The sequence below is a fragment of the Macaca mulatta genome, chromosome 9 (assembly GCF_049350105.2).
Source record: "Macaca mulatta isolate MMU2019108-1 chromosome 9, T2T-MMU8v2.0, whole genome shotgun sequence".
Classification (NCBI taxonomy): Eukaryota; Metazoa; Chordata; class Mammalia; order Primates; family Cercopithecidae; genus Macaca; species Macaca mulatta.
In genome coordinates this window covers 62313737-62456506 of record NC_133414.1, presented here as the reverse complement: position 1 = coordinate 62456506, position 142770 = coordinate 62313737, and the positions used below count along the sequence as shown (strand labels likewise).

The following is a 142770-nucleotide window of genomic DNA, read 5'->3' as shown; positions in this document are numbered from 1 at the left end:
CTTTTAGCCAATACAATGGGGAAGTTTTTCTGTTGATTAAAATAATTCAGGTGCTTACAGGTAGCTTGGTGAAAATGTGGCCACAGACTCTCAGTTTGGGTCCTCTTATCTGTCTTCCACCTTCCAAGGCCAGCACACCATTCCTAAAGCCCAGCCTCACACCCTGGAGTTTATCCCTCATCCCTTGAGGACCCACAGACAAACAGCCTTGCCAATGCAGTAGTACCTTGTCTCACCTCAACTGCAAAGTGGCCATGGGGTCTTCAGCAGCAGCTGGGGAAGATGCTCCAGAAACTGGCCCTGATAGCTTTGCCCTGTAACTTGACTGGGTTGCAAACAATGTGGGTGAGATAAACATGATTTCTAAGGCTCTTTTTCAGTATTGAAATTACATGTATGTCTGATCTCTTTAAAGAAAAATGTGAATTTTTTATTAAAACAATTTTCTTTTGTCCTTGTAGACTATTTGTCATATTTTGCTTCAATCAAGAGTTGGGTCAGACACAACAACTGGGCAGCTGACATGAGATCTGCACATTAGTTACTAGAAGAGCCAGAAGGCCACCCACTGTTCCTCCTAGTGAACCACTGGCAGAGCAGGTATGGCTTAGAACCCAGTTTCATGCTTGACTGCTGATATGGTTTGACTGTGTTCCACCCAAATCTCATCTTCAATTTTAGCTTCCACAATTCCCACATGTTGTGGGAGGGACCTGATGGGAGGTAGTTGAATCATGGGGGCAGGTCTTTCCCATGCTGTTCTCATAATAGTGAATAAGTCTCACGAGATCAGATGGTTTTATAAGGGGAAACTCCTTTGGCTTGACTCTCATTTTCTTCTCTTGTCTGCTGCCATGTGAGACGTGCCTTTCACCTTCCATCGTAATTGTGAGGCCTCCCCAGCCACGTGGAAATGTGAGTCCATTAAACCTCTTTCTTTTGTAAATTGCCCAGCCTTGGGTATGTCTTTATCAGCAGTGTGAAAATAGACTAATACAATTACACAAAAAAGTCAATGCATCAAAACAGAAAGAAGTCCACCAGTACATTTGAAATTACATTTTATTTAAACAAGTAAAAATGTGTATATCTTTTTAAAATGAAAATACAAAGTAAGTGAATCAATAATACAAACATGTTTATAGCAGTAATTAAAATAGAGGTAACATTTACCAGTGTGAAAATATCAGAATTCCGATCACACTTGGATCTTCCATGATTGAAGTGTGCATTCCACACAGCAGGGGCTGGTAGACTGAAGATAAATTCCTCCTCTGGATGTGCCATCCTCAGTCAAGTTCTTCCTCATCACCATTCATCAGCTCACACAGTGGGGTAGCTGGCTGCGGTGGCGATTCCACAGTTGTTCCCCCAGTCTTTGGCCATCTTTATGTAGCCATCCATGCCCCAGTTTTTACCCCAGCTGAAAGGAGAACAGGTTTTCCATTTCAGAGGAAGGATAAAGCACTTTGGGTTATTAACTTAAACAGTGTGCCAGAAGCCACAGGCTTAACATAAAGAATCAGGAGATGCCGATGTTCCTGTTCATCCCTTATAAATTCTTAAGTCAAAACCTGCATATCACTTCAATCCCAGGCCCAAAACTGTGACCTTTCACAGAACTGCAAAATCAGAAACAGAAAAAGGACAGGGTGTCTTTCCAGCCAGGTATGCTTCAGAATTAAGAAAATGTTCAGAATTTAAACATGCAATGGGACAAATACCATGTTAATATCCCCAGCATGCTTGTGACAGTATCTTGATGTTACAATCAATCATTACTACTCTGTGTTCTATCTAAGGGGGATAAAGACTTCTGGGATTTCAGAAATGGGATTAAGGGCTTGCGGTATGTAAATACTGATTGCAAAAAAGGATTCCCCTTTGAATTTCAACTATAAGCCTTTCTGGCAATTTATACCTGTTCTTCACCAGCCAATATTTATTGTTATCCGAGTCTGCTCCTTCATAGCCATAGCCAACCGCCAGCATAGCATGATCTAGGCCTTCAGGGTCACAACGTGGCTCAAAATAAATTCCTGAGAGAATAAAATGAAGGCTGGGTGAGAAGTTCCCAAGGACACCTGACAGTAACCCACCCTGTCACCCACAGGGAGGGAGGCATCTCTAAAATCAGTGAAATGACACACAGTCCAGATGAGGCTTAACAAGATCTATTGTTGTCAAAGCTAGGGAATTAGGCTGTCATCCACAACTAGCAGAAATTGAAATTGGCATAAGTCCTTCATAAAAAACTTTCCTACAGGCATAAAAGACCACTCATTTTAAGCTTGTAATTCTACTCTAGAATATCAATCTTAAAAATAGCACAGAACACCAAAATCCTTGAATCAAAAGGCTCTTTTCAGATTTAATCACAGAAGTAAAAATCTTTCTAAAAATTCTAAGAATACAACAATTAGAGAATATTTAAGTAAATTAAACTATACTATAAATAACATAGCTATTTATAAAAAGTTATGAAGTACATGTATTCATGGAGATATGCTCAAAGTAATATCAAACAGAAGCATTGGGTATGATTATTGCATGTATAGGGTCCATCATGCTGGTGTGCTATGGTGGTTTACTTTTTTTCTGCAATAATTTCTATGAAGAAAGATGCTTACCTTTTTTGTAGAACTGGAAGGAGAAATGGCTTGCATCAACAGCAACAGAGACGGGCTCCACAGTTGCCACTGCCTTCGCCAGGTCCTTCTCCCATGAAGGGATGTCCACAAAGCCAGTGTCATTAGCAACAGAGTACTTGGGATTGTACCTACAGGTTTTAAACCTTTTAAAGGTAAAGAGGGAAGCAATTTGATTACTACCATCCTTCTCCCAGGGAACGTGAGTCAGAATCACCATACTCAGCAGTTTGCAGCATAGAATTTCCAAGTCAACACTGTCACAAATCATCCAAGGAAGTGAAATGTTGTTATTAATAGTTAATTTGAAACTGAAAATTAGCTCAGTTCTCTTCAGCAAGACCCCTAGGTTTACTTTCCATAAGACGTTTTTCGCAATGGAGACATCTGTATTATGTGTAGAATGGTTTGTATATTCTCCATGTTACACAGAAGCAAGAACAGCTGCATGTTAACCATGTAATCTCAGAACTGTGCAAAGGCTATAATTTATAATGACAACACAGACAGTTTGCAGATAGAGATTCCACCATCTAAAATGGGAATTCTGAAAAGTGTCTGTTATCTCTGAAAGTGTCCCAGTAAAACAAGGCAGGAACGGCGTCAAGAGAAGGAGCTCCATTTACCTTTCCTTCATATGGGTAGGATGCCTCAGAGTCCAGGCCTCCGTTCTCCTGAACATACCAGAAGGAATTATCCATGAAACCACTGTTGCAGCCCTCATTGCCTTGAGGCCAAGAGCAGTCTACCAGATTCTGCTCACTCAGTGAAATAAGTTTGCCTGTTTTCCAGAACATCTGCCTTCCAGAGCACCAGTTGCACTAAAAGCCCAACAAGAGCCACACATACCCTGAAAAGAGAATAAAAAAGCTGATACCCACACACACACACACACACACACACACAGAGCAAGACTTTTAACAACAGCTCATATATCTAAATACTCCTTTAAAAAGTGAATGCATGCTGCTGCACACTCTACCATAGCACAAATGTCAATTGCTTCTTGGCTTTCCTGGGGTGATAGGAAGTCTGAACCTAACACAGTCTCACCTGATTCTTCACAGGAGTCATGTAGCCTTTCTCTCTCCAGTCCACAGATGTGGGGATCTCAGGAAGAAGACGTTCCTGGAACTCCTTCCCCTTCCTGTGCTTCTGGTATTGAAAACCATTCATCACCTGCCTAAATTCTTCATCGGTCTTCAAGCAAAAGTAAATAAAATGTCAAAAAGCAAGAGATTAATTTGGTAAAGAACTGAGGAGGAGAAGCACAGAGTTTGGCAGTCTACAGCATACTCACCATGTCTCCAAAGGCGTTCATGGCCATTGTGAAGCTGTGTTTCCCTTGACTGTATTCTTGATTGTGCTGCTCAATCATCTTCATGTTCTTCTCCCACACTGCTCTCCTCCATCATTCTTCATTCTAAAGGAAAACATGTAACTGATGCTTTTTTTTTTCTTTTTTGAGACGGAGTCTTGCTCTGTTGCCCAGGCTGGAGTGCAGTGGTGCGATCTCAGCTCACTGCAAGTGCCGCCTCCTGGGTTCACGCCATTCTCCTGCCTCAGCCTCCCGAGTAGCTGAGACTACAGGTGCCCGCCACCACACCCAGTTAATTTTTTGTTTTTTGTTTTTTAGTAGAGACGGGGTTTCACCATGTTAGCCAGGATGGTCTCGATCTCCTGACCTTGTGATCCGCCCGCCTCAGCCTCCCCAAGTAAACCCCAAGCTGGGATTACAGGCGTGAGCTACCGCGCCTGGCCAATGGTCTTCATTTCTAATTAAAACCCAACATATGCTAACCAAGTGAATCTTCAGACAGAGATGTAAGAGTAATCATGGCCAGGGAGGGCTTGACACCTCTGGGAGATGTTCTCCAAGCTCAGACACAACAAGGGTGTATTCCCATATCATGTTCATAATCAGTGCTGTTAAGTTATTGCCTTAGGTTATTGGTAATAGCTGGCCTATAGAAGCGACTCTCCAGCCATATGATCCCAATAGCAAGGCCCATCTCTCTGCGGTTCCCCTGGACCGTTTCAGATGCCACCAACCACGCCATATAATTTCTTATGCTTTGCTTTCCACTTGGTCCATTGTGTATCTAAACTATGGTCACGTGTTAGAGCAGCTGAGGCAATTTCCAGGCAAAAGGCAGCCAGGAGGAGTGAAGGATTCATGTTTCAAAAATCTAGGAAGGGAAAAGAAATGAGGATCTGATTAGACCCATCCTAAAAAGCCATTTTACTGCTACCTGAGAAACTAGGGCCACCATGGTAGAATAAAAATATTTAAATTATTCTTTCAAGCATTTACATAGGGACTGTAGAAGAGGCTGGAGAAATACAGGGCAAGTGGAGATATTGGATGGAACCACCAAAATGAAAAGCAGCCTGTCCAGAGCTGTAGGTGCTGAAACGGTTTTATGGGATGATAACTTAGGCTATGAAAAGGATAGGAAGGTACCTGATGGGCGAGAAGCTTGAGGCGACAACCGGGAAACTAGGAAACCATTGGCCCAAGTTTTGTACCAACTGGGCTCAGGTCATCCAGGCAAAACCTCATTAATGAAGACATCTAATTTCAAGAAGGGACAAAGGGATCCCCAGTAATTGGGAGGTCACTTCGCACCTTGTTCTTGGCTAATACACAGCAGAAGGTGAAGTATGTTTTCCAAACGCCCCTTGTAATGAAACAGTTCTTGAACGTCTTCCCAGGAGAAACTGAGAAGGAGAGCACCTACCTGCCGCCGCTCCCGCAGTCCTGCAGTCCTGCAGGTGGGCCAGTCCTGCCAGCACTCCAACTCCCCTCACAGAGCATAAACTGAATCAGGTGGCCGAACCACAGGAAACCAGAGTCCCCAGTGTCCGCGCCCACACAGGGATACGCAGTTTCCCAGGCTTTGGGCTGGGGACCCAGGTCAGGTCCTTGCCTCTTGCTCCTGCCCTCCGCTCATGCTCACTGAGGCCCCAGGACGTCGGTGGTGTTGCAGGGAGCATGGGACGCCCCTGCCTGATTTGCCGGGGTGGAGCCTCCGGGTCCCACCTCACCAGCCCTGGGAATACTGCGGCCTGGCACTCCTGAAAATGCCTCACTCACAGAGCTGAAGGACTTGCTGGGTCCTTGGTGGCTCCTGTCCAATCCTAGCCCACTGGGGTGTCAGCTGCAGTAGCCAAAGGTGGACAGGCACAGTGAGCAGGTGCTGGGTCCAGGAGTCTCCTGTCGCCTAAGGCCGCCCGAAAGCAGCTAACTGACTTATAAAACCCCTAGCCTCCTTGTCCCCTTACCGCCCAGGCAGGCCCGCCCCCACCGCTTGCCCGCGCTGCGATTGGCTGCGCCAGCCGCTGGGCGGGGCTTCCCGGCGTGCTGACTCTTGGCATGTGGAGCAGCTCAGTCCCCTTGCCTCAGTGGAACCGGGGGAGGGGAGCTGGGGGCTACGAAGAGATGGGTCGGAGGTCTCCCTGGAAGGTTCGGATCAACTAAGTACCCTATTTAATGCCCTGGGCGGGTGGTTTATAGAAAGAAGTTTACAGGAGCCTTGTGTGCATTTTCAGCCTAACCCTGTTTTTCCCTTAGGCCTAGAATTTTTGATTAAAATCTCCTGCAGGGCCGAGAGCCAAAGGACTCTAGTCCAGTGGTTCCTGTTTAGTCCACAGCAAAGGTGGGGCCGGTTGGAAGAACGCACAACCCGCAGGCAGAAGCCTATCTCCCAATTAAGGGTATAGAAGAATCTGGGCGTGTTGCTGGTGGCTCATGCCTGTAATCCCAGCACTTCGGGAGGCTGAGGCAGGCAGATCACTTGAGCCCAGTAGTTTGAGACCAGCTTGGGCACCCTGGCGAAACCCCATCTCTACTAAAAATACAAAAATTAGCCGAGTGTGGTGGCCCACGCCTGTGGTCCCAGCTAGTCGGGAGGCTGAGGCGCGGAAGGTTGAGGTTCGCTTGACCATCACTTGAGCCCGGAAGGTTGAGGTTATAGTGAGCCAAGATCGCACCACTGTACTCCAGCCGGGCGAGAGGAGACCCTGTCTCAAAAACAAAACTAAACTAAACTAAAAAAAAAACACTAAAAAAAACAGCAGACAAAAAAACAACTGGTAGGAAAACGCACCCTTGAAACACGTGATGAGATGATCAAGACCAGACCCTAAGAGGGTGGGGACTGGCTGGGTGGGTATCCAGAGACCATGGGCGTTTCATGATGCCTTGTTTCCAGTCTCCTCCACTCAGCGATTCTTCTTCCCATGAAGTCTTGCATTAAGTGAATGAATCAATCATCAAGAGTTAATGAAGCTCTGACTTTGTACTTATCATCCTTTACTTGGTACAGCTGGACACTGCCTTAGAAACAATCTCCAGGTAACTTTCCCAACTGCTTTTGTGAGGCCCAGTTTTCCATTTAAAATCTAAGATTACCTCAGTAATCTTGCTTTTACAGCAAGTGGGCATGGAGCCTGACAGATATATTTAAGTTATGGACAAGCTGCTTGGTGCATTAGGTAGCAGAGGAGCTAACCTTGTGGGACATCTCCCCACATTCGTAATATTCACCCCTAAATCTATAATCAATAAATGCTTGTTTGGAGGCCATAGAAATTCTTCCTAAGATCTGACCTGTATCTTCTGCCTGATTTCTCCCCATAGAATAGGAAAACACTGTGTAGGAGATATTGTGAATAGAATTATGAATATAGAGTGGGCGTGGTGGCTCACGCCTGTAATCCCAGCACTTTGGGAGGCCAAGGCGGGTGGATCACCTGAGGTCAGGAGCTCAAGACCATCCTGGCCAACATGGCGAAACCCTCTCTCTATTAAAATACAAAAATTAGCCAGGCATGGTGTCAGGCGCCTGTAATCCCAGCTACTCAGGGGGCTGAGGCAGGGACAACCGCTCAAACCTGGGAGGCGGAGGTTGCAGTGAACTGAAATCGTACCACTGCACTCCAGCCTGGGAGACATAGTGAGACTCCATCTCAAAAAAAGAATATAAATAGAAAATGCAGTGATTCAAATAAGCAACTGTTAGTACCTCAGATCAGAACCATGAGTTCTATACTAGACTCTTACATGTTATTTCCTCTGGTATCTCAGCAATAATACTGAATAAAGATCAGACTCCTTATTCAGCAGGTGGGATAGTTCTCCATAATAGAAGCTGGGTTCTCAGGGGATCCTGTGGATATAAGGATGAAGGATAGAAGCACTTGGGACCGTATCTACAGGTCTGATTTGAGAACAATGAGACCAAGACAGGAAGGCAGCAACTGCTGGTTGGGGGTGGGAGTAGGGAGGAAACAGGACACAAGAAAATAAGTATAAACCACCAGACTGCAGTCAGTGATCAACAAAATTCCGAAGTTTATATTGAGAAGAGTTCCCTTGTTTGGCGTTTGAAGAGATTATATAAGGGATTCGGGTTGCTTGATTTTTTTCATTCTTTTTCTTTTATGTGGTCTCAATTTTTTTGTAAAAAAAAGAATGCCTTATGTTTGCCTTTAGAACTGATGAATGAATGAACCTCACTTTTTTAATACCTGAGATTGTCACTGAAGCACTGTTACCTGATTTAGGCTTAAAAATCTGAAACCGAATTTATCCTAGATGATAAGGTGCAAGTCTCTTGTCTCCTGGAAATGATCAGGCAAGGAACCACCCAGGAGGCCCCGGGCAAAATGCCCTCCTGGAAGCTGGTGGAGTAGGAAGATGCTGAGGCCCAGTACGGTCCCTGGAGCATGCATTATTGTTTGTTTGACCATACATTAGTCAGGCTTCTGAACCTTCTACTATACCTATCTGTGCACTTTTTGTAAAATTCAGTTTTAGAAAATTACCCTGCTAAGTCAGTTTAGCTGCCAGGAATCCTCATCCACCATATATTGATCAGGGTCCTCATCCCCCACCATCCCGCAGCTGATGTCAGATAACCTTGGCCTGTGCTCAGCAAGAATCCCGTTAGGTCAGTTTAGCCAGAATCCTCCCTTACCCGTGATGTTCCCTCCTAGTCATTTCCAGAGTCCAGTTTGCCAAACAAGTAATGGAGGTTGGAAGGAGGGAGGAGGTGACAGAGGCGAAGGTGGGTAAATTCTCTTCTAAGCCCTACTTGCCCCGACATGCATTTAGGTTTTTAGAAAGGAACCTGACCCCACCCTTTATTTTGTATCTCCCACTGCCATGACCAGCCTTACCTGTAAAAATGGGGCATAGAAGAGCCCCCATCTCCTAGGGCAGTGATTTTGAGCAGAGGGTCACTGACCAGTAGCACCTGCATCTCTTGGGAACTTGTTAGAAAGCAAATTCTGGGCTGGGGGCGGTGGATCATGCCTGTAATCCCAGCACTTTGGGAGGCCGAGGCTGGCGGAACACAAGGTCAAGAGATCAAGACCATCCTGGCCAACATGGTGAAACCCCGTCTCTACTAAAAATACAAAAATTAGCTGGGCATGGTGGTGTGCGCCTATAGTCCCAGCTACTTGGGAGACTGAGGCAGGGGAATTGCTTGAACCTGGGAGGCAGAGGTTGCAGTGAACCAAGATCGTGCCATTGCACTCCAGCCTGGGCGACAGAGCAAGACTCTGTCTCAAAAAAAAAAAAAAGTAATGCCTGGGAATGGATTAGCTTTCTGACAAGAGTTATTCCATTGTGTGTTTCTACCTGCAGTACCTGAGGATGCTCATTTTCTCATGATTTACAAACTAACTCATTTTATAGATGTAATTCATTGCCCTAATTTTCATACATTTGGGGGCATCGTTCTAACTTCAACTTTATTATTATTACTTCAAGGTGATATTATTTCCCCATCATCATCACAGTCATTACCATAACTAGTTGGTGCTAACAGTAGTCACCCTGCATTGAGAACCCATGCTGCAGGCCCTTTCCACACAGACTTGATTTAATTCCATTCACCCCTCACAACAACCATCTGAAGAAAGAATCACTAAGCCATTGTATAATTGAAACACAAGAGGCAAGTGACTTGTGTGCCCTTGGGCAGGTAATTTAAACACTCTGTGCCCCCAAGTTCCAATAGATAAATGTGAATAATAACATCTTTCTTACCTACTACATGGGGATTTGTCAGCAGTTAAAGTACTGTACATTGGTGAGGTATTTCATGTACATTGTGTACTGTACATTGTGAGGTATTTCAGCAATTCACCTGTGAATTGCTCATGTGATGACACAGTGTGCTTCCAGTGTCAGTGTGCTGGGAAGGAGACAGAATAGGAAGAAGACTAAAAAGATGCCGAGTCTAGCGCAGGGTATCCTGGGGAAAACACCTCCTGTTTGTCCAACAGCGATTGGCCGTACACTGAAGACACGCTACCTGCCTGTGAACTGGGGTGACCCTGTTGAAATCTTGTGGAAATCCTGAGATGCTCCTTAGAGGGTGTTTATCCCTCGAGCTGGCACAAATGCCATTTGTTGTTCAGTTTTTCCTTCTACTCTGCCTCTATCTGGTACAAAACGGAATTGAAGAGGACATGAACCAGCAAGGAACAATCTGAAATCAGAATGGTGACAATGGGAGAAAGTAATCTTGGTTCAACCCAATGTTCACCTGAAGTCTCTTTATTGAAGACTACTAACAGGAACAAAATTGCATAATAATCTTCCTCTGATAATTTCAAGTTCCAGAATTTCTCTATGGAACTTTCAAATTTCACACCTGTTGACTCATGGAATTTTCCCTAGAATCTGCAAATTCCCCAAGTCTTTGGAGGTTTGATGCTCGCTCACCGGTCAGCAGTACTGTAGGAGGTTCTGGGGAGTTTGACTCAGAAGAGCAAAGGCTCTTTCGAATCTTCAGTCTGATTCTGAGATTCCCCAGGGACAACTGGAGCCTTTCTTAACATCTCTTGATTGGAAAGACCATCTGCTTCATCCTCTATTGCAACAGAAATAGCCATTGGGAAGCTCCATGGTGAGGCACAATGAGTTTATTCTAGTATGTGTGACTCGGTTCATTTTATTCCGTGGTTTCCAGTTGTGGGGACTTGGCCAGGTCACATAGCTCCCCTGAGCCTTAGTTTCATCACTCAGAAAATGAGGATAACAATTCTACTTGCCTCACAGGATTGTTGTGAAGATTAAATAAGACATGTAAACATTTGCTTATAGTAATTTCACACCACTTTACTGTGGAATCAAGGACAGAATTCTTACAGAGGTCTTGGTTAGTTAAGAAAACATCCAATCAAGGATTTGATTCACAGGAAACCCTCACCATCTTTCTCTTTTTATTTTTTTTCTTTTGAGACAGGGTCTCACTTCGTTGCCCAGGTTGGAATGCAGTGGCGCAATCTCAGCTCATTGTACCCTCTGCCTCTCCGGCTCAAGAGATTCTCCCGCCTCAGCCTCCGAGTAGCTGGGATTACAGCCATGCACTACCATATCTGGTTAATTTTTGTATATTTTGTAGAGACGGGATTTTGTCATGGTGCGCAGGCTGGTCTTGAACTCTTTGGCTCAAACAATCCACCTGCCTCAGCCACCCAAAGTACTAGGATTACAGGCATGAGTCACCACACCTGGTCCTCGCTTACTTTCCTACTTCCTGTGAGCCAGGTTACCAAATTGATGAAATTAACCATAACGTCATTGTGATGGGCAAGCAGATATATTAAAGCAAAGATACAGCAGGTTAACATTATTAAATTATGCTCATCCTAGGACAAACCTGGCCACAGGAGGCCTTTGCCAATATTATGGAAAGTGTTGTGACCATCTCCTTTAAAGCTCAGTTAAAGGTTTCTGGCTGGACTCCAGGCTGCTTCAAGCTCTTTACTTGTCTTTATCATTCTTTAAGGAGGGACCCAGACACAGTGTGCAGAGGCCTGAATCCTCTAGACCATTCTCTCTCCACCATGAGTCCTGCCCTGGGGACCTTTCCAGCTCCCTTTGGCCTTATGAGCCAGAAAATCAGGCTAGAGCCTAAAGAGAACAGAAATTTCAGAATCAGGCGTGTTCTGAGACTGTATGGGGGAGCTGAAGGACACAGTGGGCTTTCTACATTGGAGACTTCCCATCATACTCTCTCTGACCAGGGAGAAAGGACAGATGTTGCGTGATTTTGCAGTCTATGGCTGCTCATATGGCTGCAGTCTATGGCTTCTCATTCTCACTGCTCTTTACACCTCATTATTTACTTTACTCCCTGAAAAAATTTCTCCCTAACAGGCTCAATACCCAACTTCTGGGTATTGTCACCCACATTTGCCTTGGTTCTACCTTTTCAGATTGCAGGATCCCAAGGTGTTGCTTGGAGCAGCTCAGATTCTCCACTAGATCTAAGATCTCACCTAGTCCTGAGGATTTCCTTAAAGGGAAGGGGAACGAGGGACAGAGAGAGAGAAAGAGAGAGAGAGAGAGAGAGAGAGAGAGAGAGAGAGAGAGAGAGAGTTGCTGCCTTTGCTCTATAGCATCTGCTTGGTGAAGATGCTCAGGATCTGGATCCTCGCCCCTCAGCTCTCAGGAACCCCATTCCCGCCTGACAGGGGTGGCAAGTTCACCCTATTATTCATTAAGAAATTTGAAAACAATCATTCAGGAATTTTAGGTCAAGAGCTGGAAAACCCCAAGCCTCTGTCACCCGAGCCAAGGGAGATACTGTGAGCACCTGCAGGATACACCCACGTTCTACCACCTGCCTGAAGAAGCCTGTGGTTCTTCTCAGCTTCTCAAGGATGAAGTGCAGAGCAAGACTCCGTCTCAACAACAACAACAACAAAAATATATATATAAGACCCCAACAAGGATGTTTCAATGATTTAGGTGCACTCAGGTTCCAAAACATTTTTAAGAGAAATAATAGTAGCATTATGCTGGAGACAACATGCTAAGTACTACTTAACTTATCCCTTTAATTTTCACAATAACCACAGAGGTAGGCATTTTTAATTCCTCTTTTATGAGTGTGGAAATGGAGGGTCTCAAAATTTAAGTGTCTTCCCCAATGTTACATGGGTGTTAAGGAAGAGACTGTGATTTGAACCTGGAACTATTCCTAAATCAGCAGTCTTAGTTACTTTTTATTTGTTTACTTATTATCTGTGTCTTCCTGTCAGCCATTGTATTCACTACTTACCTAATAAATAGTAGGTCCAAAATAAATATTTGTAGAATGAATGAATACTATCTCTCTTTAAGACCTAAAGACTGGAGATGTGCTGGGAGCGGTGGCTCATGCCTGTAATCCCAGCGCTTTGGGAGGCCAAGTGGGGTGGATCACGAGGTCAGGAGTTCAAGACCAGCTTGGCCAACATAGTGAAACCCTGTCTCTACTAAAAATACAAAAAATGTAGCTGGGCCAGGGGCTTACGCCTGTAATCCCAACACTTTGGGAGGCTGAGATGGGTGGATCACCTGAGGTCAGGAGTTTGAGACCAGCCTGGCCAACATGGTGGAACCCCATCTCTACTAAAAATACACAGTTAGCCGGGCGTGGTGGTGTGTGCCTGTAATCCCAGCTACTCAGGAGACTGAGGAGGGAGAATCACTCGAACCTGGCAGGCAGAGGTTGCAGTGAACAGAGATTGCGCCATTGCACTCCAGCCTAGGCAGAAAGAGTGAAACTCCACTCCAAAAAAAAATTAGCTGGGCATGGTGCCAGGTGCCTGTAATCCCAGCTACTCAGGAATCGCTTGAACCTGGAGGCAGAGGTTGCAGTGAGCTGAGATTGCACCACTGCACTCAGCCTGGGTGACAGTGGCAGTTCAGTGTTTCGTTTCATAGTTCACTGAAACATTGGGGTCAGTGTCTTGTGCCCATAAGGGGTCTAGACAATGCTGCAGCTCCCTGGTACAAGAATGTGAATTTCTTTTTACCTTGCAGAAATATTTCATGTTGAAACTTTTGTAGGATTTCACTCTTTTGTTGTTGTTAATATCTTGCATTCTAGATCAACTGACTGAAGTTATTACAGTGCTGAAAAATTTGAATTTATATAAATCATGAGAAAAATCTTTTTCAGAAATGGGGAAAGTAAAATTTAGCCTCAAATAATGATTTCTTCTTCTTATTATTTTTTTAATTCTGGGAATAGTCAAATCCTTTCTCCTGTAGCTTGGGGTAGTGATGGGCCAGGCCCCACTGCCCCTTCATTTGGGTGGAGCTTTCTCACCACTTTTAGGCAAGCATGTGCAGGTTGACTGCAGGCCTTTTGACTTCCTTCAGCATCCTCCAATCCTCCTCTGACCTTTTGCATTTATGCTCTCATCCCTACTAAAACCACTTCCAGAAATTCAGACACAGTAACTCCCTTTCTGAATGTTTAAAAGCTCTCAAATGACTTTGATTTTCCATAGACAATGCCTTGGAGGAGTGCTGACAATATAGCAGAGTGCTTCTTAGGGTGGGAGCCAGTTGGCCTTCCCTAGAATCCTTACTCTAGGTCCTGTTCAGAATATGGGATCTTATTTTGAGAATCTCTTAGTATTTGGCATATATAAGAAGTTCACAGTTCAAGAAAATGCAGATCAGTATTCAGGGGAAAGAGAAGTGACAGAAATGGAAACTCTTGGTCAGCGTGGCTGGAAGCATCTGGGGGAAAATGGGCTGGATGGCCAAATGGGGCAAATGCACATGTGTGGTGGGGAGAAAGCAATACAGATGGAAAGAACACTGCTCAGACAACCTCCCAACTCCGGAGAAGGCACTGAATACAAGAGAAGAGGCGATATGAGACTGGATGCTGAGGCAGGCCCCAAGTCAGAAATTATTTAAAGTCATTGACAATCAGATGCCTGTTGACATGACTTCAGTTAGTTGATAAAATAATAATTTCCAAAATTTAGAGATAAATTGATCATTGAGGGAAAAAAAATGTTCACTTGTGGCTTAAATTTGTTTTGGCCCTGTGAAAAAAGTGTATTCATGATTTCAGTTAATTTATATTTTCCAGGTTTATAACAACTTAATCTGATAGATCTAGCCTGCAGGATATTAAGAAAAAAAATTCTACAAAAATCTTAAAATCAACTGTTTCTGCACTAAAATAAAAAATCACCTTTTCTTTACCACTGACTGCCAAAGTTGGCTGGACTCCTTAGTGGTCAAAAGGCCACCAAACCTAGTATTTCAATGAGCCGTGAAACAGGACAGTAAAAGGTGTCCTTCCACCATTATGTCTCCATTACTTATATCTTGAGGGGAGACAGTATTCATTCGTTCAACAAATATTTATTACAATGTACTTTTTTTCAGGTGAGTGGTGAGCACAATGGGTGACAGGCTAAGACCGACAATAATAAAATAAAGTGTAATTAATGCGACTAATTTTTAAATTAAATAGTTCAGGGTTCATATCTTGGGTCTACTACTTAACAGCCATGTAACTTTGGGCAAGACAGTTAAACTTGTATAGCATCTGTTTCCTTGCTTGTAAAAGAGGAATTAGAAATGCTTACCTCTAGCCAGGCACTGTGGCTCATGCCTGTAATCCCAGCACTCCAGGAGGCCGAGGTGGGCAGATCACCTGAGGACAGGAGTTCGAGACCAGCCTGGCCAACATGGTGAAACCCTGTCTCTACTAAAAATACAAAAATTAGCTGGGGGTGGTGGCAGGCACCTGTAATCCCAGCTACTCAGGAGGCTGAGGCAGGAAAATTACTTGAAGCTGGGAGACAGAGGTTGCAGTGAGCTGAGATTGTGCCATTGCACTCCAGCCTGGGTGACAAGAACAAAACTCCGTCTCCAAAAAAAGAAATGCCTACCTCTGTGGGTATTGTGAGAATTAAAGGGGGTAAGTTAAGTGATGCTTAGAGTATCCTGTTAGCATATCCCCAGCATAGAGCTGGTATTATTCTACTTAAAGATGTTTTCACATATAAGAGTGCTCTTATATCATTACAACACCCTTGTTGGGGGTTTTACCTTAAGATATATCACTGAAGATATTAGGTACAACTGTCAGAAAACACAGGAAAGTAAACAGGGCATGTGACTAACCTTGGAGACATGAGGAGGGCGTCACCTGAGGTTTTAGGACAGAGCAGAGATGGACAGATTAGAGACAGTAGGCCAGAAACATGACCTGGAGCCACGCCAGCACACACACTGTTTCTGGTGAGCTCTCTTCCATGGTTTGATGTAGGGTTAAGGAGCTCCTGTGCCCTTGGGGTTTCTCAGTCAAACCAGCTGCCATCATTGATTTCTTTCCTGTTCTTTCTGGTCGTTCAGCCCCAAATATGTGGAATGAACTAAAAGAGGGCAAATGATTTTTAACATCAACTGATTTTTTAAAATCCTGATTTAAGACAAGGATTCCAACAACAGGAATGCAAAGAGGAAAAAGAACCAAAATTCAGAGTTAGACTTACTATATATAATTTCTGAGTCCACAATTGTCCTGAAAGCCAAAATTCAAGAGACGGAATAAGGTTTTCTTTCTTTGGAGAGAGAAACAGCTGTAGGCTTTATTGAGCAGAGTGAAAGTGCAAAGCTTCCACATCGTGGAAGGGGTCCTGAACAATGGATGGCCAGAGTTAGATTATATGATTGCTTTTTAAACTCTTTAATGTGGGAAACGTGTGTGGCAGGAAGATGTTACCAGAGTGAGAAACAAAGGCAATTAACTGTTTGTAACATGTCTTAGATCTTGAGGAAAATCGGACTTGCAACTTAGGTTTTATCTATTTTATGACTTTGCAGTGGCACGGCAAAGGAGACAGGATCTCACAGGACTTTACAAAGTATGTTTACAAGGAACTGGAATTGGGAGCATAGATAAGGTCTGCTGGTCACAGAAAAACGGGCAGTTAACATTCCTTTCACTTTAGTCTCAAGGGAGAGGGAAGGGCGAGAGGGAGAGAAAGACACAGGGAAACTTACAGCAAAATTTTCACTGTTTATAGCTTGGGAAAGAAAACACATGCACAAATCCTGGTGTTAGGAATATTTTAAGCATATATCTTCAGTATTATCCATCCAGGACGGAAGTAAGTCCTGATGCAGGGAGTGAGTTTCACAGCTTTCTGAGCCCCTACTTGACCCAGGAAGCTCAGCTAACCCCTTCCTCTCAGTCCCCCCCTAAACAGAACACCCCAACTGCTGTTGGGAACAGGGCAGCGATTGTTCTGGCTACTTCCTGCTGATTAGGGGCGAAGAAGGGGCCCTGCAGTTGTGGTGTCCTCCAGAGGGGAACTTTCTAGGCTAGTTGAGGGACCAGTGGGTTGATCCAGGGGTACTCAGTAGAAGCCGTGGGTTGAACTCACTTGAGGTTTTTATTTGTAAGACCATTTGTAGCTTGATGGCCTTGATCCTGGAGGAAACAAATTTGACAAGGAGGTTAAAAATGCAAGGCCTAAAGGCGAGTAATAGTAGGATGACTGTTACAGGTCCTAGAAAGGGGAGATGTCAAGGTATCCATTTGTTAAACATATTCTGGGGTCCTGAGTGTTTAAGCCCCTTTTTGCTATTTTCTATTCATTCTCTTATTTATGTATTTATTTACCTCTTTAGTAATGATGCCTGACTTTAACAAAATAGCAACATGAACTGGCAGTTAGAGTGCAGGAGAAGGTAGAAGAAGGCATTTTTGAGGTCCAGAGCAGTGGACCATTTTGCTTCTTCTGATATCTGAGAGAGCAGTGTATAAGGGTTGGGAACAGCTGAATATAAAGGAATTACTGCCTCATTGATGATTCTGAGGTCTTGCACTAGTCTCCACTGACTATTTAGTTTTTGTATTTTTAGGACTGGATTGTTGCAAGGACTACTGCATTTTTTTTTTTTTTTTTTTTAACTAAGCCTTGAGTTTTTAAATGTCTAACAATATCCTGTAATCCTTTGTGAGCTTCAGGCCTTAAGGGTTATTGCCTTTGATAAGGAAAATTGGTGGGGTCTTTTAGCCTGATTTGAACTGGATGGGCATTCTTTGCCCTTTTGAATTGTCCTTCCAAGGCCCAGACTTCAGAGTTGATACCTTCTTCAAGTAGGCGACAACAAATGGGTAATTTGTTCCCCATATTCATGTAGGTAATAACGCCAGCTCTGGCTGATATGTCCCTCCCTAAAAAGGGTGTGGGACTTTCCAGCATAACAAGAAAGGCATGTGAAAAGAGCAAAGTCTCTTAATTGCAGCTGAGGAGGTGAGAGAAATACCTGGTTACAGGCTGTCTTAAGATTCCTCGGATAGTAAGGGACTTTGAGGATAGTCGTCTGGGGCAGGAGATTAAAACTGAGAAGGCCACACCAGTGTTCAGGAGGAAGTCCACTTCCTGGCCCTCAATGGTCAAACTTACCCGGGGCTTTGTGAGGGTGATGGCATGAGCTGGCGCTTGCCCTGGGCACCCTCAGTCCTGTTGCCGAATCATTTGGTTGGGTGCTTCTGGCCCAGAGAGCCTTCATCCTCTGGGGCACTGCACCTTCCAGTGATTGCCTGGGCATATTGGACATGGGCGAGGGGGCAGTTTGTTTCTGGTTGGACAATCTTTCTTAAAGTGTCCTTGCAAACTGCACTGATCACAAGGCCTCCTAGGCAATTGGCCTGCTCCTCTTTTCGTTCCCTCTGAGCCACCAAGGTCTCCCTGTCTGAGGGCCATGACTAAGGCTGCTGCCTTTCGCTTATCTCGCTTTTCCCTTTTGGCCTATTCCTCTTGGTCCCTGTTACAGAACACTGAGGTTGCCAGGTTTAATAATGCCTCCAAATTTTGTTCTGGGCCTAAGGCAGACTTTCGAAGTTTTCCCCTAATGTCAGCTACTGACTGGGTGATAAATGTACCTTTTAAAATAAGTTGGCCTTCTGTGGAATCTGGAGTCAGGGAGGTGTACTTTCTTAGGGCCTCCCTTAGCCTTTCTAGAAAAGCAGAGGGGTTTTCCTCTTTTCCCTGTGTAATTGTGGATAGCACTGAGTAGTTCATAGGCTTTTTTCCTAGTCTTCCTCAACCTTTCCAAAATGCAGGTTAGCAAATGCCTGAAGCTCCAATCTCCATGATCTGAGTTAGTATCCCAGTGACGTCTACAGTGGGGACTGCCTGTTGCCCTGTGGGGAATTTTTCCTTTTCCTCTGGGGCCATTCGATCATTTACCTGGCTAAGGTACCACAGATCCCCAAATTGCCGGGCTGCTGCTAAAGTTGCTTCCTTTTCAGTGGGACTTAAGGTCTGATCAAGAAGTAACATGATAGCTCTCCATGTTAGATGAAAGGACTGCCCTAATCCTTGCAGGACATCTATATTGTTATCAGGATCATCCGAGAATTTCCCTAAATCTGCCTTTATTTGTTTTAAATATGAGAGTGAAAAGGGGGCATGCACGTGAATGGGCCCAAATTCTCCTCCTACTGCTTGTGAGGGACATAATTTTGGTGCCTGGCTCGTAGAGTCTGCATTCTCTCTCCGGTGTGTCTTTAACACTTCGGTGGGCCCGGATGGAGGAGAGTCAGTGGGGGAGGAGAGTGGGGCTGAGGGAGGAGGCCCTGAGAATGGGGACAGTTGTGGGCCTCTATCATTTGGGCAAAACTTGCAGACTTGGCACAGGGCAGTATTTTCACAAAGGGCAAATAAGGGACTTCACTCCATTTACCTTCCTGTTTACAGAAAAGATCTAGTTGTAGAAGTGTGTTATAATTAATACTTCCCTCAGGGGGCCAAGTTTCTCCATTTTGTAAGGAATTCTGTAGCCAGGCAGTGGTACAGAAGAAAATCAGCCACTTCTTTTTTAAGGTTTCAGGGTCGAACTTGTCCCAGTTATACAGGATAAGGGAGTGTCCGGTTCTGAAGGTGTGGTGCCCATCACGTGATGATCTAGATGCTTTTCCCGGAGTCTCCTGGCTGACTCACCAAAATGTAACGTTTAAGGTTCTTGCCTAGCCACGCCAAAGAATTGGTGTGGCGGCTGACCGCGGCCAGTGATAGAGACACAGACTGATAGAGAGAAACAGCTGTAGGTCTCATTGAGCACAGTGAAAGTACACAGCTTCCACAGCATGGAAGGGGTCCCGAACGGGTAGCCCTAGAATAAGGTTTTCTAAATTGCAGTAGCCAATCTGAACACTTCTCAGATGAGCCCAGAGGTCAGTGTCATCAAGGAATTAAGTGTCCATGGCCTAGGGCAGTGGGAGGAAGAGGAGAGAAAACTTAACCCTAAGGCTGGGAGAAAGGTAAGAGTTTCTGCAAGAAGCTGAGAGCTGTAGCCTACTTGGACTCAGGCCTTGGGTGGTTGGACTTACAGTGTGTGAGTTCTGGACTATTTCCACACATGCTTGGCATGGAGGGTGGGGAGGCAGGTCAGATATCTTGGGATGACCAAAGGCAGCAAACACAGAATGCTCAGAAGACCCCAGGACCCTTGCACAACCATGGGGAGGAGGAGTGGCTTCCAGAAAAATGAAAGATACTAGTTTTTGGGGGGTGGTATCCAGGCCAGATTTATTTGAAGAAGATTGAAGGAATATGATAATTCCAGAAAGTGTGCTGAAGGGCATGGCTATAGCATGGGTGAAACATAAAGGGACTAAATAGTTACTACAAAATTGAAGAAAATAGCAGAGGGTTTATGTAGCCTGGAGAATTCAAGTTTACAATTTCTCCTTAGGCCTATGCTATGATTCCTGAGGCCACTTAATTTTCAGCTCTACTCAAACACCAGCGAGGATGAAGTCTGACAAATGTGAAAAAGAAATGCAGAAGTCTCTTCAATGGTTAGGACATTTTCTTCATGTGCCACGTGCACTCAGTCGGGTCTTGCTCTTTGTCTGGTGACCTTCTTTTCCACACTCCATCCTTCTCCCCCTGACTTCTTCACATTGCTGTTACAGAGGGGAACTATTTTTAGCTGATGCCTTACAATTCGCACAGGGAGTGTTTAGTGAACTCAGAGATCTACACAGTCTTGGTACAAATCCCATACAGGCTGTGCCAAATAGTCTTTTTTAGAATGGTCGGGGTTTAGCACCAAGACTCGCCTAAACAGAGGGTTGCATGGGGTGGACAGATACAGTCCTGAGGGCCCATGGCTTGATGAGTTGAATGCAGGCTGATATTCAGACCCCGCAACATCTCCCTCTAAGCACCTTTGTACCGTCTACAAAATTGGTACCCACAGATAGATAATCTGCAACTCACCCCTGAGCTCACCCCTGCTTACTCTAAGCTCGCCTTCCACGATACTTTGGGAAGGCAGAGGGCAATAATGCCTTGCCACGCTCCCACTCTAGAATGAGGTACCTGGACGTGCACTTGCTATGCTCACTAGTCTTCCAGCCCATCACCACTGCCCCCAGAAAGCTCACACAACCTAGGTGCCCAACTTTTTCTCATACACTTGCCAACAGGTAGAGTGAAACATTTTCTTCCTTATCTGCTCACTGGGAACCAAATTGCACTTTTAACATGGTAAAATAGACATAACATAAACGTGACCATTTTAACCATTTCGTGTGTATGATTTATTGGCTTTAAGTTCATTCACATCGTTGTTCCGCCTTCACCACCATCTGTCTCCACAGCTTTCTCATCATCCCAGACTGAAACTCAGAACCCATTAAACACCAACTCCCCATTCTCTTCTCTCCAAGTACCTTAATTTTTAAAAAATAAGTGTAATATTTCTAAAATGATGTATGTTTATTTCTTGTTGACTAGCTGATTGACACCTTCCCCATGATTCAGCCTGAGGTCACTGGCCCCTGGTTTCTGAGATAGATCCTTCCCAGGCCTCCCCCACCTACTCTTTATCTGCTGATGATGCCATCATGGGACCCCAACAAGAAAGCAAGGATAGTTCATGTGCAAGGGAAAGGTTTTTGTGTGAGAAGAGCATTTCCTGAGAATTCTAGAAGGATGTCTGGAACCAGAGCCTGCTGTGCAAAGCATAGCATTTTCCTATCAGCCAAATAGTTAAATAAAATAAAATTAGATTAAGATATACCCAGAGGCAGCATCAAAGGCGGGAGAGGGAGGAAACTAGCATCAACCTGCATTTATATTGATGCCTGAGCAATAGGAACAGTCTGGAGTGTGAAATGCTATTTTTTTATTAAGATGTTTGTCTTTTTCTTACCAAGTTTGGAGAGCTTTGTGAACGTTACTAATAATAACAAATTATCTGAAAAATGAAAATGTTTGCTTTCAGCCTATTTGACCTTTCAATTTGGTTTATTGAATTTATTGCCAGAAAAAAAATTAATTTTTTATGTCATCAAATAGGCATGTTTTCTTTGAAAACTTCTGTGGATTTCTATCTTGATTTAAAACATTTTTGTCCCAAGTTATTTTAAATATGCATTCTTCATGGTTTTCATTCAAAACATACATTGGTTTTTGTTTTACATTTAAAATATTTCATCCATTTATTTGGGGGGTTATGAAAGGAGTAGGAGTCCAACACTCTTTACTTCCAGGAAAATAGCAAGGCTGTGACAGACTCATTTACTAAGTAAATAATCCCCTCGTTACATTTAAGTAATACATTCATTTTTTATTAAATTGCTGTATTTTCATTTATTTCTATATTCTGTAAGGTATTCTTTTGATTTAATTGTATTGACTATGCTACCTTCATAATGTTTCATTTATTCTTCCATGAAAATTTTAAGATAATAATTCCTAATCCCAATGATCCTATTCAGTTACCTACTAGAATTATGCTAAATTTATATAACTTAAAAACATAATACATTCAGTTATATCCTGCCATCCAAGGTTGCAGTCTAATTCCATTTATTCATTTATTATTTGATGTCCTTCAATACATTTTGTTAAGGACTTTTTCCATTTTTCTGAATTTTCTAAATATTCTACATTGCCACTTTTTAATTTTTGTGATTTATACAATAAAAAAATTTAAGACACATCATTAAAACAATAAGAAATTTGTGCAATCAAAATAGTTTGTCTTTCCCCTTAACTACACCTTATCATCCACCATCTCTCTGCTGTCTACTCTGCCTTCTTTTTCCCAGAGCAATAGGATGAAATCATGCCCAGAAAGCCACCTCTCACTGTCTCCTACTGTGAAGCATTCCCCTGAAATTAGAACCAAAGCAAGAGGGAATTACAAAAAGGCCCAACTCCTGGGCTCACTTAATGGTGTCACCGTAGTTTGTATCCAGGCCCTCTCAAGGGTATACTTACCAAAACAAACTGACTCCTTATTTCTTGCAGAAGATGTAAAGTACCTACATGTCCTAAGACTAAGATGCGTCAACATCCAGAACAGTTTGAAATGTGAAAACTGTTCTCAGATCTATGAGAAAAGCGGTAGTCTCTTCATACTGAATAAATCTCACCAGGTTTTTCCCTGAAGGGGCCAGGCTGCTACTTGCCCAAAAGGCTGGTAGGAGGCAAGGAAACTTTTGGTGACCTCACAAAGGTTTCATTTCATCACTTCACCTTGCAAAAGGGACATTTCACTGGTTGCACAAATTTCAACACAGCGACACAAGAAACATGACATCACAAAAGGTGCAGAATAAGGCTCCAGAAGGTGACACCAAATAAATGGAAATTTATGAATTACCTGGAAAAAAACTCAAAGCAATGATCTTAAGGCAACTTAGCAGGATGCAAGAGAATACACAGAGGAAAATCACTGAAGTAAGAAAAACAATCTAAGAACTGATTGAGAAAGTTAAAAAAAGAGATAGATATCATAAAAAGAACCAAACAGAAATCTTGGAATTGAATAATTTAATGAGCACAATAAAGAATGCAATTGAGATCTTCAACAGCACTCTAGATCAAGCAGAAAAATAAATTTCTAAACTTGAATACAAGTCTTTTGAAAAATGAAGTCTAAGGAAAAAAGAGAAAAAATAATTTTAAAAAACAAATAAGAAAGCCTATTGGATCCATACAACACCATTAAGAGGACATGGTTTGGCTTTATAGGAGTTACAGAGTGAGAAGAGATGGGGAAAGTCACAGAAAGCCTATTTAACTAAATAATAGCTGAAAAATTTCTAAGCCTTGGGAAAGATATGAAGATATAGATCCATGAAGTTTAAAGGTCCCCATACAAATTCAACCCTAAGAGTTTCTTTCTGAGGCATATTAGAATTGATTCATCAAAAGACAAAGAAAGAATTCTAAAAGAAGCAAGAAAAAAGTGTCAAGTCACCTATAAGGGAATCTCCATTATATTATGAATAGATATCTTGGCAGAAACCTTGCAAGCTAGTTGATATTGGGATGATGTATTCAAACTGCTGAAGAAAAAAATTCTGCCAATTGTGGATATTATACACAGCAAAGGTATTCATCAGAAATAAAGAAGAAATAATTATTTCCCAGACAAAGATAGGTTGAGGGAATTCATTGCCCCCATATCAGCCTTCTAAGAAAGGTGTAAAGGAGTTCTTTAATCAGAACCAAAAGGACAATAACTACTAACATGAACACACAAGAAACTGACAGAGGTGAATTCATAATTAAATTGAGAATACTTCATTACTACAATGTAAAAACACTATTAAAGGTAAAAATCAAAACAATCAACACTAACTATATTTAAAATTCATTTTTAGGGAAGGCTCAATATAAAAAGATCCAAATTAAGGCAATAAAACTATAAATTATGTATGTGTATGGAGGGAGACATCTAACATATGCATATGCAACCAAAGTTAACATTTTATCATTGTAAAATAGCCGATTATGGCTATAAAGTTTGTTATGTAAAACTCAGAGTAATTGTAAAGAAAAAAAATACAGCAGATACACAAGTGAAATACAAAAAAAGACTCTAAGCATATCATGACACAAAATGACCAAACCAAAAAGGAAAACAATAAGAGAGGAAGAAAGAAACAAAAGATCTATAAAACAAGCAAAAAACAGTTAATGAAATGGCAAGAGTATGTTCTGACCTTTTAATAAAAACTTTGCATGTAAGTGGTTTAAATTGTCAAATTAATAAATATTAAGTAGTTAAATGGATTAAAAACACATATACCAAATATATGACTGCATACAAGAAAATCACTTTACCTCTAATGACACAAATAGACTAAAAGTGAAGGAATGAAGAATGAAATTTCATAAAAAGGGAAACTGAAAGAGAGCATGAATAGCTACATTTAGAGAAAATAAACTTCACGTTAAAAAAAGACAACGTGGAAACAAACAAAGAGGATTATTATATAACGAAAAATGGATCAATTAAACGAGGGTATAAAAACTGTACATGTATATGCACCTAACACTGGAGCACCCAAATATATATAACAATTACTATCAGACATAAAAGAAAAGATAGATTGCAATACAATACTATTTGGGGACATTCACACCCCACTCTCAGCAATGATCATCCAGACATAAAATAAACAAAGAAACATCAAATGTAAAAGTCTAACCTAACAGACATTTACAGAAAATTCTAACCAACAACTGCAAACGACATCGTACTTAATAGCAAAAGGAACACTTTCCAGAGTAGATATGTCAAGCAACAAAACAAATTGTAATAAATGTGAGAAAAATGCAAGTCATTTCAAGAATATTTTCTGACTACAAAGGTATAAAACTAGAAATGAACAACAGGAGGGAATTCAGAATTGTTACAAATACATGGAAATTAAACAACATGCTCCTGAAGAACCAATGAGTCAACTAAAATTTAAAAGCAAATTTTACAATTTATTGAGGAAAATAAAATTGGGGATACAACTGACCAAAACCTGTAGGCTATAGCAAAAGCAAGTTTAACAGGGAAATGTATAGCAGTAGATGCCTATAAAGAAAAGGAGAAAAGAAAGAAAAGAAAAAGGAAAGGACAGGAAAGGGAAGGAAGGAGGGAAGGGAGGGAGGGAGGGAGGAAGGAAAGAAGGAAGGAAGGAAGGGAGGGAGGAAGGAAGGAAGGTAGGTAGGAAAGGAAAGGAAAGGAAAGAAGGGAGGGAGGGAAGAAGGGAGGGAGGGAAGAAGGGAGGGAGGAAGGAGGAAGGAAGGGAAGGAGGGAGGGAGGGAAGGAGGGAGGGAGGGAAGGAGGGAGGAAGGAGGAAGGAGGAAGGAAAGAAGGATGGAAGGAAGGAAGGAAGGAGAGAGAAAGAGAAAGAGAAGAAGAAAGAAGAAAGAAAAGAAAGAGAAAGAAAGAAAAGAAAGAAATTCTAAGCACTAAATCTAAGTGCATTTTGCCATACTAACCATGCTATTTTATGTTTGCTTTATCCAGTCATAAAATCCTCCCTTTATTTCTCAAATTGATTATTCTTCAGCCCAAGCATCACCTCTCTTAGAAGCATCTGAGTAAGCTAAATGCATCATCTTCATGCTCCTGAAGCTCACTGTTTCTTCACCACATGCCCTATTGCTTTTTGTTCTGTAATTTTTTTAAATAGCCCACATGAAATTAAGAATTCCTAAGGCCAAGATGGCTTATTTATATCATGCAATGCCTGTTTTATTTTTCTTTTTGCATTGACATAGGTTAGGTATGCAATAATTTCTGCCAAAATTTCTCCTGAAGCTATTTACATTTTTCAATTACATATCATTCCCACTCCGACCACCCAAACACATGAAGAAATAAAAAATGCCAATTAGTGGCCGGGCGCGGTGGCTCAAGCCTGTAATCCCAGCACTTTGGGAGGCCGAGACAGGCAGATCACGAGGTCAGGAGATCGAGACCTGGCTAACACGGTGAAACCCCGTCTCTACTAAAAAAAAAAAATACAAAAAACTAGCCGGGCGAGGTGGCGAGCGCCTGTAGTCCCAGCTACTCGGGAGGCTGAGGCAGGAGAATGGCGTAAACCGGACAGGCGGAGCTTGAAGTGAGCTGAGATCCGGCCACTGCACTCCAGCCTGGGCGACAGAGCGAGACTCCGTCTCAAAGAAAAAAAAAAAAAAAAAAAGCCAATTAGTAAATTAGTATTTATAATTTTGTCTTAAAAGAAGGTATGTTTTCTGTTTATTAGATAAAATGTAAGATAAGACATTTTGTTCTTTAAATAAAAATTAAGTGATCACATAATTACTTATTAAACTTTGTCCTTTTGTTACATCTTATTGCTTTAATGTTTTTAATTTTGTCACTGTATTAGTCAGTATTCACACTGCTATAAATAACTTCCCAGAGACTAGGGGATTTATAAATGGAAGAGGTTTAATTGACTCACAGTTTCACATGGCAGGAGAGGTCTCAGGAAACTTACAATTATGGTGGATGGTGAAGGGGAAGCAAGGACCTTCTGCACATGGTGACAGAAAAGAGTGAAGAAGGAACTTCCAAACACTTATAAAACCATCAGATCTAGTAAGAACTCACTCACTGTCATAAGAAAAGCATGGAGGAAGCCTCCCCCACGATCCAGTTACCCCCTCCCTGGACACGTGGGGATTATAGGTCCCTCCCTCAACTCATGGGGATTACAAATCGAGATGAGATTTGGGTGGAGACACACAGCCAAACCATATTGGTGACCTACAGTTCTTTAAGGAAATCTATTTCTAGGTCAGTTTTAAAATAAATACTCTCTATATATATATCTATTTTTGTATAATTAAATATATTAGTTTAACTTTTAACAGTCTATTCTAGCATTGCTCATCTCCTTTTTTATCATCAACCCCCATCAAAAAAGGATTTTTAGATTTCTTTCTAATAGAACCCTTATAAACTTTTACTTCCACAGATGTATTTATGTATTATATTATCCATGCTTTATACATAAGAAAAGTAAGGTTTTTTTGTTTTGTTTTGTTTTTTTGTCTCCCCAAACCTGATTTTATACACTGGGAACGGTATACCACTGTTGAGAATGCGTGCTCTAGCCAAAAGAGAGTCTTCTGTAACTTCCTTACGTACCATAAACATTTTCACTTAAGCATTGTTCTTTCAGTAGTCATTACAGTGGCATCGCTTTCTAAAATATTTGCCCATATTACTATATGGGGCAACTCAGGGTATCTCTGAGCTTGTACTCAATATTCATTACTTCTTAAGTAATGAAGTAAGGGAAAAATACCGACTCCATGAATAGCATTTTATGTGACAATCTACTTAGCCCAGGCCTTTCTATTTATTTGATTGTACTTAAATTTTCTGCCAAGTTATAACACAAAGTATTGTAGTTTGTTTTCTTTCTTTCTCTCTCTCTCTGTCTCTCTTTCTCTCTTTCTTTCTTTTCTTTCGAGACAGAGTCTCTGTCACCCAGGCTGGAGTGCAGTGGTACAATCTCAGTTCACTGTATGCTCCGCTTCCCGGGGTCACGCCATTCTCCTGCTTCAGTCTCCTGAGTAGTTTTCTTAAATAACTATTTTAAATTGTCTTCTCTATGCCTATTGAATATGTGACATTTTGCTTATCAGATGTTTTTATGATCCTATATACTAATTCCAAGTTTTAATTTTCTTTTTTCTAGTATTCTGTTGGGTTCAATATAAACATACCCAGGCATTTCTCTGAAGAGTCAAGAGTAATCTATACCTTAAGTATTGTCCTTCTGTCTGTCACAGGGCTTTTTGTTATATTACATTGTCTCACAAATCATTTTCTTGTATCATTTCTAGAAAAAAAATCATAACTGGAAACTGAAAAGAATGTGACAGCCAGGTTGGATTCTCTGTGAAATTCGATACGATGAAATTTTCTGGGTAACATTCAAGTAAAGCATTAACAGATTTGTAAGTAAAACAAAAGCAATAAAAGTGTCTCTGGCTAATATAATAACTATTTAATGAGAGAAAAAGATCTCTTAATTTCCCAATACTTTCAATCATTTCATTTGCTGAATATAAGCTCACATTTTTCCAAACAATAACCATGAAATTAAAGGGTTTTTTCTCTATTTTGCACACATTGTCACAATTTTACCTATCTTGATAACATCACTGGGATAGAGCCAGATATAGGTTCCAGTTTTGTTTTATCATCACTCATTCCTTGAGCTAGTTTAGTAATTTTCAGCTGTTTCATTACCTTAATCTGGGATGTCTCTGAGTAGGTTGATGTGGAAATGTATGTTCTGTATTCATTTTGCTGACAATTCACTGAAGTAACTGAGGATCATGTTTTCTACTATCTTGTCCAACATAGTAATTTGGAAAAGAGAATTAATTGGAAGAAACAGCTTATCTTTTTATATTTACTCCCTGGGACTGCATTCATTGGTAGAGAAAAAGAGCTAAGATGTAAACAATGTGAAACTGCCTTTTGAGTTAGAAATTATGACCTCAGATTCTGCTGTGTTCTTCCTTTCCAGCTGCCTTCCTTCAGATATACTTTCCTAGTACCTTCCTGTGTGCTACTGTGTAGATAGTAGGTCACTATTTTAGAATCATTCCTCAGCAGCAGGCTTTATGCAAGGTGCTGTCAGTTTGTTTCTTTTAATTGTGGTGTAAATGGTACGGCTGCTTACCTTAATATTAATTACATACCCACTTCTTTAGAAGTTACAGATATATAAAAGGCTCAGATACTTTATTAACATCCTTCCGGGTTTTTTTCTGGTAAAGTAAGAGAAAATAAGCCAGATTGGAGATTAAAAGGTGTAGGAAATTTCATTTGGATGCTATTTCTTTGTTAATTGTTAGCATGCAGGCAAAAAGAGGAATATATATATATTTATATACAAAATATATAAAATTTTATATATTTTGTGTGTGTGTGTGTGTATATATATATATATATATATTTTTTTTTTTTTTTTTTTGAGACAGACTCCCTGTCGCCCAGGCTAGAGTGCAGTGGCATGATCTCGGCTCACTGCAAGCTCCACCTACTGAGTAGCTGGGACTACAGGCACCCACCACCACACCTGGCTATTTTTTTGTATTTTTAGTAGAGACAGGGTTTCACCATGTTAGCCAGGATGGTTTCGATCTCCTGACCTCGTGATCCACTGTCCTAGGCCTCCCAAAGTGCTGGGATTACAGGCGTGAGCCACTGCGCTCGGCCAATAAAAGGAATATTTTAATATCAATTGGCCAAGCAGAAATTTTTCTGAGAAGAATAGAATGTTTTCAATGATGTTATTTATGGAGTGTAACTGTTTCACAGGAGCAGTGTAGTCAGTAGAATTAAATGATACTGTATCATAGAATTGGAATCTGAAATAAAATAGAAGTGGTAAGTTTACAGGCACACTTTGTTTCATTGCACTTGGCTTTATTGTGCTTCACAGATGTTGCATTTTGTACAAATTGAAGGCTTGTGACAAAGGTGCCTTAAGCAAATATATTGGCACCATTTTTCCAATAGCATGTGCTTATTTCATGTCTCTGAGGCACATTTTGAGAATTCTCAGAATATTAAAAACATTTAAGTTACTACTGGATCTTTTATGGTGATCTATGGTCAGTGATCTTTGAAGTTACTATTGTAATTGTGTTGGGGTGCCACAGAACACACCATATGAGGGCGAATTTAATTAATAAAGGTTCTATATATGTATTTTTTTGACACACGGTCCAAGATGAGATGGTGTACGTCTTCTGATTTCTCCACCCACTGACCATTCCCCCATCTTTCTCACTTTCCTTGAGCCTTCCTATTTTCTGAGACACAGTGAAATTAAAATTAGGCCAGTTAATAACCCTACTACGTATGGGCTCTAAGTGTTTAAGTGAAAGGAAGAGTTGTGCATCTCTCATTTGAAATTAAAAGCTAGAAATGATTAAGCTTAGTGAGGAAGCTAGGTCAAAAGCTGAGAAAGCTTGAAAATTTGGCCTCTTGTGCCAGTTAGCCACATAGTGAATACAAAGAAAAAGTTGTTTCATAAATTAAAAGTGCTACTCCAGTGCACACACAAATGATAGGAAAGTAAAACAACCTGATGTGAAGCTGATGTGAAGAAAGTTTGAGTGGTCTGGATAGAAGATCAAACTAACCACAACATTCCATTAAGCCAAAGCCTAATGTGGAGCAAGGCCCTAACTCTCTTCCATTCTCTAGAGTTTGAGAGAGGGGAGGAAGCTGCAGAAGAAAAGTATGAAGCCAGTAGAGGTGGGTTCATGAAGTTTAAGGGGAGAAAAAAAGCCATCTCCATAACATAAAAGTACAAGGTGAAGCAGCAAGTGCTGATGCAGGAGGTGCTGCAGCTAGTTATCCAGAAAATCTAGCTAAGATATTTGATGAGGGTGCTACACTAAAAAAACAGATTTCCAATGTAGATAACACAGTCTTCTATTAGAAGATGCCATCTAGAACTTCCATGGCTGAAAAGGAGAGGTCAATGCCTAGATTCAAGGTTTCAAAGGATGGGCTGAATTTCTTGTTAGGTGCTAAGGCAGCTGGTGACTTTAAGTCAAAGCCAATGCTTATTGACCATTCTGATAATCCTAGTGCACTTAAGAATTACGGTAAATTTACTCTGCCTGTGCTCAAGAAATGGAGTAACAATGCCTCAATAACAGCATATGTTAATAGAAGTGTAAACTATGTTTATAGCATAGTTTAGTGAGTATTTTAAGCCCATGGTTGAGACCTACTGCTCAGGAAAAAAAAAAAAAATACTTCTTTCAAAACCTTACTGCTCACTGAGAATGCACCTGGTCACTCAAGAGTTCTGATGGAGATGTAAAAGGAGATCAATGTTGTTTTCTTGCCTCTTAACACAACATCCATTCTGCAGCTCATGGATCAAGGAGTAAATTTGAGGTTTTCATCTTATTATATAAGAAATAAATTTCATAAGGTTATAGCTGTCACTGATAGTTATGCCTCTGATGGATCTGGCCAAAGTAAACTAAAAATCTTCTGGAAGTGATTCACCATTCTAGATGCCATTAGCAATATTTTTGATTCATAGAAGGAGGTAAAAATATCAACATTCATAGAAGCTTGGAAGAAGTTGATTTCATCCTTCATAAATAACTCTGAGAGGTTCACGAGAGGTTCAAGACTTCAGTGGATGAAGGAACTGCAGATGGGGCAGACATGGTGAGAACTAGAATTAGAGGTGGAGCCAGGAGATGTGAGTGAATTGCTATAATCTTATGATAAACTTGAACAGATGAAGAGTTGCTTTTTATGGAAGAGCAAAGAAAGTGGTCTCTTGACATGAAACCTACTCCTGATGAAGATGCTGTGAACATTGTTGAAATAGCAACAGATAATTTAGAATACTTTATATACTTTGCAGTGAGGATTGAGAAGATTGACTCCAATTTTGAAAAAAACTTCTGGGGCTACAATGCTATCAAACAGTATCACTAGCCTACAGGAATAAGCATTCATTGCAGCCCAATTCATTGTTGTCTTATTTTAAGAAATTGACACAGCCATCCCAACTTCAGCAACCACCCTCCTAATCAGTGAGTAGCCACCGACAGTGAGGCAAGATCCTCCATCAGTATGAAGATTAAGACTTGCTGAAGGTTCAGATGACTGACAGTATTTTTTTAGCCATAAAATATTTTAATTAAGGGATGGACATTGTTTTTCAGACATAATGCTATTGCAGACTTAATGGAGTATAGTATAGTGTAAAAATAGCATTTATATGCACTGGGAAACCTAAAACCTTATGTGACTCGCTTTGTTGCAACATTTGTTGTATTATTACGGTCTGGAAGAGAACTCTCAACATGTCAGAAATATGCTTGTATTAAAAAAAAGTGTATTGCTTTGAGAAACAGAAACTCTATAATCTATCTACCAAGGATCTTTGCAGATAATAAACGAGGAAGTTATTGACTTATTTCAAACCTAAAGTCTGAGGAGTGTCTAACATGATAAGTGTGAACCACTTTGATTTGGTTTGTCCAGAGGAAACATTACTCCTGCTACTTTCCTAAAGGCTGATTGCTTTTGACAGAAATCTGTCTGTGCAGAGTTGGATGAGTATGATACTGAGAAGTCATAAAACCATTAGAAAAGACTGGGGTCAGAGGAGCTCCTCATAACAATGTTCACATAGAAGGAATAAGACAGTTGAAAAGAGGCTGTATTTGCTATATATCCACGTTTTGAATTATGACACACATAGGGAATATTTCCAGAGCTTGGTTTCAGAAATCCCAACAAACTAATTCTTCTGAGATATCATAAACTAGTGGGAAATCAAGCCAAAGAAATACTGCCTGATTTATTTATTTTTCAGACTGCACTTAGATTTTAAAAAGGAGCCTCTCATCTTTGATTCTTGTATGATTTGAAGAAAAAGCTATACTGTATAAAAGTTTTGGCAGTTGGGTTCTCTGGCAAGCAGAAAACGAGACAGAGATTAGTTGCAAGAGTTTTATTGGGGTATGTTTTGGGGGTCAACATTTTTGGAGGGTAAAGGACAAGTGCAGAATTGGATTTAGGGAGAAAGTCAAACTGCTATGCAGGGTCATCTACAGCCTTGGCCAACCCAAGGAAGGCGCTGCAGAATTGCAATTGCATGTCACAGTTTTTCTGAGCTGGGGTAAAATGTCCAGGACTTTACACTCAGGCATTAGTCAGGATATGGGCTACACTGAAATGGGCGTGACTACAGGCAAAGGAGCCTTCTGCAGTTAAGGTCATCTCTCAAGTGGCTAGCAGCTGTACATCCCTCTTTACTCCTTCATCCCTACATCACTCCAAAAAGCCAATACATTAAGCTCTACCTTCAAGGGAGATCTGCGTGGCACATAGTCTTCATAACAAGCCTATATCTTGGATTTTTTTTTTCTTAGAGTATAAACTCCTTGCTTAACAGAAGATAGCAAATGTTATACACATACACACATATATTAAATTATTACAATATCATTCATTGTTTTCAAATGAAACAGCCAGCTACATTAGTACCTCAAAGTTGAAAAAATAGTGTGATTTTTTTTTGACCCAAATGAATATTTCTCATTTTCCACCCCCGTACCCAGATATGTAACTCATATTTTCCTGCTGAATTTGTTTCCCAAGTAGAAACAGAAGTCTTAAGTATGGTGAGCTTTAGATTTTTTCTTTTAGTTCTTATAAACACCCAATAAGGCAGTTATTATTGTCCATCTTTTACAGCTAAGAATATTTCAGAAAAACAAAAAATAAGTTCAGTTTCCTTTAGCTGGCAAATAAGAGTACATGGATTTGAATTTAGAGTATGAATGTGTCATCTGTTTGTGATTTTTGTGCAGGTGGGGGACACTGCTATTACTGGTGTAGCATTATTAATTATTCTAGCTGCACGATAGATTGGAGTTCAGAGATAGAAAGATGAGCTGGACATAATTTAGAATTCACTCTCAATTATTTTCATGATGAGGATTGAGGGCCATATCACACAAATACACACCTGAAGAAATACACACTTGTAAAGTATCATAACAACTCAGACTTTACATATATTCGATTAGAAAAATCAAAACGTAAGTTACAGAGAATTGTCAGTGGGTTCCCTCAATGTCCCCCTTACTCTGTGGCAGGCTAGTCTGACATTATATTTATCAGAAGGAAAAATATACTTCAGAGAAGTCATAGAAGTCATACCATGAAGTCATGAGAATTACAGTATATAGTGTGCCCAGAACTGTGAATTCCACTAATTATTTTGAAACATGGAGATGTTCATTTCAAAATAAATCTATAAACCATCCAGCATCTGTACTTATCTTAATTATTCTCTTGCTGCTAAAATTGAGGAAAACTCCATCAAAGGATTCCATTCCCTCCTAGGTTCTCACGGGAACATATGCCACTTGAGTTTTTGGGACTCTATTGCCTCTCTTTCCGGCATTTCTACATCTCTCTTTACTGCATCTATTCCCATCAGTTTTCAAACCTGCTGAAGAATTTATCATTACAAAATAAAGAGAAATGAGAAAGAAAATATAATTGCGTCCTACTATGTTTTCCTACAATCTCTTCACATCCCAATATTCTATGTGAGGGCGGTGGGTGGGGGAAGAAAAGGGCAACATGTGTATCCATTGCATTCATATTCATGCAATCCATTGCATTCATCCAATGCATTCATTGATTCACTCATCAAATTAGTTATTTATTTTGTCATTTAGTCATGCAAATCATGCAGTATACAAAACATACACTATGTTTTCTAATACTGTTTACACTTAATTACTCTTAAAAAGTCATAATTATTTCTTTAAAATATAAAACTAAAATATGACAAATGATACCATCTTTGCTATTGAGATGGTTTGGCTGTGTTCTCACCCAACTCTCATCTTGAATTGTAGCTCCCCTAACTCCCATGTGTTATGGGAGGGACCCAGTGGTAGATAATTGAATCATGGGGGCAGTTTCCCTCATACTGTTCTCTTGGTAGTGAATAAGTCTCATGAGGTCTGATGGTTTTATAAGAGGTTTCCCCTTTGCTTGGCTCTCATTTTCTCTTGCCTGCTGCCATGTAAAATGTGCCTTTCACTTTCTGCCATCATTGTGAGGCCTCCCCAGCCATGTAGAACTATGAGTCCATTAAACCTCTTTTTCTTTATAAATTACCCTGTCTCACGTATGTCTTTATCAGCAGTGTGAAAAGGGACTAATTCTCTCCCCTGTTTTAGTTGTACTGACTAAAAATTTAAGCAGCTATTTGATTAGAGTATTGAATGGTGATCTTCCCTTTTTTGTGTGAATTTCTCTTGGATTTTATTCTCTCAGTCTTGGCCAGACTTTTTCTATAACACTGGACTAGCAAAAAATTCAAACTCATCTATTTATAAAATAATGTTATCCAGGATTATTTGAGACCTCTCTTACTTAGATTTTTGTGGAGTACTGTACTCCGAATCAGGAACTTCTTGAGATAAAATCTGAGAAATTAATAATTTTTGCTCAACTGTGTTTTATCCAGGTTTTTATCTCTATTCTATTCTATAATGTCTAAGAGAGGAAAACAGTCAATTCATATGTCTTTGAAGTATTTCTTCATAAGAGCCTTAAAATATATTTCATGTATTTTCAACTTTAGTACATTTACCCCAATACAACATCACAAAATTAACCTTAGGAAAACACAGAACCAATGTAATGCAAAACATTCCCATCCTTCCAAAAACAGGTAAAATAAAATATAATAGTTCTCTACAGCCTAATATAAAATAATGTGATGTAGTGGATAGAGTGCTGATTTACTAATCAAAGGAAGAAAAACTACTGTGGCTCATAAATTTTGCTGTTTCTGAGTCTCATTCTTTAGATTTTCCTGATAATAACGGTAATAACATCCACCTGTTTGTTCGGGTCAGGTTAATGACCAAAGGAAATGATGCATTATACATATGTTAAAGAAATATAACCTCTTAAAAGAAAGTTAACACAGCTGACTTTCAGTAACATATCTTGGTTTGTCAGTAAAAAATTAGAAATAAACTCAAATAAATGATCAATACATATTATGGTAAAAACAAGTAATAATTTGAATTAAGGTAACTTGTTGAACACTCTGATTTATCAAACTCTATTGAACTAACCCGTTTTTTAAATTTATACTTTTATTTGTTTGTTATTAGAACAACATTTCCCTAGATAGAAGCTGCTCCGTTATTCTGAAGGGAAGTACAAATGATGAAAAACAGAGCTGGAGATGATCCATGATGGACATACAGTGTGAGAAAGAAATATATATTATTTGTTTTAAATCACTGAGATTTTGAGTTTGTGTATGTGTCCGTAATATGAGCTAGCTATCCTCAATGATACCATAAGTAAAGAATTTAAAGTAAATAAACAGTGCCTGACCTCATATTGAGTGCCACACTAAGTGTTAATTACAGCTCCCTGGCGGTAAACAGGGGACTGGTTCCAGGACTTCTGAGTATATAAAAAATCCACACATACTGAAGTCCCACAGTGGGTCTTAGGGAACTCTTTGTATACAAAAGGTAGGCTCTCCAAATAGGCAGGATTTATGTTATATCACTCAAAAAATCTGCAGATAAGTGGATCTGTGCATTTCAAACTTGGGTTGCTCAAGGGTCAACTGTGTTACCATTTTATGGGATGAAATGGCAGAGATGATACATGGACATTTTACGTCTAAAAATGGAGGAATATGCAAATGGTGATGGAGTGGGCCAAATGGAATGTGAGCTACATGAAAGGGTAATTTGGAAGGAAATAATGCTTTTGTGAAGAAGAGAAATGCTTGAATATTTGAATATAAAACATAGTTTTGGTTTTTTTGTTTTTGTTTTGAGACGGAGTCTCGCTCTGTCGCCCAGGCTGGAATACAGTGGCGCGATCTCGGCTCACTGCAAGCTCCACCTCCCGGGTTCACCCCATTCTCCTGCCTCAGCCTTCCGAGTAGCTGGGACTACAGGCGCCTGTCACCACGCCTGGCTAACTTTTTTTTTTTTTTTTTTTTTTTTGGTGTTTTTAGTAGAGACAGAGTTTCACCGTGTTAGCCAGGATGGTCTCCATCTCCTGACTTCGTGATCCGCCCGCCTCGGCCTCCCAAAGTGCTGGGATTACAGGCGTGAGCCACTGTGCCCGGCCCAAACATAGTTTTATTTAGTACCCTTGCCTCATCGTTAGTATGATAAAAATAGATCAAAAATTCAGAGAGACAAAGAGGCAGGAAACTGCTTGAGTGAATATACTCTATTAATGTAAATCCTTGAGGAAATTAGCTGTATATTGGGTGGTTTGCTGATGAATACTTAACAAAAAACTTTGAAGTGAAAGGCACTGATTTGTTGTATTTGATGATTTCTGTGGCATAAGTATGCCCACCACAGCAATGTTTAGCTGGCAACATGACATAACTGCACACAGTCAGGAAGAGATGCACACGACTGGCTCTCATGATTTAGGCATGGTCTGGCTCCAGTATTTGACTGTAACAAGTTTCACTGGCCGGTCAGAACTCCAGAGGAAAAAAATCCACCTATAACTAACCCTGATCTGCATAGCAGGTTTGAGAAAGTAGAGCCCTAGTAATATTTTCCTCCAGTAAACGCTGTCAATAAAGCAGTCAGGCAAAACAGCATTCATGCACTGAGGAAAATCAGTGCTTCTCAAACAACTTTTAGATACCATAAAAGGCCCATTCTTGAAAGGGGAAGTGGGAGGCAGGGGAAAAAAGAATTGTCTGAAAAGAAACCACTTTGACCTCCATCAAAACAGATTAGTTTTAAGCCAATTTGCTGCTATCTTCAAAAATTTATTTCCCCACAAATTCTGTCTTCCAAATTGAGTGGTGAGTCAGCTGTACCTAGTGCTAGAGTGTGGAAAGGATGAGGATGGAGGCACGGAGGATACCTCTAATGCATCTTCTTATTAGAAGACTGGAAGAGTAATTTGATGGAAGCTTTTCAACTTTTAGGTCACTAGTTTAAAGGCAGTCTCAGCTGATCATGTACAAAAGTGGGTTGTTAGTGGCCTATGAAAAGTACCTTCATGGTACCACCCTTGTTCTAATAGAAACTGCCACTACAGTTGGCATCCTTTCTTTTCTTTCTACCAGAAGAACAAAGGGTGAATAGAAATGTCATTTCAAGTATTTTTTCGGCCTTTGTATCAGAGAAATTTGAAATACGAAAAAGGCTAACTTCTTTTCATCTTTAACTCACAGGTAGAATTATTGAACTATAATATGTTTCCTAGATCTTGCTGGATTTTTTTCTTTTTTTTATTTTCTTCAGTTATAAGTAATATTTTAATAGTTATAGTAGTGCAGTGTTCAGTGAGTTTAACTAAAATTATAACATAACTGTATTGGAAGGATGGAGATTGTAAAATGTGTGTTTGAGGAGGGTGAGGATTAAAAGGGATAAATTTTTATCCTTCATGTTAGAAAGTCAATAGATAAATCTAAAACTAAAAAAAAATAGTATACAAATGTTATTTTTTTAGGTTATAATAGTTTTTTTATTATACTTTATGTTTCTAGGGTACATGTGCACAACGTGCAGGTTTGTTACATATGTATACATGTGACATGTTGGTGTACTGCACCCATTAACCTGTCATTTACATTAGGTATATCTCCTAAGGCTATCCCTCCCCCCACCCCCCACCCCACAACAGGCCCCAGTGTGTGATGTTCCCCTTCCTGTGTCCAAGTGTTCTCCTTGTTCAATTCCCACCTATGAGTGAGAACATGCGGTGTTTGGTTTTCTGTTCTTGCGATAGTTTGCCGAGAATGATGGTTTCCAGCTGCATCCATGTCCCTACAAATGACATGAACTCATCCTTTTTTATGACTGCATAGTATTCCCTGGTGTATATGTGCCACATTTTCTTAATCCAGTCTGTCATTGATGGACCTTTGGGTTGGTTCCAAGTCTTTGCTATTGTGAATAGTGCCACAATAAACATACGTGTGCATGTGTCTAGATAGTAGCATGATTTATAATCTTTTAGGTATATACCCAGTAATGGGATGGCTGGGTCAAATGGTATTTCTAGTTGTAGATCCTTGAGGAATCACCACACTGTCTTCCACAATGGTTGAACTAGTTTACAGTCCCAACAACAGTGTAAAAGTGTTCCTATTTCTCCACATCCTCTCCAGCACCTGTTGTTTCCTGACTTTTTAATGATCGCCATTCTAACTGGTGTGAGATGGTATCTCACTGTGGTTTTGATTTGCATTTCTCTGATGGCTAGTGACGATGAGCATTTTTTCATGTGTCTGTTGCCTGCATAAATGTCTTCTTTTGACAAGTGTCTGTTCATATCTTTTGCCAACTCTTTGATGGGGTTGTTTGATTTTTTCTTGTAAATTTGTTTGAGTTCTTTGTAGGTTCTGGATATTAGCCCTTTGTCAAACGAGTAGATTGCAAAAATTTTCTCCCATTCTGTAGGTTGCCTGTTCATTCTGATGGTAGTTTCTTTTGCTGTGCAGAAGATCTTTAGTTTAATTAGATCCCATGTGTCAATTTTGGCTTTTGTTGCCATTGCTTTCGGTGTTTTAGACATGAAGTTCTTGCCCATGCCTATGTTCTGAATGGTATTGCCAAGTTTTCTTCTAGGGTTTTTATGGTTTTAGGTCTAACATTTCAGTCTCCAATTAATTTTCGTATAAGGTGTAAGGAAGGGATCCAGTGTCAGCTTTCTACTTATGGCTAGCCAGTTTTGCCAGCACCATTTATTAAATGGGGAATCCTTTCCCCATTTCTTGTTTTTGTCAGGTTTGTCAAAGATCAGATGATTGAAGATGTGTGGTATTATTTCTGAGGGCTCTGTTCTGTTCCATTGGTCTATATCTCTGTTTTGGTACCAGTACCATGCTGTTTTGGTTACTGTAGCCTTGTAGTATAGTTTGAAGTCAGGTAGCGTGATGCCTCCAGCTTTGTTCTTTGGCTTAGGATTGTCTTGGCAATGCAAGCTCTTTCTTGGTTCCATATGTACTTTAAAGCAGTTTTTTCCAATACTGTGAAGAAACTCATTGGTAGCTTAATAGGGATGGCATTGACTCTATAAGTTACCTTGGGCAGTATGGCCATTTTCACAATATTGATTCCTCCTATCCATGAGCATGGAATGTTCTACCATTTGTTTGTGTCCTCTTTTATTTCATTGAGCAGTGGTTTGTAGTTCTCCTTGAAGAGGTCCTTCACATCCCTTGTAATTTGAATTCCTAGGTATTTTATTTTCTTTGTATTTTATTCTCTTTGAAGCAATTGTGAGTGGGAGTTCACTCATGATTTGGCTCTGTTTGTCTGTTACTGGTGTATAAGAATGCTTGTGATTTTTGCACATTGATTTTGTATCCTGAGACTTTGCTGAAGTTGCTTATCACCTTAAGGAGATTTTGGGCTGAGACGATGGGGTTTTCTAAATATACAATCATGTCATCTGCAAACAGGGACAATTTGACTTCCTCTTTTCCTAATTGAATACCCTTTATTTCTTTCTCCTGCCTGATTTCCCTGGCCAGAACTTCCAACACTATGTTGAATAGGAGTGATGAGAAAGGGCATCCCTTTCTTGCACCAGATTTCAAGTGGAATGCTTCCAGCTTTTGCCCATTCAGTATGATATTTGCTGTGCATTTATCATAAATAGCTCTTATTATTTTGAGATACATTCCATCTATAACAAATTTATTGAGTTTTTAGAATTAAGAGCTGTTGAATTTTGTCAAAGGCCTTTTCTGCATCTATTCAGATAATCATGTGGTTTTTGTCTTTGGTTCTGTTTATATGCTGGATTACATTTATTGATTTGCATATATTGAACCAGCCTTAAATCCCACAGATGAAGCCCACTTGACATTGGTTGATAAGCTTTTTGATGTGCTGCTGGATTTGGTTTGCCAGTATTTTATTAAGGATTTTTGCATCGATATTCATCAGGGATATTGGTCTAAAGTTCTCTCTTTTTGTTGTGTCTCTGCCAGGCTTTGGTATCAGGATGATGTCGGCCTCATAAAATGAGTTAGGGAGGATTCCCTCTTTTTCTGTTGATTGGAATAGTTTCAGAAGGAAGGGTACCAGCTCCTCCTTGTACCTCTGGTAGAATTTAGTGCGAATCCATCTGGTCCTGGACTTTTTTTGGTTGGTAGGCTATTAATTATTGCCTCAATATCAGAGCCTGTTATTGATCTGTCAGGGATTCAACTTCTTCCTGGTTTAGTCCTAGGAGGGTGTATGTATCCAGAAATTTATCCATTTCTTCAAGATTTTCTATTTTATTTGCGTAGAGGTGTTTATAGTATTCTCTGATGGTAGTTTGTATTTATGTGGGATCGGTGGTGATATCATCTTTATCATTTTTTATTGCATCTATTTGATTCTTCTCGCTTTTCTTCTTTATTGGTCTTGCTAGTGGTCTATCAATTTTGTCGATCTTTTCAAAAAACCAGCTCCTGGATTCATTGATTTTTTTCCATTTTTTGTGTGTCTCTGTCTCCTTCAGTTCTACTCTGATCTGAGTTATTTCTTGCCTTCTGCTAGCTTTTGAATGTGTTTGCTCTTGCCTCTCTAGTTTTTTAAATTGTGATGTTAGGGTGTCAATTTTAGATCTTTCCTGCTTTCTCTTGTGGGAATTTAGTGCTATAAATTTCCCTCTACGCACTGCTTTAAATGTGTCCCAGAGATTCTGGTAGGTTGTATCTTTGTTCTCTTCAGTTTCAAAGAACATCTTTATTTCTGCCTTCATTTCATTATGTACCCAGTAGTCATTCAGGAGCAGATTGTTCAGTTTCCATGTAGTTGAGCGATTTTGATTGAGTTTCTTAATCCTGAGTTCTAGTTTGATTGCACTCTGGTCTGAGAGATAGTTTGTTATTATTTCTGTTATTTTACATTTGCTGAGGAGTGTTTTACTTCCAACTATGTGGTCAATTTTGGAATAAGTGTGATGTGGTGCTGAGAAGAATGTATATTCTGTTGATTTGGGGTGGAGAGTTAGGTAGATGTCTATTAGGTTCACTTGGTGCAGCACTGAGTGCAATTCCTGAATATCCTTGTTAACTTTTTGTCTCGTTGATCTGTCTAATGTTGACAGTGGGGTGTTAAAGTCTCCCATTATTATTGTGTGGGAGTCTAAGTCTCTTTGTCAGTCTCTAAGGACTTGCTTTGTGAATCTGGGTGCTCCTATATTGGGTGCACATACATTTACGATAGTTAGCTCTTCTTGTTGAATTGATCCCTTTACCATTATGTAATGGCCTGCTTTGTCTCTTTTAATTTTTGTTGGTTTAAAGTCTGTTTTATCAGAGACTAGGATTGCAACCCCTACCTTTTTTTTGTTTTCCATTTGCTTGGTAGATCTTCCTCCATCCCTTTATTTTGAGCCTATGTGTGTCTCTGCACGTGAGATGGGTCTCCTGAATACAGCAAACTGATGGGTCTTGAGTCTTTATCCAATTTGCCAGTCTGTGTCTTTTAATTGGAGTGCTTAGCCCATTCACATTTAAGATTAATATTGTATGTGTGAACTTGATCCTGTCATTACGATCTTAGTTTGCTATTTTGCTTGTTAGTTGTTGCAGTTTGTTCCTAGCATCAATGGTCTTTACATTTTGGCATGTTTTTGCAGTGACTGGTACTGGTTGTTCCTTTCCATGTTTGGTGCTTCCTTCATGCTCTTGTAGGTCAGGCCTGGTGGTGACAAAATCTCTGCATTTGCTTGTCTGTAAAGGATTTTATTTCTCCTTCACTTATGAAACTTAGTTTGGCTGGATATGAAATTCTGGGTTGAAAATTCTTTTCTTTAAGAATGTTGAATATTGGCCGCCACTCTCTTCTGGCTTGCAGAGTTTCTGCCAAGGGATCCACTGTTAGTCTGATAGGTTTCCCCTTGTGGGTAACCCGACCTTTCTCTCTGGCTGCCCTTAACATTTTTTCCTTCATTTCAACTTTGGTGAATCTGACAATGATGTGTCTTGGAGTTGCTCTTCTTGAGGAGTAATCTTTGTGACGTTCTTATTTCCTGAATTTGAATGTTGGCCTGCCTTGCTAGGTTGGGGAAGTTCTCCTGCATAATATCCTGCAGCGTGTTTTCCAACATGGTTCCATTCTCCCCATCACTTTCAGGTACACGAATCAGACGTAGATTTGGTCTTTTCACATAGTCCCACATTTCTTGGAGGCTTTGTTCATTTCTTTGTACTCCTTTTTCTCTAAACTTCTCTTCTCACTTCATTTCATTCATTTGATCTTCAATCACTGATACCCTTTCTTCCAGTTGATCGAGTTGGTTCCTGAAACTTGTGCATTTGTCACATAGTTCTCGCGTCATGGTTTTCAGCTCTATCAGGTCCTTTAAGGACTTCTCTACATTGGTTATTCTAGTTATCCATTCGTCAAATCTTTTTTCAAGATTTTTAGCTTCTTTTTAACACTGGGTTTGAAATTCCTCCTTTAGCTCGGAGAAGTTTGATCGTCTGAAGCCTTCTTCTGTCAACTCGTCAAAGTCATTCTCCATCCAACTTTGTTCCTTTGCTGGTGTGGACCTGCATTCCTTTGGAGGGGGAGAGGTGCTCCGATTTTAGAATTTTCAGCTTTTCTGCACTGCTTTTTCCTCATCTTTGTGACTTTATCTACCTTTGGTCTTTGATGATGGTGATGTACAGATAGTGTTTTACTGTGGATGTCCTTTCTGTTTGTTAGTTTTCCTTCTGACAGTCAGGGCCCTCAGCTGCAGTTCTGTTGGAGTTTGCTTGAGATCCACTCCAGACCCTGTTTTCCTGGGTATCAGCAGAGGAGGCTGCAGAAGAGTGAATATTGCTAAGGAGCAATTGTTGCTGCCTGATCATTCCTCTGGAAGGTTTGTCTCAGAGGGGTACCTAGCTGTGTGAGGTGTGAGGGGTCAGTCTGCCCATAGTCAGGGGTGTTTCCCAGTTAGGCTACTTGGCGTCAGGGACCCACTTGAGCAGGCAGTCTCTCCATTCTCAGATCTCAAACTCTGTACTGGGAGAACCACTACTCTCTTCAAAGCTGTCAGACAGGGACATTTACATCTGCAGAGGTTTCTGCTGCCTTTTGTTTGGCTATGCCCTGTCCCCAGTGGTGGAGTCTACAGAGGCAGGCAGGCCTCCTTGAGCTGCAGTGGGCTCCACCCAGTTCGAGCTTCCTGGCTACTTTGTTTACTTACTTAAGCCTGAGCAATGGTGGGCACCCCTCCCCCAGGCTCACTGCCACCTTGCAGTTAGATCTCAGACTGCTGTGCTAGCATGAGGGAGGCTCCATGGGCATGGGACCCTCTGAGCCAGGCGTGGGATATTATCTCCTGGTGTGCCGTTTGCTAAGACCCTTGGTAAAGCACAGTATTAGGGTGGGAGTGACTCGATTTTCCAGGTGTTGTGTGTCATGGTTTCCCTTGGCTAGGAAAGGGAATTCCCTTCCTCCTTGTGCTTCCTGGGTGAGGGGATGCTTCGCCCTGCTTTGGCTCTCACTCAGTGGGCTGCACCACTGTCCGACATGCTCCAGTGAGATGAACCCAGTACCTCAGTTGGAAATGCAGAAATCACCTGTCTTCTGTGTCGCTCACGCAGGGAGCTGAAGGCTGGAGCTCTTCCTATTCAGCCATCTTGGAACCACAGCCCTCTGGATTTTATTGAAATGAAACCTGAGACACTTTACAAATAAAATTATGTCTTATTTCATAGAAAGTTAAATTACATAAAGGCACATACTTGGGAAATATTTAAATATAAAATGTAGAATTTCTTGACATGAATCTTACACATGTAAGATTTATTTTGTTTTCCTTTTCTTTCTCTTATGTTTTTGCTTCAATGAATGAATTCCCATGAATGTAAAGACAAAGATCTTATCATTCCATTAAATGAACATGTCTTAATATTTGCTTTTTCCTATTCTTTATCATTACAATACTTTGACTAACTTTTTTTTCCTCCTAAAGAGACTGTAGGTTTTATTCCCTGTCTTTTAATTATTTCACTAAAATCTTCCAAATTTCCACATTACTAATATCTCTACCTTCATATAATTTTGTTTCAATATTAAATGATCAATTAAAGCAAACTCTGTCTGAGTACCTGGAGAAAAGCAACAGAATAAATATTAGAGCAGAGGCACAAAGAAGTACTTGGTGGCTGGGTGCGGTGGCTCATGCCTGTAATCCCAGCACTTTGGGAGGCTGAGGCAGGTGGATCACGAGGTCAGGAGATTGAGACCATTCTGGCTAGCTAACATGGTGAAACCCTGTTTCTACTAAAAATGCAAAAAAAAATTAGCTGGGCATGGTGGCAGGCACCTGTAGTCCCAACTACTTGGGAGGCTGAGGCAGGAGAATGCTGTGAACCCAGGAGGCGGCCTTGCAGTGAGCCGAGATCACACCACTGCACTTGAGCCTGGGTGACAGAGCGAGACTTCTGTCTCAAAAAAAAAAAAAAAGTACTTGGTAATGCCAAGAAAATTTCAGTAGCTATCAGTAAGCAGTAGGATATAACAGAAATAGCCCTGTTTTAGAAGTGATGAAAACTCAAATAACTGATTTTAAACATCAGTTACTTTCTATGGGGTTAGCTTTCCACATCCCAAAAATGACATCGATATGTTTTATTATTTTTGCATCCTTTTCACTACATTCTATGGAATCTTCACTTTTATATCATCTGGGTTTAAGTGAGAGGGTGTCAATATTCAAATGGGATTTGAGCAAGATGTAGCTGTGTCTTGTGTCATGTCAGCTGATGCTGAAGATTGATGCTGGGATTTTCCTGGGTCAGTCATGTTAAAATCTCCCCTAGGCTTCAAGGCCAGCTTCATGAATTCTCATAGCAGCAACTTCTGCCATTCCCATGTAACACCAGAAGATATAAAATAATATGTCATCTTATGATTCTTATGATTGGCATAGCAAAGTGAGAATATACAAACATCATATTTAGCCTAACTTGAAGCTGCATATTCAGTCAAAGATAGAGCTTTTCCTGGCCAAAGATACTTTGGTCAGAAATATATAAACAGTGAACACCAAGCTATCATCTTGTAAGTAACACATATGCTCATGAATCTCTAGCTACAAGTAAAAATGTCAGCGAAAACTACTCCCTTCTTGTAAACAAATAAAAAACACAGCAATTACAAGATTTGTCTATGGCCATAAAATGAAGTGGGGTTTGTCTCAGAATTAGAATATCTACCATCAGCCTTTGAGTACAAAGTTAATTCCCCTATATGAGACTGCAGCAAAAATAAATCCAGCTGGAGAAAAGGCACACACACAAGACAGAAAATAATAGTCAGCTGCAGACTCTTTGGATCCAAAGTACAAAATATTCAAGTAAGTGTTTCCAATCCCTTCATTCTCTCCTGTAATGATTGCAGCTAATCACTGCCAGCCAAACGTTAGTTCTTCAATTGTGACGATCAATAGAATAGATTAGCTGTGGAAACCCTCCGTTCATATTACCCTTGCTTTCCTTTCCATATGGTATTTTCATTCACTAGAGTGGAAGCAACCATGTGAGATTTTTCCCTCCATACATAAACTCATTAAATGCCAAGCCTGTCACTTTAGAATTCACATACACACACACAGACACACGCACACCAAGGAACATACCTGTAGATTTAATAAAACAGCACCAATCCTCATGGCTTCACTAATTTCAAGGCTATACATCAGCTGTGGGAAGCGAGGAGGGTTTTGATTATTTGATGGAAGTATTTCAATGTACACAGTGCAGATGGAGTGCCTGCAGTGAAAGAGAGGCAAACAAGATGGTTACAAATCTGCATCACATTTAATGTTAGACTGCATTGTTTATTCAGTTGTTGGGTTTACAGGAGAGAAAATTTCCAAATTTTATGAAAAATAATAAAATCAAAATGAAAGGATAGAAAAATAAAACTACCACCAAAATATAATGGTTTTATGAAATTATCTTAGTAAAAGTAATTGCCTCCAGTATGTTTTTCCTACTTAGATTAATAGTGTGAATTAAAATGGAACAGCTATGTAAATAAAGCTAATAAATTAACTTGTCTAGACTTCTGACTTTGTTTTCAATGCTTCTCTAATAGTACAATCATTCTATAAACATTTGGTAATAAGAGCTGTCCTTGGGGCTCTTTTCCTGTTAAATCACCAGAGGGAGTATTGATTACCATAACACAAAAAAAACGGCCAGGCGCGGTGGCTCACACCTGTAATCCCAGCACTCTGGGAGGCCCAGGCGGGCAGATCACGAGGTCAGGAGATCCAGACCATCCTGGCTAACACCGTGAAACCCCGTCTCTACTAAAAAATACAAAAAATGAGCTGGGCATGGTGGCTGGTGCCTGTAGTCCCAGCTACTCAGGAGGCTGAGGCAGGAGAATGGCAGGAACCCGGGAGGTGGAGCTTGCAGTGAGCCAGGATCGCACCACTGCACTCCAGCTTGGGCGACAGAGCGAGACTCCATCTCAAACAAAACAAAACAAACAGGCCGGGCGTGGTGGCTCAGGCCTGTAATCCCAGCACTTTGGGAGGCCGAGATGGGCAGATCACGAGGTCAGGAGATCCAGACCATCCTGGCTAAAATGGTGAAACCCTGTCTCTACTAAGAAATACAAAAAACTAGCCCGGCGAGGTGGCAGACGCCTGTAGTCTCAGCTACTGGGGAAGCTGAGGCAGGAGAATGGCATAAACCCAGGAGGCGGAGCTTGCAGTGAGCCGAGACTGTGCCACTGCACTCCAGCCTGGGTGACAGAGTGAGACTCCGTCTCAAAAAAACAAAAACAAAAACAAGAAAAAGCCAAAACAAACAAATATATATATATATGTGTGTGTGTGTGTGTGTGTGTGTGTGTATAAATCTAGGAATTAGATTTAATATAACCCTTATATTGACAGGAGCTTTTCTTGAAGAACAAGATACCTTATCATTACTAGGAAACAAAATTAGCATTGACATAGTCAACTTTTTTGAAATCTCTGAACTTTGAATTTTTTTATAAAACAAAAGCTGAAGAAGCATGTTAGTCAAGGTTTGTAAGATGGGAAACATTGGCTAAAATATCAGTGAAATCTGAAAATTTATAAGGTTAGCCCTTTGTCATGAAAAACATATATATGTATACATACATATACATATATATACACACATACATATAACACTTTGCACAAACATATTGAGAGGTGACAATGTGCTAGCAGCCCTCACTCTCAGTGCCTCCTCGGCCTTGGCGTCCACTCTGGTGGTGCCTGAGGAGCCCTTCAGCCCGCCACTGCACTGTGGGAGCCCCTCTCTGGGATGGCCGAGGCCAGAGCCAGCTCCCTCTGCTCCCAGGCAGTTGTGGAGGGAGAGGCGAGGTGGGAACCGGGGCTGCCGGCGGGGCTCACAGGCCAGCACGCCAGTTCTGGTGGGCGCAGGCCTGGGCTCAACAGGCCCCACACTCAGAGCTGCCAGCCAGTGCTGCTAGCCCAGGGCAGTGAGGGGCTTAGCACCCGGGCCAGCAGCTGTGGAGGCTACACCGGGTCCCCCAGCACTGCTGGCCCTCATGCACCATGCTAGAGTTCTCACCGGGCTCAGCCACCTCCCTGCAGGGCACAGCTCGGGGACCTGCAGCCTGCCAGGTCTGAGCCCCGCTCTGAGGTGGGCTCCCATGTGGCCCAAGTCTCCCCTACCGGTGTCGCCCCCTGGTCTGTGGCGCCCGGTCCCATCAACCACCCAAGGGCTGAGGAGTGCAGGCATGGCTAGGGACTTGCGGGCAGTTCCACCTGCAGCCCCCTTGTAGGAACCACTAGATGATGCCAGCTGGGCTCCTGAGTCTAGTGGGGACTTGGAGAACTTTTATGTCTAGCTGAGGGATCATAAATGGACCAATCAACTCTCTGTAAAAAGGACCAATCAGCAGGATGTGGGTGGGGCCAGATAAGAGAATAAAAGCTGGCTGCCTGAACCAGCCAGGGGCAACTGGCTCAGCTCCCCTTCCACATTGTGGAGGCTTTATTCTTTCCTTCTTTACAACAAATCTTGCTGCTGCTCACTCTTTGGGTCCATGCTGCCTTTAAGAGCTGTAACCCTCATCGGGAAGGTCTGCAGCTTCACTCCTGAAACCAGCAAGACCACAAACCCACCAGGAAGAAGGAACAACTCCAGACGCGCTGCCTTTAAGAGCTGTAACACTCACCGCAAGGTCTGCAGCTTCACTCCTGAAGTCAGCAAAACCACGAACCCACCGGAAGGAAGAAACTGCAGACACATCTGGACATCTGAAGGAGCAAACTTCGGACACACCATCTTTAACAACTGTAACACTCACCGTGAGGGTCTGCAGCTTCATTCTTGAAGTCAGTGAGACCAAGAACCCACCAATTCCGGACGCAATATCACCACTGCCTAAGATGTATGCTATGAATTTGTTTTAACAAAGTCATGATTTTAGTTCAAAACACATTTGTTACAATTTCTGTTTGGGGATGAGAATATTTATTTAAATATTATTTATTTGAGATGGAGAATCACTCTCCAGTCCAGGGTGGAGTGCAGAGGCCTGATCTCTGCTCATTGCACCCCCACCTCCTGGGTTTAAGTGATTCTCCTGCCTCAGCCTCCCAAATAGCTGGGCTTACAGGCCTGTGTTACCACACCTGGCTCATTTTTGTATTTTTAGTAGAGACGGGGTTTTGCCATGTTGCCCAGGCTGGTCTCGAACTCCTGACCTCAGGTGATCCACCCACTTCAGCTTCCCAAAGTGCTGGGATTACAGGCGTGAGCACTGCGCTTGGCCTAGAATCTTCTGAAAGTAGTCCCAAACTCTACATAACATGCTTTAATTAAAAGACATGGTCACCAAAACTATTTGTCTGAGTTTATTAACTAAACCATTCTACTTTTCAAAACATTTAAAAGAAATTCAGATCATAGGCACTAAAATTTGGTTTTATGGCTTGTCATTTTATAATATACCTAAACTCACATTGTTTCTCAGCATATCATCAGTAGATAGATACCTATAGAAAATTGAGCATAAAAGCTACAGTGACTTTAAAAAATTTCATGGTCAGGCTGTGGCTCACGCCTGTAATCTCAGCACTTTGGGAGGCCAAGGCAGGCAGATCACGAGGTCAGGAGTTCAAGACCAGCATGACCAACATGGTGAAACCCCGTCTTTACTGAAAAACACAAAAATTAGCTGGGCATGGTGGCCTGTAATCCCAGCTACTCAGGAGGCTGAGGCGGGAGGGAGAATTGCTTGAACCCAGGAGGTGGAGATTGCAGTGAGCTGAGATCACACCATTGTACTCCAGCATGGGTGACAGGGTGACACTCTGTCTCAAAAAAAAAAAAATTCATTCTTACATTTATCATGATATTGTTCTAAAGTAATCTCACTTTAAATAAAATATTTTAAACCTTTGGAATTAGTTAAAATATCTATATTCATTTCTGCCTCTGATTTTATCTATTTAGTATCAAAATTTGCCAATAAAATTAATCAGATTATGTTTGTTAAATGGGTTCAAACTGATGATGCCGAAATGTTGCGTGAACATGAAACAATGGGAAGTTACAAAACTTATTGTATACTGCAAAGATTCCCACTTCCCATGCTGTGAGAACAAAGGAATTGTCATTTTGAGGTAGACCTAACATCCTTCCAGGTGGTGATCTGACCCCAAAAGCAGCCCCAAGATGTAAAACATTTTCCCTGATATTACCCTTGAAGATCTTGGCTTATTTTAGTGTCTATTGTTGATCAAGTTTTTTAAACATTTTATGAATCTCTTTCTTTTGTCTGATAGCACATTCTGTATGCATAACAAGTCCTACAACATCATTGGTAATAACAGTAGGTGAGTGATGTTGAACACAGAATTTGTAACCAGATATTCCTGAGTTAGAATTTTGATGCTGCCCTCGGTGATCTAGAGTAAATTACTTCTTTCAGCCTCATTATTTCCACGTAATAAATGGGAATAACAATAACATCTAAGGTCAGCATAAAGATTTAAAAAGTTTATACATTTGTATGTGTAATTATGTGTATACATATACATGAAACATTTTTATAATTTAGTATTAATTACTCAAGGCTTAAGGTTTCTTATTCTACTTTATGAATAGTGTAAACAATCTTGCATTTTTCCTTAGTTACATCCTTTATAATATTGTAAATATTTTAATTGAATCCTTTCACTTGGCTAAATTCCTACAAAGGCACGATACTCCTTCATCCCTCCCCAGCATGGGTACATTGGTGTTAGAATTTGAGCATGTTGGATCATAATCTTTAGGGTAGGATACAAGAATCTACAATTTTCACAAATTTCCAACATTCTACTTATAGAAACTAGACTTTGAAGACCACTGCTTCAGAATCTCATAAAAAGTACAATATGTAGACTCACCTGTTTTTTTTAATTACCTCAGGAGAAAACTCTAGAAACTCACTTAACGTCTTCAATGACCCTGGATCTAAGAGACTTCCTCACTGTTTAACGTTTTATGTTGTTGTTGCTGTTGTTGGTTTTTTGTTTTTTTTTTTTTGACCTGGAACATATCTGTACTGCAGATTTGAAGCTTTCTTTGAAAAGCTAGGCCCTTTCTGCTTCTGATATTATTTAGATCTTCAGTTTACTGGTCAAGAATACTTTATAAAGGTTTTACAAGAATATCAGTGTCTCAAGTCTTGTGAAAGTATAGTTAAATTACACTTATTATACTTTTTATATTTCTTTATTCCTTTCCCTTTCATTATCTTCCCATTTTAGAGGGTTAAAGTGTGATAATGCTACAATAAGGACCTTAAACTCATATGAGGCACTTGGACATTTGTCACAGAGAAGAAAACTTTAAAATGCTGAAACGAAGAGGACTCTAGACTCAGACAGAACACAGGGACAAATTTTAGCCCAACATGACCGTCTCCTTGTTCTGTCCTTACTCCTTTGCTTCCTCTGTTCCTTTCCACAATAATTCAAAAGCTAGAATTGCTAATTATGTTTTCCCCCCTCTTGGCTTGAATCTTAGTTATTTGGAGGAGATCATATTTCAAGGTCTTGCATTTTTCATCATCAACATCCTGGCATGTCCCTACAATGTGTTTAAATAAGCACCAGGCTTCTTGAGGGTTATTGCCTTTTAAAATGCTATCTCCTTTTTATCTCTGATGTCATCACAGTGTCAGAGTTAGCTTTCCTAAAATGAAATACCTACAGTATTAACAATAAAATAATAGCATTTATGCTGTAATAAGTAGTAGTAATTCGACAGTATCATTTAAGCACTTAATAAAATAGGGCAGTCACTATATAAATGACAACACTTTATGTGAGCATTTTGTATTCACATTTTATAGCTAGTACTAAATGCATAAAACTGAACATCTATATAAGACAAATTTTATTTTTCTAGTATAACCAGTATGAGGTAGATAAATCTCTATTTCTAAAAATGAACATCATAAAGCTTTATTGTATTTCATCTGGTAATAAAGGTCAAAGTAGAACAATAGAGGTAATATATTTCTTATATACTCTTGAAACCTACCCAATAGTCCTATAAATAGTTGTTTGTTTGTTTGTTTTTAATAAACATAGATATTGACCCTTCTGGTCCTAAAGCTTGAAACTTACATTTGTTTTATCTGAGCTCCTTCCTCAGGAAACAACCTTCAGGCCTCCCCAAAAAAGTATCAACAAACTGAAACTCAGCAGATCACCACATCCAGTGAGATGCCAGACCCCTCATTCATTATGATTGCTTCCTTGCCCCTCCCTAGTTCCTGTTTTCTTACATATTGTTACATTTCTTCCCTGCTACATAAACACTAATTTTAGTCAGTGAGTTGGATTTGAGATTGTCACCCCTTTCCTCAGTTACAGCACTAGATTAATATCTTCTTCTTTGACAACAGTTGTTGTTTCAGTGATTGGTTTTTTGCATGACCAGCAGCAGAATCTAAACTGAACCCCTGATGTTCCTGTGACAGATTTTGGTTACCTGACCAGGAACACATCGCTTGTATCTTTGCTGCCTTGAGCCTAGAGTCTCAGAAGGCCTCCTAAGCGGTTGCCCACCCAATTTTCACTGGAGGTGTTTTGGTTTCTTTCTGGCCCCACAGCAGCTACCCCCAACTACATTCCTGATTGTCTAGTCAGAACAGCATTTGACATTTGACATCTGCATCCGGATAGGTGAGAGTTAGGTCCTTTGTGGGCCTGGACAGCAGAATCCCCTCCTCTCAGTTTGAGAATTTTGACAGTGTATTTCTCTGCCTTGAGCCACAGTGCCCAGCCAATGTTCTTAGATTTAAATATCAGACATCTATCAGATTCCCTTCTCCCTACTACAAACATTGTACGCTTTTCGATAGACACAAGATTTGTTTTCATTCAGGTGGGACTCAACAAGTATTATTTATCAGTTCACTGCATTTATCCATTTACCCGACAGAGGAAGTATATAAGATACAAATGAATAAAGTGTAATAATTCTTATACTCACTGTTTGCCCTTATATCATGTATGTGCTCAACTGTACACCATATTTGTATTCCCAAAACCTACCTGGAAGGGAAAACTCAGAAAAATAGAATAAAAAGTATTATATATCTCCTACATCTTCATTTTAGAATATTCTAGGGGTACAGATCAGTATAAATAAGATACTTTGGTAAGTGCCCATCACATCATCTGTTTGTCATCCTTAGACCCAGATTATACCACTCTTTTAAGAAAGAAAACTTGCTACTATACCTCCTACCCAGTAACATATATATCATATATCATATATATATATAAAACATATTTGCTACTGGTTAGGAGTGACACTCAAAAAATCATAATAATGTAGTACAATTTAGGTATAAATTCACTTAGTATTTTTAAATTTTATGTATATTCATATTTATATGAATCATCATTTAAAATCACATCTATTGATCCTGATGGCATTAAAGGCATAAGAGGTACTGAGGATATTAATTTAATTTTGTTTACAGCTATGCAAAGATATTTTTAGTTCACTCAGATTTAATCCAATACTCTATTATTTGATTAACTGTACAGCTAACAAATCATTCAGGACTCCCACTGTTTCAACAACGAGAGTGGAAAAATATTTTTTCATTTATGTTGATATGCAACTATTTGTAGTCTAAATTAATATCCTAGCAATCGATGGTGAAATTAAATTTATTTCTGTCAGATATGGTAATTTGATGACAGTGGATAAGCATGGGAGTAAGAGAAAGTTTTGAGGAAGAGAGGACAGTTTTTGTTTACTTAATGATTATTCAAAAGATGTTAAGTAAACATTCTATAGAATGCTACAGATAGTGGAATACAACATTGAAACAATTTAATAATGCAGTCAATGAATCCAGTTTTTAAAAATGGGATCCATTTTCTAAACCTGAGCATACTGACACTTCATAAAACGTTTTATCATGCATCCTAAACCAAACCAACTCTTTCCCTTGACTGTCTTACAGTGCACAGGGTATCTCTACATTCTAGGAAACGAATTATCAGTTTTTTATATGCCACTTATAAAATCATACTTAATGTATGATTAGGCATAAATTTACTTGTATTTTTAAATCTTGTAAAATGTTAATGAAAAGTGTTCTTGAAAAATATTTCTGAGAATATTTTCCAAAAAATGAACAAATTGTAATACATAAGGGACAATATCTTTCTAGTGAATTGATTATCAGAGTGTAATGTGGCATGTTCTGATTATGTTACATAATATTCTGATTAGCAGAAAATTTTTAAATGAGTGAATTTAGCAAAATGTTTACAGGTCAAGAAAACTGTTTTAGACTGTTTTCTGACCCAAATGTAAGAAAGAACCCAATAAAGACGCAGCCAGGTAATGCTGTTGCTTGTAAACTTAAACAGAAGCTTGCATGTAATTTATGGTTCAAAGAGAAATAAAAATAGAAGTTATACTTTATTTAGAACTTAATGACAGTGAAAAATTACACATAAAAAGGAAGACTGTTGAACACAGCAAAAGCTGGAATTATATAGGAAATATAAATATAAACACACAAAATAAGTGTAAATTATAATGAAGTAAAAATGTATCAAAGAGAAAAAAGAAAGTAGTACAGTAAAAAATAAAGGTGATTCTTTAAAAACCATAGTTAAATAGACAAATTTCCAGCCAGATTGTTTACCAGTAAAGAGAAAAAGAAGGAGATAGATCAAAAGACACAAGATAATGATGAAAAGAGGGTCAGCACTTACAAACGTAATAGAAATTTAAGCCATAATGAGCACGAGAAAACATTATCAACTTACTTTTGAATATATAAAATAAAGACACTTTAAAAAACTAAATAAAAATGACTTACTAGTTTTAAAATTAAAAAAAAAATCAAACATCTATCCTTACGGAAGTATAGACTTAAAAAGTATAGTCCTAGATGGGTGAACATAAACCACACTTTAAGCAAAAGCTCTCAATTATAACTGCTTGCAGTTTTAGAGGATACCAGCCACACTCCTGAACCAGAGCTTGGCACTGGCTATTCCCTTTGGAACACCCTTTTATTTCCTTCTCTAAGCAAAGACATGGAATCAACCTAAATGCCCATCAGTGGTCTGCTGGATAAAGAAAATGTGCTATATAAACACCATGGAATACTATGCAGCCATAAAAAAGAACAAGATCTTGTTCTTTGCAGGGATGTGGATGTAGTCAGAGGCCATTATCCTTAGCAAACTAACACAAGAACAGAAGACCAAACACTGCATGTTCTCACTCATAGGTGGGAGCTAAATGACAAGAACATATGGACACATAGAATGGGGGACAACACACACTGGGGCTTTTTGGAGGGTGGAGAGTTGGAGGAGGGAGAAGATAAAAAAAAATAACTAGTGGTTACTAGGCTTGATACCAGGGTGATGAAATAATCTGTACAACAAACCACCATGATATAAGTTTACCTATGTAACGAACCTGCACTTGTACCCCTGAACTTAAAAGTTAAAAATGAATGAAGCCTGTCAGAACCACTCATTTAGTAGTCTAACATTTTCCCTAGTAGTATTCCCAAACCCCTTTGCCTAGCCAACATTTTCCACAGCACTTTTCGTCTTCAAACTACTGGCCTGAAGCAATCTGGCTTAGCTTTCTCAGTAGCTGGAATTGCAGGTGTACCACTGTTTTCCAGCCACAATCAGTTTTTTCAAGAACTGTTTAAGATAACAGGTTAGAAGAAATCGAGATAATATTTTGAGGGGGAAGAAGGTAAAATCAATTAAGACAGGGTGCACAGAGTATTTGAATGGTACAGATAATGTTTTATCCTTTGTACTAAATGGTGTGTATGTGGGAATTTGTTATATTAGTTTGTTTGTAGTCATATTATATACATATGTGTATAAATAAAAATAAAAGACAAAAGTAATATAAGCTAAAATTATAGATATTCATATTAATTTTATTTAAATATAACAAAGATTTGCCAGTATTCGAATGTCTGCAACTATTCTTAAAATGCACAGAACCTATGTTTAGGTACAGTATCACTGTTCATCCAGCCTTCATTCACTCGAATCTACTCTTATCTAAAATTTGTGGTGTAAGTAAAATTACATTCTGAATGACAGAAAGCAAATTACAATATTAGAACGACGTTATGGAAAATTGGCATAACATTGTACAATCATCCATTACTTTATTATTTATCATTTTGCAACTTTTTAATTATATTAGTCAAAAAAGTCTATCTGTACTTAATAGCTAATACATATATTTTTTGGTATTTTTAAAGGCCATTATTAAAATAATAATAATTGGGGATGAGAAGGCCTATTGAAAAATGACCAACATAGAAATCATAAATAAGTTTGATGCAACAAATATTTGTAAGTCTTATAGTTAAAAATGTAAAAATTCGTTATAAACAAAGCTAAAAGACAATAATATTCATTGGGAAATATTTGCAACATTTATTTCAAGGGTTGATGTCCTTAAAGAATTTTTACAAATTAATAAACATTTAAAAAGGTGAGGAGTGGCAATAGCTATGAGGGACAATTTACAAACACATAAAAACAAATTTTAAAACTGTTTAATCTGTAAATACATCAATAAAAATTTTATTATAGTAGTTATTTTATCTATTAAATTAGAAAAGGTCAATACAATTAGTAATCTTCCAAGCAAATATATGGGCGAAGAGCTTTCTCATACACTTACAAGAATATTATTTTGTTAGAATGCAATTAAATAAACACTTGGTAAAAATCTATATCCTTTGTCAAAACAATTTAAGTTCTAGACCTCCAGAATCCACATATACATATACACATACATATATACACACACACATTCACACCTATTTATTAACTCAAATCCAACTCCAATTCTTTCGTAAGTAGTATTTTGTCCAACAAATAAATTTTTCTCAAATTCTTCTTGACTTTTCCCCATTATAGAGCCAGTAATTGTATGTGTAGCTCTACCTCTAATTCCTTTATTTGCTTTTATTTCTGCTTTCAAACCCTTATATGAGGCAAGTGGGATTAATTTATTTCATTATCTTAACTAGATTCATTGCTTTACTTTGTCAAACCCTGATTGATTTGCTTCACTCAATCTTATGTGTCCAAGAACTTAATGTGGATTCCTGTTCCACCTTATGAAAATCTGTTCCAAAAACTTCCTAATTCTTGACTCAAGGCATTCCAGTTAGTAATGCATTTCTCTCCTCAAATACAATGGAGTTGTGTTCTAATATATACTCTTCAACAATGCGCAGTTATTTCTCCCCAACTATCAATTCCCCTTAAAGCAGAATTTTATTAAAATGGCTTTATCCTTCTGGGGATAATCAGTAAAATGGCAATTGGTGGGTGAATTAAAAATATACTAAAAGCAGATGGCAGAACATGAGTGCAGATTTTTACTGCAAAGCTTAGGAAAAGCAAAAGGAACTTGAATAGAGAAAATGCAGAAAAGCCCTCCTTGGGCTATTAGGACAGAGAGAGCAGAAGTATGTTTAGGAGCTTCAAAGAGTCTGACTCTTTGCAACTGTTTATCTTAGGACTTTAAGGAAGTAAAAGGTGCAAGTGAAACACTCTGGATTATAAAATAGAATCTGACGCAGAGAATTCAACCCCATTAATATGCATGTTGCTTCCATGGAAATGTTGAGAAATTTTTAGCAAATAGATAGAAAACGATAGATGGTAGATATATAGAAAATAATTGTAGGAAAAAATGTGAAATGAAGATGTATGGTATTCCTTTTATATTTTATTTTGTTAATATGTTGCCCATAATGCTTTATTTCAAAGAATGCAAACCAAAAAAGTAGTTCCTTCCTAACTTCCCCTGCAGCCTTGTCTTGCGGAGCTTGTATTTTACTTCATGAGAAATGCCAAGGAGATGTCATTTAAGCTGAAACCTCCAGCAGAATTAGCCAGAATATTTAGGAAAAAGATGTTTCCAGAAAAAGAAAGAGCTGGTATAAATGTCCGTAGGCAAGAAGGAGCTCACAATGATCGAGGAACAACAACAAAAAAGATTATTTCACTCAAGAAAAGTGAATTGGGAGTACTATATAAATGATGAGATCTGAATATGATTCATGGGGCAGGTCACACTAGGGTGTTTGGGTATGGTCTAAATGGGTGGCATGAGTTGTTTTAAGGAGAGGAGTCACATGATTTGACAAGTTTTTAAGAGATCCCTTTGATTACTCTGGGGAGAATAGAACATAAAGTAGCAGAAATGAAAGCAAAGGGAGATAGTAGGAAGTAATTGCACATTTATAAGCAAGAAATGATGTTGGCTTGGACTCTGGTTATAGCAACAAATTAAAAAAAGGAAATACTGAGAAGAGTTGATTGGATTCGCTGACATTGGCTGACATTCTCAACATAAATGGAAATCAGTATTTTTTTCTAATAAATATAATATGCATCAATATTTTAAAATATTTAATTATTTTACCATTCTGTGGGGCACAAGTAGACTTCAGGAAACATGCCAGTACAGAACTATATAAATGTGATCACTGGTAGAGATAGGAATTAATAGGCATTTGAATGTCTCTGTCAACCTGGAATACCACAAAAAAAGCTCTTTGCATTGTTATCATACCCTGTAGTTTTCTGCCATTTTCAGTTACTTAATATTATGTTTTGCCTCAATAGGTTATAGTGCTTTCTCTTGTTGTATTATATTTGCAGCAATTGTTAGTGAAGTTTTAAACTTCAATATCACATCTGGCCCTTCTGTGTCCAGAGGCTTCCACTGGCAGCGGCAGCCCATGAGCTACAGGAGGAGCTTTACGGCCAGGTGCAGCAAGGGTCAGACTCCTCGCGAGCAGGCGCTGCACGCCAACCGCCCGGCCTCTGGGGGGCACGATGGCATCATCACGCAGAGCTCCTCGATGGCCCGCGCCAGCTGCAGCCAGGCCACGCACTTGCCTCACCTGAGCCTGGGTGGAACAATCCAAAGTTTTAATCAAAGAAGGTGGTGTTCAAGTTGCTACTCACAATAGTTGATACCCCAGGATTTGGAGATGCAGTGGATAATAGTAATTGCTGGCAGCCTGTTATCGATTACACTGATAGTAAATTTGAGGACTACCTAAATGCAGACTCGTGAGTGAGCAGACGTCGGATGCCTGGTAACAGGATGCAGTGTTGTTTATGCTTCATTGCTCCTTCGGGACATGGACCATTACATAACTGACGACTCCCACCTTCAGGCAGGATTGGATAGTACGTGTTTGTTAACTACTTGGCGTGGCCTTTTGTTGAGACTTAAACCATTGGATATTGAGTTTATGAAGCATTTGCATGAAAAAGTGAGTATCATCCCACTTACTGCCAAAGCAGGCAGACTCACACCAGAGGAATGCCAATGAAAACAGATAATGAAAGAAATCCAAGAACATAAAATTAAAATATATGAATTTCCAGAAACAGATGATGAAGAAGAAAATAAAGTTGTTAAAAAGATAAAGGACTATTTACCTCTTGCTGTGGTAGGTAGTAATATTATCATTGAAGTTAATGGCAAAAGGGTCAGAGGAAGGCAGTATCCCTAGGGTATTTTTGTTCTGTGATTTAGCTCCAGTGGCTCCATGAGCAAATGAAAAAGAATTTGGAAGCACAGCACAAAGAATTAGAGGAAAAACGTCGTCAGTTTGAGGATGAGAAAGCAAACTGGGAAGCTCAACAACGTATTTTAGAACAACAGAACTCTTCGAGAACCTTGGAAAAGAACAAGAAGAAAGGGAAGATCTTTTAGACTCTCCACTGACCACCAGTTACATATTAGTTGCTAATATGCCAGCTTGGACGGCAGTGTTTGTTGGATCCGTTTGACCAGTTTGCACCAGTTTTATCCATAATGATGGATTTAACATCATGACAAACATTATTTTTGTTGTTGTTGTTCTTGATGGAGACTAAGATGCCTTGAATTGTGTAGGGTGTTGTGTACTCAGAAACTAACAGCTCTAAGTACCTTTCCTACATTTTCTTTTTCTTTTTTTGTTAAACAGGTATCCTCAGTTTAATGCAAGAGGATGTTTTACTATTGTACAATCATGTTCTGGTGGTTTGATAGCTTACAGGAGATTCCAAAATAAAAGGACTCTGGAAGGTTTTCATTGAGGATAAACTGCCATGATATGATGCAAACGGCGCTTCTCTATGATGGTTATAATACAATGGTACCATTCAATGCAGCATATATACAATAATGTAATTAAGTCTAATACAGTTGACCCTATTTTTTGACACTTCCATTGTTTAAAAATACACATGGAAAAAAAAACCCTATATGCTTACAGTGCACCTAGAGCTTTTTTATAACAACCTCTTTTTGTTTGTTTGTTTTGGATTCTTTAAATATATATTATTCTCATTTAGTGCCTACTATGGCCAGAATCTCATTACTGCTTCATTTTTGTAATAACATTTAATTTAGATATTTTCCATATATTGACCCTGCTAAAATAGAATATAGCATCTTTCATATGGTAGGAACCAACAAGGAAACTTTGCTTTAACTCCCTTTTTACACTTTATGGTAAGTAGCAGGGGGAAAATGCATTTATAGATCATTTCTAGGCAAAATTGTGACGCTAATAACCAACCTGTTTCTACCTTTAAGCAAGAAAGTCTCTTTATTTTACTAGAAATGGGAATCATGGCCTCTTGAAGAGAAAAAAGTCACCATTCTGCATTTAGCTGTATTCATATATTTCCTTTCTGTATTTTTTGTTTGTATTGTAAAAAATTCACATAATATACCATGTTGTGATGTAAAACAAAAAAGAATCCGACATAAATATAATTTGCTAAAATAAGGGTGTTAGGTGAGAGGGAAGTCATATTGGTCTAAGAAAAGTCTTAGAGAAATATTTTGAAAAGAGATAGAAGGGTTGGACTGGAGTGGGTGGGTAGGGAATCACACTAAGGAGATGGATCATTCACAATTTCTTTAGACATGGTGAGGCAGCCACAGGAGTCTGAACTTGTTGAAACCCTAGTCTGAAGCCAGTAAAAGTGCTCAATAAGGTCATACGTTGATCTTCTCTGCCTAAAGCAGTTATTCACACCCTGCCTTTGGGAGAGGAAACGTCTACAAACCTTTGTTCTGTTTGTTAGCAGATGGATGACATGAATTTTGGAAAACGTTTGAGAGACAGAATGAGATTTAGCTCAAGCAAGTGATTGACTTGTGCTGGGTTGAAAATGTACTTTTTCAACAGGCAGGTTGAAAATGTGCTTCAGCATTTAGGATACCAGCTGTAAACATCCATGCACAGAATTAGAAAGGTTCAACTTTCATGGTTGCTATGGTTTGAACGTTCCCTCCAAAACTCATGTTGAAACTTAATCCAAAATATGACAATATTGAGAACGAGCTTTTTAAGGAGGGGATTGGATCATGAAAGTTCTTCCCTCATGAGTGGATTAATCCATTCTTAAGTGAGTGTATTAATGGGTTATCTTGGGAGGGGAACTGTTGGATTTATAAGAAGGGGAGGATAGACCTGAGCTAGCAGGTTAACATACTCAGCCCTCTTGCCATATGACACCCTGTGCTACCTTGGGACTCTTCTGAGAATCCCCACAAGCAAGAAGGCTCTCAAAAGATATGCCCCGTCGACCCTGGATTTCCAAGCCTCCTTAGCCATAGAAAATAAATTCAGTTCTTTGTAAATTACTCAGTTTTAGGTATATTGCTATAAGCAACAGAAAATGGACTAAGACAATGGTCTTATCTGGAACTTTGTAAACTAGAATTGGCTGATTAGCTTCAGTATGTATTTTTCATAGATTCAAAAGAATTTTGTTTTGAATTGCACAATGAAGGAGCGTCATAAGCTTTTCAGCTTGTAGAAGCTCTAAATATCAGTCTGGCATTGTGATAAAGCAGAGAATTTAAATCAAGTCCAATTTGTGCCCCATGACTATTCTTTCTAGTTACATTTCAGAAAAATAGGAATGGATGCGTAACTCAAGGAGAAGCATGAGGCTTTTCCTCAAAATTTTGGTTTAGAAAATGAGGTATTCTAGTATGTTAATTATAGGCATTTCAACTGAGAAGTCTAATAGCATTGGACCAGAATAGTAATAGCAGTCCAAAGTCATGGATAAACTTAAAGGGAACAAATAGTAAGAACCTTCCAAATTAATCTGTATCAGAGAAGATGATAAACAGATGAATGGGAACTAGCAACCATGCAGACTTGGAACTAGATATAAAACAAACAGCTATCTAATGATTTCCTGTTTACTCTGAGCCCAAGATATTCTTGTATCCTTTCAGTTAAAGCTCTGTTTTACTAAGGAAATTTAAATAAGATTCTGTCTCTTGCAAGAAAATAACATCTAAGACATTTTCGTATTTAATACTGCTTTAATTCTGTTTACAACAGTGGTCCCCGACCTCTTTGGAACCAGGGATTCATTTTGTGGAAGACAATATTTCCATGGACAGGGTCGTGGGGAAGGTTTCGGGATGAAACTGTTCCACTACTCAGATCATCAAGCATTAGATTCTCATAAGGAGCATGCAACCTAGATCACTTGCATGTGCAGTTCACAGTACAGCTGGTGCTTCTATGAGAATCAAATGCTGCCAATGATCTGACAGGAGGCAGAGCTCAGGATTAATGCGCACTCATCCACCTCTGCTATTCTGCTATGTGGCCCAGTTCCTAACAGGCCCGGTACCAGTTTGTGGCCCAGGGGTTGTGACCCCTGTTTTACACTATAACATTTCCACACGTGGCCGGGTGCGGTGGCTCAAGCCTGTAATCCCAGCACTTTGGGAGGCCGAGACGGGCGGATCACGAGGTCAGGAGATCGAGACCATCCTGGCTAACACGGTGAAACCCCGTCTCTACTAAAAAATACAAAAAACTAGCCGGGCGAGGTGGCAGGCGCCTGTAGTCCCAGCTACTCGGGAAGCTGAGGCAGGAGAATGGTGTGAAACCAGGAGGCGGAGCTTGCAGTGAGCTGAGATCCAGCCATTGCACTGCAGCCTGGGCGACAGAGCGAGACTCCGTCTCAAAAAAAAACGCAAAAAACAAAAAACAAACAAACAAACAAAAAACATTTCCACACATCTCTCATGGTCTGTCTTTCAGATCCACTACTTGTCTCAACTCAAGTCTGGCTACCTGAAAATTAGATTTTTTTTTTAATTGAAATTTGAATATCTTTATGTTGAATACACAGTTTCCACTTTTACACAGTCCCTACTGTCTTATATCATACCTCTCTAGCTGGGAAGATATCAACTTTACATTAACTTTTCCTGTTTCAGGGCTATTATTTTATCTTCAATTATCAAAATCTATCTACTTTTTTTTAAAACTTAGACACATAAACTAAAATTTTATTAATGTGAGGTGCATACTAAGTATCTTTTTTTAACTCTCTTTTTTTTCACATAATTTTTTTTCTTATACTTTACCTTCTAGGGTACATGTGCACAACGTGCAGGTTTGTTACATATGTATACATGTGCCATGTTGGTGTGCTGCATCCATTAACTCATCATTTATATTAGGTATTTCTCCGAATGCTATCCCTCCCCCTACCCCTCATCCTACAACAGGCCCCGGTGTGTGATGTTCCCTTTCCTGTGTCCAAGTGTTCTCCTTGTTCAGTTCCCACCTATCAGTGAGAACATGCGGTGTTTGGTTTTCTGTTCTTGCGATAGTTTGCTGAGAATGATGGTTTCCAGCTGCATCCATGTTCCTACAAAGGACAGGAACTCATCCTTTTTTATGGCTGCATAGTATTCCATGGTGTATATGTGCCACATTTTCTTAATCCAGTCTGTCACTGATGGACATTTGGGTTGATTCCAAGTCTTTGCTATTGTGAATAGTGCCACAATAAACATACATGTGCATATGTCTTTATAGCAGCATGATTTGTAATCCTTTGGGTATATACCCAGTAATGGGATGGCTGGGTCAAATGGTATTTCTAGTTCTAGATCCTTGAGGAATCGCCACACTGTCTTCCACAATGGTTGAACTAGTTTACAGTCCCACCAACAGTGTAAAAGTGTTCTTCTTTCTCCACATCCTCTCCAGCACCTGTTGTTTCCTGACTTTTTAATGATCGCCATTCTAACTGGTGTGAGATGGTATCTCATTGTGGTTTGATTTGCATTTCTCTGATGGCTGGTGATGATGAGCATTTTTTCATGTGTCTGTTGCCTGCATAAATGTCTTCTTTTGAGAAGTGTCTGTTCATATCTTTTGCCAACTCTTTGATGGGGTTGTTTGATTTTTTCTTGTAAATTTGTTTGAGTTCTTTGTAGGTTCTGGATATTAGCCCTTTGTCAAATGAGTAGATTGCAAAAATTTTCTCCCATTCTATAGGTTGCCTGTTCACTCTGATGGTAGTTTCTTTTGCTGTGCAGAAGCTCTTTAGTTTAATTAGATCCCATGTGTCAATTTTGGCTTTTGTTGCCATTGCTTTTGGTGTTTTAGACATGAAGTCCTTGTCCATGCCTATGTCCTGAATGGTATTGCCTAGGTTTTCTTCTAGGGTTTTTATGGTTTTTGGTCTAACATTTAAGTCTCTAATCCATCTTGAATTAATTTTTTTATAAGGTGTAAGGAAGGGATCCAGTTTCAGCTTTCTACTTATGGCTAGCCAGTTTTCCCAGCACCATTTATTAAATAGGGAATCCTTTCCCCATTTCCTGTTTTTGTCAGGTTTGTCAAAGATCAGATGGTTGTAGATGCATGGTATTATTTCTGAGGGCTCTGTTCTGTTCCATTGGTCTATATCTCTGTTTTGGTACCAGTACCATGCTGTTTTGGTTACTGTAGCCTTGTAGTATAGTTTGAAGTCAGGTAGCATGATACCTCCAGCTTTGTTCTTTTGGCTTAGGATTGTCTTGGCAATGTGGGATCTTCTTTGGTTCCATATGAACTTTAAAGTCATTTTTTTCCAATTCTGTGAAGAAACTCATTGGTAGCTTAATGGGGATGGCATTGAATCTATAAATTACTTTTGGCAGTATGGCCATTTGCACGATATTGATGCTTCCTATCCATGAGCTTGGAATGTTCTTCCATTTGTTTGTGTCCTTTTGTATTTCATTGAGCAGTGGTTTATAGTTCTCCTTGAAGAGGTCCTTCGACTCCCTTCTCAGTTGGATTCCTAGGTATTTTATTCTCTTTGAAGCAATTGTGAATGGGAGTTCACTCGTGATTTGGCTCTCTGTCTGTTATTGGTATATAAGAATGCTTGTGATTTTTGCATATTGATTTTGTATCCTGAGACTTTGCAGAAGTTGCTTATCAGCTTAAGGAGATTTTGGGCTGAGACAATGGGGTTTTCTAAATACATAATCATGTCATCTGCAAACAGGGACAATTTGACTTCCTCTTTTCCTAATTGGACACCCTTAATTTCTTTCTCCTGCCTGATTGCCCTGTCCAGAACTTCCAGCACTATGTTGAATAAGAGTGGTGAGAGAGCGCATCCCTGTCTTGTGCCAGTTTTCAGAGTGAATGCCTCCAGTTTTTGCCCCTTTGGTATTACATTGGCTGTGTGTTTGTCATAAACAGTGCTTATTATTTTGTGATACATTCCATCAATACTGAATTTATTGAGAGTTTTTAGCATGAAGGGCTGTCGAATTTTGTCAAAGGCCTTTTCTGCATCTATTGAGATAATCATGTGGTTTTTGTCTTTGGTTCTATTTATATGTTGGATTACGTTTATTGATTTGTATATATTGAACCAGCCTTGCATCCCAGGGATGAAGCCCACTTGATCATGGTGGATAAGCTTTTTGATGTGCTGCTGGATTTGATTTGCCAGTATTTTATTGAGGATTTTTGCATCGATGTTCATCAGGGATATTGGTCTTAAGTTCTCTCTTTTTGTTGTGTCTCTGCCATGCTTTGATGTCAGATAATGTTGGCCTCATAAAATGAGTTAGGGAGGATTCCCTCTTTTTCTGTTGATTGGAATAGTTTCAGAAGGAATGGTACCATCTTCTCCTTGTACTTCCAGTAGAATTCGGCTGTGAATCCGTCTGCTCCTGGACTTTTTTTGGTTGGTAGGCTATTAAGTATTGCCTCAATTTCAGACCCTACTATTGGTCTATTCAGGGATTCAACTTCTTCCTGGTTTAGTCTTGGGAGAGCATATGTGTCCACGAATTTATCCATTTCTTCTAGGTTTTCAAGTTTATTTGCATAGAGGTGTTTATAGTATTCTCTGATGGTAGTTTGTATTTCTGTGGGGTCAGTGGTGATATCCCCTTTATCATTTTTTATTGTGTCTATTTGATTCTTCTCTCTTTTCTTCTTTATTAGTCTTGCTAGTGATCTATCAATTTTGTTGATCTCTTCAAAAATCCAGCTCCTGGATCTTAGTTATTTCTTGCCTTCTGCTAGCTTTTGAATGTGTTTGCTCTTGCTTCTCTAGTTCTTTTAATTGTGATGTTAGGGTGTCAATTTTAGATCTTTCCTGATTTCTCTTGTGGGCATTTAGTGCTATAAATTTCCCTCTACACACCGCTTTAAATGTGTCCCAGAGACTCTAGTATGTTGTATCTTTGTTCTCACCGGTTTCAACTAACATCTTTATTTCTGCCTTCGTTTGTTTGTACCCCATAGTCATTTAGGAGCAGATTGTTCAGTTTCCATGTAGTTGAGCAGTTTTGATTGAGTTTCTTAATCCTGAGTTCTAGTTTGATTGCACTGTGGTCTGAGAGACAGTTTGTTATAATTTCTGTTCTTTTACATTTGCTGAGAGCTGCTTTACTTCCAACTATGTGGTCAATTTTGGAATAAGTGCAATGTGGTGCTGAGAAGAATGTATATTCTGTTGATTTGGGGTGGAGAGTTCTGTAGACGTCTATTAGGTCTGCTTTGTGCAGAGGTGACTTGAATTCCTAGATACCGTTGTTAACTTTCTGTCTCATTGATCTGTCTAATGTTGACAGTGGAGTGTTAAAGTCTCCCATTATTATTGTGTGAGAGTCTAAATCTCTTTGTAAGTCTCTAAGGACTTGCTTTGTGAATCTGGGTGCTCCTGTATTGGGTGCATATATATTTAAGATAGTTAGCTCTTCTTGTTGAATTGATCACTTTTAAATTATGTAATGTCCTTCTTTGTCTCTTTTGATCTTTGTTGGCTTAAAGTCTGTTTTATCAGAGACTAGGATTGCAATCCCTGCCTTTTTTTGTTTTCCAATTGCTTGGTAGATCTTTCTCCATCCCTTTATTTTGAGCCTATATGTGTCTCTGCACGTGAAGTGGGTCTCCTGAATACAGCAAAGTGATGGATCTTGACTCTTTATCCAATTTGCCAGTCTGTGTTTTTTAATTGGAGCATTTAGCCCCTTTACATTTAAGGTTAATATTGTTATGTGTGAACTTGATCCTGTCATTATGATGTTAGCTGGTTATTTCGCTCACTAGTTGATGCGGTTTCTTCCTAGCATTGATGGTCTTTACATTTTGGCATGTTTTTGCAGTGGCTGGTATCAGTTGTTCCTTTCCATGTTTAGTGCTTCCTTCAGGATCTCTTGTAGGGCAGGCCTGGTAGTGACAAAATCTCTCAGCATTTGTTTGTCTTTAAGGATTTTATTTCTCCTTCACTTATGAAACTTAGTTTGGCTGGATATGAAATTCTGGGTTGAAAATTCTTTTCTTTAAGAATGTTGAATATTGGCCCCCACTCTCTTTTGTCTTTTCTGCCGAAAGATCTGCTGTTCGTCTGATGCGCTTCCCTTTGTGGGTAACCCGAGCTTTCTCTCTGGCTGCCCTTAACATTTTTTCCTTCATTTCAACTTTGGTGAATCTGACAATTATGTGTCTTTGAGTTGCTCCTCTCAAGGAGTATCTTTGTGGCATTCTCTGTACTTCCTGAATTTGAATGTTGGCCTGCCTTGCTAGGTTGGGGAAGTTCTCCTGGACAATATCCTGCAGCGTGTTTTCCAACATGGTTCTATTCTCCCTGTCACTTTCAGGTACACCAATCAAACATAGATTTGGTCTTTTCACATAGTCCCATATTTCTTGGAGGCTTTGTTCATTTCTTTTTACTCTTTTTTCTCTAAACTTCTCTTCTCACTTCATTTCATTCATTTGATCTTCAATCACTGATACCCTTTCTTCCAGTTGATTGAGTCGGTTACTGAAGCTTGTGCATTTGTTATGTAGTTCTCGTGCCACGGTTTTCAACTCTATCAGGTCATTTGAGGACTTCTCTACATTGGCTATTGTAGTTAGCCATTCATCAAATCTTTTTTTAAGGTATTTCGCTTCTTTGAGCTGGGTTCGAACTTCCTCCTTTAGTTCGGTGAGGTTTGATCATCTGAAGCCTTCTTTTCTCAACTCGTCAAAGTCATTCTCCATCCAGTTTTGTCCCATTGCTGGCAAGGAGCTGCGTTCCTTTGGAGGGGGAGATGTGCTCTGATTTTGAAAATTTTCAGCTTTTCTGCTCTGTTTTCTCCCCATCTTTGTGGTTTGATCTACCTTTGGTCTTTGATGATGGTAATGTACAGATGGGATTTTGGTGTGGATGTCCTTTCTGTTTGTTAGTTTTCCTTCTAACAGTCTCAGCTGCAGGTCTGTTGGAGTTTGCTGGAGGTCCACTCCAGAACCTGTTTCCCTGGGCATCAGCAGCGGAGGCTGCAGAAGAGTGAATATTGCTGAACAGCAAATGTTGCTGCCTGATTGATCCTCTGGAAGCTTCGTCTCAAAGGAGTACCCGGCCGTGTGAGGTGTGAGGTGTCAGTCTGCCCCTAGTTGGGAGTGTCTCCCAGTTAGGCTACTCGGGTTCAGGGACCCACTTGAACAGGCAGTCTGTCCATTGTCAGATCTGAAACTCCATGCTGGGAGAACCACTACTCTCTTCAAAGCTGTCAGACAAGGACATTTAAATCTGCAGAGGTTTCTGCTGCCCTTTGTTTGGCTATGCCCTGTCCCCAGAGGTGGAGTTTACATTGGCAGGCAGGCCTCCTTGAGCTGCAATGGGCTCCACCCAGTTTGAGCTTCCCAGCTGCTTTGTTTACCTACTCAAGCCTCAGCAATGGCAAGCGCCCCTCCCCCAGGCTCACTGCCACCTTGCAGTTAGATCTCAGACTGCTGTGCTAGCAATGAGGGAGGCTCCATGGCATGGGACCCTCCAAGCCAGGCACAGGATGTAATCTCCTGGTGTGCCATTTGCTAAGACCCTTGGTAAAGTGCAGTATTAGGGTGGGAGTGGCCTGATTTTCCAGGTGTTGTGTGTTACGGTTTCCCTTGGCTAGGAAAGGGAATTCCCTTTCCCCTTGCACTTCCTGGGTGAGGGATGCCTCGCCCTGCTTCGGCTTTCACTCAGTGGGCTGCACCCACTGTCCTGTACCCACTGTTCAACATGCCCCAGTGATATGAACCCAGTACCTCAGTTGGAAATGCAGAAATCACCCGTCTTCTGTGTCACTCATGCTGGGAGCTGGAGGCTGGAGCTGTTCCTATTCGGCCATCTTGGAACTGTGCCAAAATCTATCTACTTTTAGATACTTTAACTTGAAAATACATAGCAAACAATTAAAGATTATTTAAAATAGCAGTTTTCCCATGAGTATAAAAAATAAACAATAAAAACAATATTTGTTGAGTATTTAAAAGTGCCAGGCACTGTGCAATGTGCTTTGCTTAAGTAAATCTTTGACAAAATAAAAGGTCTTTTAAAAGTTTCATGTTTTAACATTAATAACCATATACAGATAAGGTTAGATTTTCTATCAGATTAGCATGTGGAAGCTTCACCACATGACCCAGATTACACTGGGTCTCATAACATGCCTGGGCCTTCTCATTATTGTGATTAACCATGAGCATGATGTATTTTGCCTGGACTATATTGCAAACAAAGGGCAGGTTCCAAATGCAGCTGCCCAACAAATATCTGTGGAAAGAAAAAATGATTCCTTATTTTAGACCTCTACTCTGTCTCATCAACATTAAATGTCACACAAGTCTTCCAAGCTTATTTATCTGATTGTCCAGCCTGAGGTAAAATAGAAGCAGCTGATAGAGACACAGCAGAAAGGCAGTATTAGAAACAGGTTCAGCAACAGGAAAGAAAGTCAGTCATAAAAGTGAATTAGAATACTAAGTCAAAGAACACATCGACATTTAATGGGATTTTCTGTTTGTGTTTTTGAAAATTTAATTGAAGAAAGTAAAGTTACCCTGGCTTATAATAAAGTTAGATACTATAACAAAAGACAATCAGTGGCCTTTATATGCAATGTGTTTTGGTTTACTAGTCAGATAAAATATTTTATGAATGAACAAAATTTAAAAATCTACAAAAGGAACATATAGAGAAACCTCGAGCTTAGCAGCATAGTTCTCTGAACTATTAATAAGTTAAGACATATATACCAAAGAGAAACATTTCAGAAGTTTCACTCCAAGGGCCATTATAGCTCTGGAAATTCTTAAAGGAATCATTAAATTTTCAAGCACAGAAATTAGTTAATTTAATTGATCTTTATATATGCTTTTTATCCCTTGTGTTAGTTCTGATTGTCCTTAACCTACACACCAAATATGCTATAATTAAAAAGAGAAAGCTCATAATATTTTAATTCCCCAACATAAAAACTGTACTTATTAAGTACCTATGAAAGTCTACTTTGTTACACTTACCACATAATTTTAAAACTAAATAGGTAACTTATCACAAAATCAAGATTCAAAATCTAACATTGGTGGAAAATGCAAAGTATGAGTTTAATAAGATATTAACCAAAATGCACACCTTTGTCTCTTCCATAGCTACCTCATCTCTGGTTTGCACTAGACTTGGGTTGCCACTTGATCCACTTGATCCATAGAGAACTGTTATTAAAAACAGACCGGAGAGTAATTATGTCAAAACTCACAAAGCCTTGATTTAAATCATGAGAAATCTGAATAAAGCCTCCCTTGTCACTCCTGAGGAGGGAAGCCCTAAAAAGGAATTTTGTTGTAACTGTGAAAATGTATACTCTTCACCAGCAGTTACAAAAACTAATATTCTTCATTTGGAGCAAGGTCTCCAGTTTTTCTCCAGGATAGTGAATGAACAAGGCTACATATATCCTGCAGCGTTGCTAGACACACAAAGCAAAGGATATAGGAATTGCACTAATAAACAACAATGGGACAAATCATTAAACATCAAGTAGAACATTCAGCCAAGATGATGAACAAATTATCTGTAAGCTAAGATTAATTTATTACTGAAGACAAAATTAATAAATTTAGTGTGATGAAGTGTACAGTGTTTATAAAGTCTATAGTAATGTATAGCAATATCCTAGGCTATTAAATGTTGTAAGTATTAGTAGTTGCAGTATTGGTAGTATTACCCTCTTTTCAAATTTTAATCATAAGGCCTACATATATATAATGATAACATGATAAACAGGAATCAGTTTTTACATTGGTTTTGATGGTTCACACTCTCAACTCATGCTATCTTGTTAGCAAAATTGCCTCTATTGTCCAGTGAGGCCTGATTTTAGTCTGGCATACAATTAAATCTAATATGTGGATGCACCTTAACTGTTTGATTAGATTTTTGGGGGGAAAGGGTTTCTGTAGACATGAGCCACTGCTTGAATATGCAATATACTAATCCAATCAATCACCTTGATACATTTAGTGGTTTTATTATTATAATTCTCTGTAACAGGTTTATCAGTCAAATCTTTTGGTTATACTTATTGGTGTAAATGAAGAAATACTTTTTTTTGTTCCCTCCCATCACTACCTTGAAACATGCTCATTGGAATCTCTTTTTCCCATCACTTGACAATAACTCCAGCCAACCTCCTGCTATCTAGTAATTTCCAAACAAAGTTACAACAAAATTGAAATTCAATAAATCTATTTTTGGTAAATTTGACTTACTTTCAGGTTTTAAAAAGGTGTAGTTGCATGTAAATTAAAACTACAATTTTGCAATCAAATTAAAACATTTTCCCTATCTGTTTCTCACCCCCAGTTCAGAACTGATACGTTAACAGGAAGACCAGTGATTGTTTATCCAGATTTCCCTCTTTTGTTTATGGGTCCCTTAGGATTGTCATGGGGAAAACAAGAATTGTAGCAGGAAGAATTAAAAGAAAAGAGAGAAGCTTTTTTTTTTTTTTTTTTTTTTTTAAATAATAATCTGGTCTTTATTTTTACTAAGAGGCAGGCACCAAAATGCTGCTTCTGTCAGGGAGTGAATCTTTAAGTTCTTTGTAAGTATGTGCTACCTATTTGTTAACTTGAGTAATTTGTTTTCCTGCTGACTTCTTGCAAACACTTGCCAGTGGGTACCTGAAGCCTCTTACATATTTTGTGGCATGCACTTTGCCTATATTTAGCATATTCACTCATCTAAGGTGGGAAGAAGAATCTGGCATCTTTTCTCTTTCCCCATCTTGCCATTAAAAACTGCCTCAACAAGCATGTAGCCTTCAGAATTTTGAAAGCAAGAAGCAGGTAACAACTGGCCATGTTTAGCTTCATCTTGAAACCCTTGAAGATACCTATCAAACTTTCCCAAAACTGTCTCATGTATGGTTCCATTGCAGGACGGGTGCAATGCTGAGTGCCAGCAGGAGAGGGATATCCCATTCTTTCCTTCTTGAAATTGCCCCCAGTCTTTTTGAGCTCTCTTCCTATTTGGAAGGAGAACTAAAGCAAGTTTAGTTCTCCTCACAAAAGAGAAAATAATTAAAAGCACTCTCACTTAGGCAACTAGTTCACTTTCTATATGATAATTCTTGGAATGTCTAGTCCTCTCTTTACATAAGAGCACAGGTAATTGAGGTCAGTGAAGGTTTTAGAGTCACAGAACTGGTCTGGCTACTTTTTATTAAAACCTGCAAAGACATAACTGTTCTTCTATAATTTAGGATACTCGTCATTTAATAGGGAATAAACAAAAATTTGGGACATAACGAAATTCTGTATCCATTACACACACACACACGCACACACACACACATATATATAATGGTTTAGGGCCGGGTGCGGTGGCTCACGCCTGTAATCCTGGCACTTTGGGAGGCCCAAGGCAGGCAGAACACGAGGTCAGGAGATCAAGACCATCCTGGCTAATATGGTCAAATTCCATCTCTACTAAAAATACAAAAAATTACCTGGGTGTGGTGGCGGTTGCCTGTAATCCCAGCTACTCGGGAGGCTGAGATTGGAGAGTGGCATGAATCCGGTTGGCAGAGCTTGCAGTAAGCCGAGAGATCGTCACTACACTCCAGCCTGGGCGACAGACCAAGACTCCATCTCCAAAAAAGAAAAGAAAAGAGAAAAAATGGTTTAGAAGAGGTGTTAATATCAATTTAAAAATGGGAATTTTAAAGCTGGGAATAATACATAACATAAATATGTATAAGGATTCAGCAGGGGGCTAAATGAACTTGAAGTTTAAGAAAGATAAGAACCCAAATATGCATAAATCTGGGGACAAAATTTAATATTGCTGCTAATAAAAAAGGAAAGGGCATCATATTGGGAGGCTTCATTAATAAAAGTAACAAATTATGAGAACAAATGGTCTTCTTATAGTTTATCTGGTGAAACATTTTAATGAGCCACAGCTGTCTGTTCCATTACTGAAAGAGTTTTCTTATGTGTGCTCTGGTGGATTTTCATATGGCTACACTGAAAGATATTCCCAAATGTCTGACTAATAATTCTACTTATAGGCAACTGTTCTGAGGGTTTAAAGTAAGGAGGATGACGTTCATTTGGAAGCAGTGGGGGAAAAGTGCTAATGCTGGGCTTTGAATTTTATGGATGCTGTGGCTGTTCTTTATTTTTCAATTAAATAAATGTTTTAAATGCCATGTTTTGCAGCTATTGTAGCTATTGCTACGGTTAAACTGCCCTCATCTTTTTGCCTAGCAAAAAACCCATTAGGATCTTCACTGAGATTGATTCTAGGTTTTTAATAAAATTAATAACTTTGCTACCAGTTTCTCAAAAATGAGTAGAAATGACTTTTCAATGCAAATGCCAGTTTTTGATAGTGAGATTATTCTGTCTGTAGTGACTATTTGAATCTTTATGGGCAATTGGACATTGAGAGAGTTAATACATGAACCACGAACAGACTTATCCTTAGATTATCTAATACATGTTTTCCACACTGCACCATAAAACCTGATCTATTTTTAAAGTCTTGGTTGTTCTGAAAAATGAAATGAAATTATATTAAATGGCATTTTGACTGGGGAGAAAAAAAAACTTCATGTGATTTGAAGTTTTTTTCACGTGGCAATTGACTGTCTACTGTTTATTCAAAGCTTATAGATTAGCAGCCAAATGTAGCAGAAAGTTGGTTGATTTTTCATTCACAACAAAAATGATGCTGCGCTTAATGAACGGAGGCTTGTTATCCCAGTAATAAGTGAAAGGAACTTGGAAGCCCTTATGTTTAATGCTCATGCAAATAAGCTATTTGCAGGTGGCTTTTGGGCAGGAGGTAAAATATTTTCAAAACTGGGTCAAGTTTTTTAATCCTCAAAAATTACCAGCTAGAGGAAAACCTCCTGAAGACTTTATTATGCTATTTCCCAAGTAAATGAAACGACAAGTCACTTATCATTTAATAAATTACACATGAAAATTATTTTCCTTATGATTTCATCAATAAATAAATTCTAGAGGATTCTAGATATATTTATTTGGCATCTATTTTTTAATGTATTATCAAATTTTGTGGATATTCTTTAATCTAGAGAATCAAATTCTTAAAATGGCATTGAACATTTAATTTAAAATGCCCTCCTGAACCATACATGTTTGTCAAAAAATTATTTTATATAGGTTATCTATTAAAAAACAATTTTCTACATATGTAAACATTTACGATAACTGCTCATTATTTTGGTCCATATTTATTTATCTACCTATTTATTAAACAATACAAATATTACACTTTGTAAAAATAAAGGCCTAGTCTAATATTACTCTATGTCAGAAAGAAAATAATTCAGAGAAGTCTATATTAAAAGACAAAATAATACAAAACACAAAATGATGAGAATCACAAAACCGTTGCCAAATTTCCAGCTATGACATTTACTCTCCATGTGGCCTTAGGTATCTTACTCTCTTATTTTAACCTTTCTTTGATTACCGTAAAAATAATTTGTTACTAAGAAGCCCTCTCGCTTTAGTAGCTGTGAGTATAAAATTAAGAACATAATTCACAAAAAGTGTTCTAGTCTTCCTGGAAACATTTTAAAATATCAGTTAATCATTGAACAATACACAATCGCCTGAGCATTTGCTTGGAGAGGGTTGCGTTCTTATCTCTGTTCACTTCTGTCCTTTCTGAGACTCATATAGGTATGAGAGCTAGAAAAAATATTAATGTGTAGTAATTCAAATTTTCTCATTCATGAATCACGTCAGCAGTGCAAAGAATACTTTGTAATTTTAAAAAGGTGTTTTTATTAATATACTTCTACTATTCTACCCCAATCAACAGCAAATTTGCCTAAATCATGAGACTACTGGAACTGTTAATTTTTAGAAATGAAAGACATAAGAACTACTATTAAATCTGACAAATCCTTTATCTACAATGAGAATGTCCATGAGTCAGCTCTTCTGACCCTCTGGCCAGTGTTCTGGAGTTACTGATCTGCAACTTTCTAATTGAATTCTAGCTTGGTATGTGAGAGCAGCCATGGGTGAACCAGTGGAGCAAGATTTAAGCCTTGACATTGCCATTAACAATTCACCACCTGTTGCGAGTTCAATAAGTTATTCACACAACAAATTGTGGCCACAGAATTCAGTGAGATAAACTAAGTTAGAAAGATTGGGGGACAATAAATGTTTGCTAAATCAGAATTGTTAATGATAGAAATCTGTATCTTAACGAAGTTGAGAAATCTTGTCTCTCAACAGTATTTATTGACTTCCCAGGATATGTCTTAGTGAGGAAACATAGCTTCTGGCATTTATTATTAGAGTGCTAAGGAATAATAAACCACAGTGATTGAGAGACAGGGAAAGGCGGGGGACCTAGAGATACAATAACAGAAGCAGATTAATTGACTAATAAACTTGAGATAAGAGAGCACAGAGGAGGTTCAAGAGATGGAACCATATATTCCTCTCTATCTGCTCCTACCATCAAGGGAATTAATAGCATATTTTATAATGAATCCCTGATAAATATTAGTCTATAATTGAGAATCTGTTAAAATGACTATTTCTTAGGGTACAGAAAAATATTAAAACAAAACAAGTAAAGAAAAGTTGCCACAGGATAGAATATTATATTTTCCCACATGTCTGCTTCAAGGCTGAATCCTAATGGTCGTATATGTAGGTAAATTATTCTTTTTACAGCAACTTCTGGGAGGTGGTACGTGGTGGAGTATAAAAGACAAGGGGTGTAGTGAGGGTAAAGTGTAAGTACTTTGCTCTTGAGCCTTGACTATATTGGACTTGGGATCTTGGAAATCTTGGGGATAAACAGTGGATTAAATCCATAAATTAATAAAGTGTTGATTATACAACAGGTAGAACTATGAGTCACTTTTGGAGGGATAGTCTCCTGTTTTTTTTTTTTTTTTTAAAAAAAGGCCTTAAAGGCTTTATATAAAGCCTTTTTTATTATAACAAATAAATACATATTTTGTTTTTTTTAAATGAAACAATCTGCACACATACAACTCCACTCTGAAGAGAGGCAGTTATTTACATAATTATAGGAATTTCTGCATAATTATGTAAATAATTGCCTTTCTTCAGAGTGGAGTTGTATATATGCAGATTGTTTCATTTTAAGAAAAGAAATATTTATTTATGTGATTAACTGAAGTTCTGGGCGCTTAAAAATGATTAAAATACACAGATCTACTATCTGTCTTCATGAAGTTTAAACATCTTATAAGAAATTCAAGTAATAAAGACTATACCATTTATTATTTAACTGTAACTGTAGTGGGTAGTAAGAAGAGAAAGCCCAGTGCGTTGGCTTTCTGTAGTAAAAAACCCAACTTGTGGTTAGGAAACACCATTATTTATCATATTTAAATTAATCAAGTTGTATCCAGTAACAGGTTTCCTGTTATCCACTCATGTCTTCCAACTTCTGAAGTAGTGTTTAAATTACAAGGGAGAAACCTAGACACCATATTTTCTAGGCTCTCAGGACACTAGAGCTCCAGGTGAAATTATGCTAAATGAGGGCATGAGTGTAAGATGTGGATGGCATAGTGAAGAGGTTTGGAGCGTTTTTCTGGTGACCTCCTGTTTAGGTTTGACAAGCATCTAAAATCATTGTTAGCAACTTTCCCATAATTATTGCATTTTCGGCCTTTATGAAAATAGCAGCATTCTTTTCCTTTCTTTGCCTATGCACACCATCTAGTCATGAGATAAGTCTCCTTCTTAGTCCCTATATTAAACCCATGACATATATAGATTGGGATCTTTTTCTGACCTCTTCCTGTCTGATACATTCTTCAACTCTAAGATGAGTTCATATTCATCTTCTGAAGCTCTTGGGAAATGGGAATTTCTTTTCATATTAGATATTGGTAGAGACCCATCATTTAATGAACATCTACCTGCCAGGAAATGTACAAGTCACTTAGATACATTATTCATGTAACTCACACAAATGTATCAACAACATGACAAAATGTCTGTATGAAATAATAATTATTATATCCCTTATATGGGAACAGATCCAGAGAGGAAGATACACTAGCACGTGTAAATAGAGGATCCAAGAATTAAATATTCTTCTGTCGGACTGACTACAAGCTCTTTCTTTTTCATAAAATGCTATCTTCTCTCCTGCTTCTAATTTTCTTATCAAAAATTGTCATCTATTGTTGTTGGGTCTATGGATAGGTAGTGACTCCTTGGTTTCTATTTTGTTCTAGTGGATTACTGTCTTCTTCATTTTTGTTCTAGTGTTTATTGAGAGTCCTAATTAATTAACCTGGTTGCTCTGACTTCCATCAGCTCACCATTGTCTCTTCTTCCAGCCCATAATTTCTGTAACAGAGCTCTAGGCTATGCTAAAGTTCTGCTATATGCTGCCAGCCTCTCTAGACCCAAGTGCCTCTTGTCGGCCAAGTTTACATGCACGTGTTTAAAATCTTCTTATTGGATCTATATACAAAGTCTTCACATGTCTTCCTCCTTAAATAGTATTGTGAGAAGAAAGAAAATCATCGTTCTTTTTAAAACTAATTCAGGATGTCTAGGTAATACAACAACAAGAAGTGGGGGGAATATCTACCTGGTATTTCTGTCCCTCATTATCATTCTCATTCATTATAAAATCGGTATCTGAAAAAAATCTTGCTGTAAAAACAAAAACAAATGTATAGAGTATAAAGAAAAAGTTTGCTTCACATCATAAACATTACCCATCCCATTGCTGAAGGGAAGATTATACACTACATGATTCCAGGGAACAGCACTCACATAGACTATAGTGTGCATGGCACATGCAGGAGACCCCATAGTACTTCCCACTTTGTCCTCTTTGTAGACATGCTCACAGATGATCCATGCTCCCTGACCTGGAGTAGCCAAATAAAGAGTAGCATCGATTTATTATCATTCTTTCCAGACCATTTTCTAGGTATTCCCATCATATGTTCCTTCAAATATAAGGATTTTATTCTGTACATCACATCTCACTTACACATTTTTTTTCTGAAATCTGAAATCTGAGTATTTTAATTTTATACAGTTTCAACTGTGAGAAGTACCTGACAGACTGACCTAATTGACCTAACTCTCTCTAAGCTAAAACACTCATAAACTAGCACAGAAGCTTGTCATATCATTACACATTTATCCATTTCTCTAAATTACTTATCTCTTGTTTCCTGAAACATCTATTAATCTTGCAGTTATTTGAGATGACTGTGAGCTTACTATTTGCCAGTGATGGCATGAGCACCTTGGTTTAGTCTAGTGCCTGGCATTTATTTTCCTAAACTCTGGCAGCAAGTTTAGGTCTAAGCATATTTTTTATCAGAACAATCATCCATCTTTAACTACATGTGAGGAAAGCACTTTCTTATATTGTATTACACATTTTTATATGGCCACAGAAATCTTTACTTAATCTGACAAAATTAAGATAGATTTCTTTCTCCTAAGGTCAAGGAAAGAATCATTCTGTACTGTTTCCATGGAGCTGTTTCTCCTTTTCTCAATTGCCAATTGTCTACTGTGTGTCCTGGGTTCCATTTTTCATATGTCATGAGGATTCTCACCCCAGCATTCTGCTCCTTTGAGTCAAAGCCCTTGACTTTTCACTTCTCAATTGTTTTGTTTGTAGTTTTTTTGCTTTTCTTTATTTTTCTTACTCCATAAATGCTATGAAAGTGTATGTAAAAATTTACCCATCTTTTATTTTATATTTATCACACTTTATTCATACATCAAACCATACAGGAAACGAATATAAGCAGATCTTTCTTAGTAGGAGGTGGAAGTAAAATTTTGTTTAGAATAAAAACAGAAAAAAAAGAGAATCTAATTTCATATCACCAGTTTGCCCCTGAATGCCCAATAAGTTTCCACTTATGAGCTTGCTCCTGTACACAATGCAAGGGCTTTTAAAAAATTGTCTAAATGATAGTGGTTAAGGACGTACTTTAGGCTAGGTTACTTTAAAAAAAATATATCATAATTTCTGCCATCAAAAGTGAATTTGATGTATCATAATGGTTCAAGTTGAGTAGGGTTAAGGATTCTTCTCATTCTATGGTTTCCTTATAAACACACTTTCTAATAAATGCCTAATTTTGTTCCGTGAAATTAAACCATTAGATATTGCTGAATGTCTGTATGTTTCTTACTTTTCTAGAATCTCATTCTTAATTATATTCTTATATTTTTCCTTCACCAGTCTTAAAACCCGTGCAGCTGGTGTCTATTATTTACATTCTGTGATATATTTTATTTGACTTTGTGTTTTTAGTCTTTTCACAGAAATCCTCTTATTGTGATCTTTTTTCCAAAAGCACTCATTTCATATCTCTTTTCCACACCTATCTTCATTAGCAGGTTGCATTTCAGTTTCTTCAGTGCTTTTTTAGGTAATATATTTTACTACATCTGCCTTCACAACACTATATATGCTCTGATGATCAGGTCTCCCTCTTTTTTTTTTTTTTTTTTTTTAATTCTCATCCCCTTTGGGAGCCACGACAAAGTAGAAGGCAGATTTTTTCTCACCTGGCTTAAAAGTGAAAACGCTTTGTACATTTCTCCTCTGATGCTTCTTAGGCCCAGCATTTCCAAAAACAAACTAATACACAAAACATTAGTTGTAATGATACTTCAAAAGGTTCAAATACTAGTTTTTGGCTGCTTTCTGTCCATATTTTTCTTCTAGAGAAATTTTCTGTTAATGAAGTGTTGAACTATTCATTATATGTTAATATTTTCCAAATAAAGTTTCCAAGCTGATATTTAACTACATTCTCTTATATTCAAACATATTCTGAACTATTTTCTGTGTGTCTCTAGATCAATATTTATAAAACTAGATTGTTCATATAATTTTTTTTCCTCTGCTAACTTTCAAGATCATATCAAAAAGTACCACTGTTGATTCCGTTTTTTTATGTTTCATTATTTGAAACGATATTGACATTTTTCCTCTTCTTTCTTTATCATTTCCTGTTATCTCATCTTTGTGTCTTCCCACTAGTGGCTTTTCTTTTGAATTATTTATTTTTTAATTGACAAATAAATTGTATATATTTAAGGTGTACCACATGATGTCTTAAAGTATACATACGTTGTGGAACGGCTAAGTCAAGTTAAACATACGCATTATATGCATTACCTTGTAATCAGACCCCTTGAGATTTCAATACCTCAGCATTTTTAGTGATTGAGATAACGAAAATTCGAATTAGGCCCTTGCTTGCTTGCACAAAAGCCAACATCCCTTGTTCTCACAATACAATTGCAAACCGTTGATTTACTATTTCTTTGTGAACCAGGAGAAGATAACTTCAAGGTAACAAAAAACATTTGCAAAAGGAATGAATGCCTATAAGGATGTTGCAACTAACTGCTGAGGCCCAGAAGTCTGGTTGCTCAGGATGTTATCAGAGATTAAAGAAACACGGACTTTCCCCTTGGTTCCCTAAAACTCCCCCTCTCTTACTCTCTAGCTGCAAAAACACCTCTCTGCTTTGTCTTTTTTTTTTTTTTTTGAGACGGTGTCTCTCTCTGTTGCCCAGGCTGGAGCACGGTGGCACGATCTCTGCTCACTGCAAGCTCTGCCTCCCGGGTTCACACCATTCTCCTGCCTCAGCCTTCCGAGTAGCTGGGACTACAGGTACCCACCACCACCCCCGGCTAATTTTTTGTATTTTTAGTAGAGATGAGGTTCCCCGTGTTAGCCAGGATGGTCTCGATCTCCTGACCTCATGATCCGACTGCCTTGGCCTCCCAAATTGCTGGGATTACAGGCGTGAGCCACCACGCCCGGCCCCCTCTGCTTTGTCTTATTGTTAAGACACATCTGAGAGATCTTGCGGCGTTCTCACCTTGGCAAAATGGAATAAACTTTTATCTATCCCCAAGCACTGGTGTGTCAGTGTTTGGTTTCAAGTGAGCATCCGGTACATGAGCCCGAATTTGGGCCTCTACAACATCTTCACCTACTTACTATTTGTGTGTGTGTGGTGAGAATACTTAAAATCTACTCTATTGCCAATGTTCAAATATAAATGTATTGTTATTCACTGTAGTCACCATGATGTGCAATCAATTTTTCGAATTTACTCTTCCTGGCTAACTGGAATTTTGTGTCTTTTGACCAACATTTCTGCAATTTCCCCATGCCCTAGCTTCTGATGACTACTAATTAACTCTGTTTCTATGAGTTTTACTTATCTAAACTCTACGTATAAGTGAGACTATGTCATACTTGTTTTTAAGTGCCTGGCTTACTTCACTTGTCTCCCAGGTTCATCCGTGTTGTTGCGCATGACAGGATTTCTTCCCTTTTTAAGGCCCATTAACCTTTTATAGATCTGTTACTGAGGCAATGCAAACTTATTGGACAATTACATGTTATTTGAATAAATTGAAACATAACAGCTTATGAAGGGTCAAATGGCAGTAATAGCCTAAGAAATAGGTTTAGAATATTATTTCTTAGCATAAGGGATAATATTAGTCAGAGTCTTCTAGGCTTGAATTCTTGGCTACTTAGATTTTATCAAGTAAATTGTAAAAGGATAGTCAATCACTTTTTCACATGAATTTCTGTATGAATTTTGATTTGACAAGAAAGATTGTGAAAACAAAACTACGATTATCCTGAACTACCTAATGTGGAAAGAAATGTCCTTAAATAAAACCTTGAGAAAGCAGATTATTCAATTTTTTTCCTACAGATATCCCATATATTGTAACTAATTATAATATTTAATTGAATACAAAATCTTTCTTCTTAAGAAAAGATTTTATTCAGTTTTAGAACGTTAAAGTTTCTCCACTCTAATATATACAGAACTTCTCTAACCTTTAAAAATACTGCTTCAGTTATTACTCATGATAATTGGGCCACATACATAATTAAAACAAATCATTTATTATTTCCCCTTGTAAAAGTGGCATCTGGTTCTCCAACTTAACTTCAAACTGCAATTTTAAACAAATAATAAAGTGTTTTGAAACATTAATGTGGTTAATTGTCTTATCTACTGTCTATGTTCATCAGGAGCTGTGACATGCCCAAAGGAAGGTAATCAGACGAAGGAAGATAAGAAGCTAAATTCTAGAGAATCCATTAGTCATGCCTTAGATGACTGATCATTTTATTATTTTCCTAAGTAAGCTGAGGTTGACAATATCATGAATCATTTACACGTCAGTATTCAAACATTCCATTTTTAAATTGGGAGGGGGTATGTTTTAGAATAGAATAATGAAATTCCCTCCATCTCCTCCAGTGTACATCATTAAGAAGAACCTAATGGAAACATAAGGTTCTAAGGTTCTTGCTGGAAACAATAAGCAGAACTGCAGGAATTTTCTTATGGAAAACATTAAAAAAAGGAAATTCTAGCAATAGAATTCATTGTTAAAACTGTAAGTTACAACAATATTGTCTCTGCATGCTGACTGTAATCCTCTGTAATCTTCAAAGGCAAACAGGAACAGTAATAATCTTTTCATGTACTCCTAACTTCCTTCTCTGAAAGGCTAGAAAATGTCTTATATGTAGCGCTCATACTGTCATTCAATCAAACCCAGTTTCTATTTTTCTTCAACTTGTAGATGAATGGATGCTTAGCCTTCCTGGCACAATGTGAATTTCTTAAGTGTCTGTAGACTACATCTCCTATTTTTACTTCTCGAAGTTGCTCTCAAGCTGTGATAAAGAGTTTCACTCTATTGGTACTGTTAACTGTCAATCACTCTGAAGATCTCTTCCTCCCCTTTCTTCTTTTTCCCCACATTTAGGCAAGCAATAAGAAAACTCAGAGTCTCTCCTTTGGCTATGGCAGGAAAGTTCAAACCATTGAAATCCTGACCTACTGGGGCTGACGGTAAGGGACTCAGTTGGGCCCAACCCTTTACCCCATTAAATACTGGAACTCCACTTCTTCCTTAGGTTTCACTTCTCACTGAACCTGAGCCTCTTTTGTTGTGGATTATCTTGCCCTTTAGTAGGTAATAATACCATGTAAGTAATAAATTCATTTCATGTCCATTGTTTCCTTTCAGTCTTGATATCCATAAATTACTAGGGTCTGGGGTGGTGTAGAGTTGCCTAGTATTCACCAAATAAAGTAAAAACAACACACACACACTGAGTGAAAAATCTAGAGAAACATTCCCATATTGCCACACACAGTTTTCTTGCTTTCTGCTGGTAAATATTCCTTTCTCTATCCACGAGTTCAATTGACAACGTTGGATAGAAAATATTCATAAGGAAAAATGGATGGCTGCATGAAAGGAGAGTGCTCTACCTGACTTTATTCACTAATCAGAATATGCCTTAAAGCTGGGTGGCAAAAACTGAGCTGTGGGTTTTGAGGAAGATTCCAATAACAAGAAAAATGTACAAACATTTTTATTGTTGTTTATCCCTAAGCAATACAGCATAACAACTATTTATACAGCATTTACATTGTATTAAGTGTTACGAGTAATCTAAAAAGGATTTAAAATATGTGAGAGAATATAAGTAGGTTATATGCAAATACTAGGCCATTTTATTAAGGGACTTGAGCATCTGCATTTTGGTATCTGTTGAAGGATGGGAGGTGGGGCGGCAGGTCCTGGAATCCATCCCTTATGGATACGGAGAGACAAACGTACATAGAAGCTACAAAAATAAATTACTTATTTCACCTCTTGCTGTTGACTTCAGGAAAACTATGCACTGTATCATCAGTATAGAGAGTTCTTGAAAAGCCTAGATCCTCCCAAGGTTTGAATAGGTGTTGAAAAAAGGGAGATGCGGTGATAGCTCAAATAGAGAAAAGACAAGAAAACCTCTAGGGAAAATCATTTCCACTTTCAGAAGCAAGTTTGAAGTGGCAGATGACTATTCCTTTTTCTACTGAAAATGTTTTCTTGGCTTCCTGTCAAGTAATGGGACTTGCAAAAGGCATTGAAGATTGGACCAACTAATGAAATGGAATCAGGACATGGTATCATAAAATAAGTGTTTTTTGTAAATTATAGTTTCTTACTTTTTTTATTTTTTAACTTATTTATATTTCAAATAAGGTTTGTCGTTTAGATAAACTTTTTATTTTGTCCCATATATCATTCCTACAGCTTCTTGGATTTAATAGGATAATAAAATTTCTAAAGCAGATTGGTCTATGGCTTCCTTAAATTAACCCTGCCTCTTCTCTTACCAAAGTTACTAAAGACAAATATAAATAATCATGACCAACATATAAAGACATAAATGAGATTTACAGAGAATAACTTTGCTCAGTTATATAGGATTACCCATAAACAAAGGGAATTTACTAGCTTCAGTTGAAAAAATAAAATCCCATGGCATCTATCATATTTACTTCTGTCATCTCCACATTCAAAGGAAAACAAACACAGATTATCCATATATTTAATCACTTTTTATTTTACAAATGCTCTGTAAACAAAATGCTTCTCAGACCTATTCAATACAATTAAAACATAATAACATAGCTTTACCAAAAGGTGTATTCCAAAGTTATCAGTGAGATTCATTGACTGATAAAGAAAGATGAGCAATTTAATGTGAATGTTTCCTTTAGTGAATATACAGAATTCTCTCAAAGTTAAATGATTCAAAACATACCTAAATTCACCTAACTCAAAAATGTAGAATTCTTATACTCAATATCTGTACATTCTCACATACAAAAATATAATCTAAATGTTATTTTTAACAATGTAAAATTTGTTTCTCTCTTCGTTACTGCCGAGATTCCACTGACTGTTGAAATATAAAAGAAAAATAGCACTAAATCAGGTGTGATTAAATCACTTTTTCTGTTTATCTCCAACACTGGCATTTATTGACACTTGGAAACATTTATAAACTCATACTCTTATTGCTAACATCAATTATTATGCAAATACTTGAAATTTTTACTGACTTCATAAATAATGCATGAAAGCTTATAGACTTCAACTAGTGAGCATTATCTTTTGTGGTTTATAAATACAGAATAAAGAATAAGGTATAGTTTGGATGAGTCTGAACAACAGATGTTTCTACTTTATGAATTCTGGTCAAATCATTGGGAAAGAGTTTTATTTATACAATAAACATCTGCATTTTGGAAAATTAAACTAAAAATTATTTTATCATTTTCTCTAATAGCTTGGGACCTATATAAATCTATTAAGTTGACCTTAAATAGAACTGAAGGTGATAATAGAGGTGTTTAAAATAAGTTTGGATAGTTTTTACGCATGTAAATCTATAACATACCTCTACCAAAATCTAATATTTAAGAAGAATTAATGGACATTACCTACGAAAAATTTGCATAATCAGTTTCAGCTTGATAAAATGTGATGGGGTATACGTATTCTTATTGAAATCCCCTCTAAAGCATAATGGAGATTTTAAACAAAATTAATGTGAATATACAATCTAAATAATATATTTGTGTCATAGAATTTTAGAGTTGGAATCTAGATATATATATAGATATATATATATATCTAAAGAGAGAGAGAGACTGTTCTGTGTGTGTATACATATATACACACACCCTATACATATATACACACACTATATATGTGTGTGTGTGTGTGTGTGTGTGTGTGTGTGTGTGTGTGTGTGTAGTGAGAGAGAGAGGGAGACTGTTCTGTTGATTTTAAATAGAATGGAAACATCACAACTCAGGATAATTTGCTTGTCAAATCATACACAGAACTACTGTTCTGCCAGGCAATTGTTGATCTTAATCTGTTGTTTTCACCATATGGGGTCTCTATATAGATTAATCTCCACATTTTTGGTCTAAATGTAGAAGACTCTATCCAGCTCTCACTTATGTGTATGAATTCAGCCTAATTTGTCTGGAAATCATCATCATCATCTTCATTATCAATAGTAGTATTCAAATTTGACAAATGCTCTCTATTTTCTAAGTCTTGGGCAAAAAGGGTCGTTCTTAAATCTGAACAGAAATCTCATGACATAGGTACGATGATTCTTCCTGCCTAATAGATACAGAAACAGATAACAAAGTAGCTCACTCAAGATTATATGACTCATAAGTGGCAAAGCTGGTTTCTGAACTCTCATCTGACTTAATACAAACCCCAGAATACAAATATTATTTCAAATAATAATATTATTTTAAATATTTTAAATAATTTGTATTTTGAATAATTTGATTAAAGACCAAACACCTTGCCTTGTTTTCTAGAATAAATGCAAGCTACCAGCTCCTTGCACTAGCCTAGGCCAGTCTTGTAACTGAAATCCACTGGATTCAAAATCTATTCCTAGTACTTAACCTTCTTCTGAAAATTCCCTCATCTGTAAATTTGAGGATGCTGATAGTTGCAAAGATGCCAGGGAAGTTTATAATCATTACTGAACTAATCCTTTTGAAAATATAAAGCAGAATTAAATGTTAATATTACTACTCTTTTTAATTAAAGTGGGAAACACGTCCAAAAAGTCTGTAACTAAGTTCATTATTCTCATTTATGCAGCTAAACTTAAGTCCTACCAAATGTATGTTTTAAGTTGATTAAAAATATGGTAGGCTACATTTATAAATACCCATTATTAACATGCTATACTGGTAAATATAATTTTGCTCTTATGACTAGAGAGTGTTGTACTTTAGTCAAAAAAAAAAAAAAACTCAAGGCCGGGCGCGGTGGCTCACGCCTGTAATCCCAGCACTTTGGAAGGCCGAGGCGGGCGGATCACAAGGTCAGGAGATCGAGACCATGGTGAAACCCCGTCTCTACTAAAAATAGAAAAAAATTAGCCGGGCGCAGTGGCGGGCGCCTGTAGTCCCAGCTACTCGGGAGGCTGAGGCCGGAGAATGGCGTGAACCCGGGAGGCGGAGCTTGCAGTGAGCCGAGATCGCGCCACTGCACTCCAGCCTGGGTGACAGAGCGAGACTCCATCTCAAAAAAAAAAAAAAAAAAAAAAAAAAAAAAAAAAAAAAAAAAAAAAAAAAAAAAAACCTCAATAATTATCTACTCTCCTATTTTTATTTGCAATAGATATGTATTTATTCATGCACTTGGATTCTTATTGAATGAAGGATGTTATGTCACTTGCATTGAGTACATAGGCATCCCTTTGACAAATAAAATCAGAATCTAAACTACAGAACCAGGTTAAAGTGGGTACAGAAGTACAATTTTAGTAAAGGCCAAAGTTTTGCTAGTGTTTCACTTAAAATTTATTTTTAAGCTTTCTGAATGTTCTCTTAAAGAAAAAGACTTAATTATGTACATATCTTTTTTGTATTGTTAACAGGGAAGAAACATACTAATATGAATGGCATTACCTACATTATATATGTTATACAAGAAAATTATATATTCAAGATAAACATTTTTATAATCACAATACTTCAATATAAATGTGTTCAATATAGTAAAGATGCAGGTTGTATAATTATTTGTCAAGCAAATTCTTCTCAGTTATGTTTGAATTCTATTTAAAATCAATATTAATGTTGACATATTCATATTTAAGGCTTTTTAATTATTTAAATTGGTTCGAATTTGCTGTGTTCAGTATTATTAGTAGTAAAAGTAGGCTCTGGTAGTGAAAATATATATTTTTAGCTCCCTTCTGTAAGTCTTTCCATTAAATGCTATAGTCTCACATTTTTACATGCCTCTCAGCACCTCACTGTTCTTGTTGCCTATAATATTTTATTAGTTTAATCCTTCTGAAATAATCCTGGTCATTCAAAACCAATATATCAAACTCTTCTAGAGTGAACAAAAGAAAAAAATATTTGTGAAGAGTAAAAGAAAAAGGAGACTTCTCAGATATAATAACTTTAAAGAATACATCTCAAAATGGTGGTTTGATATAAAGATAATTTAGATCCATCTACTTTGAAAAGATGCTTTCTTGACAGTTGAAATTTTTTACACTCTTTTAAGTGTTTTCATCAAGAATTTCTGGTTAAGAGATCATTTGTTAGCTTTCAAGTTCCTTGAGGCCTGGGTCTGAGAGAGTATCTGAACAGTGGGTGCTCAGTACAGGTTTATTGAATTGAACCAGAATAATGTCAGTCATATCAGAAAAAGAATAAGAGGGAAAAAGAAAGAAAGCAGAGCAAATGAAGAGTTTTGGTTCTGACACTTGTACAAGTGCTGAATCGACAGCATATAGCCAGGTGTCATCTAGTGTGTGAGTGAGAAGGTAGATTAATCTGGGCTGACCTTTTCTAATGGACAGAGCAACTTTGATCCTCTATTTTAAAGCACTTAAAACTGTGATGTAGGAAGGTGTTGTTGTATTTATTGGTCTTGACTTGTCATAGGCTTCTGGCACCTTATTAGCAAATGCAAACCTGGGGCTACATTTTTGGACTATCTGGTAGATATTTACAGCAAAGACAGCAATAAAGAATTCCGGAGAAGTTGTTGCTGGCAACTAAGACTCTTTTACTTATCCGAATGGTACCAGAATATTGTTACTGTTCGAAGCTGACATTAATTCAAGGCTACCAAGTATTATAGATGGCTTGCCAAAATACAAAAGGGATGGTGGTTTGTATAAAAACAAAAATGAAACAAGTAAAAATACACACATACATAAAGAAAGCCTGCACAAATGCAAGAAGACCGTGAGATGGTGTGTCTTAGTTCTGGTATGACTATAAGTTTAATGTCAGTTTATAATTGTCTTAAGATGGGAGTCATAATGATCACGTGCCATGTGAGAACATTTGAGGCAGATCAAAGAAGAGAAAAAGGATAGAAACTCTAGTATTACCAAACCGTTGCTCTGTTATCATTTCTGGAAAAAAAAAATTGTAAAGCTAAGAAAAACTGGGGCATTTTGAAGAAAGTGAAGTCAAAAAGGTGAATATAAAACTTTGCTCTAGCAACATCCTGAAAAACTGTTAGAAATAAAGGAATAGGCAGGGTGTGGCGCCTCACACCTATAATCCCAGCAATTTGGGAGGCCAAAGTGGGCGGATCACCTGAGGTTGGGTGTTCGAGACCAGCTTGACCAACATGGAGAAACCCCGTCTCTACTAAAAATACAAAATTAGCCGGGCATGGTGCCGCATGCCTGTAATCCCAGCTACTCGGGAGACCTAGGCAGGAGAATCACTTGAACCTAGGAGGTAGAGGTTGCGGTGAGCCGTGATCACGCCATCGCACTCCAGCCTGGGTGACAAAAGCAAAACTCCACCTCAAAAAAAAAAAAAAGTAAAGGATTAAAGTTACAAAATCTCACAAACAGGTTCCATTGCCTTAACTCATCTAGCAACTATATAAAAACATTTACTTTTCCATTAAAAACACAGGAGATAGTTTTCTTTTTAGCAATTTACTTGTTTGGCACTCTACATACATTGCTTCATAAAATATTTAAGGTTATGATAGGCAGTCCTGGTGTGGTGGCTCACACCTGTCATCCCAGCTCCTGAGTCCAGAAGTTTGACAACATCTTGCATAACATGGTAATACCCCATCTCTACCAAAACTACAAAAAAAATTAGCCAAGCATAATGGTGTGCACCAATAATCCAAGTTACTGAAGTAGGAGGCTTGCTTGAGCCCAGGAGACGGAGGCTGCAGTGAGTTGAAATCATGCCACTGCACTCCAGCCTCGGTAACAGAGTGAGACTCTCTCTCATAAATAAATAAACAAATAAAGTTATGATAGGCAGAACTTTTTCAGCATAAAAAAATGGCAAGTGGTCATCATCCACATTTTTCAGTAAAGAAAAAAGCAAGGGTTCAATAATTAAACATAATTAATTAAAATCCAAGATTTAAAGGAATATCCTATTTGACCAACTTTTCCTCTCTTATTCTGTGAACATTTCACCTGAGGATGTCTGAGTATCAGGGGCAGAGTAAAGAGGAATAGGTAGGAAAAGCTGGATAGGAGTAGGATATTTAGCTTTCATTTGACACACAGCCATCAAACTGAACTGTGTGTCCTTTTCCATTGTAAATAGTCACATAATACATAACCAAAAAATTTTTAAAAAGCAATGCATGTATATTTTCAGTTTACATATTGAGTTCTTTGAATAATCATAGATTATTAAATACTAAGATGATATACTCTATTAGATGTGTAATACACATGTTATACATTTATGACATACATATGTATAGATGCTACACTTGTTTTCATAGACATTGAGTTCTATACATGTAAATTAAAGTGATTCGGATTTTCAAGATCTCACTGAAAGAATACCTCTTAGAGTGAAAATCATAAATGAATATACATAAAGTATTTCTAGTAGAAAAATGAATTCCCCTGTCTAGACACAGTCATAAGAAAAAATAAAAGGAGGAAGATACCTGTAGAGATTTCTTATTGCACTGGATATCTTTCATTTGCCCCTGCAAGGCCAATCCCTATTCTCAAACCTGCTCTGTGCACCTAGGAGGCTGAAATACACAATGTCCTACTTCCAGGGCTCCCTTACTGCCTGATGTCAGTTGAGTTCAGCCAATAAAAAGCAGGAGCAAGTGACTGGAGGAAGAGAGAAGAGCAAGGACTGCAAGAAGAGAGAAGGGTGCGGCAAGTAGTTACATTCCTGGCTCCCTCCCTCTTCTAGGAGTGCTGGCATTAACTATTTCTTTGACCAAAAGTCACAGATCCAGCCAGGCAGCCCTGTCCTCACAAGCCTCTCTGTCTATAGATTTTAGTAAATTATTTACCTCTCCCCTACAGGACTAGGAATGCTACCAGGGCCCCTTTATTACTAACTGAGAGGTTCTAGACTATCCTTGTGTGGCTTCCCTGTGGGGTGCCCAAATCTTTATTCCATGTTTCTCAAGTTACCACATCAGTTATCTTTTGGAAACCTGAATGTACACCTAAAATATCTAGAAATTTGAGACCTTTGTTTTCTTGTTTTTTTAACTATTAAATCTTTACTTGTATAAAAACCAAAATTAGTCCAACTACTTTTTGCCCATTTATGATGATAAAAATTGAAACAAAAACTCTCAACCTATTTTGTAAGACTTCTATTATAACATTCTTAAATTCAGTTCATATTGTTCCACAGAGTTATGTAACATTTAAGCTCAAGGTGGGGACACAAAATATGATAGTGAATTTTACCTTTTCTTAGGAAATGATCACAATTTCATTGAAAGTACAGGATAAAGTGAATAGCCCCTTAACGACTTGTGTACTTTATTGCCTTAAATAGAAAGTTCAAATATTTCCATTTTTTAAACCTCTAGAATGTTATACAGACATTTAAAATATTGATATTTAAGTTTACATTAAAGGACATCATACTCTGAAAACAGGCCGGCTTTAGATATAGTTTGATTGATTGTGGGGGTACTTACGGACAAATGTCTTTACCAAATACTAGTTTTTTGTATTTTAAAAAAAAAATCAGCAGGACAGAATTTTAAAAATCTTAATTTACAATACATTGTAAACTGCAGACTGCAACTGCCACATCTATCATAGACCAGCACAGGTAAAAATCTTTTTTCCGATGTCTATAAGACTTTGTATCTTCCTTTATTTGTTGGTTGGTATGAATTTTGCAGCCGGATCAGCTCTTCTTTTATGAGCCTGGTGATTTCTGCCTTTGCTTTCTGCACAGCCAGTTCATTGGCACTTTCAATTGCCAAGTAAATCTTCCACTCGCCTTCCTTGGGTTCTTTACCAGGAGGGAAGTATGTTCCTCTGATTGTAATTGTGGCTTCAGAGTATTCACTGATCCTCTGCAGAGCTTCCTTAGAGGTAACTTTCCACCTAGCAGTCTGTGGGAAGTCACTGATCTCTAATTCTTCTTCATATCTCTTAAAAGATTCGTTCTGTCCACCATCCTGTCTCTCTTCTTCTTGTTTCTCTAAAGGCACATAATTGAGCTTGGCATTGATCTTTTCGGCAAGTTGTTCTGCAATGGTTTTTGCAGAAACAGTGGGAGCCAGAATGTGCCACCTCTAAGAATTGCATTGATGGCCTGTTGCATCACATCTACCTGAGACTCGATGCCCAAATTCTTCTGGGCGTTGATTCTGAGAGCCAATCTCTTATCAATTTGTAATTTCTCAGCATTTCCTGCAGTTGGAGCAGGAACACTTGATGTTCCAGGAGCAGCCATATCCTTTACTCTCTTCTTTGAATTAAACATGCTTTCAGTTTGCTCATCAATGTCAACTGCAGCATCCTCATCATCTGAATCTTGCAGACCAAGAGCTGCTTTTTGTAACTTCTTCCTCTCATTAGCCAAAGCTTGTTCTGTTTCATCAAACTTGAATCCCTTACCAGAGAACCAACTACTCTTTTTAATTATTTTCCCCTCAGTTTTCTGTTGATCTTTGAAATCACTCCACAGTTTCTCTAAATCAGGAGGTACTGCGGTCCCTGACAATTCAAGAGCTTTAATTATGTCACCAGCATAGCGAGCTTGATGTTCTGTGATAAAAGTATAAGCATAACCCTTGTTGCCTGCTCTTCCAGTCCACCCTGCTCTGTGTACATAATCCTCATAATGGTTGGGGCAGCTATAATTTACTACAAGAATCAGATGTTTCACATCTAGACCTCGGGCAGCAACAGAGGTAGCCACAAGTTTGCAGGTCCCATTCTTAAAGTCATTTATGATGCTATCTCTGTCATATTGATCAATGCCTCCATGAAGAGACATGCAAGGATAAGATGCTCTCATTAAATCCTTAAGAAGACCATCAGCATGTCCCTGCTTATCCACAAATATAATGACAGATCCTGACTCTTGATAATGGCCTAGAAGCTCAAGTAACTTCAAGAATTTCTTTTCTTCTTCAATCATAGTCACTTGTTGCTCCACATCCGAGCAAACCACACTCCTGCCTCCAACTTGTACTTCAATAGGTTTACTCAGGATCCTGCTAGTCAAAGCCTCCATAGCTCTGGGGAAAGTAGCTGAAAACATAACCGTCTGTCGATCAGGATGAACATTATCCACGATGCGCATGACCTGGGGTTCAAAACCCATGTCAAACATTCTGTCTGCTTCATCTAAAACAACATATGTCAGTCTTCGAAGATTTGTGACCCGACCACTGTTAGCTGCTAACATGTCAATCACTCGACCAGGTGTGCAAACAGTAATTTCAGCACCTCTTTTCAGCTCAGCAATCTGTTCACTGATTCCTGTTCCTCCATAAACACAGACCACTCTAAGTCCCAAAGTCTTGGAAAACTTCTTACACTCTTTAGTAATCTGTAAAGCCAGTTCTCGAGTTGGAGTCATGATGACAGCTACTGGCCCCTCTCCTTCTTCTAATGACCTCTGACCCATGATGTGTCTAAACATGGGCAACAGAAAAGCAATGGTCTTTCCACTTCCTGTTTTGGCAATGCCAATCAAATCTCGTCCAGACATTATACCAGGAATAGCTTGGGTTTGGATGGGCGTGGGTTTTTCATAGCCATGCTTTTTGAGGGAATTTAAGATCTTCATGGAAATTCCACACTGGACCCAGGATTTAATTGGTTTGGGACAACCTTTTCCTTTAACTGTAATGCCCTCCATTTCTAATCGAAACACATTTACCTCTTCTTGAGACATTTTTGCTAGTTCTGGAACTTCGACATAGAATTTTTTCCTAAATCGCTCATATTCAATTTTTCCATGATCAACTGGTTCTAGAAGCTTTCGCTGTTTTGTTTGATATCCTGTAAGGGCTGTCTGAAGATCAACTTCTTCCTCCTCTGAAGAACACTCCATGGCATCCTGGTCATTCTCCATCAGCTCACCTTTCTTCTTATCAGAATCCACAACTGCTTTTTTGGTGGTTTGGCCGCGCTGGGATGGCCGCCGCCGGTATAGCTGTCGCTAGTGCTTAGCGCCGATATTTGCTGGGCGCTGAGGGCAGCGCAGTCTCCTTGTTTGTCCCGTTCGCCTGCGCGTGGTACTCAAGGGCACCAGCATTCTCGCGGCCGGCAGCATGGGTCGGGAGAGACCTTTGTTTTCTGGATCTTTTTCAAGAATTAGTTTAGATGCTGACTTGAGAGGAATTTAGCACAGTGTTTTTTTAAAAATACACTTAAAATAATGTCAATGTGTTATTTAATTATGTAATTTGTTGCTTTATCTAACTAGATTTGCATCTCTCATCTATACCATGCATATAAAAATATATTTGATACAAATTATAATACAAGGCATACAAAAATAATTATAATAACAGAACGTTTTCTAAAGAGATTTTAAAAGTGTAAGTCAAATGCCTTAATGTAATACTACTTCTAAAATGTATTCTAAAGAAATAATCTTGCGTGTGTGGTTAGATTTAACTACAGAAATATTCATTGTAACCTTTCTTTAGAAGTGAATATTGAAAACTGAAATAAATCTAAATGTCCAACTTTATAATTGCTAGTTATGGAATACTAACAAATGAAATCCAGACTTTTAACATAGCATTTAATGACCCAAATATATGTTCAAAATACATATAAAGGAAAAACTGATATGTTATTAAAGAAGATAGAATAAAATTTATTTTGAAAATGTATGCTAACAAGACAGTTCTGATATTTAGGAAAACTAAAATGTTGTTAGGTAACATTTTCAACAAAATAAAGTAAATTTTCTGTTTGCTGAGATTATAGGTGTTTTTTTTTAACAATTTTTAATGTATGCTATACACACTGAACATGTATAATTTATATATCAAGAAAAAATCAATAAGTTCAATTTTTAAAATCAAAAATAAAAGTCAACATAATAGATCAGAGAAGATAAAGATGAATTATACTTTTTTCTTTATCTGACAAAAGAGAGTGCATGGTTTATGGAGATAATTTTTTCTCTGGTTTTAGCTCTAAGATATAAAAGGAATTTATTGTATACATCTGGAAATAAGAGGTACTGAATACCTAACATATATTAAGACTAATTACTGTTTTAGCTTTTTTTTTTTTGTACACTATAGAAGTATTGTGTGATGACTTACCTTATCAACCATTGAGCGAGCCATTTTCAAACACTGATTAAAATCGAAGCGTTACATAAGTAATTTTCACCAAAGCATTGAAAACTATTATCTAAGATTAAGAAAACACTTTTCTAGGGATCCCTGATATCTAGGGATCTAATGACCATTAGATCCACCTCGTATAATGGAATTAGGACAAGCCAAAGATCTGGATGATTGAATCATCATTTGGGGATTATTACCATCATACAGCTCAGTTTATGGCAGTTTATATACATGTATTTAGTATTAACTGAAGGAAACTCATAGGAATTAGATGCCAGATATGAGGACCACACACATATCTTTTGAGTGCTTGTGACCTAAATTGAAAAGTGTGTTTTAAGAGTCTGGGATATGGAACCACCTTTTCTCTATTGTCAAATCCAACTCATTCTAGCTACTGACATAATTTGCACAATATAAATACAAATAATAATGAGCAAATTTATGTGAAAATATGTTTCCAATGTACAGGTAGTTTTAACCATTCTTTTTAGAAGAAATGTGTGTAAATATCTTAATTGTTGAAATGATTAAGTCATTCACAGGTTTGTTAACAATGTTTTTCCATGTAGATAGAGTGATAATAATTTGTATTACATTTTAGAGTTGTTTGACGCAAATAAGTAAGAACCAACTCAAAATTTTATTGAGGTTAAACTCCAAGAAGATAAAAGGAAAACTAAAATCACAAAGTAAAATATAATTAAAATATTTCAACTAAGAAAAAAAGTAAAAAGTTAAGCATCTCAGACAATGTTCGAGGTTGAAGTTGGTTAATTGCAATGGAAAATTCGCTAATTACCACAAATAGTAACTGAGAGACATAAATATTATACAGGTGTGGCTGTAGGAAGCTGATATTAATCAAACACATTTGGCGTTTTCAAGGCTGCAAAAATTACAATTGTAAACACTGTCCAACTCAAACAAATGTTATGTGAATTTTAAATGGGTCTCAGTAAATTATAATGTATAAAAACAGAATTTTTACAATGGATCATAATTGTTAATGTGTTTCATAGTCAAGGTTGAAATATAAATCAATTCACTCTATTATTTGGTTTGGAAGTTTAAAAGGACAATTCACATTTCCCTTGATACACTCTACCAGTGTCACTGGACTGGTGATGTGACAAGAAACATCTTCTGTAGAACTGAATTGCAATAATATGGAGATTATAACAAAATGATATCTGTACCTAAGAATACTGACTTTAAAAACCTTCTTCAGATTGCAACATTGATCTCCAGATCTGTTGGGAACGAGCTGCCTTACTTAATGCAACAGTCTTGGCAATAGAATAATCATATATATCATCCATGGATAATTAATTTTTAATCACTGAATTTCACTGAAATATGTTGAACATAAAAATTATACAAATATAATTTTGTATGCTAAGTTTCAGATTCTTTGGAATTTTATTCTAACCATCAATCAAGACAGTATACTGTGAGAAATGTAGACCATGTAATTATAAAGTCAACATTCAGGAAGTTTATTTTTCTCTTATTTTTAATTATCTCAAAATGATTGTGATTCCTGCAGAGTATCAGTATATCTGGTAAGTGAGAGTCTATTTCTTTTAAACTTCATCTGTATTAACCAGCTTTATATGACCAAAATGTCCCCCAAATTTAAAGCTTTGCACAGTAAGGCCTTATATGTACACCTGGCCTCATTTCAAAAGACTAAAGCAGTTGTTCTCAAATTCAGCTGCACATTAATATAAACTGGAAAACTGTTTAAGCTCCTGATAACAAAGCCACATGTGAGACTAATTTATGCTGAATCACTAGGCCAAGGACCCAGGTATCAGTAGTTTTTAAAACTGTAGAGGGATAACCAGGATTGAGAACCACTGCACAAAATGGTAAATGCAACTTTTATTTAAGTTAATTTTTTTAAAAGAAATAATGGCTGAATTGATACTGATCTTAGTACCAAGTCATGGCAATTTTTTCGGACTTAGAGAATTCATCCTGGCGTTGAGATTATTAAAGGAACCTAGAAATCCAAGTGTTTTTGTTTACATTTTTCCTGTAAATATTAAGAGTATGCTAGTGCTCATCCTTATTTATTTTGGAAAATATATTAAACATTTGAGATTGAATATCAAAAATCTCTAAAATAATGTTAGAAATACCATTCTTCTATGAAATAAGCTCAATCAAGATACGTATTATAGTGCCCATTTAAGAAAGTCTAATAATAATGCTTGCACTGCTTAAAGATTAGGTTGATAAATTAATTATTGTTAATTCTACTTGCATAATCAACAGACACCTAGAGATGGAGTCTTAAGTATAGACACAGAAGTTGAATACTTTTAAGAACTTTTACATTTACATCCTGGTTAAATCTTATACTCTAAAATTATGTTGAATGGTTGTGATTAGTACATGTGTGATTAGAACTGTCTTTCTCAGGTTATTACACCACCATACAGACACAGCAAAAATTATAGAATTAAAAATAAAGCAAGAAAAATAATGTAACACTTTATTGGCTTCAGACAATTATTTTGAGATCCTAATCCTACCAAAACATTCTGCTTTTCTTAACTTGATTCTACTTTTTTTGTTTGTTCATTTTAATAAAGGATGAACCAATATCCTGAGAAATTTTCAAACAGGGCTGGGTATAACACTAAGTCCTAGATCTCACTATGTTTTAGAAAAACTGTAAAGTATTTCAAATAATCAGTGAAGTTTCAGCTCTGCACCACTGTGTCTTTGTAATATGGGGAAAATCACTTCACTTCTCTCTCTCTGTCGTTTTTGGCACACGTAAGGCAGAGAAAATAATATCTACTCCAGCTATCCCATAGGTTATTATAAAATGTAATAAGAGATAGAAAATCACTTTATAATGTTCAAGGTATTATAAAAGCCATGATATAATTTTTACATTTTGATTTTTAAGTGAAAAAGAGTGATAGTATGACATTATGCCATGTTATATCTGATGCCATTATGTCAAACAAAGAAAGCATTTTAAACCGTTTGGAATATTATCAAAATAAATCTTTTAACTATGATGATACAGGCTTTTGAGGATTTAGTTTGTACAGCAAAAACAGAGGCAATAAAGACAAAAATAGATAAACAGAATTACTTAAAATTATAAAGTTTGTGCAGAGCAAAGGAAATAGGAGGATGGAGGGTGGAGAGGCAACCTACAAACTGGGAGAAAATATTTGCAAACTTTATATCTCAATGTACTAGTGACTATCACCCTAGTAACTAGTCACGGGAGCACTGTCGTGCATTGGGTATTTTTAAATTTTCGGGATGCTGCCACCTACCATGGTAGGAGCCTGATCCCTGCGGAATCGATTGTAGCTGGACTTATCTTGAATATTCTGAACCAACATACCCAACCATAAGGTGTTCATTCATGCTCGAAGGGCATAAAAATCAATACACATTTCACACACACACGTACGTTCACGCACACGTAAGTTCACGCACACACCTACCTTCACGCACTAAAGGACTGCTTCCGATTAAAACCGCAAATCTCCCCTCCCCCCATCTCTGACTTTATTGTTAAATTAGGTGAGAGGTACTCTTGCCAACCCCCGAAAACAAGGTACTTAAATTGAACCTAGTCAGAGCCCCAAAAATCATAATTTAACCATGAACAATCCTGGCCCCTCGATTAACGGAATTTTCTAAAAAATTCTAATATTCTCCAACCAAGTAAACTCTCCTATTTATATGTTAACTAAATTTCCGTCCTAATGAGAGGTGACAACGTGTTAGCAGCCCTCACTTGGCGCCTCCTCAGGCGGCGTCCACTCTGGTCGCGCTTGAGGAGCCCTTCAGCCCGCCATGGCACTATGGAAGCCCCTTTCTGGGCTGGCTGAGGCGGAGCCGCCTCCCTCTGCTTGTGGGGAAGTGTGGAGGGAGAAGCGCGGACGGGAACCGGGGATTTGCGCCGCGCTCACAGGCCAGCGCGAGTTCCGGCGGGCGCGGGAGCAGGCGCGGGCTCGGGCTCAGCGGGCCTCGCACTTGGAGCGGCCGGCCGGCGCCGCCGACCCAGGGCATTGAGGGACTTAGCACCCGGGCCAGCAGCTGTGGCGGTTGCGCCGGGTGCCCCAGCAGTGCCGGCCCCCCTGCACTGCACTCAAATTCTCGCCGGGCCTTAGCTGTCTCCCCACGAGGCAGCGATCCGGACCTGCAGCCCACCATGTCTGACCTCCCCCGCTGCGGTAGGCTCCCGCGGGGCCGAGACTCCCCAACTAGGGCGCCGCCCCCTACTCCGTGGCGCCTGGTTCCATCGACAGCCCCAGGGCTGAGGAGTGCAGGCGCTGCTCCGGACTGGCGGGCAGCTCCGCCTGCAGCCCGGGTGCAGGATCCACTAGGTGAAGCCAGCTGGACTCCTGAGTAGGATGGGGATTTGGAGAATTTTTATATCTAGCTGGAGGATTGTCTGTGCACCAATCAGCACTCCTTATCTAGCTAATCTGGTGGGGACTTGGAGAACTTTTATGTCTAGCTAGAGGATCGTAAATGCACCAATCAGCACCCTGTCAAAACGGTCCAATCAGCGCTCTGTAAAGTGGACCAATCAGCTCTCTGTAAGATGGACCAATCAGCAGGACGTGGGTGGAGCCAGATAAGGGAATAAAAGTAGGCTGCCTGCGCCACCAACGGGAACAGTCTCGGGTACCCTTTGCTGTGTTAGAGGCTTTGTTCTTTAGCTCTTTGTGATAAGTCTTGTTGCTTCTAGCTCTTTGGGTGATGCTGCCTTTAAGAGCTGTAACACTCACTGTGAAAGTCTACAGCTTCACTTCTGAAGCTAACAATACCATGAACCCACCGGAAGGAAGAAGCTCCAGACACACCTGAATGAAGGAACAAACTGCGGACATACCATGTTTAAGAACTGTAACACTCACTGCGAGGGTCTGTGGCATCATTTTTGAAGTCAGCAAGACCAAGAGCCCACCAATTCCAGACAAAGTAATACTTATGTAATACTTAAGGTATCTCTGTCTGAGAAGCGTGTATCGCAGATGTTACAGTCCTAAATCAAATGTAACTTCCACTGCAAATGGTCCCTCAGGGAAAGCGTCTGTTAATTCAACTTTTTAAAGGCCCTAAACTTCCCGAACTGTAAAGGACTGCTTTAGATTTATACCCAACAAGATCCTACCATGAAATTCCCCTAGTATTTTAAAATACCACTCAAATGTTTCTCATCCAGTTAATGTAGCTTAATTATTTAAAGCAAGGAACTGAAAATGCCTAGATGGGTCAGCACAACCCCATAAACATAGAAGTTTGGTCCTGGCCTTTTTACGAATTCTTAGTAAAGTTACAGGTGCAAGCATCCCCGCCCCAGTGAGAATGCTCTCTAGATCACCTGGATCAAAAGGAGCAGGCATCAAGCACGCGTAAACACCGTTCAAAACACTTTGCTCAGCCACACTCCCACGGGAAACAGCAGTGATAAATTTTAAGTAATAAGTGAAAGTATGACTATACTAATATTTAGGGTTGGTAAATTTTGTGACAGCCACCACGGCCATACAATAAAACCAAGCAAATAAAACTCGGCATAAAGAGTGTTTAAGGTCTGCATTCAAAAGTTAAGCTACTTGTAAGTCGTAAAAAACTCCAGCTGAAATAAAACGATTACATTCCTTGAGGATAAGATTCATATTGTAACAATTTTATATATCCTTCACAATGTTTTGTAGATTCAATAACGAATTGAGTTAAATTTGCCTATACTCTTACAAATCATACTCTCATAACCTAATCCTCAATTCCTCTAAAACATAGAAAAAATTGCCAATATAAACAAGCAAGAAAGAAGATATTAACCATTTTGTCACTCAAAATATGACTCATTCTTTTTTATACAACTACCTTTGTCAGCATTCTTGCCATTGGACTATCTAGCCCTTGATGCTGTTATAGCATGGCTTGTTGTTAGAGAAGGTAAAGTTTGGAAAAAAAGAAGCAGTTATGTAAAGCAATCTTAGAAAATCCTTGAGTTTCCCTTAGAATTTTGTGTCTTCTACATGTTTTTTATTTTACATAGAGTAAGTTTGCAGAGTTGTGTCATAATTTCATGAGTGTATCTGTCAGAGAGCCCTTTGAAGGCCTATTTAATCCAACTAAGACTACTTTTTATTGTTTTAATATCATCAAACTTGTTCTCTCTTTGATGATAAATGAGGAAAAAGAGAAAGACATTCCATAAAATACATCAGATGCCTAAGTGCTTTGGGTAGTCATAAGCCTGTTCTCCTATAGCTTCCTAATTAGAAATGCCTGCTCTTCAGAGGTTTCTTAAGCTTTTCAGCTTCCTCCTTCCGTTTTATAAGAGTAGTAGTCTATTTTGGAAGACTGTTATCAAATAAACATTAGAATGATCAGTGGCACCTGTTTTAGCCTTGGGATTTATATCACAATTCCCTAAGACTTTATATTTCCAGAAAAGAAATTCAAACTAAAGATCACAATTACTGTTACTATGGTAATCCTGATAAGATGTGCATTTTAACCAAAAGAAGTTCCCACTATTTTTTTTTCTTTCTACTTTTCAATAATCCTTGGGACTTTTGTAGGTGTGTGCAATGGTCTTGTGGTGTATTTTTAGTTTAAAAGTCTGAGTATAACTGATTACCGCTTGGTAGATAATGTCCAGACTCACTTTAGAATCCAAGTATTTTCACCTTCATAGAATTTTTTTCTTTTAAAAAGGAGTATTTGCTTGTTTCTACTATACTGCAACTATTGGAGCTGCTAGGAGGCCTTTTAAATTTCACCAACAAGTAGGCAGAATGGAGACTAACTGAAGGGTCGATGGGCTTAAAGAAAATAAATAACCTAACAAAGCCAGCAGGCTAATGGCAAAATCAACATTAGGAACCAAGTCATTTTACTTGGGATTAAGTGGATACCAAAATGTGCTTTCTCTGAAGCAGCACTTTACCAGGAAATATGAAAATCTACCTTTGTTGTCCCTCAGCTAAAGGGAATAAAGTCATGTACTTTCTGTAATTTTAACCTTGTTATAACAGATGCTACATAAACTGAAGTGGAACTCTGACTGCCTTGAGAGCTCAACAAAATGCATCCCACCATCCATTGCTGCTGCATCAGGGTATTAAAGAGAGACAGAAGGAAGAGGCGAGAGCAGCACAAGTTCAACAGTGTGAGGGACTCGGACACAATGGGAGGGACAAAGAAAGAAATGTCTGAATGTCATTGAAAGAACAGACAATGAAGGCATATGTAAGAGGCCTGCTAAAGCTTCGGGACCTCAGAAGCCTATTTGTAAGAACTACAGTTTAGAATAGGGAACTTGCAATAGAATGCCTGACCTTTATTTCCCTACCTGTCTCGAACTTGTCAAAACCTTTGATTGATTTTTCTATGAACATGAATTACTGCTACAATATTCAGTTGAACTACATACGTTTCTCAAAGCAGTAATACAATGCTACAGCATAGCTTAACATTGTTTAAGTAATATGGTTTGCTTATATTTAAGTCATTTCTAAGGAACCCATGCAAACACAGTCAGGAGGTCTATTTCTGATGTATTTCCAAGGCTAAAACCAAAAAATGTTGTTAATGCATAAACAGTCAAAAAAAATCATGCATGTGGTTTTACTTCTATTTCTAAAGATGATTGTTGCATGAGTGCCTCTGCCTTTATGGAGGGAAATGTGTAGATTTTAACTAGCTCTGTATTATAATGTTTGTGTTTTGAAAAAAAAAATCAAGTTTCTGCACTAAAAAATAAATTCCTAGTCAAATCTTTAAAATTAACATTTAGAACGGGGACAGAAACTTCTGTTGTTTCCTAAGTGTTTTGTTGTTGTTGCTGTTCAGTTTTAAATCATTTTTAGAAGTTTTATTGAGGTATAAGTGATATAAAAATTGTACACCTTTAATATATTCACTTGGATGAGTTTGGACATGTGTGCATACACCAATAGCATCATCACAACCAAGGTACTGAACATACTTATTCACCTCCAAAAATTTTTTTTTGTTCTTTGTTAAGGGTGGTAGTATATTTTTAAGAATTCAGCCTTCGAGCAGAGTACTAAGGACCTTCAATAACAAATGGGAAAGTAAATGAACTAAGTCCATATAAAGGGTGAGCTCTCAGTGAGATATTCAAGTTATAACCAAATCCTCAAGAGGCTTGTAAACTGACTTTGGGTTTCCAGTTTAGTTATTCACAGATAGGCCTTCATTTGCTCATTCACCTATTCATTCATATATCCACTCATTCATTCTCAAGAAGAGGTATTTGTCTGTATCTCACCATGTGGATGAGCAGGTGGTCAGTTCTCACTTCTTTTGCCATTAAGTGTACTCACCCTTGAGCTCCAGGATGATATTTTCTCTCACTTTGCTTCATTACCAAAGTGGCTATCAAGAGTCCCTCCCCTACCTTCTTTTTCATTTTTTAATGTTGAAGACCTGGGGTTAATTTCTCGACTTCTTTAGTAGCATATGCATATATATACCACTCAAAGCCTGTTGGACTAAACTGTTAAATTTGTCATCTAGCTAATGTTTTCTCAGAACCAGACAAATTAAACAGATTCAATTGTTGAAATTATTTCAAAAGGCAATCAATCATAGAATGGAAATAAACTACAGAAAGTAGGGAACATGAGTTACTAAATCTCCTAGGAAACATTTGCAGGAGATGGTAAAGTATCCAGTCTCGTTGTTATAAATGAATTTCAAAGAATCTCAGAGCAGCTTTACAAAATTTTACGGCACTAACAAATGGCAGCCAACCTCTGTAGTCAACACAAAATACTCCACCATCCTTTGTACCTCCTTAAATTGAGCCAATTTCTGCTTACATAGAAAACCTGTCTGTGGAAAACATTGCTTAGAATATGCAAGCACATTAATCTGGAAGCTATAAGGGAAGCTTGCTTCAGAAAACTTTTTAATATTTTTCTTGTGAGTTATTCTCCTTATGATTTTCACATTACAATAATACCAAATTATCATGACGTATTTTCTTCACTCCCAGAGCAAGATATGACTCTAGTTGTTGCTGGAAACTATGCTTTGTCTAACTATGGGTTCACATTCTCCCACAGTGATTCTGGAATCATATACACAAATGAGATCACTGCTGTCAGATCACTGGGATTAAGACTCAACTTCTCTACTCACTGGCCATATAAATATACAGTACTCAAATCCTCTGAGGCTTAGCTAATTATCGGTTGATTTGGTCTACACTTACCACATTAACTATTTCAAAGGATTCATTGATATAACATGTGCTGAGAACAGTTCCTGACTCATAACCATTAGTAAGGCAATATTTACCAATGTGTGACTTTAAAACAGATACTACTATTAGAGAATAATTCATAGTATACATTCAATATTTAAACAACAGAATTATAATTTTGTGAAGTAAATTTTGCACTCAAATAAACAGAAAATCTAATTCTATAATTATTTTTTACAATATTGGGTCATAGACCTAACAAAGAATATATGACTGGGTTAGACATATGTATTTACTTATGCAATTAGTAATAAAATTCTTCACTCATTCCTAGATTTGAATCCCAGATGCTCTGCGTAGCAGCTGTATAGTCGTGGACAAGTTGCTTAATGTGTCTGTACCTCGATTTCCTCATTTGCACTTTAATTTTCTTATGTGATAAATATCGAATTACTTAACTCAGAGCTATGAGGTCAGTTTTATCTGAGAGAATCCAGAATAAAATACTTAGCACACATTTCCTAGCATTCAGCATGCATAATAGATACTCAAGGAAATTTTAGATCTCTGTACATGATGAATATATTAAATCCTCAAACTGACTGTAATGTCTGAAAATGCACGTTTTTATGTCACTGTACCTCTCACTGCACTTGGCACAGTGTTGTGAATATATTTGCCATTTATATGTTCTTTCTGGCATACAATTCTGCCACTCCAATTAGCATATTGTGTTGGAAAACAATTGAGTGCTTGCTTTATGTTTTACTAAATTTATACGGAACTACACTGACACCTTCTTGCTTTCATATGCTGGGACTCACTGGTTGCTTTCTAGTTCTCAGGAGTCTCTATGTGACTCTGTCCTTTACACTTGCCCTGCAACATCACCCTCAGCCCTAGACAAAGCCAACATCATTTTTAAAAACCTTCAAATATGTCTGCAATTCACTCTACAAATGTTCTCATTCTATCAAAACCCTGACCTCACTAACTCAATGGAGCAATATAGGATGATAAAGTAGTTTACATGAAAGTCATAGCAAGTTTGCTTTGTTTATTCATCCAAACGTATGTTTTTAAAGGACAAGTCTTTGAAACATAATTTGAAATTCCAAATAATGTGACTAATAGATTATGAATATATTTCCAAATATAGAAATAATTAAAACACTTGGGGGTATAGAAAAAATGAGTGCTGTATCTATTCTTTTCTTATATTAATTTTACCCTAGCTGCCAGAATTTAGTTTTTGTCTTTTTTTTTCTCTCTTTTTCTTTTTTTGAAATGGAGTCTCACTCTGTCGCCCAGGCTGGAGTGCAGTGGCTGGATCTCCGCTCACTACAAGCTCCGCCTCCCAGGTTCACGCCATACTCACGCCTCCCGAGTAGCTGGGACCACAAGCACCCGCCACCACGCCCAGCTAATTTTTTTGTATTTGTAGTAGAGATGGCGTTTCACCATGTTAGCCAGGATGGTCTCCATCTCTTGACCTCGTGATCCACCCATCTCGGCCTCCCAAAGTGCTGGGATTACTGGTGTGAGCCATGGCGCCCAGCCCAGAATTTAGTATTTTTAATATCAACTGAGAGATTTAAGGCTATTATAATTTTCCTATTTTGATTTTCCTCTTCTGTTTATAACTCACTTAATTTGACAGTATACACTGTGATGTGTCCCCATATATAAAACATTTAAAATATATATTTGGAAGCAAAAATTTTTATGTGTATATATATATGTAAACATATATATACACATATACATTTTTTTTAATCGTTCTGTCTCCCAGGCTGGAGCTCAGTGGCTCAATCTCTGCTAACTGCAAGCTCCGCCTTCCAGGTTCACACCATTCTCCCAAGTAGCTGGTAGCTAGTACTACAGGCGCAGGCCGCTGCGCCCGGCTAATTTTTTGTATTTTTAGTAGAGACGAGATTTCACCATATTAGCCAGGATGGTCTCCATCTCCTGACCTCGTGATCTGCCCGCCTCGGCCTCCCAAAGTGCTGGGATTACAGGCGTGAGCCACTGCTCCCTGCGCAAAGATCTATTTTACTAATACCACAGAGGTAAAATCTGCTGCTGTTTCTTGATCAGGAGTAAACAAGTTGACTTCACAGCAGTTGATCTAATTTTCTTCCCCATTCATTCAATGATATGTTTTGATTATTATAGAATATACTGAATTAGATAATAAGTCCTTTTCTTTTTTTTTTTTTTTCAGAAATGGTTTCTCTCTGTTGCTGAGGCTGGAGTGCAGTGGCACTATCTCAACTCACTGCAGCCTCTGCCTCCTGGGCTCAAGAAATCCTTCTACCTCAGCCTCCTGAGTAGCTGGGACCACAGGTGAGCACCACCATGTCCACCTATATGATTTTTGTTTTTTTTTTTTTTTTGTAGAGACGGGGTTACACCGTGTTGCCTAGGTTGGTTTCAAACTCCTGGGCTCACACCATCCTCCTCCCTCAGCATCCCAAAATTCTGGGATTACAGGTGTAAGCCACTGCACCCGGCTGAGAAGGCTTTTTATTATAGGTTGTTCTTATTGTTTTATTTATTTGGTTTGCTTGTTGCTTTTCAAGGTAAGTTTGACATATAAGGTGGTATAATGCTCAATGGTCAAGTTGTAGAGATAGCTAGATTGAAGTTCAAATCCAGACCCAAGTTACTTAGACTCTCTAAGGACTTGCTTTTCCCCTATAAAACTAAAATAAAGTGGATAGCCACTTCATAGGTTTGTAATAAGAATTAATATGATCATGCTGTCACACAGTTGCAAAGAGATACTAAAACTTGGCCCTGCCAAAAAATATTAGCTATTGCCATTAGGACTGTTCTCCTTAATACCTAAGGCATTTGCTGACAATAAGGTTACTCATCATGTCCTTCCAGGAAAATTTTCCAGGAAAATTTAAAAATGTTTAAAACCTAGGAACTACTTTTAAAATTTAATTTTTAGATCTGACATAACAGCTGAGGAAGAGAGATGGTAGCTGACTGGGGACAGATGTAGAGATCCTTAATGGTATAAAAGTGTGAGAATGTGAAGCATGATAGGATATATTACTCATATAGATTGCAAATACATCTCAAAATTATATTTATCATTCATTTAAGTAAAATTCAACATTGTTTTCTTCAAAGAAGAAATTACACCTTTCACTCTACCTATTTAACTCCGGGAAATTTTACAAATTGAGCGTGCCATTGTTTAGTATGAATTCCTTTATGTCAGCTACCCTGCTAACTTTGCCTTTGGCATGATGAGCAGAAAGAAAAGAAACAGAATGATTAGTTCTGGAATATGAAAAAGTGTCCAAGAAGAGGAGTAGTCTTGAGAAGTAGGGAACAGGATGAAATCACTAGGGGACAGAACGGTAGGAGGGAGTGGGACCAGACAAGCACTGAAATCTGCATGCACATGTAACCGTCTAAAATAGTCATCCAGCACGCAGACTCTAGGTCAAGACAACCAAGATGAATTGCAACTTCTCCACAAGCAACATGACTTTGGGTAAAGTATTTAAGTTTTCTGTGTCTTAGTTTCTTCAACTGATAATTAAAAATGGTCATGTCTACTTCATAAAATTGTGATAACTTACTAATACATGTAATGAATAGTGTTTGGCATTTAGCTTAATAATAAGACATTTCATTAAAATATTAGCTACTTTTGTTAGCTAGCAACTCATAATTTTGCCTAAAGCTGACCCCATATCCAGGGTTAGGTTTTGAAAGAAACTCATCACCATCAGAAGTAGGTCTGGAAGTTATAAAGGAAAGCTTAAAGGCACAGAAGTATGTGCAACACCTATTTACAAAGAATCCATTGGAAAACCCCCATTGAGCCCAGGTAGATGGCACATGTGCCCTTTGGGTATGTAATTCAGTTCCCTGAGGGTCACTGTACTGTCTTTGTTCCCAAGGCAAACTTTTTAATAATTGTGATCCCACTCAATAGTCATGTTCACTTACTTTATGGGTACATTTGTGGCATATTTTAAAATGTGAAGTTGAGTGCATTTCACTTAAAAACCAAAGGCATATAGTGACTTGTTTCAGAGGAAAAATTATTGATTTTTGTAAATAGGCAGATCTTGTTTGTATTCTAGCTCCATCACTTACTAATTTTGAGATACAGGCAATTTATATCCTATCTGAGCCTGTGTTTCCTCTACAATATGTTTATTTATATAGTCAGTTTTCACATTAAATGGGAGAAAAACTGACATTGTTCAATTCACACCCAGGGAAATTCTGTGTGAAAGACATCATATGATATTTCTTTTAATGCTCTAAACAATGTTGTGAGGTAAGTGTTATCTCTGACTTGCACATGAAGAAACACATTCCCAGACTGATAAATTGCCCAGTCTCACACAGGGAATAAATTGGATCACAGAAGTTCTACATAGATAGACCTGTATGACTTCACAGAGTGAAATGGATGGATAAACAATTCACTTTCCAGGAGAAATCACAGGACAATGGATATCAGAAGAAATGATGGGACCAGGGTAATATTGGATGTTTTGTATATGAAAAAGTAATTTGGGCAACAAATAATGATATAAAGTCACTGAAGCAAAATATATATTACCAAATCTAAAAGAAAATATGCTATTGGTAGGCCGTGGCTACATTATAAAAAACATTTCATTTCACATAAAGTACTAATACTACACTATGACTATGAGTTAATATTAAAACATTGACCACATAGGAAATAGGAGAAACAAGTAACAACACTGTGGAAAGCAAAGAAAATGACTGCAAGATGCAGCCATCACCACCATCTCCTGGCCACATAGGGGCCTCCTCAGAAGCTTAAATGAATGAAGGGAAGAGATTGGAGTTATTACAATTAAAACTCAGAGTAAAAGCCTTCCTGGGCTGAGACTAGACCTCTGATGGAGAGATGTGTTCCAACTGCTGCTGTTACCTCTGAAGAGGCACTTTCTGGGGCTCTGAAAAAACTGGTAAACTGAAACAACTACTGCTCCTACAGCAAGGGGATGTTCTTGGGAGAACATCGGCAAGGACAGCAAATAAACAGGAAAAGGAGATCTATTCTTCCATTCTCTTGCCTTTCTATGTTTCTCTAGTATCTCCCAATAGCAGAACCTAGCAGGATCCCACTAGAAGGAACTTGGAAAACGTAGCTTGCTGATCCCCAGCATGGCATCATAGCAAATTTATTGCAGAAAAATGTAGCTAAGGATCAAGATTATTAGTAAATAACATTGTGCTAGTCTAAAGTAGCCGGAACTTGCTTTTGCTGCTCTAGCATGACTGCAGGCTGGCCACGATCTGGCTCTCAATGGCTTGGACCCAGGCATCCCGCTCCTCATATGACGTGGCTTCAAAGTGCCACGTTTGGCCAGTGAGGGACACAATGATAAAGTTTTCTGCTTGTTTTTCAGCAGTGCCAGACAGGCCATTGTCTTTTAAGTTGTTGGTGCATTTCTTCCTTTGTTGTTTCTTTTTGTTGGCATGAGAAGAGAGCCGTGGGTTGAGCTTGGGGCTAGTGGTGCTGGAGATATTGGGGCTGGAGCATATGGAGTCACTCAGCCCGGTGTCTGAATTGGTTGAGGTACATAGACTGTTCATGTCCTTGAATAGGCCATTGCCTTTAGAGCTGGAAATGGGTGCACAGGCCAGTGTGGCTAGGGGTGGCCTCTTTCCTGGGACTTCGATGGTACATGTTCGAAGGTCAATCTCTTTTTTGTGAATATTCTTCATATAATCACCTAAGCTTGAATAATAGGTGAGCATGCCATTGTCACAGAGGGTGGCATATTTCTTTTTCCATTTCTTCAGCCATTTCCCACTTAGCTTTAAGAGCATGCCCTGTTTAATGGGGATGGCTCTGCCACTCCCGATGGTGTCAGCATGACTCTCTGGGGCTTTCTTCTCTTTGTCTGGGTCACTCCCTTTCTCAGATGTAAACAGCTTGGACCAGCGCTTGGACTGCTTGCGAACGGGCGTGGGTGTGTCAGCAGTGGGAGGAACATTGATCTGAAGGTCCTCCTGGCTGGTGCTGGGAGTCGATGGAATGGAGGAGGAATCCTTACTAAAACTCCCACCTCCACTTCTTGTCTGGGTAATGTGCATGGTGGAAACCTGTGTGGAACAGAAGAAGGAATGGCTTCGAGAATTGGGTAATGACTTGCAGGGTCCTATAGACAGCTCATAATTACCTTTTAAAAAGATACATTTTCTGTGCCAGGCACAGTGGCTCACACCTGTAATCCCAGCACTTAAGGCGGCCGAGGTGGATGGATCACGAGGTCAGGAGTTCAAGACTATCCTGGCCAACATGGTGAAACCCTGTCTTTACTTAAAAAAAAGAAAGAAATAATTAGCTGGGCACGGTGGCGCATGCCTGTAATCCCAGCTACTCGGGAGGCTGAGGCAGGAGAATTGCTTGAACAGGGACCTGGGAGACAGAGCCTGCAGTGAGCCAAGATTATGAGATTGCATTCCATCCTGGGCTACAGAAAGAGACTCTGTCTCAAAAATTTAAAAAAAAAAATACATTTTCTGTTATTTGGATAGTATATTTACTCATACTAGCTCACTAACTAAACAGAGCTGTAGATCAGTTCCTATTCCAGCACATTCTTTTTACAACACTTAAGATGACTAAATACAACATGAAATGGGGAAGATTTAAAAAAAGATGCCTTTGACTTCAGCATGAAACAGATACAAGTGTATGATGAAAATACAATCTCAATGAAAGTGCCACTTACCGTAAATGAGTATAACTGTTCATCAAATATGCTCAAAGATCCATCTGCATGTCTATAAAATAAGAATGTGCATTACTTCAAAAACTGTTAGTATATTAGTATCACATATGTTTAGTAAAATACTGCCTCCTGTGTGCTTTGCTGTTTACTTTACCGAAGCAGTTTTTACAAATTTTTCTCCTGGATCCTGACTTGCAGAGGGTTTCCTGACTTCTTCTTTCTGAGGACTTCATGTCCTGTACTGTGAAGTCTTTTATATGATAACCAGTCAGAAATGCCCGTAAGTACTGACTCTCCCTAACAGGCAATGGCAACAAACCAAATATATTTTCACTCCTCTAACCACACACTGAAACACAAGAATGTTTTACAAAGCAGTAGTGATGAACTTTAATAAATGTAAACGTGATTCAGATTTCCTAGCTTCCTTTCTCTTTAGTTCTGTGTAGTACACTCTCGTAATGTATTTATGTGTTTTCTGTTGTTTGAATTAAAAACTCATCTGCCTTTTTAAGAGGCCAGTCTTTGATGAACTTTAAATTTTGTAAAACTAATGCTTTGTGCCTACATGATAAACCAGTGGTTCCCCAAATGAGCTCTGTGGACCTCTCGGGATCCCCAAGACCCTTTCTAGAAGGGCTAAGAGGTCAACACTGTTTGTTTGTTTTTTGTTTGTTTGTTTGAGACCAAGTTTCACTCTTGTTGCCCAGGCTGGAGTGCAATGGCGCGATCTCGGCTTATGGCAACTTCCGCCTCCCAGGTTCAAGTGATTCTCCTACCTCAGCCTCCTGAGTAGCTGGGATCACAGGCGCCTGCCCCCACGCCTGGCTAATTTTTGTATTTTCAGTAGACATGTGGTTTCACCATGTTGGCCAGGCTGGTCTTGAACTCCTGACCTCAGGTGATCTGCTCACCTCAGCCTCCCAAAGTGGTGGGATTACCTGAGCCACTGTGCCTGGCCAACACATACCTGAGAAAGCTGAATAAAAAATTTAAAAATCTGTAAAAGGAATACAAAGTCATTGCCTGCTTTTTTGTTGACATTTGCCATGATTGTATAAAAGCAAAAGTGGGTAAACTGCTGGTTTCTCAGCATAAATCAAGGCAGTGGTACCAATTACATTAGTAGTCATTCTATTCTTTACTGTCCCCTACCATAAAAAAGACAGCCTGAATTACTTAAGAATGTCTTTAATGAAGCAGTAAAAATTAATGTTGTTTTTAAACTTTGACATGTCTCTTTAATATTCTGAATAAGTGGAAAATTAATAAGAAGCGTTTCTGCTGACTGCAGTACAGTTTTGTTTTTTTTTTTTAAGAATTAGTTATTTAATTGTGAACTGAACAATCACTTTTTTCACAGAACATCATTTTTATTTAAAAGTACAACTGGGTCAGCGTAGTGGCTCACTCCTGTAAAATCCCAGCACTTTGGGAAGTGAAAGCAGGCAGATGGCTTGAGCTCCTGCAGGAGTTTGAGACCAGCCTAGGCAACATAACAAAACCCTGTCACTACCAAAAATGCAAAAAAGAATTAGCCTGGTGTGGTGTCACACATCTGTGGTCCCAGCTACAGGGGAGTCCGATGTGAGAGGATTGCTTGAGCTGAGATGATGCCAATGCACTCCAGCCAAGTGACAGAGTGAGACTCAGTCTAAAACAAAAGTACAACTTTCATTCTCAAAAATAAATGAAGTGAGAGGTTGTCACTTCAAGGAAAATAAGTATTTGTTCCCAATGATAAAATTTAGGCTTTCCTGAGGACTTTGAAAAACTTGTTCCTTCTGCCGGGCATGTTGGCTCATGCCTGTAATCCCAGCACTTTGGGAGTCTGAGATGGGCAGATCAAAAGTTCAGGAGATCGAGACCATCCTGGCTAACACAGTGAAACCCCATCTCCACTAAAAATACAAAAAATTAGCCGGGTGTGGTGGCATATCCCTATAGTCCCAGCTACTCTGGAGGCTGAGAGAGGAGAACCACTCGAATCAGGGAGATGGAGGGTGCAGTGAGCCGAGATCGTGCCACTGCACTCCAGCCTGGGTGACAGAGCAAGACTCCATCTCAGAAAAAAAAAAAAATAAGAAGGGGGGGCACCCAAGATGGCCCAATAGGAACAACTCCAGCCTCCAGCTCCTAGTCTGAGTGACACAGAAGGCGGGTGATTTCTGTATTTTCAACTGAGGTACTGGGTTCATCTCACTGGGGCATGTCGGACAGTTGATGCTGGTCCGCGGGTGCAGCCTGACCAGCAAGAGCTGAAGCAGGGTGAGGCATTGCCTCACCTGGGAAGCGCAAAGGGAAAGGGAATTCCTTTTCCTAGCCAAGGGAAATTGAGACACACAACACCTGGAAAATTGGGTAACTCCCACCCTAATACTGCGCTCTACCAAGGGTCTTAGCAAACGGAACACCAGGAGATTATATCCCACACCTGGCCTGGAGGGTCCCATGCCCACGGAGCCTCCCTCATTGCTAGCACAGCAGTCTGAGATCTAACTGCAAGGCGGCAGTGAGGCTGGGGGAGGGGCACCCACCATTGCTGAGGCTTAAGTAGGTAAACAAAGCCTCCTGGAAGCTCGAATTGGGTGGAGCCCACCACAGCTCAAGGAGGCCTGCCTGGCTCTGTAGACTCCACCTCTGGGGACAGGGCATAGCTAAATAAAAGCAGTAGAAACCTCTGCAGATGTAAATGTCTCTGTCTGACAGCTTTGAAGAGAGCAGTGGTTCTCCCAGCACAGAGGTTGAAATCTGAGAATGGACAGACTGCCTGCTCAAGTGGGCCCCTGACCCCTGACTAGCCTAACTGGAGACATCGCCCACTAAAGTGCAGACCAACATGTCACACCTCACACATCTGGGCACACCTCTGAGACAAAGCTTCCAGAGCAAGAATCAGACAGCCACACTCGCTGTTCAGCAATATTCTATCTTCTGCAACCTCCGCTGCTGATACCCAGGCAAACAGGGTCTGGAGTGGACCTCAAGCAAACTTCAACAGACCTGCAGCTGAGGGTCCTTACTGTTAGAAGGAAAACAAATAGAAAGGACACCCACACCAAAACTCCCAGGTACGTCACCATCAACAAAGACCAAAGGCAGATAAAACCACAAAGATGGGGAAAAAGCAGTGCAGAAAAGCTGGAAATTCAAAAAAATCAGAGTGCATCTCCCCCTCCAAAGGAAGGCAGCTCATCGCCAGCAACAGAACAAAGCTGGATGGAGAATGACTTTGACGAGTTGAGAGAAGAAGGCTTCAGTTGATCAAACTTTTCAGAGCTAAAGGAGGAACTACGTACCCAGTGCAAAGAAACTAAAAACCTTGAAAAAAGAATGGAAAAACGGAAAACTACAATAATCAATGCAGAGAAGACCATAAACGAACTGATAGAGGTGAAAACCATGACACGAGAACTACGTGACAAATGCACAAGCTTAAGTAACCAACTCAATCAATTGGAAGAAAGAGTATCAGTGATTGAAGATCAAATGAATGAAATGAAGGAAGAAGAAAAGTGTAGAGAAAAACGAGTAAAAAGAAATCAAGCCTCCAAGAAATGTGGCATTATGTGAAAAGACCAAATCTACATCTGATTGGTGTGCCTGAAAGTGACGGCAAAATGGAACCAAGTTGGAAAACACTCTGCAGGATATCATCCAGGAGAACTTCCCCAACCTAGTAAGGCAGGCCAACATTCAAATTCAGGAAATACAGAGAATGCCACAAAGATACTCCTCGAGAAGAGCAACTCCAAGACACTAATTGTCAGAGTCACCAAAATTGAAATGAAGAAAAAATGTTAAGGGCAGCCAGAGAGAAAGGTCGGGTTACCCACAAAGGGAAGCTCATCAGACTAACAACAGATGTCTCGGCAGAAACTATCCAAGCCAGAAGACAGTGGGGGCCAATATACAACATTCTTAAAGAAAAGAATTTTCAACCCAGAATTTCATATCCAGCCAAACTAAGTTTCATCAGTGAGGGAGAAATAAAATCCTTTACAGACAAGCAAATGCTTAGGTATTTTCTCACCACCAGGCCTGCCGTACCAGAGATCCTGAAGGAAGCACTAAACATAGAAAGGAACAACTGATACCAGCCATTGCAAAAACATGCCAAAATGTAAAGACCATTGATGCTAGGAAGAAACTGAATCAACTAACGAGCAAAATAACCAGCTAATATCATAATGACAGGATCAAGTTCACACATAACAATATTAACCTTAAATGTAAATGGACTAAATGGTCCAATTAAAAGACACAGACTGGAAAATGGGATGAAGACTCAAGACCAATCAGTTTGCTGTATTCAGGAGACCCGTATCATGTGCAGAGACACACATAGGCTCAAAATAAAAGGAAGGAGGAAGATCTACCAAGCAAATGGAAAACAAACAAACAAAAAAAGCAGGGGTTGCAATCCTAGTCTCTGAAAAAACAGACTTTAAACCATCAAAAATCAAAAGAGACAAAGGAAAAGATCCCTGCCTGAAGATGGCCGAATAGGAGCAGCTCCAGTCTCCAACTCCCAGCGCCAGCGACACAGAAGACCGGTGATTTCTGCATTTTCAACTGAGGTACTGGGTTCATCTCACTGGGGAGTGCCGGACGATCGGAGCTGGTCAGCTGCTGCAGCCCGACCAGCGAGAGCTGAAGCAGGGCGAGGCATTGCCTCACCTGGGAAGCGCAAGGGGGAAGGGAGTCCCTTTTCCTAGCCAGGGGAACTGAGACACACAACACCTGGAAAATCGGGTAACTCCCACCCCAATACTGCGCTTTAGGAAACAGGCACACCAGGAGATCATATCCCACACCTGGCCGGGAGGGTCCCACACCCACGGAGCCTCCCTCGTTGCTAGCGCAGCAGTCTGTGATCTACCGGCAAGGCAGCAGCGAGGCTGGGGGAGGGGCGCCCGCCATTGCTGAGGCTTAAGTAGGTAAACAAAGCTGCTGGGAAGCTCGAACTGGGTGGAGCTCACAGCAGCTCAAGGAAACCTGCCTGTCTCTGTAGACTCCACCTCTGGGGACAGGGCACAGTAAACTAAGACACACAGACACCTCTGCACAGACGCAAACGACTCTGTCTGACAGCTTTGAAGAGAGCAGTGGATCTCCCAACACGGAGGTTGAGATCTGAGAAGGGACAGACTCCCTGCTCAAGCGGGTCCCTGACCCCTGAGTAGCCTAACTGGGAGACATCCCCCACTAGGGGCAGTCTGACACCCCACACCTCACAGGGAGGAGTACACCCCTGAGAGGAAGCTTCCAAAGCAAGAATCAGACAGGTACACTCGCTGTTCAGAAATATTCTATCTTCTGCAGCCTCTGCTGCTGATACCCAGGCAAACAGGGTCTGGAGTGGACCTCAAGCAATCTCCAACAGACCTACAGCTGAGGGTCCTGACTGTTAGAAGGAAAACTATCAAACAGGAAGGACACCTACACCAAAACCCCATCAGTACATCACCATCATCAAAGACCAGAGGCAGATAAAACCACAAAGATGGGGAAAAAGCAGGGCAGAAAAGCTGGAAATTCAAAAAATAAGAGCGCATCTCCCCCGGCAAAGGAGCGCAGCTCATCGCCAGCAACGGATCAAAGCTGGACGGAGAATGACTTTGACGAGATGAGAGAAGAAGGCTTCAGTCCATCAAATTTCTCAGAGCTAAAGGAGGAGTTACGTACCCAGCGCAAAGAAACTAAAAATCTTGAAAAAAAAGTGGAAGAATTGATGGCTAGAGTAATTAATGCAGAGAAGGTCCTAAACGAAATGAAAGAGATGAAAACCATGACACGAGAAATACGTGACAAATGCACAAGCTTCAGTAACCGACTCGATCAACTGGAAGAAAGAGTATCAGCGATTGAGGATCAAATGAATGAAATGAAGCGAGAAGAGAAACCAAAAGAAAAAAGAAGAAAAAGAAACGAACAAAGCCTGCAAGAAGTATGGGATTATGTAAAAAGACCAAATCTACGTCTGATTGGGGTGCCTGAAAGTGAGGGGGAAAATGGAACCAAGTTGGAAAACACTCTTCAGGATATCATCCAGGAGAACTTCGCCAACCTAGTAGGGCAGGCCAACATTCAAATCCAGGAAATACAGAGAACGCCACAAAGATACTCCTCGAGAAGAGCAACTCCAAGACACATAATTGCCAGATTCACCAAAGTTGAAATGAAGGAAAAAATCTTAAGGGCAGCCAGAGAGAAAGGTCGGGTTACCCACAAAGGGAAGCCCATCAGACTAACAGCAGATCTCTCAGCAGAAACTCTACAAGCCAGAAGAGAGTGGGGGCCAATATTCAACATTCTTAAAGAAAAGAATTTTCAACCCAGAATTTCATATCCAGCCAAACTAAGTTTCATAAGTGAAGGAGAAATAAAATCCTTTACAGATAAGCAAATGCTTAGAGATTTTGTCACCACTAGGCCTGCCTTACAAGAGATCCTGAAGGAAGCACTAAACATGGAAAGGAACAACCGGTACCAGCCATTGCAAAAACATGCCAAAATGTAAAGACCATTGAGGCTAGGAAGAAACTGCATCAACTAATGAGCAAAATAACCAGTTAATATCATAATGGCAGGATCAAGTTCACACATAACAATATTAACCTTAAATGTAAATGGACTAAATGCTCCAATTAAAAGACACAGACTGGCAAACTGGATAAAGAGTCAAGACCCATCAGTCTGCTGTATTCAGGAGACCCATCTCACATGCAGAGACATACATAGGCTCAAAATAAAGGGATGGAGGAAGATTTACCAAGCAAATGGAGAACAAAAAAAAAGCAGGGGTTGCAATACTAGTCTCTGATAAAACAGACTTTAAACCATCAAAGATCAAAAGAGACAAAGAAGGCCATTACATAATGGTAAAGGGATCAATTCAACAGGAAGAGCTAACTATCCTAAATATATATGCACCCAATACAGGAGCACCCAGATTCATAAAGCAAGTCCTTAGAGACTTACAAAGAGACTTAGACTCCCATACAATAATAATGGGAGACTTCAACACTCCACTGTCAACATTAGACAGATCAACGAGACAGAAAGTTAACAAGGATATCCAGGAATTGAACTCATCTCTGCAGCAAGCAGACCTAATAGACATCTATAGAACTCTCCACCCCAAATCAACAGAATATACATTCTTCTCAGCACCACATCATACTTACTCCAAAATTGACCACGTAATTGGAAGTAAAGCACTCCTCAGCAAATGTACAAGAACAGAAATTATAACAAACTGTCTCTCAGACCACAGTGCAATCAAACTAGAACTCAGGACTAAGAAACTCAATCAAAACCGCTCAACTACATGGAAACTGAACAACCTGCTCCTGAATGACTACTGGGTACATAACGAAATGAAGGCAGAAATAAAGATGTTCTTTGAAACCAATGAGAACAAAGATACAACATACCAGAATCTCTGGGACACATTTAAAGCAGTGTGTAGAGGGAAATTTATAGCACTAAATGCCCACAAGAGAAAGCAGGAAAGATGTAAAATTGACACTCTAACATCGCAATTAAAAGAACTAGAGAAGCAAGAGCAAACACATTCGAAAGCTAGCAGAAGGCAAGAAGTAACTAAGATCAGAGCAGAACTGAAGGAGATAGAAACACAAAAAACCCTCCAAAAAATCAATGAATCCAGGAGTTGGTTTTTTGAGAAGATCAACAAAATTGACAGACCACTAGCCAGACTAATAAAGAAGAAAAGAGAGAAGAATCAAATCGACGCAATTAAAAATGATCAAGGGGATATCACCACCGACCCCACAGAAATACAAACTACCATCAGAGAATACTATAAACACCTCTACGCAAATAAACTGGAAAATCTAGAAGAAATGGATAATTTCCTGGACACTTACACTCTTCCAAGACTAAACCAGGAAGAAGTTGAATCCCTGAATAGACCAATAGCAGGCTCTGAAATTGAGGCAACAATTAATAGCCTACCAACCAAAAAAAGTCCAGGACCAGATGGATTCACAGCTGAATTCTACCAGAGGTACAAAGAGGAGTTGGTACCATTCCTTCTGAAACTATTCCAATCAATAGAAAAAGAGGGAATCCTCCCTAACTCATTTTATGAGGCCAACATCATCCTGATACCAAAGCCTGGCAGAGACACAACAAAAAAAGAGAATTTTAGACCAATATCCCTGATGAACATCGATGCAAAAATCCTCAATAAAATACTGGCAAACCGGATTCAGCAACACATCAAAAAGCTTATCCACCATGATCAAGTGGGCTTCATCCCTGGGATGCAAGGCTGGTTCAACATTCGCAAATCAATAAACATAATCCAGCATATAAACAGAACCAAAGACAAGAACCACATGATTATCTCAATAGATGCAGAAAAGGCTTTTGACAAAATTCAACAGCCCTTCATGCTAAAAACGCTCAATAAATTCGGTATTGATGGAACGTACCTCAAAATAATAAGAGCTATTTATGACAAACCCACAGCCAATATCATACTGAACGGGCAAAAACTGGAAAAATTCCCTTTGAAAACTGGCACAAGACAGGGATGCCCTCTCTCACCACTCCTATTCAACATAGTGTTGGAAGTTCTGGCTAGGGCAATCAGGCAAGAGAAAGAAATAAAGGGTATTCAGTTAGGAAAAGAAGAAGTCAAATTGTCCCTGTTTGCAGATGACATGATTGTATATTTAGAAAACCCCATTGTCTCAGCCCAAAATCTCCTTAAGCTGATAAGCAACTTCAGCAAAGTCTCAGGATACAAAATTAATGTGCAAAAATCACAAGCATTCTTATACACCAGTAATAGACAAACAGAGAGCCAAATCAGGAATGAACTTCCATTCACAACTGCTTCAAAGAGAATAAAATACCTAGGAATCCAACTTACAAGGGATGTAAAGGACCTCTTCAAGGAGAACTACAAACCACTGCTCAGTGAAATCAAAGAGGACACAAACAAATGGAAGAACATACCATGCTCATGGATAGGAAGAATCAATATCGTGAAAATGGCCATACTGCCCAAGGTAATTTATAGATTCAATGCCATCCCCATCAAGCTACCAATGAGTTTCTTCACAGAATTGGAAAAAACTGCTTTAAAGTTCATATGGAACCAAAAAAGAGCCCGCATCTCCAAGACAATCCTAAGCCAAAAGAACAAAGCTGGAGGCATCACGCTACCTGACTTCAAACTATACTACAAGGCTACAGTAACCAAAACAGCATGGTACTGGTACCAAAACAGAGATATAGACCAATGGAACAGAACAGAGTCCTCAGAAATAATACCACACATCTACAGCCATTTGATCTTTGACAAACCTGAGAGAAACAAGAAATGGGGAAAGGATTCCCTATTTAATAAATGGTGCTGGGAAAATTGGCTAGCCATAAGTAGAAAGCTGAAACTGGATCCTTTCCTTACTCCTTATACGAAAATTAATTCAAGATGGATTAGAGACTTAAATGTTAGACCTAATACCATAAAAATCCTAGAGGAAAACCTAGGTAGTACCATTCAGGACATAGGCATGGGCAAAGATTTCATGTCTAAAACACCAAAAGCAACAGCAGCAAAAGCCAAAATTGACAAATGGGATCTCATTAAACTAAAGAGCTTCTGCACAGCAAAAGACACTACCATCAGAGTGAACAGGCAACCTACAGAATGGGAGAAAATTTTTGCAATCTACTCATCTGACAAAGGGCTAATATCCAGAACCTACAAAGAACTCAAACACATTTACAAGAAAAAAACAAACAACCCCATCAAAAAGTGGGCAAAGGACATGAACAGACATTTCTCAAAAGAAGACATTCATACAGCCAACAGACACATGAAAAAATGCTCATCATCACTGGCCATCAGAGAAATGCAAATCAAAACCACCATGAGATACCATCTCACACCAGTTAGAATGGCAATCATTAAAAAGTCAGGAAACAACAGGTGCTGGAGAGGATGTGGAGAAATAGGAACACTTTTACACTGTTGGTGGGATTGTAAACTAGTTCAACCATTATGGAAAACAGTATGGCGATTCCTCAAGGATCTAGAACTAGATGTACCATATGACCCAGCCATCCCATTACTGGGTATATACCCAAAGGATTACAAATTATGCTGCTATAAAGACACATGCACACGTATGTTTATTGCAGCACTATTCACAATAGCAAAGACTTGGAATCAACCCAAATGTCCATCAGTGACAGATTGGATTAAGAAAATGTGGCACATATACACCATGGAATACTATGCAGCCATAAAAAAGGATGAGTTTGAGTCCTTTGTAGGGACTTGGATGCAGCTGGAATCCATCATTCTTAGCAAACTATCACAAGAACAGAAAACCAAACACCGCATGTTCTCACTCATAGGTGGGAACTGAACAATGAGATCACTCGGACTCAGGAAGGGGAACATCACACACCGGGGCCTATCATGGGGAGGGGGGAGGGGGGAGGGATTGCATTGGGAGTTATACCTGATGTAAATGACGAGTTGATGGGTGCAGCACAGCAACATGGCACAAGTATACATATGTAACAAACCTGCACGTTATGCACATGTACCCTACAACTTAAAGTATAATAATAATAAATAAAAAAAAAAAAAAAAAAAAAACAAAAGAGACAAAGAAGGCCATTACATAATGGTAAAGGGATCAATTCATCAGGAAGAGCTAACTATCCTAAATATATACGCACCCAATACAGGAGCACCCAGATTCATAAAGCAAGTCCTTAGAGACTTACAAAGAGACTTAGATTCCCATACAATAATAATGGGAGACTTTAACACCCCAGTGTCAACATAGACAGATCAATGAGACAGAAAGTTAACAAGGATACCCAGGAATTGAACTCAACTCTGCACCAAGCAGACCTAATAGACATCTACAGAACTCTCCACCCCAAATCAACAGAATATACATTCTTCTCAGCACCACATTGCACTTATTCCAAAATTGACCACATAGTTGGAAATAAAGCACTCCTCAGCAAATGTAAAAGAACAGAAATTATAACAAACTGTCTCTCAGACCACAGTGCAATCAAACTAGAACTCACGACTAAGAAACTCACTCAAAACCGCTCAACTACATGGAAACTGAACAACCTGCTCCTGAATGACTACTGGGTACATAACGAAATGAAGGCAGAAATAAATATGTTCTTTGAAACCAATGAGAACAAAGATACAACATACCAGAATCTCTGGGACACATTTAAAGCAGTGCATAGAGGGAACTTTATAGCACTAAATGCCCACAAGAGAAATCAGAAAAGATCTAAAATTGACACCCTAACATCACAATTAAAAGAACTAGAGAAGGAAGAGCAAACACATTCAAAAGCTAGTGGAAGGCAAGAAATAACTAAGATCAGAGCAGAAGTGAAGGAGATAGAGACACAAAAAACCCTCCAAAAAATCAATGAATCCAGGAGCTGGTTTTTTGAAGACATCAACAAAAGTGATAGACTGCTAGCAAGACTAATAAAGAAGAAAAGAGAGAAGAATCAAATAGACACAATAAAAAAAGATAAAGGGGATATCACCACCGACTCCACAGAAATACAAACTACCATCAGAGAATACTATAAACACCTCTATGCAAATAAACTAGAAAGCCTAGAAGAAATGGATAATTTCCTGGACACTTACACTCTCCCAAGACTAAACCAGGAAGAAGTTGAATCCCTGAATAGACCAATAGTAGGGTCTGAAATTGAGGCAATAATTAATAGCCTACCAACCAAAAAAAGTCTGGGAGCAGATGGATTCACAGCCGAATTCTACCAGAGGTACAAGGAGGAGCTGGTACCATTCCTTTTGAAACTATTCCAATCTAGAGAAAAAGAGGGAATCCTCCCTAACTCATTTTATGAGGCCAACATCATCCTGATACCAAAGCCTGCCAGAGACACAACAAAAAAAGAGAATTTTAGACCAATATCGTTGATGAACATCGATGCAAAAATCTTCAATAAAATACTGGCAAACCGAATCCAGTAGCACATCAAAAAGCTTACCCACCATGATCGAGTGGGCTTCATCCCTGGGATGCAAGGCTAGTTCAACATATGGAAATTAATAAACATAATCCAGCATATAAACAGAACCAAAGAAAAAAACACATGATTATCTCAATAGATGCAGAAAAGACCTTTGACAAAATTCAAAACCCCTTCATGCTAAAAACTCTCAATAAATTTGATATTGATGGAATGTATCTCAAAATAATAAGAGCTATTTATGACAAACCCACAGCCAATATCATACTGAATGGACAAAAACTGGAAGCATTCCCTTTGAAAACTGGCACAAGACAGGGATGCCCTCTCTCACCACTCCTATTCAACATAGTGTTGGAAGTTCTGGTTAGGGCAATAAGGCAAGAGAAAGAAATAAAGCATATTCAGTTAGGAAAAGAAGAAGTCAAATTTTCCCTGTTTGCAGATGACATGATTGTATAATTAGAAAACCTCATCATCTCAGTCCAAAATCTCCTTAAGCTGATAAACACCTTCAGTAAAGTCTCAGGATACAAATTCAATGTGCAAAAATCACAAGCATTCTTATACACCAGTAATAGACAAACAGAGAGCCAAATCATGAACTCCCATTCACAATAGCTTCAAAGAGAATAAAATACCTAGGAATCCAACTTACAAGGGATGTAAAGGACCTCTTCAAGGAGAACTACAAACCACCACTCAGTGAAATAAAAGAGGGCACAAACAAATGGAAGAACACATCTTGTTCATGGATAGGAAGAATCAATATCATGAAAATGGCCATACTTCCCAAGGTAATTTATAGATTCAATGCCATCCCCATTAAGCTGACAATGAGTTTCTTCACAGAATTGGAAAAAACTGCTTTAAAGTTCCTATGGAACCAAAAAAGACCCCACATTACCAAGACAATCCTAAGCCAAAAGAACAAACCTGGAGGCATCACACAACCTGACTTCAAACTATACTACAAGGGTACAGTAACCAAAACAGCATGGTACTGGTACCAAAACAGAGATATAGACCAATGAAACAGAACAGAGCCCTCAGAAATAATACCAGACATCTACAGCCATCTGATCTTTGACAAACCTGACAAAAAACAAGAAATGGGGAAAGGATTCCCTATTTAATAAATGGTGCTGGGAAAATTGGCTAACCATAAGTAGAAAGCTGAAACTAGATCCTTTCCTTACTCCTTATACGAAAATTAATTCAAGATGGATTAGAGACTTAAATGTTAGACCTAAAACCATAAAAACCCTAAAAGAAAACCTAGGTAATACCATTCAGGACATAGGCATGGACAAGGACTTCATGTCTAAACACCAAAAGCAATGGCAACAAAAGCCAAAATTGACAAATGGGATCTAATTAAACTAAAGAGCATCTGCACAGCAAAAGAAACTATCATCAGAGTGAACAGGCAACCTACAGAATGGGAGAAAATTTTTGCAATCTACTCATCTGACAAAGGGCTAATATCCAGAACCTACAAAGAACTCAAACAAATTTACAAGAAAAAAACAAACAACCCCATCAAAAAGTGGGCAAAGGATATGAACAGACACTTCTCAAAAGAAGACATTCATACAGCCAACAGACACATGAAAAACTGCTCGTTATCACTGGCCATCAGAGGAATGCAAATCAAAACCACAATGAGATACCATCTCATACCAGTTAGAATGGCAATCATTAAAAAGTCAGGAAACACTGTTGGTGGGATTGTAAACTGGTTCAACCATTGTGGAAAACAGTATGACGATTCCTCAAGGATCTAGAACTACAAATACCATATGACCCAGCCATCCCATTACTGGGTATATACCCAAAGGATTATAAATCTTGCTGCTATAAAGACGCATGCACACATATGTTTATTGCGGCACTATTCATAATAGCAAAGACTTGGAATCAACCCAAATGTCCATCAGTGACAGACTGGATTAAGAAAATGTGGCACATATACACCATGGAATACTATGCAGCCAGAAAAAAGAATGAGTTTGTGTCCTTTGTAGGGACATGGATGCAGCTGGAAACCATCATTCTCAGCAAACTATGGCAAGAACAGCAAACCAAACACTGCATGTTCTCACTCATAGGTGGGAATTGAGCAATGAGATCACTTGGACACAGGAAGGGGAACATCACACACTGGGGCCTATTGTAGGGTGGGGGGAGGGGGGAGGGATAGCATTAGGAGATATACCTAATGTAAATGATGAGTTAATGGGTGCAGCACACCAACATGGCACATGTATACATATGTAACAAACCCGTACACTGTGCACATGTACCCTAGAATTTAAAGTATAATTTAAAAAAAAATGAAAAAGGAAAGAAAAGAAAAACTTGTTCCTTCTACTGTAGGCTTGACCGCTTTTCAATTCTTAAAAGTGTTTTAAAGATTGGTGGTTAAATTAAAAGTGATTTTTGACACAATAAAACATAAACCAATATATGCCAAGTAATTAATGCATAATATTATAAATGCAAGTATGGGGTGAAAGATTCATTTACTGTGCAAGAAAGATCAATGAGTACTGATGGAATAAATTTATTAATATGGAAAATGCCACCATGACTAATTTAAGAAACTAGCACTTGTGAAGTTTTGATTTAGTATTAAAGAATACCCACAACTGTCTGAAAACTTAAAAAATACCCCTTTTACCAACTACATATTTGCATGAGGTTAAGTCCCTTTATTGCTTCTTATTTTCTTTTTTTGAGACGGAGTCTCCCTCTGTCGCCCGGGCTGGGCTGCAATGGTGAGATCTCAGCTCACTGCAACCTCCGCCTCCTGTGTTCATGCGATTCTCCTACCTCAGCCACCCAAGTAGCTGGGACTACAGGCATGCACCACCGTGCCCAGCTATTTTTTGTGCTTTCAGTGGAGGCGGGTTTCACCATGTTGATCGGACTGGTCTCAAACTCCTGACCTCAAGTGATCTGCCCACCTCAGCCTCCCAAAGTGCTGGGATTACGGGTGTGAACCACCGCACCCAGCAGTCTTATTACTTTTTATTTGTTTATTTAATTATTTATTTTTTTGGAGATGGAGTCTTGCTCTGTTACCCAAGCTGGAATGCAGTGGTGTGATCTCGGCTCACTGCATCCTCCGTCTCCCTGATTCAAGCGGTTCTCCTGCCTCAGCCTCCAGAGTAGCTGGGACTACAGGTGCGTGCCACCATGCCCAGCTAAGTTTTTGTATTTTTAGTAGAGACAGGTTTCACAGTGTTAGCCGGGATGGTCTCGATTTCCTGACCTTGCTATCCGCCCGCGTCGGCCTCCCAAAGTGCTGGGATTACAGGCCTGAGCCACCCCGCCCGGTCTCTTATTGCTTCTTTAGAGCAAATTGCAAAGAAAGATCTAGAGAATCCAGTTGTCTCCTATGAAGGTCAACATGAGACTTTAAATAATATAAATACATGACACACTTTTTACTCCACTTTTTGTTGTAGAAAAGTTACTTTTTCGATGAAAAATTTCTGATAACAATATTGTTCTCTAGGAATATTTTCTGTTGTCACAACCTGGGCCATGGGTTACTACTGACATCTAGTTGGTAGCGGCCATGAATGCTGCCAAACTCTCTGCAATGCACAGGACAGTCCTCACAACAAAGCGTTATCTAGCTCATAATATCAACAGTGGTAAGGCTGTGAAATCTAATCTAAAAATAGATTTTGAAAAAAAACTCAATGTTATATTTCTACCACAGTAAATATCAATATAATCAATATAAACACATACTCTTTGAGATTCTCAATCATTTAAGAATTAAAAGAGTCTTAAGGAACAAAGAAAACACAAATAATTTGCTTTGATATTTTAGCAGGCACAATACAGCTTATGATGTCTAGAGCTGTGACCTAACACCGAGCTTGATATCTTGCAAAGCAATTAGCTAGAATAACAAGACAGGTTTCTAAAAAGCTCACCTTTGCGTGATATCATGATGTATCTCCAAGGTCACTCTGTGGAAGGAAAAACAATTCATAACAATAGATGTTACCATTTGTTAGGCCTGAAGACACTTTTTAAAATGGGGGCAGAGGAAACTCTCCTAGTGGCCCTGAAATTCAAATCTTCTAGTTCAGAACAGCACCATAAGGGCACTTTGTTTCATTTCTTGGGTTTTTGCAAAAATATGAGAACCAAAATGCGAAGCAATATGCTGTTAGAAGACACGTTTCTGTTGACGATTATAATATATAAATAATAACAGATTTCCCTGTTATATGCTCTTCTACCCGCAAAGCCTTTCATCCCATGCGATTTATTTTATGTATTTATTTATTTTTTGACTTAGAGTCTCGCTCTGTTGCTCAGATTCGAGTGCAGTGGTGCGATCTTGGCTCACCACAACCTCCACCTCCCAGGTTCAAGCGATTCTCATGCCTCAGCCTCCCAAGTAGCTGGGATTACAGGTTTGTACCACTATGCCTAGGTAATTTTTTTTTTTTTTTTTTTTTTGAGATAGAGTCTTGCTCTTGTTGCCCAGGCTGGAGTGCAATGGTGATGATCTCGGCTCACCACAACCTCTTCCTCCCGGGTTCAAGCAATTCTCCTGCCTCAGCCTCCCGAGTATTTGGGATTACAGCAATGCGCAACCGCACCCAGCTAATTTTGTAGAATGAGGCTCAAAACAACTGAGGGAAGGAAAATCTCAATTTTAGTTAATAGGCCTACACAATATTAGCACTTGTTAAAACGCCTGAAACATTAGCATGTAAGATGGATATGTCTACAGTGCTTCAAGTAGTTTTTATCCCTGAAATAATTTCACAATCACGGAATTTAAAGTTACATGCTGGAAAGGACCAATGACCTTACATGACCTTTAATTCAACACTCATTTTACAAATCAGGGAAACAAACCTTAAAACTGACTTGCCCAAATTCCCACCAAATAGGAGCAGTTTCTCTTCCTAAACTCAAATTAAGCTGTGGCTCTCAAACTTTGCTGCACGTTAAAATCACCTGAGAAGCTCTAATAACGGCTTCATCTTCAACATGAGACATTTTAATTTAATTAGTGTTGGGTATGAGTTTGGGCATCAAAGTCGTTGGTAAAAGTTTCCCAGGTGATTTCCATGTGCAGCAAAGTTTGGAATGATAGAGCTGGGGTGAAAATCAGAATCTTCTGGGATGCCTTTCTTCACATAAAGATGCCTCACATCCATCCCTATTTTCCTAAAAGGCTTCTCAGTGCCTAGAGATAGAGGGAAAGTGAAGATGGGAAGATACGTGTGTTTGCAGACCTGTATTTTGGAAAAAAAAAAAAAAAAAAAACCTTGCATAAGTGATCTCAGTGAGTTCCACCTATCCCACTGACAACACTGCACTACTGACTTGTGATCAACATTTTTCAAAATCTTTTCTTGAAGCCAATTTGCCCTATTAATTTGCTCAATAAACCTTTATTTCACCAATAGTGAATATACCAAATGATTATTTCTCAGACTTGCTGATGGCAAATTAAAAGTTACTTTACTTTCAAAAGTAGACTTCTACAAAGTAGAATAATGAGAAAAAAAGCATGAAATTTGTTTGAGCAAGATTAATCTTCAAAGCTACTTTTGAATTGTATGCTAACACATCAGAATCTTTTGAACTCAAAAGAAGCCAGGGACTCCAGTCGAAGTAGTTTTGGTGTATGTGCGCTCAAAGATTTAAGAGACTCGGCTGACTACAGACATTTAGTGATTACTCAATAGGTCCCAAAGCTCAGGACTTGATACAGAGTTTGAGTCCAGTTTTTGCGGAAACACAATTTCATCACAACTATTGTTGAAATGGAGGGAGAAAATGACATTACTATGAGTGTAAACTTGCCATTTTTAATTGCAGTAAAAGTTACTGATAATTGAATTCGCTAAAAAGGCTAGTGCATTTGAAACAAAATTGTTTATAAGCTAGTTATGTTTACAGAATGAATAGTAAAATTAAAGACATTAATAATCTAAATTAGCACTTTCCAAACTGTGTTCTAATAAATTAGCACTTTCCAAACTGTGTTCTAAAAATCAACACTCCTATCCCAAGGAGATGATAATAATGTACACTGGACAGCCCCTGTGGAGCTGGTGCTGGTGTTGGTTGTTCCTTTTAAAATAAACTTCAACTCAGGGTGCTCTCAAAGCGCATCTTTGTGGCCCACGAGGTGCTCATGCACAATGGGAGAAATTCAAATGCAGATACACTGTGGTGCCAGAAGAGGAAAAGCTGTTCCTTCTTCCCAGGCTAATGTCCAAAGTAGTGCACACTGATTTAGGTCTATAATGCATTGAAACACTAAGTTTTCACAAAAAACATTCAATAAAGGGAACCTATCCTTCTCACTGTGCTCAACATTGTCTAAAGGCATAAAGGCATCAAAAAGATACACTGTTTCTGGGATTGCTTCTCTGCTAACTGATTTTTTCCTTCCACCACAACGTCTAAGATTAAAAGAGAAATTAATACTTAATATTTAGAATCTGGATATCAATATATAGTTGATTCTAATTTCTTAAACTGATTGTGGAAGAGGACAACCAAATGGCTGAAATAATTTTAGAATAAAGGAATCCATCCCTTGGCAGTATAGTTGTACTCACGATATTATTGTCTTTGTAAGATAAGGCTGGCTGGCTGTGCTGTCATCAAGGAATATTGTCGAACATGAGCTGTATTGTTGACTGAAACGCACAGTAGATACCTGAAGGGGAAGGGAAGTATAAGCTAAACTTATCAAAGTGTATTTTTTTCTTGGTTAAAATGTGAAATGACAAAGCACTAAGATATTTCTTACACTCCATGAACTGCCTGAGTGCGGTATCATGTGCACTCTACAGAAAACCCATTGGAGGCTCTTAACTTCCAGAGACGATGTTTAAGATACGGGTTATAAAATGCTGCCCTTCATATGGTACCTGCCATCAAACCTAACAAGGATTTTATGAATTCCCTTTAAAAATCATGAGAAAAGTTTAAAATAAGATTTCATTGTTTTTTTCTACAGCAATATAAAGCAGCTGAGAATTTCTATTTCTATGATTTATTTACTATGATAAAATGTAATGCATTAAATAATACTGGTACAAGAGCATTTTATTGCAGTGAATACAAGACTAATGCATTTACTAAATTACTCATCCTAAATGTATTATTTCAGGTGATATTGGGACAAAACAAGTGTTTCAGATTCAGAGGCTCTGTGTGCCAGGGCTGCTAGGCCACCAACAAACGAGGAAGCCATAGGTTTCTCTAGTCCTATTTTCTTATGTGGAGGATAAAAAGAGTATCACTTAAATATTCTCTCACACCCTGAAAACACATGACAACTTAAAAAGCTAACTTTCACTTCATGTTTAAATAAGACTGCCATGACATGACTCAAACAAGACTCTCAGAGAATATTTTCCATTCATTTCAAAACTTGATTAATTTCATTCTATAAATCATCTGACCTGCACCTAGCCATTTTCCTGCTCTACCCCTGCTCTCTGCCTAGAATACTGCTTTTCTCTTTCCTTGTTTCAGCAAGCTCGACTCCATCTACCCTCTTGGATCTCTTTGTTGGCAGCCTCACCAATACATGTTTTTTTGTGCACTAGTTAGTTGAAGTCACCACTGCTAACAAGATACCAATTCTTGCAGAGTATTCCCCTCACGAGAAAGTATGCCTCTCCATAAGAGTAAGGGAGGGCCCTACTCTTCCTACGTCCAGCTGCTAAGCATAGAATTCTGAGTAAATCCAAAACTCTGACAAGTGTTTGACAATTCGGTTATCATTTGGAAGATAAATCTTACTACATTCAATTACAGCAAAAACATTACTAACAGTTTATTATTTATAGGTATTATTTAAGGTAGTCACAAAATAGAAACAAATAATCTAACATCAGTCAGCATAAATTAGAGTATGAAATTTTATGCTCTTCAACAATAAATGGAAGCGGTTACTTAGTAGTTTTAAGGTTTAGTGACAAAAACTACAAAATAATAGTACCTAGTAACTTAGTAAGCCAAAAAAAAAAAAAAAAAAAAAAAAAAAGCCTTACCATCAAAGGTCCAGTACCTGTTGGACGCCGAGGCCCACCCACTGATTTCTTCCACTGTACCTGCTGCCTCTCATTTTAACCCATTAAAAATACTAATGTTGTCTTCCTTATAGAGGTCTTTCACCTCTGTGGTTAGGTCTATTCCTAAGTATTTTATTTTATTTTATTTTTGCAGCTATCATAAAAGGGGTTGAGTTTTTGGTTTGATTCTAAGCTTGGTTGCTGGTGGGGTATAACACAGCTACTGATTTGTGTACATTAATTTTGTCTCCTGAAACTTTCCTGAATTCATTTATCAGTTCTAGGAGCTTTTGGGAAGAGTCTTTAGGGTTTCCCAGGTATATGATCATATCATCAGCAAACAGCAACAGTTTGACTTCCTCTTTACTGATCTGGATGCCTTTTATTGCTTTCTCTTGTGTGATTGCTCTGGCTAGACCTTCCAGTACTATGTTGAATAGAAGTGGTGAGAGTGACTGCTGCAAACCTTAGTTACATCCTAGGAAAAAGAATACTTCCTAAAATAAAACTAAGGTATCATCCTTACCCTTCTCTTTGTCTCACCCAGAAATATGTCTCACCCAGAAATATGAAGTACCATATGAAGGGCAGCATTTTATAACCCGTATCTTAAACATCGTCTCTGGAAGTTAAGAGCCTCCAATGGGTTTTCTGTAGAGTGCACATGATACCGCACTCAGGCAGTTCATGGAGTGTAAGAAATATCTTAGTGCTTTGTCATTTCACATTTTAACCAAGAAAAATGTGATGGGGGGAATTACCTGCCCTAACCCCTTCCTCAAGAAATATATTACTGTACTCTGGAATTTAGACAAAACCTTAAATCTCCAGGCTTTTTAAAGCACAAAATATAAATAAAAGCTGGGAAAGTAAACCAAAATTCTTCAGATTGTTCCTCATGAATATCCCCCTTCCTCTGCAATTCCCCAGAGTGGTAACGGATGGGTAGAGGCAGCTCAGGTGAATTACCCAGCTTGCCTCTCAACTCATTCCTCCTCCTCCTCCTCCTCTCAAAGGCTGAAGGCAGGGCCTTTCCAGTCCTCACGACCTGCCCTTCACCTAGTCCCTCCTGACCTAGGGATGGAGGCTTTGAGTCCCACAGTGTGGTGATACAGAGCACTAGTTGTCACTGCCTGGCTTTATTTAAAGGAAATGCAGTAGGCTTTTGTAGCTCTCCTCTGTAGAGCTCTGAAAAGGTTGACTACATAGAGGTCTTCTATGTTTTTACTTGGTGAAGTATTTCTCACATCTTTTGTTATCAGAGTACCATTCCAATCTCTTAACTTGCAGGTGTGTGGAAAATTGTTTTGTAATGAAAGATCTTCACTGGGGGATTGAGCAGCATTTAGTAAAGTCTATGTTTGAAAATAAAATAAAATAAAATAAAAAAATAAATGGTGAGAGTGGGCATCCTTGTCTTGTTCCAGTTCTCAGGGGGAAATGCTTTCAAATTTTCCCCATTCAGTATTATGTTGGCTGTGGGTTTGTCATGGATGGCTATTACATTGAGGTATGGCCCTTGTATGCCGATCTTGCTGAGGGTTTTAATCATAGAAGGATGCTGCATTCTGTCAAATGCTTTTTCTGTGTCTATTGAGACGATCATGTGATTTTTTGTTTTTAATTCTGTTTATGTGGTGTATTACATTCATTGACTTGTGTGTGTTAATCCATCCCTGCATCCCTGGTATGAAACCCATTTGATCATGGTGGATTAATATTATTATTATTTTGAGATGGAGTCTTGCTCTGTCACCCAGGCTGGAATGTGCAGTGGTGTAATCTTGACTCACTGCAACCTCCACCTCCCAGGTTCAAGCAATTCTCCTGCCTCAGCCTCCTGAGTAGCTGTGATTACAGGCATGCACCACCATACCCAGCTAATTTTTGTATTTTTAGTAGAGACAGGGTTTCACCATGTTGGCCAGGCTGGTCTTAAACTCCTGACCTCGTGATCCACCCGCCTCGGCCTCCTAAAGTGCTGGGATTACAGGCGGGAGCTACTGCGCCAGGTTGGATTATTTTTTTGATATGCCCTTTGAACTACAAAACATAGTTGAACGAAATCATGGACACAAACAAATGGAAAGACATCCTATGCTCATGAATCGGTAGAATGAATATTGTGAGAAGGACCATACTGCCAAAAGCAATCACAAATTCAACACAATTCCCATCCCAAACCATATATCCCAGGTTTAGGCCATGGTATCTCTGAGCCAGAAAAACCTCACACTGAGCGCTATCAGTTAACAGAAGTCCTGCTTCCAAATAAAGCAGACCAGGGACCACCACACATTGGAGGGAAGCCTCCAACAAAAGAGATCAAAACAACAGAAAAAAGGAATTCATGAGACCAGTCAAAATCAGGAGCAAAACTTTAAAAAAATATTAAAATACTCTCAAAAATATAAAATTCAATAAAAATGTAGAGGATAAAATGACAGAATATCCCAGAAGTGGAATAAAAAGACAAACTGAAAAAAATAGAAGGGGAAAAATTAAAAACCAATGTCTGTATAGTGGTCTAAGCAGCCTAGCATCTGAATAACAAGACTATCGATAAAAAAGTAACGGAACATAAAAAAATTCTCAAGAAGAGATAGTCTGCAGGTTTAGTAGCCTCAATAAAATGAGAAGATCCCCACCAAGCTGTGACTGTTATTTTTTTTTTTTTTTTTGAGATGGAGTCTCACTCTATTGTCCAGGCTGGAGTGCAGTGGAGCAATCTGGGCTCACTGCAACCTCCGCCTCCTCGGTTCAAGTGATTCTCCTGCCTCAGTCTCCCAAGCAGTTGGGACTACAGGCGCACGCCACCACTCCTTGTTAGCTTTTGTATTTTTAGTAGAGATGGGGTTTCACTGTATTGGCCAGACTTGTCTCGAACTCCTGTCCTTGTGATCCACCCACCACAGCCTCCCAAAGCGCTGGGATTACGGGCATGAGCCACTGTGCCCTGCTCCCACCCAGGTGTTATAAAATTTCAGAACCTAAGAGATAGAGAAGATCCTAAAAAGCTTCTGCAGATACCTAAAACCTGGTTGTAAATAGTGTATCACACACTGGCAATAGATTCAAGAACAACACTGTAATGACAGCACAACTGCAAAACGTCTTCAGAACCATAAAATTTAGATTCAACCTAGAGATGTCCTCTCTCTCAAAGAGGAGGGATTTTAAGGCTGGCCAGCTTTCTAAATATCTCCACCCAGGAAAATGTGTTCAGGTACAACTAGAGAGGATTACCGGACAGAAGGAAACACAGAATCAGGGACTCAGGCGATCCCACACAAGAGAGCAGTTATGTGAGATCCCAAAAGACTTTAAGGAGATAGCACAGAAAAGCAGACATCGAGCCTATCTAGGGAAAGCCACTCCATACTGAACTAGGATGACAAAAGGCCTAAGAAAGTTGCCCTCCTACAAAGAAAAAAAGGAACAAATGTGTTTTTACAGACAGAAAATATCTTTGAAAGGCATGTGATAAATGCTACAATACTTAGGGGAATAACAGCTGTTAGAAAATAGGCAAACAAATAGTCAGAAAACTAACTTCATGCTGAAAAATAATGGATGTGAAAGCAAACAGACCACCCAGAGGCTCCTTACTATATTTGGATGGATAAACTAACATCGGCTAGGAAAAAAGGGAAGATCCAGGAGAATTGCGGAAGTGCTCAGATTTCAGAACTGTTTCAGAGACAGGATGAAGGACATGTAATGCAGAGGCACAGTGAAAACACCATATGACTTAGCAGTGAATAATATTTGCAGAGTCATAATCATGTAAATATTACTGATTTAATGAAGAAGTGTGCTACAATTGGAAGAAACAGAGGGAGGAACATAAGACCATGGTGTAGCGAGGAAGGTATGCTTTCACCTGCTGTGATAGAAAATCAGTAGACAGTGCTGGCATTAACTTATTCTATTTTTATTTCATTAAAAATAAGATTAAATATTTAAGGCAGTTTTTCTTTTTTTTTGAGACAGAGATTCACTCTCTCGCCCAGGCTGGAGCGCAATGGCACCATCTCGGCTCACTGCAACCTCTGCCTCCGAGGTTCAAGTGATTCTCCTGCATCAGCCTCCTGAGCAGCTGAGATTACAGGCATGCGCCACCACACCTGGCTAATTTTGTATTTTTGGTAGAGACAGAATTTCACCATGTTGGTCACGGTTGTCTCGAACTCCTGACCTCAGATGATCCGTCCACCTTGGCCTCCTAAAGTGCTGGGATTACAGGCATGAGCTACCATGCCCAGCCTTAAGGCAGATCTTTTTACCACAACCAGACTATTGAAATGTAACTTAAATATCAGACATCCTTAAAAGGTGGACACACTAAAGACTTTTCTGGATAAATTTAATACTTAGGAAAATAGAAGAGATTTAGAAAATCCACAAAAAGAAGTCCATGCTACCATCACTGGGTCCACATTGTAATTTAGAAATCAAGAGAGACAACTTTTATGTCAAACTATCCATTTCTTAACTATTTGACTGTTTACTTACACGGTTTGTACAATTGCTTCTTCTTATTTCTACAACTAAGAATAAAAAAAAAAACTGGTCACTTCTGATACAAATACCATAAAATAAAAGTAGTTGTTAACATCTTAGTGATTACTCCTATGTAAAATGAGGCAAAATTACATTTAAAAAAACTATTTTCAATAATTTGTAATTTAAATTATCTGGCACGATTAATGTCATAAAGTCAAATCTAAAAACTTAGCTTTTCATCTACGTTACCTTTTGTTTCTATTACATGCAAGTGAAGGAATCCTCATGTACAAAAGAAAAGGGCAAAAAATTTAGGCCAGATGAAAATCTTAGCTAATAAAAAAGTTTAACTGTTGCATATATAAGCTATGATCCATTAGTATTCTCTCATTCTGTATTTACACATAGCTTACTTTAATTATCAGAAGCTAAGAGCTAACAGCTCTAAGAACTACTTCCTGACCAGGCACCTATCTCTAGATGCAACAGAATCCCTGTAAGCATCTTGAACCACACTTAGTGGTTATCTACTAATGTGCCACTAAAAACAAAACAAAAAGGGGTCTTTACACAACTCGAAAGTAATGATTCCTAATTTTTTTTTATTTTTTTTTTCAGATGGAGTCTCGCTGTGTAACCTAGGCTGGAGTGCAGTGGTGGGATCTCAGCTCACTGCAACCTCTCTGACTCCCGGGTTCAAGCGATTCTCCAGCCTCAGTCTCCTGACAAGCTGGGACTACAGGCACGTGCCACCACGCCTAGCTAATTTTTTTTTTTTTTTTTGGCCGGGCGCGGTGGCTCACGCCTGTAATCCTAGCACTTTGGGAGGCCGAGGCGGGCGGATCACAAGGTCAGGAGATCGAGACCACGGTGAAACACCGTCTCTACTAAAAATACAAAAAATTAGCCCGGCGCGGTAGTGGGCGCCTGTAGTCCCAGCTACTCAGGAGGCTGAGGCAGGAGAATGGCGTGAATCTGGGAGGCGGAGCTTGCAGTGAGCCGAGATCGCACCACTGCACTCCAGCCTGGGGGACACAGCAAGACTCCGTCTCAAAAAAAAAAAAAAAAAAAAAAAAAAAATTTTTTTTTTTTTTTGTATTTTTAGCAGAGAGGAGGTTACACTGCATTAGCCAGGATGGTCTTGATCTCCTAACCTCATGATCCACCCATCTCGGCCTTCCAAAGAGCAGGGATTACAGGTGTAAGCCACAGAGCCTTTCGTAAATTTTAATTGTAAAATGAGTATACAAACCTAATTGGACATAGTGTCTGCAGCACAGAAAAATCATTTTTGTTTTTCTAAAAAAAGGCCAGAATAATAAAAGCCTTAAGAGGGACTTGGGCCATGCTTTGTTTCCTACACTGCCTCTGCCTTTGATGCTGGAAGGGCCTTGTAGGCAAAAGTTCCTACCACTGAAGAGTGAGGGACATGGAATAGCTTTTCTTTTACCGCTTCCATGCTCTCTAGGTGAGAGAAGCCAATGGCTCTGGAAGGAGCTGGGAAATACAATTCTGATACGTGTTGGATATGTTCCCCCTCCAAACCTCATGTTAACATGTGACCCTTAATGTTGGAGACAGGGCCTAGTGGGAGGTGTTTGGGTAATGGTGGGGGATTCCCAATGAATGGCTTGGTCCCACCCTCATGGTAATAAGCAAATTCTCATTATGGTAGTTTAAAAGAGTGTGGTACTGGCCAGGTGCGGTGGCTCAAGCCTATAATCCCAGCACTTTGGGAAGCTGAAGTGGGCAGATCACCTGAGGTCAGGAGTTTGAGACCAGCCTGGCCACCATGGTGAAACCCCGTCTATACCAAAAATACAAAAATTAGCCAGGTGTTATGGTGCCCGCCTATAGTCCCAACTACTCGGGAGGCTGAGGCCGGAGAATTGCTTGAACCTGGGAGGTGGAGGTTGTAGTGAGCCAAGATTGCTCCATTGCACTCCAGCCTGGGCAACAGAGCAAGACTCCATTTCAAAAAAAAAAAAAAGAGTGTGGTACCTTCCCCCTTCCCCTCTCTCCTCCCTCTTTACCATGTGGAAAAACCTGCTTCCCCTTTGCCTTCTATCATGACTGTAAGCTTGCTGAGGCCCTCTCCAGAAGCAGATGTTGAAGCCATGTTTGTACAGCCTGAAGATCTATGAGCCAATTAAACCTCTTTTTGTTATAAATTACCCAGCCTTAGGTATCTCTTTATAGTAATGTAAAAAATGAACTCAAATTCTGATCAGAAATAACTGACTCAAGATGGGCAAAGTCTACTCAAACTATAAAAACAAAGGTTACAAACTCCCATGTTTTACTGTGCTGCATTACTTCACATATTATTATAGAACCCTCACTTGTATTCTTGCTGTTTAAGTCAACTGGAAAACTTGCTTGTGCGTGGCTTTTTAGCAAATACATGAGGATTTAACGATAACTTTAAGGAAAATAAGCAGGAGTAGGGCATGTTTAAATTGACATTACATCAAATGAAAGGGTTAATAACTTAAAAGTTTTGAGTAGCATAAACTTGGATGTGGTAAATGAATGTGCTCAGAGGACTGTGTGAGAGCAGACCCAAATCACAGATTCAATTCCTGATAATAACAACTATGTTTGTAATTTGTTTAAAAGAAAACCAAGCTGAAGCCTAAGTTCTATCATTCGTCTTTAAAATGTACTCTTTGGAGCAAAGGAAAAGGGGCCAAGAATTATGAATAAAGAGAAATCCATGACTCCTCCATCACATGACAAATTGTGTTGATAAAAAGATGGCAAAAATGTATAAACAAAAAGTTTAGATTTTTTTTTTTTTTTTTTTTTTTTTGAGACGGAGTCTCGCTCTGCCGCCCAGGCTGGAGTGCAGTGGCCGGATCTCAGCTCACTGCAAGCTCCGCCTCCCGGGTTCACGCCATTCTCCTGCCTCAGCCTCCCGAGTAGCTGGGACTACAGGCGCCGCCACCTCGCCCGGCTAGTTTTTTGTATTTTTTTAAAGTAGAGACGGGGTTTCACCGTGTCAGCCAGGATGGTCTCGATCTCCTGACCTCGTGATCCGCCCGTCTCGGCCTCCCAAAGTGCTGGGATTACAGGCTTGAGCCACCGCGCCCGGCCTAGATGTTTTCACTAACAAGATAACTAAAGGAAAATATATCACATGTTAAAATAAGACAAGCGAATATGTGAAAAGTTGAAAAATTTAAACCAATATGAGTTTTTCTAAATACTTCCTATAATACACCTGATCAAACAAGAGTTTTTACTCTTTCTCTTGGTGGAAAAAACAATGTTGTCTCACCATCTGTCTGAGAGTTCCTCTGGAATATTGTGGTTGCCTCCGGATTGGCAGAAGGGTTAAAATCCAAAGCTATATGTATAGAGGGAGAAAAGAAAAAAGATGTAATCATTTATTAAAATTTATCAAGTTGTTTACTCAACTGCTGCATTTAGGCTATTTCACTACTTTTACTTTTATTCTTATCCATTGAAATGAATGTATGGACATAAGATAGAGCCAGGCAAGATGGCACATGCTTGTAGTCCCAGCTACTCAGAAGGCTGAGATGGGAAAATCACTTGAACCCAGGTCAGGAATTTGAAGCCAGAATGAGTAACATAGTGACACCCACCTTTATTCAAAAAAAAAAAAAAAAAAGAAGAAGAAGAAGAAGAAGAAGAAAAAGAGGTAAATGTTGGCTTTGAGTTGTGTAAAATCAACTTTGCATAAAATAAATCAAGATGGCAGTAAGTTTTAAAAGACAGGTCTATTTTATAGGCAAAGTGTAAGATGTATTCTAGAGTTTTAAAATTTTTTTAAAAGTAAATTCAGCATATCTGTCACTTCCACATCATTCTGAGGACATAGAACCTTAGTTCTGTTGAGTAGCTGTCTTCCACAGACATGTGATATCTCTAAGTCTTCATTTCTTCATTAGCAATACATAGGGAGAACATACACGGGCCTTATTTATATTGGAAAGGGCCAAGTGAAACATACATAAACTGTGTTGTAATCCTAAAGAATGACAATAAAGAGCCATTTTGGGGCACTCATCCAACACTACCCATCTACCAACTGGTGTGTAACATCACTCAGAGGTTTTCTTTACATCAGTAAGCAGAGGATAAGTTTACACAAGTACTTACACACTTTGTGTATAAAGGTATAATCAATTAATTCACATAATATATTTGTTTATTCTAAAGCAATCCTTAAATATCTTGAAAAGTGAGGATAGTACTTCCAAGTTACAAAGTCACACTCATCATGAGTCTTAATTATCCTACTTCTTAAAAAATTAAGAGCCCAACCAAAGTTTAAATAGAAGAGCTACAAGACATTTCCTCTACAGTAATGAAATCTCTGGCATTTAAATGAAACCAATAAACCAACTGGATTTAATTTCGCTGTGATGCAATGTTTTCCATGAAAATTTTAGTTTTTATTCAAGAACTATATTACTACCCAGAATTACTTTTACTTAGATTCATCTCTTCGCAAAATTTTAGAGGCAAATCAACTGTTTTCTCTTTTCTACCACCACCCATCCCCTGCCTCTCCCAGCAGTGTAGAGACTGAAAAAATCCAACTTTCTTTCTTTTTTTCTTTCTTTCTTTCTTTCTTTTTTTTTTTTTGTGAGACAGGGTCTTCCTCTGTCACCCAGGCTGGAGTGCACTGGGGTGATCTCTGCTCACTGCAACCTCTGCCTCCCGGGTTCATGCAATTCTCCTGCCTCAGTCTCAAGAGTAGCTGGAACTACAAGCATGCGCCACCACGCCCAGCTAATTTTTGTATTTTTTTAGTAGACATGGGGTTTCACCATGTTGGCCAGGCTGGTCTCGAACTCCTGACCTCAGGTGATCCACCTGCCTCGGCCTCCTAAAGTGCTGGGATTACAGGCATGAGCCACCATGCCTGGCCAAAACTCCAATTTTCTTATCTTTGAACAGGATGCTATTGTCAGGAGGGGAAAGGACAAAGGGGGAGCCTCAGCAACAAACACTCTTACAGGGAAGGTCGGAGATTTTAACCTGCAATTTTTATATTACACATTAAAAGTCTACATTGATGTTTCATGTCTTTTGAAAGTTTTGACCATGAACTTCACCTATCTTTCAGAAAAAGGAGGTAAATAAAATCTGTTAAGTCACCAGAAAAAATCTGGAGACACATTTTGTGTTAAAGTAAGAATTTTAAAGTCATCAGAGCCTCATGGGCAAACTTCTTTGACAAACCCTACCCCCCCCCCCCACACACACACAGCCATTTTTCTGCTTCCCTGGTCGTGACATTCTGCACCTTTCACAATTATTTTAAGCACCCTCTTTTTTTCCCCCCTTCTGTGTTCAAATTACAGTTAGAAGAAACTAAGCAGCTTCTATCAAGGTGACTTACAGCAGCCCATTAAGAATACCATACAGCCTTTCCCATGGCAACCTCCATTCTGATTTTAAATAAGAAATCCCCAAATATCTGAATATGAACTGTCCTGAGATTTGGCTACTTTAACAAAGGAAACAATTAGGCACTTACCTGGTTCCTTCACTTAGGTACCATCTGGATAGGTACAAAGAAAAAATAAGATGGGTACTGGAAAGTTGGGATATTTGAGTTTTTATTGAGAAAAGGAAGAGAATAGTCCAAAGAAGCCTCAGCAAAGTCCCACAGGATAATAAATAGAGCTACAGACAATATTGTCTCACCATCTGTTTGACAGTTCCTCTGGAATATTGTGCTTGCCTCTGGATTGGCAGAAGGGTTAAACTCCAAAGCTATATGTATAAAGGGAGAAAAGAAAAAAAAAGATGTAATCATTTGTAAAAATTGATCAACTCATTTATTCGACTGCTGCTTATTCGACAAGAAGAGCCATAAATAAATGGTCCCATGGCAGCCTGGGAGAAAGATGAGAGAGCAAGAACTGAGCGATTGGGAGGGGAGGCGAAAAGAAACTGCTGGACTTGGTGGGGAAAGACTAAGGGGTGGGAATGCAAGGCAGAGCCAGCTCTTGTTCCTGGTCAGCTCCCAGAAAAGCTGGCTACAGACAGAAAGGAGCTCGAAGTGGGCGATGCCTCCCAGGGGACCTTGGGGACAGCAGCAGCCAGAGGCAAGCAGAAGGCAGATGGCACCCGTCACCTCCTTACCT

At 38.9% G+C, this 142770-nt stretch overlaps 2 protein-coding genes and 2 pseudogenes across 2 annotated transcripts; 1 reads left to right on the top strand and 3 right to left on the bottom strand.

Annotated features, from left to right (window-relative positions):
- Positions 1-1236: 1236 nt before the first annotated feature.
- LOC707167 (procathepsin L-like) lies at positions 1237-4826 on the bottom strand (annotated as a pseudogene).
- Positions 4827-48112: 43286 nt separating this feature from the next.
- LOC144331437 (septin-7-like) lies at positions 48113-60409 on the top strand (annotated as a pseudogene).
- A 31620-nt stretch (positions 60410-92029) lies between these two features.
- LOC107000127 (putative ATP-dependent RNA helicase DDX46) lies at positions 92030-99394 on the bottom strand. The gene is given in 4 exon segments (XM_077947972.1): positions 92030-92980; positions 92983-94867; positions 95991-96023; positions 99326-99394. Coding segments are annotated over 4 exon segments (2430 nt in total). The 3' UTR covers positions 92030-92537.
- An 11095-nt stretch (positions 99395-110489) lies between these two features.
- Positions 110490-142511, bottom strand: LOC698796 (arf-GAP with GTPase, ANK repeat and PH domain-containing protein 5-like). Its single transcript, XM_077946417.1, has 6 exons — positions 142328-142511; positions 139923-139991; positions 130670-130770; positions 128009-128044; positions 112014-112065; positions 110490-111381 (listed from the first exon to the last, which is right to left on the bottom strand). Exons 1-6 carry the CDS (start codon positions 142328-142330, stop codon positions 110542-110544), a joined length of 1101 nt encoding a protein of 366 aa, XP_077802543.1. The 5' UTR covers positions 142331-142511; the 3' UTR covers positions 110490-110541.
- Positions 142512-142770: the final 259 nt, after the last annotated feature.

What these genes read in the sequence shown, in the direction of transcription:
- LOC698796 (XM_077946417.1), bottom strand. An exon ending in GAGGAACTCTCAGACAGATG is followed by an intron (nt 130,771 to 139,922) that starts GTGAGACAACAT and finishes CTTCCCCTTCAG; the next exon opens with GTATCTACTGTGCGTTTCAG. An exon ending in AACAGTTATACTCATTTACG is followed by an intron (nt 111,382 to 112,013) that starts GTAAGTGGCACT and finishes TGTTCCACACAG; the next exon opens with GTTTCCACCATGCACATTAC.